Source organism: Nomascus leucogenys, chromosome 5 (genome assembly GCF_006542625.1).
Source record: "Nomascus leucogenys isolate Asia chromosome 5, Asia_NLE_v1, whole genome shotgun sequence".
NCBI lineage: Eukaryota > Metazoa > Chordata > Mammalia > Primates > Hylobatidae > Nomascus > Nomascus leucogenys.
This window is the reverse complement of record NC_044385.1, coordinates 18,535,012-18,679,190: the sequence shown is the minus strand read 5'-3', so window position 1 is coordinate 18,679,190 and position 144,179 is coordinate 18,535,012. Positions and strand designations below refer to the sequence as shown.

Genomic DNA, 144,179 nt, shown 5'->3' with positions numbered 1-144,179 from the left:
TGTAGAGACAGAGTTTCACCATGTTGCCCAGGCTGGTTTCAAACTCCTAGGCTCAAGCAATTCACCTGACTTGGCCTCTCAAAGTATTGGGATTACAGGCATGAGCCATGGCCTGGCAGGAATTTCCTTTCTCAACAAATGCAGTTTTTTAATAAATGGTGTCTGGATTAACGGGCTTTTTTTTTTTTTCGAGACAGAGTTTCACACTTGTTGCCCAGGCTGCAGTGCAATGGCACAATCCCGGCTCACTGCAACCTCTGCCTCCCGGGTTCAAGCAACTCTCCTGCCTCAGCCTCTCAAGTAGCTGGGATTACAGGCATGCGCCACCAACCCTGGCTAATTTTTGTATTTTTGGTAGAGATAGGGTTTCACCATATTGGTCAGGCTGGTCTCGAACCCCTGACCTCAGGTAATCCACCCGCCTTGGCCTCCCAAAGTGCTGAGATTACAGGCCTGAGCCACTGAGCCCTGACAAATGAGGCTTTTGTAGCGGTTGAGATTCAGGGATTTAGAGGAATTTTAGAAACCTTCTCTTAGCCGGCCGGACATGGTGGCTCACATGTGTAATCCCAGCACTTTGGGAGGCCGAGGTGGGCGGATCACCTGAGGTCGGGAGTTCGAGACCAGCCTGACCAATATAGAGAAACCCCATCTCTACTAAAAATACAAAATTAGCCAGGTGTGGTGGCACATGCCTGTAATCCCAGCTACTAGGGAGACTGAGGCAGGAGAATTGCTTGAACCTGGGAGGCAGAGGTTGCAGTAAGCCGAGATCGTGCCATTGCACTCCAGCCTGGACAACGAGAGCAAAACTCTGTCTAAAAAAAGAAATCTTCTCTTAGCCAAACTGAAAGTGACAGGTGATCATTGGTTTACCCCATATCGGTGTACTTGACACTTGACAAGTTGTCTTAGTCAGTTTGCATTGTTATAAAGGAAGACCCGAGACTGGGTAATTTATAAAGAAAAGGGGTTTATTTGGCTCACAGTTCTGCATGCTGTACAATAAGCACGGTGCCGGGATCTGCTTCTGGGGAGGGCTTCAGGCTGCTTCTACTCGTGGTGAGAGGTAAAGGGAAACAGGGGTCATAAGGTGAGAGAAGGGCAGCAAGAGATAGAGAAGGGAGGTGCCAGGCTCTTTTTAACAATTTGCTCTCAGGGAAACTCTCGTGGGAACTGGCAGAGGGAAAGTTCACTCATTACTGTGAGGACAGATGCACCAGCCTGATCATGAATACCTCCCACCAGGCCCCACCTCCAACACTGGGATTAAATTTCAACCTGAGCCTTGGCAAGGCCACACAAACCATATTCAAACCACAGCACAAGTAGCCCTCTCTAGTTTCGGAAATAGAGAGTAAAGTTTTCTTGGTTTACTTAAGTGTCACCTCACCCACTGATGGGCGGAATTCAGAACAGCATTGCTCAATCTGCTTCCTTTGATCGCCTCAGAGCCTTTCAGCTGTTGGAGACAGCCATATCCTATCAGTAAGTCATTCATTCCTAACGTGAGAAGGGTCCTAACAGACCATCAGGTCAAGCCCTTCGCTTTAGCTATGAGGAAATGGAACCTCAGAAGCCAAATCCGTGCCCCTGAGCCCTGGCCAAGCTCACTCCTCGCCTCCCCAGCCTCATCTTTGCTCCTTTACAAATGGCTTCTCCTTGGGTGGGAATGTGGGCATTTTCTTCTCTACCACTTCTTTATTTTTTCCTGATTTTTATAATATGCATTTTGTTGGTTTTCTTAAAGTAAAAAACTAAAAACATACCTATGTTTTAAACATTAAAAAGTTTCTGGCTTGGCATGGTAGCTCATGCCTGTAATCTCAGCACTCCAAGAGGCCAAGGCAGGAGGATCACTTGAGCCCAGGAGTTTGAGACCAGCCTGGACAACATGGCAAAACCTCATCTCTACCAAAAATATTTCAAAAGTTTACTAGGCGTGGTGGTGTGTGCCTGTAGTCCCAGCTACTCAGGAGGCTGAGGTGGAAGGATCCCTTGAGCCCAGGAGGTCAAGGCTGCAGTGAGCCGTGATGGTGCCACTGCACTCCAGCCTGGGTGACAGAGTGAAACCCTGTCTCAAAAAAAAAAAAAAAAAAAGTTTCTTTAATTTTGACTCCCCAGTTCTTTTTCACATGAATCGCCGAGATGTTTCCCCCATGGTTAAAAATCTGAATCCAGACGTAACATTTCTCTGGGCTGGCTTTTGACTCATTGGTCTGAGCCCATCATTCCAGGGCCGTCAAGCTTCTAGGTTGAATTGGGTCATGGATATACTAGCTTTCCCTATAAGTTTTTTATTATTTACAGATTTGGCAGCAAGTTTAATATTTCTGAACATTGAAATTCAAGAACAGACTACTTCATTCTCCAGGATAATACTGATCCAGTTTTTTTCTTCTTGTATTATATAATTTATTATATACACATAATTACACTTGCCCCCATGCAAATTTAGTGAGAAATAAAAATACAGCAAATCTTCAAAAAGGAATGTGAAAATGACATATGGGGTAGACATATTTAAATCTGAGAACTCTAGGATTCTAACCACATCGCAGTATTTTTGAAAGTCCCAAGGTGGTTTTCTCCTTTTAAATTTACATTGTGAATAAATGTTCTATGGTTGGAAGGGAATGTAGTGATTAAAATTTAACCTACCCCAAACTAAAATCTCTTATGCAACCACATCAAGAGATCCTTAAACATGACCCATGTTCTTGCCTTCAAGGGTTTTCTCCTCTCTTATTTTATTTTTTATTTTTAAAATTGATATATCATAGATGTATATATTTTGGGGATACATGTAATATTTCAATACATGTGTACAATGTGTAAGGAGCACATCAGAGTAATTGGGACAGGGCAGGTTTGTTAAGGTAGTTGTTCAATCAATTGATCTTTTACCTGTCCAATTGTGCTACCACCCAGACCATATTTCTTTATTTTACACATGGGATTTTTATGTCAAATGCTGTATAAAATGTTAAAATATGCTTTCTATGGGATTCTTCTGAGGTATGAACCAAGTACCACCCTCTAAACAAGGAACAGTGTGAGTTTGGCATGGCCTGCTCTTCTGAACTAGCACAGATTCCTGGCAATCTCTGTATTTCTTCCTAATGCTCATAAATCATATGCTCAGCAATCAACCCCAGGAGTTTTCAGGAAGCTACGTCAAGCAACCCGACAGTTTCTTACGATCTACTCTATTTTCCTTTTCAAAAAAATGAAGAGATGCCTACCTGATTCTAATCTTTTTGGTACTTCTACCATTCCCTGTGACGGATTAAAAATCATTAAAAAAAAAAATTTCAAATTATATCCAGGAGCACGGAGCACCTCGGAAAGCCCAATTCTAGATTATCTGGGCCTGAAGTCTGCAGCTTGATTAAAACATCTCGCTCTGCCCTGCACTCTGCTGTTACCTCAGAGGACAGCACAAGATGCTGGGGCTGTGGGAAACTCTGGTCTCCATCGTAACTCATGGAAACTTCTCTGGGGTATGAATTGACACAGAAAACTGAGTGCCAGTGAGTTCTCCACGCCCAGTGCAAGTTACAGCTGCAGACATTTTCAAACCAACCAGCTGGGGTCCTCAGGGACTGAACTTCCCCATGGGGCTCCCTCAAGGGCTCAGATGGCATTCCCTGGGCAGCAGGCCAGGGCAGATTAGAGGGTAAATGATACCATGTCCTCCTTCCTAAACATCTAGTTCTGGGTGATGCACTTGCCGAGCCCAGCATCATCGTGTGCCACATTTATAAATAGCTCCCCACTTCTCTGCAGTGGCTTAGGAGCCTTCCCGCACAAGCAAAAAAAAGGGCACTCACTGGATAAGAAAGGAGAGAAATTTTACAGTTCTTTGTCAGCAGGCAGTTTGCATGAAATGAAAGCAGCAAACCAAGCCCTTTACAGAATCAAGGATTTTCAGATTAATTTCCTTTGGGATTCGGATTTGGGGTTTTATGACAACAATGGATTATTCAGCATGTGATGGAAAAATTCCTTAGAGGTTGGGGAACTAAGTTTGAGGGGGAGATGTAAAGAATTGAGATGCAAAATAGAATATTAATATGTGACTTAGTTCCTAAAGACACTGATGACCTAATTTGTTTGAGAAGCTGGAAACCCTTTCTAAGCTTTCTTTCTTTTTTCTTTTTTTTTTTGGATACGGAGTCTCATTCTGTCACCCAGGCTGGAGTGCAGTGGTGCGATCTGGGCTCACTGCAACTTCCACCTCCTGGGTTCAAGCGAGTCTCCTGCCTTAGCCTCCCAAGTAGCTGGGATTACGGTGTGTGCCACCACACCTGGCTAATTTTTGTTTTTTTGTTTTGTTTTGTTTTGCTTTGTTTTAGTAAAGATGGCGTTTTGCCATGTTGGCCAGGCTGGTCTCGAACACCTGACCTCAAGTGATCCACCTACCTCGGCCTCCCAAAGTGCTGGGATGACAGGCATGAGCCACTGTGTCTGGCCCCTTTCTAAGCTTTCTGATTTGCCATTGCATTCAGCCCAGTCCTCTCACAACACCTCAGTGGAGAGCTCAACAGCATCTTCTCACAGCCACTGATGGAGGACTAGATCCAACTTCTCCTGAGAAACAGGAATGGAATCTACTTGAAGAGTGCCCGGCAGAAGTGATTCAGAGAGCAAACATCCTCCTGGTGGTATTCCACCTAAACCCGGGCAGACGGCTTCCATCCACAGCTCTTAAAACACCAAGAGCTGTGGTTTGAAACATGACACATGTCACCTGACAACCAAAATGAGGGACGGAGGCATAGGTTTATTCAGCCACTTTAGGGAACATCTGGAAAAACACAAGCCACAGACACATCTGTGGCTGTTTTTCCAGACAGGCTTTCAGGAAGTTTTGTATTTATACATTTACTTAAAGGAGGGTGGGGGCAGGCATGTAGGAAGAGGGGAAGACAAGTGGGAATAGTTTTATAGTTAGGTTGGTGCAAAATTACAAGTAATGGCAAAAAACACAATTAGTTTGTCCCAACTTAATATATTCTTGTGAGACTTTAGTTAGTGCTTAGTAAATCTACATTTTTACATAGGAGAAAAAAGAGAGTAAAGGAAGAGTCAATTGTGCAGGGAAGGTGGAGGAAGGAGTCTTGACTTTGTTCTGCACCTGGGAAGATAAGCATGTAATCCACATTCTCAGTATGGAATGAACAGACTCATTTTAGGAGCTAGACTTGGCTTGTAGACCTCAAGTTACAATTGGCATGTCCTCTTTTATAGGAAGCCAGGAAAGAACTCCTTTATGAATGATCTGTGGAGGTGGAGCCCTTCTGGTCCTTCGCAGATGCCTAAGGCCTTCCCTTTACCTTTCTGTGGGGACCTGGCTGATGCCTAATGTCAGTAACTGCTGTTCATTTGGAAGAGGATGTTGCAATGACTCGGCCTCAGGGCTTAATCTTCACTTTTGCCTAAGTTTGGGAGGTCCTGAGATCTTCTTTTTTCCTTTACACACCCAAATTGCAGATCTAAGGCATCCAAGATGCTGACCCATCTACTTAGCACTCTGCATGATCAGGAGTGTGAGCTCACGGCAATGCTGCTTTAAGGATTGACTTTCCCCTGCAGGACACCACCACACTGATGCCCTGCTTACCACATCCCCAGACGCACTGTATTCCTAGGCCACTGAGCAGTGTTCTCTGCCCAGGGAGCATGCACACCAGAGCTCGGGGCTTGAGGGCCAAGGCCCAGCAGCAAGAGGGTAGCGGAGCCAGGGTCCAGTTTGTGCTGCCCACCTGCAGGTCCTCAAGAAGTGAGGGTGCAGCTGGGTCAGAGCAAGGTGGGGAGCCCCGTAGAAGCCCCCAGGGAGGATGAGGCCACCCAGGGTTCTGTGATCCCTTGTCTCTCTCCCTGTCCGAGGAGTGCTGTGGGGTGGGGTTGGGGTAAGCCCAGGCTTACAGAAAGAGTAGTAAGTATACTAACACAGTCTAGGCTTCAGGTCCCCACAGAACAGTACAAAACCAAGGAGTCACCTCCCTCTTGGGAGGAAGAGTGTTGATTTCTAAAGAAGAAGCTGGAAATTCTCTCCTGCCTACAGTGGGACAACCGGATAATACACAGCAGAACCTCCTGCCAGAGACAGGGATTCACCACCTGGTGTCCATGGGAAACCCAGCTGCATGTGTGAGCCGGCTTGGTCTCTCAGGCTGACCCCGACCCCACCCACTTCCTCCCGCTCTGCCCCAGCTACACTTTAAATCATGATTATCACCTACCTATGTAAGGATCTTGGTTTCCAAACTCACCTCAGGAATCCATGAAAATACCTTCCCTGTGTCTGCCCCTCACCTTCAACCTCAACCCTAAGAATTGGACTGTGAGCCGGCCGTGGTGGGCATGAGCTGGTAGTTTCAGCTACTCAGGAGGCTGAGCCTGGAGGATTGCCTGAGGTCAGGAGTTCGAGTCTTGCCTGAGCAACACAGCAAGACCCTGACTCTTTTTTTGTTGTTTTTGTTTTTGTAGAGATGGGGTTTCTCCATGTTGCCCAGGCTGATCTTGAACTCTGGAGCTCGAGTGATCCACCTGCCTTGGCCTCCTAAAGTGCTAGGATTACAGGTGTGAGCCACTGTGTCCAGCTAAGACCCTGACTCAAAAAAAAAAAAAAAAAAAAGAAAGAAAAGAAAAAGAGCTGGCCCTGTTTTAATCCAAGCTCAGGAATCTGGGCCCTCAGACTTTAGCAAGTCCTCTGAACAAACCTGCTGGCCCCCTCTGTGATCTGCTCCTTAAAACTGCCACGCTGTTGGTGAAACTAGGAAAAGTGGTCCTGTTATTCTCCACAGCAGCCCCAGTGTCAAGCCTTTGGGCCCTGATATCTGTGTGTGAAGAGACACGATGAAAGAAGGCTCTAGAAGAGTGAATAGTGTTTGACTCTCTAAGTGGTCAGGCCAAATCCAGGCCTTCTCTGGCTCTGCGGTCCGCTGCACAGGCCATGCTCAGGTAGACTCAGGAACCTAGCTCGGGACAAGATGTCCTGGGTTCTGCAAGTTTGGGTCTCTGTGCTATGGTGTGAGCTTTTCAAAGCCTGGGCCCATGTCTTCTACTCAATTCAACAAATATTTGCAGCAAATATTCACCAATGTGGCTGCACAGTAAAGCTAATTAAGCTTCAGTTTTAGGGACACTCATTTGCACAGGTCCCTATCAAGACCCTGGGAGGAATTTTTCAATGCTTATGTAAAAGGTCAGGTTTTGGTAAAGTTTGCAAAAGTAAGATATCTTCCCTACCACTTTCCCTTGATTACACTTCCCTCTACATGGGATAGAGGTAGCCACAGGGGATTCAGGATCTAGCTAGAGGGATGTTGGGATGGAGATCCTTTAACTTGGGTTTGGCGGGCTGTTCGATGATGAGCAGGAAGTGATAGCCACTTCCACACGTAGCCATCTCGGGGACAGCTCCCACGCCTCCTCCTGCCCACTGTGCTGAGTCACTGGGAGCCCGGAAGCCACGGTGCAGCACAGGGGGTGTGCCATGGCCCGAATGTCCCCTACTGAGCCCAGCACTGGGCATGTGAGCAAAGGTGGCACAACAGAGTGGAAATCGATGGTGCCAGAAGCTAGTCTGCACACAAGCACTTCGGAGACAGGCAAGTGAGCTAATTCACAAAAAGATATGTGATTGTCCTACATCTTAGGATAACATGGCTTGCAAGGCTTTTTAAAACCTGTGATTGTTATGATTTTTCACTCTAAATAAATTATTTTGAACCTTTTGTGTGTGTGTGCGTGTTCCTTTTCTTTTTTTCTTTTTTTTTTTTTTGAGACGGAGTCTTGTTCCTTCGCCCAGGCTGCAGCGCAGTGGCCCGATCTCTGCTCACTGCAACCTCCACCTCCTGGGTTCAAGCAATTCTCCTGCCCCAGCCTCCCAAGTAGCTGGGATTACAGGCACACACCACTATGCCCGGCTAATTTTTGTATTGTTTAGTAGAGACGGGGTTTCCTCATATTGGCCACACTGGTCTCGAACTCCTGACCTTGTGATCCACCCACCTCGGCCTCCCAAAGTGCTGGGATTACAGGCATGAGCCACCACGCCCAGTCTCCTTTTCTTAAAGAAGCCCTCCAGGCCAGGTGCGGTGGCTTACTCCTGTAATCCCAGCACTTTGGGAGGGCCAAGGCGGGCGGATCACCTGAGGTCATGAGTTCAAGACCAGTGTGGCCAATATGAGGAATATTATTTATTTTTGAGACAGAGTCTCGTTGTCACCCAGGCTGGAGTGCAGCAGCGAGATCTCAGCTCACTGCAACCTCTGCCTCCCGGGTTCAAGTGATTCTCCTGCCTCAGCCTCCTGAGTAACTGGGATTATAGGTGCTGGCCACCACGCTTGGCTAATTTTTGTATTTCTATTACAGACGGAGTTTCACCATGTTGGCCAGGCTGGTTTTGAACTCCTGACCTCAGGTGATCCGCCCGCCTTGGCCTCCCAAAGTGCTGGGATTACAGGCATGAGGCACCGTGCCCAACCTATTTTTTACTTTTAAATTTTAATTTATGTATTTTAAGAGATATGGGGGTCTTGCTCTGTCCCCCAGGCTAGAGTGCAGTGGTGCAATCATAGCTCACTGCAGCCTCAAAACCTTGGGCTCAAGTGATCCTCCTGCCTCAGCCTGTAGCTAGGATTACAGGCCTGTACCACCACACCTGGCTAATTTTTTAATTTTTGATTTTTGTAGAGACAGGGTCTTGCTATGTTGCCCAGGCTGGTCTGAAACTCTTGGGCTCAAGAGATCCTCTGGTCTCAGCCTCCTGAAGTGCTGGGATTACAGGCGTGAGCTACTGCACCCAGCTTATACACATTTTAAAAAATAAAATTGGGAGCATGCTGATTTTATGATGTAATATGCTGCTTTTTTATAGAATCTGGCATCACAGTCATTTTCCCATATCACTTCAAAACCTATGAGTATATGCCTCTAGTGGCCACACAGCAGTACATCATAGAGCACAGGCAGTACATCATAGACCCATCATGCTAGGCTGTATTGTTCCATGACCTATCGCTTCCTACTCAGTTCAGGATTAGCATAAACAGCATGACGCTCATTGTCTTCGTATTCACATCTCTGCTGCCTCATTTATTATTCCCTTCAGATAGATTTCTGAAAGTAAGATCACAGAATAAGACATTTTTATGGCTTTTGGTTTTCATTTTCCAAACTGCTTTCTAGAAACGTTTCCAATTTCCATTCCTCCAGCAGCGTGGGGGAGGGCCCATCTCACCACAGTTCCCTAGCACATCTCAGAGGTCTGTGTTTGGTTCTTAGTCTGCCAATCTGATTTGTGAAAGGGCTGACTAAGCTGCTTAGATGATCACTACCTTGGTCACTCCTGGTGTTAAATATTCTTCATGTGTATTGATTTAGAGATTTATGTTCTCAGTGCTTCTATATATTATTTACCTTAAGCTCTTATTTGTTTACATATGTCCTTTGCTTGCTTTTCTATTTGGGTCTTTTTAAGGTTAATTTTCTGTTTTCTTCAGGTAGGAATATATTAACTGTCTCTCAAATTGTGGCAAGTGTTTTCCCCATTGATTGTCTGAAGACGAATTTGGTGGCTGGTTCTGTCAGTCCTGCCGCCTCTGTCTCAGGCATGAGGGATGTCTTCACTGAGCAAATCTATCCAGGACACTGATATCTTTCTTGAAACACAACCTGAAGGGTAGTGGGCAAACTGATCCATAATGGATACTGAAGTCTGCAAACTTCCCTCTACTAAATCAAGCGCAGAACTGATTCATCTGCCAGGTCTTTCTTTCTGGCTGTCAGCTGTGCATGAGGCCGGCACACGCCTCCTCCAGCATCTTCCTCAGCAACCTTACTAAATGCCCCATTGCTTAAGGTCTTAGGCAGCTCCTGCGGAGGGAAAGCCAAACCCCTTGGCAGGATACAAAAAGCCTTTCCTGCTCTGGCCTCTGCCTGCCTTTCTATCCTCGTCTCCTCCAGCCCACGCTTAGCATAAGCTCCGGCAATGCTGTGTTGCTCATCCACAGATCTCTGGGTGAGAAACCTTCTATCCTCAGTATGTTCCCCTATGAAGCTACTGCTCCATGCCCAGGGCTCTCTCGAGGTGGTGCCCCTTTCCGGAAGTCTCCCTCTGTCCACATGCACCTCTCTCCTTGCCCTCATCAGAGTGGCGTGTGCTGTTTATTTGCTTCTGTCCTGCCAACATGCTGTGGCTGGCTTGGTACTGGGAGCTGGATTTCTTCTCTCTGCAAAGCTCACTTGCACATAGTAGGCATGCAATGCAAATCTGCAGAAAGAAAGAGGGGAGGGAGCAGAACAGGTTGTTCCCTGTCTCTGTAGATCTTGCGTTACAGAAGAGTGCTTTGCAAAGCGTGAGTCCTTCTACCCATGCAGGGCATCTTAGTAGCTGTTGGTGGCAGCGGTCATATTAGGGTTGTTACTATCATCTACTTTAAAATTAAAGTAGGAACCATCTGTAAAGTCTCACACTGAGCAGGCAGAAAAACACAACCTTCATGGAAGAAAAATCTTTCTTGAAGGGTGAAATTTCTCACTTGGCAAGAGAAATGAATATATGAAGCCAAGGTGATTTGTTTGCTAATTGCACTCCCTTTCTAGGGTTTCAGCAGCCACCAGGTGAGAATGTCAAGGGGACCACACCATCTGCTCGATAATTCTCTGGGGGGCCTGCGATTAGATCTGTATATGACATGTCACCCACGTTTTACAAGCACAGGATAGAGTGTGTGTGCACCGTAGGGGCGTCACAAGACAATCCCCTACCAGAGGCTAGGCAGGAGCAGAGCCTGCCGTGCTAAAAACGCATTTCTTTGCAGTGTTGAAGGTGGATCTGTTGGGAGACTTTGCCACCCACCACCTCAGAGGACATCAATACTGCAGCCTGGGTTAGCATCCAGGGTCCTGCCTGCCAGCTCTGCAGGGGCCGCCGCCTTGCTGCCTGCATCCCGCATGAGTGACTTCTCTTTGCCAAATGCTGGAGGTGCAAGGGATGTTCATGAAGGGCCCTCCCCATCTTGTCCCCGCATCAGGCCCTTCTGAGTTGTTTTTTCCTTTAGGCAGCATTCCCTGTAGGCCTTCGTTATCCCAAGATCTGAAGTGCTAATTGTCGGAGCCATCCTGGGAAGCACATCTCCCAATTCCAGGAGTCAGGAGGCCAAGACCTGGGGCCACAGCAGCAGCACAAGCCCATGGACCTTAGCAACCTCGGCTCTGCCGGGGATGGGACAGACACTTCTGTTCCCTGGAGCAAACATTCACCAACATTCATCCACTTGAGAGTCATCCGGGACTTGGATAATCTGCAGGGTCCAGGTGTCCTGCCCTAGCTGCTGACTGGGTGGGAGCCCCGGAATCTGCATGTTCCCATCCCCCGCAGGGGACTCCAATGAGGCGGCCTGAGGCCCAGTCATCAGGAAACACCACTCTCACTGGGCTGACACACACAGTAAGCAGCAGGTGGGGGAAAAGAGCTTCTAGCATATCAGGCAGCACTTTCGCCACCGCATTCTGGATCAAAATAGACACCATCTATCCCCCGACATTTATCAGGTCCCTCCCTGCCCCATGCATTAAAGGATGGTTCAAACCAGAGTGGTTTTTTTTCCAAAAAGGAATTAATGTTGGTATTTTTAATTGGATTACATTAGAGTTATATTTTAACTCTAACTTTAAATATAGAGTTATATTTTAACTGGGAGCATGGGTAACCATAAAACTGCTGTTTTTCTAAGAACAGGTCATACATTTGCTTTTTAAAAAATTTTTTAGAAGAGGGTCTCACTCTGTCACCCAGGCTGGAGTGCTCCTCTGTGATAGCCTGCCCAAGGGTGCCAGTGCCAGGCTAACTCCAGCCCTTCTGGCCCACCCAGAAAAGGTTACTAAAATGCAAGTCAGAGTGGCATTAATAGAGGGACCACCTTAACCCATCAGACACAGGCTCAATCATTAGCAGATGGTTTATTATTACTATTAATTACTTTGGATTGTTTACTATTAGGGCAACAAACTACATGCAATCCAGCTATTCAGGGCACCTTGACCTGGCCAGAGGGCATGGAATTCCTCCCCACCCCCAGGGATGGGTACAATGACAGGTTGGCAAGTGCGGTAGGGCAGACAGTGGAGTGGGTGGCTGGAGGGAGGAGGAGGAGATGCTCAGAGAGCAAAAGGATACAAGTTCAAAGCAGAGCTTTGCCTCAAGCAGGGCTCAGAAATGTGTACCTGCGGAACTGGGACAGGTCACCGGGGGATTAAGAGAGAATCAAGCGTCAGTTACAACCTCCTGGTGCCTCGTGACTGAGGCCTGCTGGCCTCGGCCTGAATGCTGACCCTTCCCCTGGTGTCAGGAGGCAGAGGGGTTTTGATGGGGCCACACACCCCCAGCACCAGCAAGGGGGGCCCCAGGGAGCCACTGCCCATCTCAGCGTGTGAATAAGGAGGAGTCAGGGCTGAATGCTCTTGTAGGCCACTCCAGCTTTAAGGTTCTGTGATTCTGGGTCACAGAGATTTATATATATATATATATATATATATATATATATATATAATTTTTTTTTTTTTTTGAGACAGGGTCTCACTCTCACCCAGGCTGGAGTGCAGGGGTGTGATCACAACTCACAGCAGCCTCAACCTCCCGGGCTCAGGTGATCCTACCCACTCGGTTTCCCGAGTAGCTGGGACCACAGGCAGGCAGCACCACACCCAGATAATTTTTGTATTTTTTGCAGAGATGGGCTTTCGCCATGTTGCCCAGGCTGGTCTTGAACTCCTGGGCTCAAGTGATGCACTCCCTTTGGCCTCTCAAAGTGCTGAGATTACAGGCATGAGCCACTGCATCCAGCTGAAATTTAATGTTCGTCAATTATTTTCACTCAAGGCCTAGGGGTAATTATAGGCTAAGGGTGACTCCCCAGTAAAAATCAAAGTATCAGGCAAGTAAAACGGAATGACTTACCCTCAGAGTTCAGCATCAGGCAACACCGCTGGTGGAAAATTTTTTTAAAGAAATCTGTCTTGGAGTGCTCACTTCCGCAGCACGTATACTACGATTGGAACGATACAGAGAAGATTCGCATGACCTCCCAGAAAAGAATAAACAAATAATTCTGTCTGCAAAAGCAAATCAGATGGGAAATGTGGCCTCAATCATTCATGAGAGACTGAATGAAAGACTGCCCAGGAGGGAACCTCTAGGACCCACCTTGCCAGTGCTTGACATAGTAGATGCTCAATAAGTTTGTGTTTTGAGACAGGGTCTTACTCTGTTGCCCCAGCTGGAGTGCAGTGGCACCATCACAGCTCACTGCAGCCTTGACCTCTTGGGCTGAAGTGATACTCCCACTTCTCAACCTCCTGAGTAGCTAGAAATACAGGCACATTCCACCACATCTGGCTAATTTTTTTTCTTTTTTTTTTGAGACGGAGTCTCGCTCTGTCGCCCAGGCTGGAGTGCCGTGGCACAATCTCGGCTCACTGCAAGCTCCGCCTCCCAGGTTCACGCCATTCTCCTGCCTCAGCCTCCTGAGTAGCTGGGATTACAGGCGCCCGCCACCATGCCCGGCTAATTTTTTTGTATTTTTAGTAGAGATGGGGTTTCACCACGGTGGCCAGGCTGGTCTCAAACTCCTGACCTCAGGTGATCTGCCCGCTTTGGCCTCCCAAAGTGCTGGGATTATAGGCGTGAGCCACCGTGCCCAGCCTCTAATTTTTGTATTTTCTGTAGAGATGGGATTTCACTATGTTGCCCAGGCTGGTCTCAATAAGTGTTTTTTTTTTTTGAGTACATGGACATACATAAAATACACCTAAACTACTGTGTTCATCAGAGATTGCTAGTTGCCATCCAAAACCATTCTCCTTTCTTCCATCTTCATTGAACCCCCACTTTTTATTTGAGCATATGCACCCCCAGAATAAAAATTACTTTTCTTAGCCAGCTTTGAAATAACATATGGTCATATGACCAAGTTCTGACTAATGAGATGTAAATGGCCGTATCCCATGGCAGCTTCCAAAAGTTTTCCCTAAAAGACAGCCGCTCATGTCCTTTCTCTTCCTCCTTCCTTCTGGCTGGAATGTTTGTGTGATGACTGGACCTGTACAACCATACTGGACCAGGAGGCAACCATATGAATTGAGATCATGCACAGCAACATAGAAGAATCCCGGGTGTCTGAGGACTCTGTGGAGTAGACTCACAATTCTGGCCCTGGACTACCTACTGCCAGACTTTTATAAGAAGAAGAAATACATTTATATCTTGTCACTAACAGTGTCTCTTACTCACAGCCGCATCTAATCCAAACTGATGTACCATGCCATTAGGGATTACAATATCCCTAATCATCTGACACTTTTCCAATAAAACACAAATAAATTTACCCCTGGCCATAAGATTACACATTATAATAGCTAGCATTCATTCCTCCTTACTACAGACCAGATACTGTTTTTTTTTTTTTTTTGAGACGTAGTCTCGCTCTGTCGCCCAGGCTGGAGTGCAGTGGCGCAATCTCGGCTCACTGCAAGCTCCGCCTCCCGGGTTCACGCCATTCCCCTGCCTCAGCCTCTCCGAGTAGCTGGGACTACAGGCGCCCGCCACCATGCCTGGCTAATTTTTTTGTATTTTTAGTAGAGACGGGGTTTCACCGTGGTCTCGATCTCCTGACCTCGTGATCCGCCCGCCTCGGCCTCCCAAAGTGCTGGGATTACAAGCGTGAGCCACCGCGCCCGGCCAGATACTGTTATGATAGTAACTCACTTACTCTAAACAACAAATTACGATTATTACCATTTCCTATTTGGCAAATGAGGAAACCAAGACACAGAGAGACTTGATAATTTGCCGAAGGTTCTATGGCTAGTAAATGGTTGAGCTGGGATTAAAACACCATTTCTCATGAGCATGTGAGGATTCAATGAGGGCGCACACTTTCTGCTTTATTCACTCACATGTGCCCACTGACTAGAACAGTGCCTCAGGAGTGTTTACTTACCAAATAAATGCCACAGCAATAATGCCCATTGTCAAAAAATGACAGAAATGAAGAAATATAGACAAATTATTTTCCTATAAGAAGGAAAGAGAAAATTTGAGGCTCATCTTGAGTCCTGCCTACAGCTATAGAACTGGGTATTAGTGAGCACAAGACAATTGTTTGCACACTAAATGCCAAAATACTGTACGCTGAGCTTCCCTGGAACCTGAGAGCTCAACCATGCAAAAATGAAGCTGGATTTTCCTATAATCAAGTTTTAGTTTTGTTTTGAGCCCTTATTTTCTCCCAAGAGCAAATAATCTTGTTATTTCCATACCAACCCCATTAAATGATTAACAATGAAGTTGTTTCAGGATTTAAATTCAGATATTCCCCCGCCCTCACCCTGCCATGCCCTGGGGATGTGTGGAGACTCTGGGAGACTCAGGCAATGCTGCAGGTTTAGGGAGCAGGTAGGCGATGGCCTCAGTCCACCTCTGCCTGCGTTGCCCTTCTGCAGGGGCTTCATCCCCTGCCTCCACATCCTTCTACTCTGGAGGCTGAGGCAGGAGGATCACTGGAGCCCAGGGGTTTGACGTTACAGTGAGCTATTATGGCGTCACTGCACTCCAACCTGGGGAACAGAGGGAATATTTTCCCACAACGTTAAGTTAAACAGATCTATTAAGTCTCAGAAAGTGCTCAGAAGTGAAGCAAAAACAAACAAACAAATAAAAAAACAAAAAAAATCCTAAACAAGCCAAGCTCCGCTGGAGCTGTAAATTCCCTGGAACCACCCTACCTCTGAACTTTGATGTTTAGGCCCCTTTCAGTCAATTTCCTATTCCTCGCTGAGGAAGCATTCTAATGGGTCCCGAGGGGCTCCACTATGGATGTGGCTTTGAGGACCTTGCTTACTTCATGACACCTCTCCTTTAAGGGGACTCACAGGAGGCAATGACGTCTGGCCTCATTTTTATGAGTCATTCTGCTTCTGAGCAATTGGCTTCTTTTTCTCACTGGACACCATGAATTATTGTAAACTGTACCTGGATTGTTTTACTCAGGGATGGTAAGACAAACAGGCACAGAAATGACTGTCAGGAAGGAAGCAGTTCATATGCACAGGTCCCTAGAAACAGGAGGCATGGCACAGCATGCAGGGCCACTGGGGAAGCACCAGTGTGAGTCAGGAGGCAGGAGGAGGGGAGAACTTTGATTGTGGTATCTAGGGAAGCGAAGGCAACACATGCAGGCTTGGGCTTGGCTGGTGTCCATTATTTCAGCAGGCTCTGGGACATAGAAACTGTCTCCAGTTGTCTGGTAGCCGGCCCTGTGGTGATTTGGGTAAGGGATAGTGGTCCAGATATGACAGCCCCATAGAGAAGGTGGCTGGGGCTGTGGGCTCTGTCTGGAGCGGTTGGTTTGCTTCTGAAGGGCATGCTCAGAGTCCTAGTCCTTTACTATCTCTGGGAACTGGCCAACCCTGGGAGGAGCAGTCTTCCAGGGTCAGTAAGGCTCCCAAAATATCTAAGCATCAGAATAGAAAGACATAACTGGCCGGGTGCAGTGGCTCATGCCTGAAATCCTAGCACTTTGGGAGGCCAAGGCAGGTGGATCACCTGGAGTCAGGAGTTCAAGACCAGCCTGGCCAACATGGCGAAACTCTGTCTCTACTAAAAATACAAAAATTAGCCAGGCCTGTGGCGGATGCCTATAATCCCAGCTACTCGGGAGGCTGAGGCAGGGGAGTCGCTTGAATCCGGGTCGTCCCATTGCACTCCAGCCTGGGCAACAAGAGGGAAACTCCATATCTCTCTCTCTCTCTCTCTCTCTCACACACACACACACACACACACACACACTCACAAAGATTAATCCGTCCTAAAACTACTTGTATGTCCCTCCCAGCATAGCTGTTAATCTCTGAACCAAATTTACGGTTCACTCTGCACCTGCCTGTGTACTACTAATCCACTCCTAGATGTATCTTAGCTTTCCAGTCTTTATGTCCCAGTTTCTTCACTTACTTATTTTTATTTTATCTTCTATAATCTTGTATAAACTATTATAAATCCTTCCTGGAATGAGACAATGTATAAATAAATAAAGAAAAAATAGCATTGCAGCCTTTTGCAAGGATTTGCACCTTATGAATAAAGACATATGATAATTTTATAAGAAATAATCATGAACCCTACAGTACAACATCCTGCAGCTCATAAAAAAAGGTATTGCAGACCGGGAGCGGTGGCTCCCGCCTATAATCCCAACACCTTGGGAGGCTGAGACGGGCGGATCATCTGAGGTCAGGAGTTCGAGACCAGACTGGTCAACATGGTGAAATCCCGTCTCTACTAATACAAAAATTAGCCAGGCATGGTGGTACATGCCTGTAGTCCCAGCCTCCCCAGTAGGGGAGGCTGAAGCAGGAGAATCGCTTGAACCCAGGAGGCAGAGGTTGCAGTGAGCCAAGATGGCGTCATTGCACTCCAGCCCAGGCAACAAGAATGAAACTCCGTCTCAAAAAAAAAAAGGCATTGCAGCTGGGTCATGAACATGACCTCCTATTGTACTGTCATAAATGGGTATTTGTTACACATTTAGTTGAAAACAGCTCTGTCCTGGAATGTAACAGCAAGTTTTAGGGGTGAGGAGGAATTCCTTCTTTAAAGAGCTCCCTGGAGAAATGGGAATAGTAGTTGTCTTCATCTATTCAGGCTTCCATAACAAAACACAACAAACTGGGTGGCTCCAAACAACAGACATTTATTTCTCACAGTTCTGGAGGCCAAGATCAAGGCACGGGCAGATCTGGTGTCTGGTGAAGGTCACTTCCTGGTTTGCAGATGGCCATCTTCTCATTGTATCCTCACATGGTTGAGAGAGAGCAAGCTCTCTCATTTCTTCTTTGTTTATTTATTTCAGTTTGGGTTCTCACTCTGTGGCCCAGGCTGAAGTGGTACAAACATAGCTCACTGCAGCCTCAAACACCTGGGCTCCAGTGATCCTCCTACCTCAGCTTCCCAAGTAGCGGGAACTACAGGCACACACCACCACACCCAGCTGTTTTTTAAAAACTATTTGGGGAGACAGGGTCTCACTATGTTGCCAAGACTGGTCTTGAATTCTTGACCTCAAGTAATACTCCTGCCTCAGCCTCCCAAAGTGCTGGGATTACAGGCATCAGCCACCACATCCGGCCCTGGTGTATTTGCTTCTGCTCAACCAGGACAGCGACAGTAGCTGGTTGGAGATGTCGGAGCAGATGGAGAGGCAGACCAAGAAGTTAAACCACCGCACCTGGCCTGCTTCTTCTTCTAGAAAGACACTAATCACATCATGAAGGCTCTATTTTCACGACCTAATTACCTCCCAAAGGTCTCACCTCCTAATACTATCCCCTTGGGGATTCAGGCTTCAGCATATGAATTTGGAAGGAATATGACTATTCAGTTCATAACATTTATTTTATCTGTCAAGGGAATATTCAGAGACAAAGGAATATTTCTTTCAAAAGGAAAAAGTTTGTGGGCAAAAAAGGGGAAGGAAGCTAGGCTTCAGTAAGACTAGCTCATCCAACAAAAAGTCGAGCAAGTAGTTAACATTTTTTGGTTTTTGTTTTGTTTTGTTTTTTTGAGACGGAGTCTCACTCTGTGGCCCAGGCTGGAGTGCAGTGTCATGATCTTGGCTCACTGCAACCTTCGCCTCCTGGGTTCAGGCAGTTCTCCTGCCTCAGCCTCCCAAGTAGCTGGGACTATGTGCCGCCACTCCTGGCTAATTTTTGTATTTTTAGTAGAGACGAGGTTTCACCATCTTGGCCAGGATGGTCTTGATCTCCTGACCTCATGATCCACCTGCCTCAGCCTCCCAAAGTGCTGGGATTAAAGGCGTGAGCCACCGCACCTGGCTTTAACATTTTGTCTCTAAGCCCGCAAGATCACCATGTTTATACCCACCTTTTCATGGTGGAAAAACACCAACTCCTCTCATAATTATCATGCACAATGCTGTGTTACTTCCTCCAACATCAACCCTGCAAAAGTCAGAGATGAGGTTGTTTCTGCTCAGGAGTCCAGGCTTACAGGAAATGCTCAAGATTTTCTTCTTTGGGAACCCAGGCTAGACAGAGCGGTGGTATTATTTTTGTTTTCTATAAAGGCACAAAGTGTTTTTTAATCCCTGTCTGTGGAAAATGATCTGCACACACATTGTAATGAGGGCTGAGCCATGTGCCAATTTCCAACATGATGAATCATTTGTTTACATTTTTATCCATTTCTTTTCTCATTGCAATATCATTTCAGCCCCTTCAAATACATAATCAAAATCAGTGTCACTCCTAAGAGGACACCTTTTTCTTCTGCTCATATCAGGAAGTTCATGGGACCATATGGAAAAGTGACTTAAACAAAAGTGACATCTGTCATTTTGCGTTAGAGAAGTTGAGACCGTCATACCAAGGTTGCTTAATTCTGGTTCTTTCAGATTTTTTCTTATTCCCTGAACACAGTCTGAGACATATGAGTCATTACATCTCTTGATCTTAATGAAGCAGAAGAATATCTGGAATTATCACTATTCTTGGGACTTCCTTTCCACCCTATGATTCTCATATTAAAGAGGCTGAACTCAGACACAGCAGAGCACATGTATGCTCACTTTGACTTCGAAACCAGGCTCCTAAAACCCATACCAGAGACAGTTTCAAAAATCAGCATCTTTATTTGCAAGCACCTGCCTTACCTGAGAATAATAAGGGTATTGAAATCTCACAAAAAGACCCAAGGCAAAAGGATCACACACATACATCTGCACACGCATACATGAACATACACACAGAATTTTGGAAGGGCTCATGCTTAGCCTGTCTTCCCACCACTTTCAGAAGACAGAAAAATTTTCCAGGCAGGGACTCAGGGGTCTGTTCTGCCAAGAAGACCCAACTTTGATCCTAGTTTCTGCCCGGTGGCTCCTGGAGCCTCTGAGAAGTTGCTTTTCCTTTTCACTCATTCGCTGAACACATAGCTGTGGAGCGTCTGTTTCACCCATTCCAAAACACAGACACTGAGCCAGGTTGACTTTAGCTCCCTGACACTCATGGAACATTCAGGAACAGATTTTGGGCTCACTCTGAGTGTGAGGCCAATGGGGATACTACCCTTGCTTTGTGTTATCTGGTCCGCTTGCCTCCACTTAATTTGGAAGGGGACTCAGAGGGGAACTGTTACGGGTTGAATTGTGCTCCCTTGAAGTTCACATGTTGAAACCCCAATCCTCCGTATCTCAGAGTGTGACCTTATTAGGAGTTAGGGTTTTTACAGAGGTAATGGAGTTAAAATGAGGTTGGTCTAATTTAGGGTGGGCTTGAATCCAATATGTCCTGTGTCCTTAGAAAAAGGGGAAATTTGGAGACAGTCCTCCATAGAAGGAGAACGTCCTGTAAAGATGAAAAAGGCCACCTGCAAGTCAAGGAGAGAGGCCTCAAAAGAAACCAACCCTGCTGACACCTCCATCTCAGACTTCCAGCCTCCGGAACTGAGACAATACATCTCTGTTGTTAGAGCGCTCAGTCTGTGATGCTTTGTTACAGCAGCCTCAGCCATTGAATACAGGCACCAATTAGAACCCTTCAAACCCTTTGTCTCATGACACACGCAGATGCCCCTGAGCAGACTGAAGTCCATTCGTGTTTTAATGTCTCTGCATCCACCAAAGACTTCACGGACTCCACTCATCCCAGTACAGGTGAAGAGGAATCCAGCAGTGCGTGGGGTGGGTAGGTTGTGGCATCTCTTGGCTTTGGATTGCTGAACTTCCTGCTCCACCCATTCTTTTGAGGGTTATCTGTTGGAGTGTCTGCCCACCCACAGGCCAGTGACCCTCTTCTTTGGGAGCTTTTCTCTTCTCCTCCTTCTATCTGTGACAGCAAACTCCCGCAGGCCACATTATGCTGGGGAACCCCCTTCCCAGCCATTGCTTACTGGACCGGGGACAGAATCTTGATTCCAGCTAGATTTTCTTATTCCTAGAATCATCAGCTAGAACTGAGAGACAGCTGAGCTCTGCATATATGACTGGACCTGGAAGTGAATTTGGAGCTGAAGGGTGCCCGTTCCCTAAGGGAGGCCGGAGGAGCCCAGGAAACCGCCGGCACAAAGGGAGGAACAGAGCAGATGGACCAAGAGAAAGCAGCGGTGGGGAGCAGCGCCCAGGCCAGTCCTGGAGGCTGGCTGTCCGCACCCTCACCATGGCTCCCGCCCACCCCGCTTTGCTTAAGCTAGCTGGGCTACTTTCTTTGTTCTCGCTACCGAATCTCTAACATACCTCCTTCTCTTCATGTAGCTAAATACCTCCAAATACTAATTAAATAGCTGAAAGCAATCTGCATAATCCAAAAACATTGATCCATTTCTCTTTTTTCTTGTTTTGTAAGACAGGGTCTCACTCTGTCACCCAGGCTGGAGTGCAGTGGCGCCATCATAGCTCACTGCAGCCTCAACCTCCCGGGCACAAGCAATCCTCCCACCTCAGCCTTCCAAGTATGTAGGACCACAGGTGCCTGCCACTATGCTCAGCTATTTTTTTTTCTTTTATAGAGAAGGGGTCTTACTTCCCAGGCTGGTCTCGGACTCCTGGGCTCAAGTGATCCTCTTGTCTTTGTACCCCAAAATGCTGGGATTACAGGCATGAGCCACCGCGCCCAACCAGTTCTTAGTACGAGTACAGAAATGACAACTTCTTTTTGGTTGGAAATAAATATAACAGTTAAACGTATGTACTTTGTATTAAGCCAGAGTTGAATTCAAGCCCCAGCTCTGCCACTTACTTGCTGGGTGTTGTTGGACAAGTTTCTTAACCTCTCTTAGCCTCAGCCTCTTTGTGTATCACACAGCGATGATGATAAGAGTACTTAGCTGAATAGGTTGCCATAAGAAATCAGGTTCACTGCTGGGTGCGGTGGCTCACACCTGTAATTCCAGCACTTTGGGAGGGCGAGGTGGGCGGATCACCTGAGGTCAGGAGTTCGAGACCAGCCTCAACATGGAGAAATCCCGTCTCTACTAAAAATACAAAATTAGCCAGGTGTGGTGGTGCATGCCTGTAAGCCCAGCTACTAGAGAGGCTGAGGCAGGAGAATTGCTTGAACCTGGGAGGCAGAGGTTGAGGTGAGCCGAGATGGCACCATTGCCTTCCAGCCTGGGCAACAAGAGCGAAACTCCGTCTCAAAAAAAAAAAAAAAAAAAACAGAAATCAGGTTCACACACAGTGTGGCAGGCATGTCTCTAGTCACATGGAAAGATATCCACATCTCATCATTTATTTTGGGTAAGGTTACAGAAGTATGATACCATTTGTTTAATTATTCATATTCACTTGCACTGGAAAAAATCTGCATTTAAACACAGCAAAATCGGATCTCTGAGTGATTTCCACTGTTTTTCTTTTTGCCTCTATTTTCTCATTTTTCAACAAAAACACACATTACTTATATCAAATAAATTAGGAAGACTTTCTCTGTGATTCTCTCTCTCTCTTCCTTCCCCCCACCTCTCTTTCTCTACCTCCTTCCTCCTTCCCTTCCCTGCTTCCTTTCTTTCTTTTCCGTCATTTTAATTTTTATTTTTTATTTATTTATTTTTTTGGGGACGGAGCTTTGCTTTTGTCACCCAGGCTGGAGTGCAATGGTGCAATCTCGGCTCACTGCAACCTTTGCTTCCCAGGTTCAAGCAATTCTCCTGCATCAGCCTCTCAAGTAGCTGGGATTAGAGGCATGCGCTACCACACCTGGCTAATTTTTGTATTTTTAGTAGAGACAGGGTTTCACCATCTTGGTCAGACTGGTGTCGAACTCCTGACCTCAGGTGATCCACCCACCTCAGCCTCCCAAAGTACTGGGATTAGAGGCATGAGCCACTGTGCCCGGCCTTTTTCTGTCATTTTTTTTAAAAATTATAAGTAATAAAAAAGAAATTAAGAAAAAATACCTTCCTCGGTCGGTGGGGGGTGAGGGGGTCTGAAATATTTTCCTTGAAAGAGTGCCGTATTTGTCATCTTTGGAGTCAGACGTAACCTTAAGGATCATTTCATTTAAACACTTCTCTGTATGAACAGACTGAGGAACTAATTCCAAAAATATGTGGACAAGTTACATACCAGCAACTTTCCTTAAAATGCATCTAAATATCAGTGGATAGAGGGCTGGCAGGTGGATAAATAGGTGATAAAGCAAGTGTGGCCAAATGTCAGCGCTCGACTATAGATGCTGAGTGTAGGATGTTTGTGTACAATCCTTGCAACGTTTCTGTCTGCTTGAAATGTTTCACAATACAATATTGAGAAAACTCACAAATACACGCAGGTGATAAAAACTCAACTGGGCCAGGTATGGTGGCTCACACTTATAATCCCAGCACTTTAGGAGACCACGGGAGGATAGCTTGAAGCCAGGAGTTCGAGACCACCAGCCTGAGTAACATAGCTAGACCTCATCTCTACAAGAATCAAGAATTTTAAAAATTAGCCAGGTGCAATGGTGCACACCTGTAGTCCCGGCTACTCAGGAAGCTGAAGTGGGAGAATCACTTGAGCCCAGGAGTTTGAGGTTGCAGTGAGGTATGATCTTATCACTGCATTCCAGTCTGAGAGGCAGAGTGAGACACTGTCTCAAAAATAAATAAATAAATAAAAATAAAACTCAAGGGCCAGGTGCAGCGGCTCACATCTGTAATCCCAGTACTTTGGGAGGCTGAGAGGAGCAGATCACCTTTGGTCAGGAGTTCGAGACCAGCCTGGCCAACATGATGAAACTCCGTCACTACTAAAAATACAAAAAAAAAATTAGCCAGGCCTGGTGGTGCACGCCTGTAGTCCCAGCTACTTGGGAGGCTGAGGCAGGAGAATTGTTTGAACCCAGGAGGCAGAGGTTGCAGTGAGCGGCAACAGAGTGAGACTCAATTTCAAAAATAAAAATAAAAATAAAAAATAAAATAAAACCCAAGTGGAACAGAAGTATAGAAAGGAAACAGTACAAGTTCCCTTTCACATCTGCTCTCCACACTCACTGGTCTCCCCAGGGGAACCGCTGCAGACCCCCAGTCCAACCCCCTAAATGTCACTGCCTTACTTTTTAGATGATCCCTGGAGAAATTCCGTTTCTTGCCGGGATCTCACTGCAAGTTAGGAGGCTTCTGTCTCCCAGTCTAAGCCCTCATCATTATTCTCCCTGTTACCCAGGGCTTTGAACTGCCCAATATTTCTCTTCACACCCAACAAGCAAGGGTGTCTTAAGAGCTGGTAAAGCCCATAAAGTACTCTCAGCCCCATTCATTCAAAGACACTTGAGGGAAGCAAATTTATCATCCCTAGTGACAAGAGTTTTCCTCGCCAGCAGGCAATCAAAAAATTGGCTCCAACCATAGAAATGCACACCTACGCTGACTGATAGTGTGTAAATAACTGCACATCCACCTCAGCGTGGCCATTCAGAAAGAATTTGCCTGGCACTGATGAACCAGAAAAAGCGATGTACAACATGCAGACCAACCTGGAAATTAGAATGTAAATAGTCCTTACAAACTAATAAGGAAAATGGACGCGCCCTTCAACGAATGGGGAAAGGATACAAACAGGCCAGTCACCAGAGAAAAAACCTGGCCAGTAAGCATCTTCCACACACACTGCACAAAAAATAAAGTTCTGACCCAGCGACCCCATTACTGGGTATATATACAAAGGATTATAAATCATTCTACTATAAAGACACATGCACACGTATGTTTACTGCAGCACTATTTACAATAGCAAAGACTTGGAACCAACCCAAATGCCCATCAATGATAGACTGGATAAAGAAAATGTGGCACATATACACCACGGAATACTACGCAGCCATAAAAATGAATGAGATCATGTCCTTTGCAGGGACATGGATGAAGCTGGAAACCATCATTCTCAGCAAACTAACATGGAACAGAAAGTCAAACATTTCATATTCTCACTCATAAGTGGGAGTTGAACAATGAGAACACATGGACACAGGGAGGGGAACATCATATACCGGGGCCTGTCCAGTGGCGGGAGGCAAGGGGAGGGAGAACATTAGGACAAAAACCTAATGCATGTGGGACTTAAAACCTAAACGACAGGTGGATGGGTCCAGCAAACCACCATGGCACATGTATACCTATGTAACAAACCTGCACATTCTGCACATGTATCCCAGAACTTAAAAAATACAATAAAATAGGCTGGGCATGGTGGCTCAAGCCTGTAATCCCACCGTTTTGGGAGTCCAAGGCGGGTGAATCACCTGAGGCCAGGAGTTCAAGATCAGCCTGGCCAACAAGGCGAAACCCCGTCTCTACTAAAAAGTACAAAAATTAGCCAGGCCTGGTGGCAGGAGCCTGTAATCCCAGCTACTCAGGAGGCTGAGGCAGGAGAATCGCTTGAACCCAGGAGGCAGAGGTTGCAGAGAGCCGAGATCTCGCCATTGCACTCCAGCCTGGGCGACATTAGGGAGACACCATCTCAAAAAAAAAAAAAGGCGGGCGGTGGCTCACGTGTAATCCAGCACTTGGGAGGCGAGGGGGGGATACGAGGTCAGGAGATCGAGACCACAGTGAACCGTCTCTACTAAAATACAAAAAATTAGCGGGGGGGGCGGGCGCTGTAGTCCAGCTACTGGAGGGCTGAGGCAGGAGAATGGCGTGAACCGGGAGGCGGAGCTTGCAGTGAGCGAGATTGCGCCACTGCACTCCAGCCTGGGCACAGAGCGAGACTCTGTCTCAAAAAAAAAAAAAAAAAAAAAAAAAAAAAAAAAAGAAAAAGTAAATTTCAACTTCACTAGTAAACAAAGAAATACAAGTGAAGTCAACAATTACATTTTTTTCACACATCGGATTTCTAAAGGTCAAAACAATGATAATAACCAGTGTTGGGACAGGTTGCCCCCTTCACACCCCTCCCATGTCCGCCCCCCCTCTTTGTTTTACTGATTGACTCTTTTCTACACTTTTTCTGCAGCTAGGGGCTGGCAGCCCATCTTCCCTGAGTCTTCGTTTTCTTCTGGTCCAGGAAGTCACTTGTTTGGCTCCACAGCCAAATGGAATTCATCTATGTTTGGGAAAATGCCAGCCACAGATTAGGCTACTTTGGAGAAGTATGTGGTCAGGGAGTTAATTCTACAGGAATTAGAACAAGTATTATTTCCCAGCAGAGACCTGGTTTAGAAAAAAATTCAGCTGGAGACGATGCATCTAACACACCTTTTTGGTAATAGTGTCACCTTCCCACCGTCTGTTGCCACTTTCAGGGCCCCACTCCCAAAAAAAGCCAATTTAAAAAGAAAAGAGCCAACACCCCAACCACCTCCTGTATAGGGCTCTCATACTCTGGGCCACTCTCTCCTGCCCTAATCACCCCAGGTACCAGACAACTAGGGACAGTCCCTATGCCCCACAGCCTTTAGATGATCCAAACTAGCTCATCCTCAGCCCACTTACCCTGCCCCCCTCCTTCCTTTCCACAGAAATCACAGCAAAGGCCCTTGCCCACCGCTCCCTCACTCCCCCTCTGCCTCCTGACCCACCTGGCGCCTCCCCGTGTGGCTCTGAGTGGCGTGCCAGGCCTCCTGTTTCTAGGGACCTGCGCATATAAACTTCCTCCTTCGTGACAGTCATTCCTGTGCTCATGTGTCTCACCAGACCTGAGGAAACAAATCCTGGGTCCCCTTAAAACAGCTTCTCTGCCAAGAGATGCTTCAGCTAATCTCTGAAGGGTGGGAAGAATGCCCAGACAGGAGGAAGCTTGGGAATCACGGGCAGAGGGAGCAGCTGTGCAAAGGCCTCAGGGCAGGAAAGAGATTGCTTGTTTGAGGGTCTGAAAGAGACCCCAGTGGGCAGAGTGTGGTGAAAAGGGAGCTACCAGCAGGTGCATCCTCCACAGCTGTTTTATTTGTTTGTTTTAGAGATGAGATCTCTGTCACTCAGGCTAGAATGCAGTGGTGTGACACTAGCTCACTGCAGCCTCAAACTCCTGGCCTCAAATGATCCTCCCTCCTCAGCCCCCCAAGTAGCTGAGAATACGCAACACTGTCCCAGGCCACACCTGAAGATCTGGAAGCCTGTGGTACTTGCAGCTCCTTCTTGGAGTCATTGATGAAAAGGGTGGTGATACAAATCCACACAGAATGCCCTCCTAAGGCTGTACTGTGAGCTCCTCATGCCACCCACCATGGACCGAGCAGGGCTCTCGGCCTTCCACCCCTGGAGAGGAATTGCATGAGCTCCTGCTCAAAAGTAACCTGACATAGGAGAAAATTCTTTTGAAACTTTCATGAAAATGATTTAAGAGAATATTTTGTACCAGTTAGCATGGTGTTTAATGATCGAGGGCAGAAAGAATCTTTCAAATATTAAACACTCATGCCCATTTTTCTTGCTATCTGGAGTCTTGTAAACTCTTCCCTCAGTAGATTACCTATTGCATTCTTCATTGGGATTCCACAGCCGAGTCATCTTGGAGGATTTAGCTGTGATGTGTGACGTCTCCACTGTGGGAAATGCAACTCTCTTGAGATTACATCAGCTATTGGTGAGAGGACTGAGATACGGCTTCTTTCCTCTCCAAACTGCACTTCTGAAAGAAATCAGGAAGACAGATAGGTGAGGGAGGAGGACTGGCGAGGGAGCTGGGGGAGGGGGTGGAGATGAAGGGTTGTGGAGCCCTCATATGCTCCAGGCACTGTCTTGGGCACTTTTTTTTTTTCCATTTTAACTTTTTTATAGATGTATAATATACATTCAGCAAAGCATCAGATCATGTGCATAGCTTGATGAATTTTCACACACGGTGAATGCACTGGTATGTTCCACACCCTAATTAAGAAACAGAACGTAACTGGCAACCTAGAAGTCCTTCACTGTCCTCTTTCCATCATCATATCCTCCCATGAGTAATCATTGTCTTATTTATTTATTTTTTTAAGATGGAGTCTCGCTCTGTTGCCGAGGCTGGAGTGCAATGGCACAATCTCTGCTCACTGCAATCTCTGCCTCCCAGGTTCAAGCGAGTCTCCCGCCTTAATTTTTTATTGAGATGAAATTAAGATAAGATTTACCAGTTTAGAGTGAACAATCTACTCAGTGGCATTTAGTACATTCACAGTGTTGTGCAGCCACCATCTCCCCCCTGGTTCCAAAACATTTTCATCCACCCCAAATGAACCCTACCTCCACTAGACAGTTCTTCCCCATTCCTCTCCTCCCCTGGCCTCTGAGCAGCTGCCTGTCTGCTCTCTGTCTGCAGGGATGCACCTGTTCTGGACATCCCATACAAATGGACTCATACAATACATGGCCTTCCGTGTCTGGCTTTTCACTTAGCCTGATGTTTTCAAGATTCATCCATGTTACAGCATGTATCTGCACTTCATTCCTTTTACGGCTAAATAATATTCCATTGTATGGACAGACCGCATTTTGTCCATCCATCTGGTGGGGACAATTGGGCTGTTTCCACCTTCCGGCTATTGTGAATAGTGCTGGTATGAACACGGATGTACAAACATCTGTTCGAGTCCCTGCTTTCCGTTCTTTGGGGCATATACCTAAGGGTGGAATTTCTGGGTCCTATGATGAGTTTATATTTAATTTTGGGGGAACTGCAAACTGTTTTCCAAAGGAGCCGCACTATCCTTTTCTCCCATTGAATTGTCTTGGCGCCCTTGTTGAAAATCTACTGATCATCACAGATTATACAAGACTCAGACTAATCCAATTAGAGTTACTGCCTCACAGCCAAACAACCTAACATAGGAGGAAGTTCTCTTTCTGATGGGGAGAAAGAATTCTTCCTTGGAGAGGCCAGCAAGACTCCGACTCGAGTTCAGTCCAACTGGAACCTGAGCACCAGCTACAAATACCTGTCTTGAAAGGATGCAGTGTGCTCCTCTTACATGCCTGGCACCATTCTGAGCACCCTACAAATATTATCTCACGTCATTCCCACAGCCATCTCCAGGATACCTAACAGAGGAGGGAACGAAGGCACTGAGAGGTGACAAAGTTTGAGCAAAGCCATGCAGCTGATAAGAGGGGGAGCCAGGACACAAACCCAGGCAGTTTGGCTCCCGCATTTGGGCTCCCAAACACTATACAGGTTGGGTATTCATCATCTGAAATACTTGGTACCAGAGGTGTTTTGGATTTGGGATTTTTTTTTTTCTTTTGAGACAGGGTCTAGCTCTGTCGCCTAAGCTGGAGTACAGTGATGCCATCATAGATTACTGCAGCCTCGAACTCTTGGGCTTGAGCAATCTGCCCAGCTCAACCTCCCAAAGCACTGGGATTACAGGTGTGAGCCACTGTGCCCAACCAGAATTTTTTGAATATTGAAATATTTGCATATATTATATAATGAGATCTCTTGAGGATGGGACCCATCTCTAAACATGAAATTCATTTTTGTTTCATATACATCTTATACACATAGGCTCAAGGTAATTGTATACAATATTTTAGATAATTTTATGCATGAAACAAAGTTTTTATTTCATTACTCTTTGTGGGCATGCTTGCATGGGGGGATCTGGGCATGTGTGGAAAAGATATATTGCAGCTGAAGGGGGCTGGGAGAGCCTTTTCCCCCTTGGGGACACTGAATAAACTGTGTGTAGTGCAACTGCATTTTGACTGTGACCCATCACGTGAGGTCAGAGGTCAGGTGTGGAATTTTTTTTTTTTTTTTTTTGAGACGGAGTCTCGCTGTCCCTTAGGTTGGAGTGCAGTGGCACAATCATTGCAAACTCCACCGCCCGGGTTCAAGGGATTTTCCTGCCTCAACTTCCCAAGTAGCTGGTATTACAAGTGTGTGCCACCACACCCAGCTATGTTTTGTATTTTTAGTAGAGACGGGGTTTTGTCATGTTGGCCAGGCTGGTCTTGAACTCCTGACTTCAGGCGATCCGCCCGCCTCAGCCTCCCAAAGTGCTGGGATTATAGGCATGAACCACCATGCCAGACCAGGCATGGAATTTTCTACTTGTGGCATTATGTCAGTTCTTTAAAAGATTTGGATTTAGGAGCATTCGGATATTGGATTTTCAGATTAAGGATGCTCAACTTGTACTAAGGAAGTAAGGTACTTGTACTAAGTAAGGAGCCTAACACAGGCCCTGTCAAATCTCAAGCTCTCAAAAAAGAGAAAGGAAAAAAGCCACACAGTGGCTCATGCCTGTAATCTCAGGACTTTGGGAGGCTGAGGTGGGAGGATCGCTTGAGCCCAGGAGTTCAAGACCAGCCTGGGCAACATAGCAAGATCTTGTGTCTACTAAAAATAATAATTTTTGGCCGGGCGCAGTGGCTCAAGCCTGTAATCCCAGCACTTTGGGAGGCCGAGGCGGGCTGATCACGAGGTCAGGAGATCGAGACCATCCTGGCTAACATGGTGAAACCCCGTCTCTACTAAAAATACAAAAAATTAGCCGGGCGTGGTGGCGGGCACCTGTAATCCCAGCTACTCGGGAGGCTGTGGCAGGAGAATGGCGTGAACCCGGGAGGCAGAGCTTGCAGTGAGCCGAGATCGCGCCAGTGCACTCCAGCCTGGGGGACAGAGAAAGACTCCGTCTCAAAAATAAATAAATAAATAATAATAATAATAATAATAATTTTTAAACTAGGTGGGCGTGGTAGTGTGTTCCTGTAGTCTTGGCTACTCAGGAGGCTGAGATGAGAGGATCACTCAAGCCCAGGGATTTGAGGTTGCAGTGAGCTATGATCACACCACTGCACTCTAGCCTGGGAGAGAGAGCAAGACCCTGTCTCAAAAAAACAAGGAAAAAAAGAGTAATTATTCCTTGTAAAAGGGAATAATAACATCGACCTCATAGGTTTGAGATTATACATGTGCAAGTACTGCTACATAAACTCCCGAGTGCGATTCCAGTGTGGCTTCATGAGCTCTAGATGAAGGACCGAGGTTCTGCCAGTTTTCTCACTGGCCATGTCTGTGAGATAACCGAGGACTCCTATTTGTGGAGAGCCCTGCTGGCTGGCAGAAGAACCTTACATCAAGGGACATATTTCTGGTTTAATCTTAAACCAGCTACAATGCCAAAGAATAGAGCAGGGTTTGTTTTTTTTTTGTTTTTTTTTTTTTCAAGGCATCCTCAAACTCACTGAAAGCTCAGCCCATCTATTTCTGGAGAGGCTGAGAACACATGGAGCCCCCACACTCGCAGGCACGTGCACACACACACCAACTCCGCCATCCCACATGCCCAGCTCCAAGAAGCTGCCTTTCCCTTGGAGACGCTTTGTTATTTGGAAAGAAAAAAGCAGCGTGTGAAAATAAATCTTCAGGTTGCAAAGGATATATCTATAGGATATTGTTGTCATCTTGATATTCAGGAAATGAAGATGCTCTAAATAGCAAAGGCAGATCATTACTGCCTTCCAAGGAGAGTTGGCAAGAACTCCAAAGAAGGGAAACCGAGTTTGCCTCCATCCAAGTAGGATTGATGCATATAACAAATTTGCTTTTGACGTGGAAGTGGTGGAAATGAAAGCGTCAATGTTAATTACCCCAGGGTAACAAGTTTGTAATACGGATCCCAAAGAAAAACATGCCCCTTTGCAACGTGGTCTCTATTTAGCCTCTGTAGAAGGTTTGGCCCATCCCAAGAAGAGGCAAATCAGCCCGGGAAAGGGTCATTTTTCATAACACACTTGTATTCGTTTTCTATTGCTGCAGTAACAAATTACCACAAACTTAGTGGCTTCCAAAATACAAATGTATTATACTTTGAGAGGTCACAAGTTTGAAACGGGTCTCAAATCAAGGTGTTTACAAGGCTGTGTTCTAGGGGAGAATCCATGAGCCCAGGAGTGAAGCCACCTGCACTCCTAGGCTCATGGTCTCCTTCTGCCATTGCGCCTCCAACGCTGTGTCTATTGTCCCACCTCCTTCTCTGACTGACCCTCCTGCCTCCCTCTCATAAGGACGCTTGTGATTAAATTGAGCCCATTCAGAAAATACAAGATGGTCTCCCAACTACAGAGGTCCTTACCTGTCTTTTTTTGCCATATTAAGATAACAAGTTCACAGGTTCCAGGGATTAGGACACGGACATCTTTGGGGGCCATTATTGTGTCTACCATTCAACTGTAGCCTTTTCTGCTTCCAAGGGAACAGGTGAGGAGACCACTGTGCCTGCTCCAATCTGAGGCAAGCGCATAAGGGAACAGGGTTGTGGTCCTGTTCTTCCAGGAGCGTCATGGAAGATGCAGCATCAAGACTGTGGGGGATGAGAGTAGCCGGAGCAGGTGGCCTTGGACTTGGCATTCCTTTTTATTTATTTAGGGCTTTTTTTTTTTTTTTTGTACAGGGTTTCATTCTATTGCCCAGGCTGGAGTGCAGTGGTGCAATCTTAGCTCACTGCAGCCTTGAACTCTTGGGCTCAAGTGATCCTCCCACTTCAGCCTCCTGAGTAGCTGGGACTACAGGCACGTCCCACCATGCTCCACCAATTTTTTAATTTTTTGTAGAGATGGGGGGGTGGTCTCACTATGTTGCCCAGGCTGGTCTCGAACTCCTGGGCTCAAGCAGTCCTCTCACTTTGGCCTCCCAAAGTGCTAAGAATACAGGTGTGAGCCTCGACACCCTTTTAGAAAGGCCCTTCCTTTCTAAATAACAATGATGGCTACTACCAGTAACTGAACGGCTACTGTGCACCACACACCCAGCTGAGCGTTATGTAGACAACATCACCTTTATCCTCACAATAATCTTGCAACTATTTCTCTTGTTCTATACACAAGGAAGTGGAGGCTTGGAGGAGCAAGGTGGATCCCCTGAGATCACTCATCTGGATAGTGATCACTGAGATTCAGTAACCATCAGACTCAGGGTCTGCTGCTAAACATCACACACCACCTGCTCTCTCCACCCTCCCCATCCCCAGCCTATGGGAAGCCTTTGTCAAGAGGTGCCAGCCCACAGAGGTCACACGGGCCCTGAACGTCTGAACTACATGACCAGGACCTGTGCTCCCAGGGTGGTCCCTGCACATCCTACCTTTTCCTGAAGACCGTGAGCTCGTCGGGACAGGAGAAAGGTCTCCCCTTGCCCTGTTATTTCCCCCAGTGGCCAGCAGAGTGCTGAGTACACAGTGGGTGCACAATTAGAGCCTATCTCCTTGACTTACCTGCCTCAGATTTACATACCAGGATGGAGCACATATTAAGCACCGCACCCCACACGTCATCAGCACGGCCCCACCTGGTAAGGTCTTGAGCAGAAGGAAGAGTGAGGACGCCTTCTCCACACAGCCTCTCCTCAATAAGACCCTTCATGCTTCATCCTCCAGGGTGTTTTCAGCCAAGATTCTTTCTCCTTTAATCCAGAAGCGTCTGGGATCTATGAGCCCTGTATGTCCCTTGGATGTGTCTTCCGTGAGCTTGACTTGAAAGTGAACAAAATCTAAAGCTCCAGTGACACAGCCCTTTTGCCCCGGTGCAGAGGAGGGACAGGTGGAAGGGAGCCGGGGCCCGCTCCCACCTTCACCACAAAGTCCTCCACAACAGGCTGTGGGGGACGGTGGCCAGTCACTACCAGTGGCCCCAAAGGTGGAGGCAGAGCTCAGGCCATGACACTGAATTCAGGGCCACTTTCAGACTGCAGGACCAGGAAGCCAATAGCACCTGGCAGTGGGAGGAGATTGTGCTGCGAAGGAGGAAGACTAGAATGACCTTTTCCTGCAGGAGCGAAGACCAGGTTTCTCATGGTCCTTGTGGCCAAAGCAGCACCTGTGGGCACACCTCCCCCTCAGGAAAGGGGAACCTGTGGATGCTAATGACCCAGCCAGGGCACCTAGAGGTTTCTGAGCAAGGATACCCCATCCAGCAGGAGGTGTCGGCATCAGCTCTAAAGTGACCAAGGAGCTACCAGCATAGTAAGGGGGAAGGGTGGCACCCAGAGACCAGAGAAAGGATGCCCAGAAAACACAGGCCAGACCATGGGGACAGGACTCCTTCCCATCCTTACGAGAGCTGGCTCTGGAATGAGGGGCTATTTTGTGGGGATGTGCCATTTGAGTCTGGCGCCATTGGTAGCTATATGATGGCAGGCAACTGGGTGAAAAGTAAAAATAGAGTCCTCTTGAGATAGATACAAAAGTAAAAATACATATGTCCTCTTGAGATAGAAATAAGACAAGCAGCCAGTGTGGTAGCTCATGCCTGTAATTCCAGCAGTTTGGGAAGCCGAGGTGGGATGATTGCTTGAGTCCAGGAGTTCAAGACCAGCCTGGGCAACATAGGGGGAGCTCATCTCTACAAATAATAACTTTTAAAAAGTTAGCTGGGTGTGGTGGTGCACGCCTATGGTCCCAGATACTCAGGAGGCTGGGGTGGGAGGATTGCTTGAGCTCGAACAGTTGAAGCTGCAGTGAGCCAAGATCACACCATGGCACTCCAGCCTGAGAGACAAAGCAACACTCTTAACAGAAAGTAAGGAAGTGCTGGATAAACAGAAGTATTATGGCATGTCAAAAGAACACAGGAGCCCACCCAAAAGAGCTTCAGATGGGCAAAGCCGCAACCATTTAAGCAACAAAATAAAGAACAAATAATTGGATTATAACCCAAGGTACAAAATAACTATATGTACATTCATACTGATATAAATTATGATTGAATAGTGAGAAGGGGTGGCTCCTCCTTGCAAAGGATTCCAAACAATATATTAGATGCGTCCCCATCCAGGAGGTGGAGTTTAATCTTCCCACCCCCAACAAGGCTGGGCTCCAAAGAATGTTGTAGAAAAAGTGAAAAATAGTGACTTAAGAGTAGAGAGATCTGGCAGACACCACCTTAACCAAGTGATTAGGGTGAACATTACCAGGGATGGCATGCCATGTACCCGCTGCTAGGATGCCGTAAGAAGGGCATTCCAGCTTTTTTTTTTTTTTTTTTTGAGATGGAGTTTCACACTGTCGCCCAGGCTGGAGTGCAGTGGTGCAATCTCAGCTGACTGCAACCTCTGCCTCCCGGGTTCTAGCAATTCTCCTGCCTCAGCCTCCCAAGTAGCTGGGATTACATGTACCCCACCACACCACACCCAGCTAATTTTTTGTATTTTTAGTAGAGACGGGGTTTCACTATGTCGGCCAGGCTGGTCTCAAACTCCTGACCTCGTGATCCACCTGCCTCAGCCTCCCAAAGTGATGAGATTACAGGCGTGAGCCACCGCCCCCGGCTGGCACTCCACCTCTTTAGTGTTCCTTCCAAACACCCATAACCCCAGGCTAATCATGAGAGAAACATCAGAGAAAATCCACATTGAGGACATTTTACAAATCTCCATCTACAAAGGAGTATTACCAGACTCCTCAAAACTGTCAAGGTCACGAAAAACAAGGAAAGACTGAGAATCTATTACAGACCAGAGGAGAATAAGAAAACATGATGGCTATGTATAACGTGGCATCCTCAATGGGATCCTGGAACAGAAAGAGGGCACTCTATGGGAAAACAGGTAAAATCCAAGTAAAACCTGGAGCTTAAGTAATGTGAATGTACCAGGGCGTGGTGGCTCACACCTATAATCCCAGCACTTTCAGAGGCCAAGGTGGGAGGATCCCCTGAAGCCAGGAGTTCATAGACCAACCTGGACAACAAAGCAAGACCCCTCTCTCTACAAATAATTTTTTTACAATTAAAAAATAGACCAGTGTGGTGGTTCATGCCTGTAATCTCACCACTTTGGGAGGCCGAGGCAGGTGGATCACTTGAGGTCCAGAGTTTGAAACCAGCCTGGCCAACATGGTGAAGCCCCATCTCTACTAAAAAATACAAAAATTAGCCGGGCGTGGTGGTGCATGGCTGTAATCCCAGCTACCTGGGAGGCTGAGACAGGAGAATCTCTCGAATCCAGGAGGTGGAAGTTGCAGTGAGCCTAGACTGTGCCACTGCACTTCACCCTGGGCGACAGAGCAAGATTCCATCTCAAAAAAAAAAAAAAAATGGAATTTGCCACAACTGATTGTTTAGTGTGATGGTTGTACCAAGGTAATGTACAGTGTTAACAATAGGGGGAACTGGGTACAGGATATATGGAAACCTATGTCCCACCAGAGCAACTTCTAATTTTTCTGCAAATCTCAAATTTCCCCAAAATAAAAGTTTACTTGAATAAAAGCTTGAGCTAACTGAGGTTTTAAAAAAATGTATCCTGTTAAAAATGCATTCAATGAACACACATATAGAACTTCACCTTCTCAAGGCACTATTCTAAGTGCAGCACGAATGTTAACTCCTCGTTGTGGTATTGTTATCACATGTAACCCCTCTGCTGCTGTCTGCCTCAGAGGGACATTCTCCTCCACTTACTATCCTATCTCTGAGTTCATGTTTGCAGCCCGTGGTCGGCACCATATCAACCAAGGTTGGTCTCAGCCCCTGCTCTGATTGCCATCAAAAAAAGTGTCGTGCCCTCCACACGGCTCCCAAAAAACAAACAAACGCCATTCACAAAAGACCTCTGTGTGTATCAGATGTCTCTGCTGTTTCGGAAGCAGCGGTTGGGCCGTCTCCACCAGACAGAGAGCCTGGCCTCTGACCCCTCTCCCCCTCTCTCCTCCCCTCCCGCCCTGGTCTCCGGGTTTAGTTCATGCTGAGGTTGGTCGCTTCTTTCATTCACTGTCTCCTACGCAGTCCATGCCATGGGGGATAAGTTTTTCACAAGTGGCTTTTTTTCCCCACAGTGAAGAGACGTGGCCTGGGTCTGGAGTTCCTCAACCGGCAAAATACGACGTGAACAGCTCCTGCACACAAAAAAGGCCCCGAGTTAACTCTGCTGCATAGGCGAGGGAGGCACCGCGCCGCCAGTCGGGGACGCAGAGCGAGCGCGTCCTCTGGGATTTGAAGGCCGCCCCCGTCAAAGTTGGCATTCGGGGGCCTGAGCGTCCCGGAGCTATGGAGCGGCAACCGAGGCAGGAGGTCAGGGCTGGGGGGGAAAGAGAGACCCTGGAAGTGATTAACGTGCCCCTTGCTTTACAAATGTGGCAGATAAGGCCCGAGAGGGCGCGCTGGTCCCCGAGGGGCTGTACCGGGAGGGAGCGAGGTGGGGAGGGGGAGCAGGCCCTGCCCCGAGTGCCCCGCGGACTGAGCGTCTGGCGTGCGCGGCGCAGGGGTTATCGCAGGGATGTGACACTCCAGAGTGGTGAAGACACGCAGATGAGGCTGGCCTGAGGGGTGCCTGCTTTGGGGAAAGCAGTCTGTGGAGGGAGGGAGGGCGACCGCGGCCCCACGCGGGTTGTGCTGCTGCGGCTCCGCGCCGCAGGAATGGCGCCCTAGCCGGATTCGCCCTCGGACGCCCCAGCTGGGCGCACTCACGCGGCTCTCCGGCCGCTTCTCGGGAATTCGCCTCCAGGGCAATCAGCTCTTCGCACAAACATTCAAACCAAGGTGAGAAGCGATCAGATCCAGCCAGATCTGCTTTCTAGGCCTGGCCAGGGCCCTAAGCCCCCCCACCCATCCGCTCAGAGGCGGGCGAGGCCGAGGCAGCGCGAACCCGCCCCACCCGGTCAGCTCCAAGGCGCCCTGTTTAGCGTTAACTCTGCGACCCTGGGATGGGCCTGGGCAGGGGCTTGCTTCCCCTGGCTAAACGCAGTCAATGAAGGGGGTTCACTTTCCTCAACACGCCGGCCCCTGCCCATATCCCCCGTGCAAAGACGCAGGGCCCCTCTCCCTCCAGTCAATGGTCCTTAGGCGTCGGAAAGGGCAGGAGAGTTCGCTTTCCTCCCAGCCCGAAGCTTAGCCTAACAGGGCCCTGCCTGTGGGGCAAGGTGGGCCCTGCCCTGGATGGGACCCCACCCACCTCTCCAGGAGCAGTAGGTCCCGTTGAGTCACGATATTATCCACCCAGGTAAACTTGCTCGTATGTTACCAAGAGAAGAAGGCTGTTAGGCCCTTGTCAGCTGTGAGCTAGGATAATCTAGAGAACAGAAAGAAGCCATCAGGTGCAGGGTGCCAGAGGGACAGCTGAGCAAGGCAGGCCGCATGTGGCCTCAGGGACAGTGGGGATGAGAAATGGCACCTTCTTCATTCTGCCTGGAAGCAGGCAGTGGGCCAGGTCTCTCTCAGCCGGGCTGAGGACCCTGGACAGAGCTCAGATTCCGGATACAGTTCCTCCACAGAGTGGGGTGGGAATCCGGGTGGGCCCCACCCACTGAGGCTCACCCAGGCTGCAAGAATCTCTGAGACCTAATAATACACACAAATCAGAAAGCGGGCTGCAGGCCCTGGCCATGCAAGGAGAGAAAGAAAGCTGACGCCTGTCCTAGCCTGTCCCCACTGGCCTTGCCCTAAAAGCAGCAGGGCGTCTGGTCCCAGAGCCCAAGGCCTCACTGGCTGGGCAGCCAATAGCATCCCTATATCAAGAGGATGAGCATGCTGCAGGGAATGGCAGGTATGTGGCCCAGCTGTCACAGTGAGCACAGCCCCGTGGGCCCGCCCGGGCTGCCTGCCTCAGGCTTCTCCCACTGGAGCCGGGCTTCCTGCCCCAGGCTCTGGAGCCAGGCAGAGGAGCTGCGGTCAGACCAGCTCAGGCACTTTCAGCCTAGTTAGGAGGACCAGGGGGCTGTAGGGAGGGGAAGGGGAATAAATACAGCCTGATAATGGGGAGCCTGTGAAATGGAACACAAGGAGGTTGCTTAGAGGACAGCAAAGGTAAAAATCTGCTTAAGGAAGGCGGAGGGTACTGTTCTCAACACTGGCTCTGACTGACGGGATCCAGAGGGAAATGCTCCCTTTTATCTCCCACCCAGGAAGGAGTCTGAGAGCTTCCATGCCCCGGACTTGCCCACCATCCCCGCCACCACGTCCCCTCTGAACATTCCGTGACACTAGAGACACAGGCTCCATGACTTTATGATCAACCATCAGCCTTGATTTTCAAATCTACTCAATGGGAATATGTCCAGCTTTCCTCCCAAGCAGGCAGCTCATTAAGTTCTTGGCCCCGGAGGAAAGATCCCTTCACCCAGTTCAGGGTGGACACAGATGCCAGGAGACTCACTGATCAGCCACCAGACCTTCCCTGAGCTGTCCGTGGGTGTAAGGACCTACATGGGCTCCTAGGGGGCACGTTATAAAGGAAACTTGGCTACTGCTCTCATGGAGTACCTGAGATTAACAAAACCCAAGTCAGAAAGCTGGTGCCGAGGGAGGGTGTCCAAGCAGTTCAAGGCTACCTTCTGCCCAGATTCGTGGACCCCACGCACACAGCTCCGTGTACATGTGCAGGAAAGGCAAAGGAGTTTGAATTCCTGATCAGAAGGGTGGGAGCACAGTGTGGAGTGAGCTCCCAGGCCTCCCTGGAGCCAGGTACCTGAGGCACTGAGAGACAATGCCCCTGAGAAGGGGCCAAAGTGCAGAGAAGGAGGGGGTGCTGCAGGGTATGGGGGAGGGTGGCGCAGGAGAGTGCAGGGTATGCACTGAGGCCGCAGGCTCCGGGACCTCCCAGGCAGGGTCTGGATGCTCTTGTCTTTCCCCCAGAGCATAAGAACCCTGGGGAGATGCCCACCAGAGCCGCTCTCCTGGCTCTTAAGTTTGGATTTAAAGCTGTGCTTACTTGTCCAAGGGGCTGGGGGGAAGAACAAGGCCTTTGCCAGCGGCCCTCTTTTTCCTTCTACATTCAGGCAGAGTGTGGGAAGGAAAGGACAGCTGATACCCAGGAGCCTCCAGAAAGGAGAGGGCTGTACCACGGCCAGGCATCCCCTACCCCCAGGCATGGTCCTGGGGCCCTTGGAGCTATGCTGGGGCCAGGACTCCGCTTCGGCGTGCAGGCAGGACCTGGGAACCTGGGTCTCTGGCATCTTGTTCTGAACGTGGGGATTCTTCCTGAGGGCAGAGCAGACATGTGCCCATGCCTCTTGTCCACCAAACCCAGGAGCTGGGAGCGAACAGCAGGGCCGGCAACCATCCCAGGCACACAGGGGCACACATCAACTCTGGCTGCCCATCCCTCTCTGAGCATTGCAGAAAGGGGGGTGCCGCAGGGCTTCCAGCTCACCCCAAGTTCCTCTTAGCAATAGAAAACCTGAATTCCCCTCTTCTGAATTCCCCTCTTCTGAGTATTTTGAAGGCAACAGGATGTACATGTCCAACATTCAACTTCTGGTTTGAGCTCGTTCCGCGGTTCTAGCAGGGGAGTGGTATACACTTGACCACAGAACAGTTGTCCTCTATCAGAGAAGATCCTCCTCTTCCACCCAGCATGCAGCTTCAGGACAGATCCACATGGAGCAGTGAGGGAGGAAAGGGATGCCGGCCCAAGCCAGCAGGTGTCAACCCATTCGAATCGACCCTCTGCAGAATGGTAGCCCCAGGCGGCGTGCCTGTCATTTGCTCTGATCATCTATTATGTGCACCGCATGATAGCAGCAGCCCCCCACCATCTGTTTAGGATCCTTATTATGTGGGTGTCACATTTAAGTGCCTATTAGCACAGCTTCCCTGAGCCCCTCCTGCAGCTGCTACCACCCTTTGGTGCCAAAGCCCAGGCGGTTGTTCTGGTTGACTCTGTTCTTCCCAGAACGCTGATTACTGCTGGGAGGGCTGACAACTCCCCACAGCCCCCTAGAGCAGCAGCTGAAAGTGCCTGGTTATTAAAAAGGCGAAGAGCTCCTGATAAGAGAGAGGGATCGCTTTATAATTCCTATGTAGACTTCTAAATTATTCCCTCAGCCCTCATCCTCTGCCACCAGATTCCCCTCCACCAGTTGGAAGGCTTAGTTAACGAGTCAGATATGAGCAGGCGCTGATATAAAAATAGAGGCAGGCAGTGGGAGCTGGCACTGTGACTCACCGTGTGGCAGGCGTGGGGCTCTGCAGACAGCTGCAGGCCTTATGCCCTCCCCCTCGGCCTCCTCCTCCCCTCCCCTACCTCTCCCTGTCCCCTCCTCCCCCACTCCCGCCCTTCCTTCTCCTCTCTCCTCCCCTCCTAGTTCCCTCTCCCTTCCTTCCCTTCCTTCCCTTTCCTCCCCTTTCCCTCTCCCTTCTCCCCTCCCTCTCCTTCATCTCTCCTTCCGCCCTCTCCCCTCCCCCCTCCCCTTTCCAGCCCCAGAGCACAGGCCTTCAAGCAGACCCTGGGTCCAGCCAGGCTTTTTGAGCAGGTTTCTCATTTATCATTCCCTCGAGGCAGTGAGTGAAATGGGAGGGAATGCCGAAATAGCACAGACTCTCATTCTCCTGCGGGCTTTTTGAGTTTTCTGCAGAGAACATTCTAATGACCCTCCCTGCCAGCCCCAAGGCTCCAACAGAGTGAGAGGCAGTAAAATGGCTGCTGGGACCCAGGTCGTATCGCAATCTCAGGCCCAGCCTGCCCCCTTCTCCCGACCAGGCACGCCATCTCCAGGGCTCCCAACCTGCCTGGTTCCCCACACCAGCCAAAGCTCCCAGAGGAAGGTGCCCTCAGTGAGCATCCAAATGTGTGAATCAGAGACCTGAGAGCTGTCATTCAGTTCTCCCTCCTACACCCACCGAGGCCAGGTTCTGTGTGTATGTGTGTGTGTGTCTCTCTTCCTCTCTCTCTTTAAAACAGTTCAATAGATTTCCATTGCTCTTAAAATAAAAATTATATCTACATTCAGCAGTGGAGGGTCTGCACAGGCTAGGCTGGCCACCTGTGCCTCCTTGACAACCCCATGCCACCCCTACCCTCTCTCCCAGCTACACTGACCTCCCTTCAGGACTTAAAGGATCCCAGGACCTTGCTAGAGGCGTTCAACCTGCCTTTCAGAGCTGCACTTGCTCTGGAAGCCCTCCCTGACCCTAGGCTTCGTCAATGCTGTCCCGTGCCACACACCTCCTTTGTAGCATGTGTGAAATGTGCAGAGGCACATTGGTTCAAGTTGCTATTTGGTTGTTTGTTTGTTGGAGACGCAGTCTCACTCTGTTGCCCAGGCTGGAGGGCAGTGGCGCAATTGCGGCTCGCTGCAACCTCTGCCTCCCGGGTATGAGGAATTCTCCCACCACCTCAGCCTCCAGAGTAGCTGGGATTACAGGCACCCACCACCACACCTGGCTAATTTTTGTTTTTTGTTTTTTTTTTTTTTTTTTTGAGATGGAGTCTCACTCTGTTGCCAGGCTGGAGTGCGCTGGCACAATCTTGGCTCACTGCAACCTCTGCCTCCTGAGTTCAAGCGATTCTCCTGCCTCAGCCTCCCGAATAGTTGGGACTACAGGCGCGTGCCAACACACCCAGCTAAATTTTGTATTTTTAGTAGAGACGGGGTTTCACCATGTTGGCCAGGATGGTCTCGATCTCTTGACCTGGTGATCCGCCTGCCTCAGCCTCCCAAAATAATTTTTGTATTTTTAAGAGAGATGGGCCGGGCGCGGTGGCTTATGCCTGTAATCCCTGCACTTTGGGAGGCCAAGGTGGGTGGATCACAAGGTCAGGAGTTTGAGACTGTCAGGCCTCTGAGCCCAAGCTAAGCCATCATATCCCTTGTGACCTGCACATATACATCCGGATGGCCTGAAGCAACTGAAGATCCACAAAAGAAGTGAAAATAGCCTTAACTTATGACATTCCACCATTGTAATTTGTTTCTGCCCCACCCTAACTGATCAATGTACTTTGTAATCTCCCCCACCCTTAAGAAGGTTCTTTGTAATTATCCCCACCCTTGAGAATGTGCTTTGTGAGATCCACCCCCTGCCCGCAAAACATGGCTCCTAACTCCGCCGCCTATCTCAAAACCTATAAGAACTAATGATATTCCACCGCCCTTTGCTGACTCTCTTTTCGGACTCAGTCCCCCTGCACCTAAGTGAAATAAACAGCTTTGTTGCTCACACATAGCCTGTTTGGTGATCTCTTCACATGGACACGTAAGACAGAGACCAGCCTGGCCAACATGGTGAAACTCCATCTCTACTAAAAATGCAAAAATTGGCTGGGCATGGTGGTGCATGCCTGTAATCCCAGCTACTCGGGAGGCTGAGGCAGGAGAATTGCTTGAACCTGGGAGGTGGAGGTTGCAGTGAGCCGAGATGGTGCCACTGCACTCCAGCCTGGGTGACAGAGCGAGACTCTGTCTCAAAAAAAAAAAAAAAAAAAGAGAGAGAGAGATGGGGTTTTACCATGTTCGCCAGGCTGGTCTCAAACTCCTGACCTCAGGTGATTCACCCGCCTTGGCCTCCCAAAGTGCTGGGATTACAGGCCTGAGCCACTGTGCCCAGCCCATGTTGATGTTTGATCAATATTTGCCTCTCAGCTAGACTGCTGACTCCCTGAGGGCCGAGACACTGATTTGTAGGTGCTCAGCAAGTGTCGGTTGAATAAATTAGTGAATTAATTGAAGATTGGAGGGGGTGCCAATAAGCAGGGCAATAGCAAGGGAGGGGGTTCTGGATCCGTTTGGAAAAGAAGCTGAAGAATAATCTCAACTCGATTTTAGATGTCTTAATTTCTCAGGCTGAGGAGCAGCATAGCTCCCTCCCATGTAGTCCCATAACCAGGAAAGTGCATGGAGGAAAAAGGACACAGACACTTCCCTGGCTGGGGGGCCACAGTGCCTGTGCTCTCCTGTAGCCTGGAACAATTTGCTTTGCCTCATGGTGCCCGGGGCTGCCCCTTGGGAAAAATACAGCCACCCAGTGCAGAGCTGGGACTGGGTGTGGGAAGTGAGGCGCGTCCTCTGTGCTGGTGGTACAAGTGCAAGTGTGGATTCTGGGGCCTCTCACCTCATCCTCATCCCGGCCTGAACCAGTGTTTGCCTTGCCTGTGTCGGGAAGAGATCCCATGATAATTTCAGAGATGCTGAGTTTCCCGGCTTAAAAATTCCTGGTCTCCAGTACCAGCGTGGTGTGGGAAAACACATGCAGCTCCCCCGTCCCCCAAACCTGGGAGAATGCCCCTGGTAGTTTCCGCCCCAGGGCACCTGGAGATCTGAGCATGCATCTTCCTGGAGCGTCGTTTTACCTGTGTGGTCCTGCTTCCACCTGCCTGCCTTGCACTGAGCACTAGAGGCTGAAACAAACATTAGCAGAAAATCCAGATTCTAGAAACAGATGACATGCGCCCTAAGATGACGCCCTAACATGCGCCCTGACATGTGCCCAGGGGTGACAGGCATCCTTTTGAAGCATTTACTTGAGAAGAAGTTCAAGTAGGGTTAAGTTATTCCATATAACTATATTCCATATCGTACGTCTCTGTGCCTGCAATGGTAAAGATACTCCATAAATATGTGTTGATGAATGGACAAAACGAAAGGGTGGGAGGAAAGTGGGGGAGAATCTTGATCTCTGTAGCTTTGGAAGGAGAAAAGTATAGTGGAGCCTTTTCTGAAGCTCTCAAGGAACGTGTCCTTGGAAAAATGTGACTCTCCCCCTTCTCCTAGCTTGCTCGCTCATCCGGCAGAAAAGCCACTCCTCCCTCTCCCATGGCAGAATGGTATTGGAGGGGGAAACCCAACGTGCTAGGCAGAGCTGGGACTAGAACTCAGTCTCCTGAACTCCAAATGTTCTCTTTCCACTGATGTCTGCTAAGTGCATCCAGAATTGCTCTGGTGCACGGGGCAGGTCAATGAAAGCAGCAACTTGAGCTCCTTCCAGCAGGTGCCGCCTTGCATCACCTATGATCCCGTGTGTCATACACGTGTATGATTGTGTATGATCCTCTGATCCCCTGCCCAGCCCAAGCCTCTAAGCTCCTCCATCTGTCGCAGGAGCCTGGCCTCTGGTCATCAGCAGGATTGTGAATGGATCCACCCAAACTTGTCCCTGCTACTGGAAAGAGAATTCTGGTCTGCTGGACTAGTAGAGCCTTTCTTTTCTGTTTATTCATTTGTGCCTTTTGATTTAATATTCTTAAAGTTAATATAACACGTATTTGTTGAAAAAATAATATTGGTGGAAACATTGAGGTACAAAAAAGTCAGGAAAAAAATCCCCCACTCTTCCACGCATGGAAGCTGTCATGGTGATTTATCACTTTCACCTACTTTCTTCGTCCCTTTCGCCCTTCATTCTTTTTTTTTTTTTTTTTATGTTCATGGTTCAACTGATCCCTGTTGACACATGGCACATTAGCTTTGGGCTGCGAGGGCTCCAGGCATGTCGGCCTCCCAGCTGGTGGCCTGTCATCCTGGGAAAATTTTCATATTCAGTGCATTTTTAGGCCTAGGAAAAAGGCAACAGCTTTAAAATAAGGCCTCAGAATTTGGGGCAAACTTTCCGAAGCCTACATGTGAGATTTGAGATGTTTTTCAGGGGTGGCTAAAGAAGTAGGGTATGTTGAGATCTATTTTTAGGCAATATGGTGGGCTAAATTCTTGGGATTAACCCTCCTATTTGAAACCAACTAAAAATGCTTGATAGAACGTTTTTTTTTTTTCTTGAGACAGGGTCTTTTTTTTTTTTTTTTTTTTTTTGAGAAGGAGTCTTGCCCTTCGCCCAGGCTAGAGTGCAGTGGCGCGATCTCAGCTTGCTGCAAGCTCCACCTCCCAGGTTCTCGCCATTCTCCCGCCTCAACCTCCCAAGTAGCTGGGACTACAGGCACCCGCCACCACGCCCGGCTAATTTTTTTGTAGTTGTTTAAGTAGAGACGGGGTTTCACCATGTTTGCCAGGATGGTCTCGATCTCCTGAACTCGTGATCTGCCCGCCTCTGCCTCCCAAAGTGCTGGGATTACAGGCGTGAGCAACCGCGTCCCGCCGAGACAGGATCTTATTCTGCAGCCCACGCTGGAATGAAGTGGTGCAATCTCGACTCACTGCAGCCTCCACCTCCCAGGCTCAAATGACCCTCCCTACTTAGCTTCCCGAGTAGCTGGGACTTCAGGTGCACGCCATTACTCCTGCTAATTAAAAAAATCGTTTTTTTCGGGGGGGTTGGGAGCAAGGGGAGGGAGAGCATTAGGACAAATAGCTAATGCATGCGGTGCTTAAAACCTAGATGACGGGCCGGGCGCGGTGGCTCACGCCTGTAATCCCAGCACTTTGGGAGGCCAAGGCGGGCAGATCACGAGGTCACGAGATCGAGACCATCCTGACTAACACGATGAAACTCCCCCGTCTCTACTAAAAATACAAAAAATTAGCCAGGCATGGTAGCCGGCGCCTGTAGTCACAGCTACTTGGGAGGCTGAGGTAGGAGAATGGCGTGAACCCGGGAGGCGGAGCTTGCGGTGAGCCGAGATCGTGCCACTCCACTCCAGCCTGGGCCAGAGGGAGACTCCGTCTCAAAAAAAAATAAAAATAAATTAAAAAAAAAAAAACCTAGATGACAGGTTGATAGGTGCAGCAAACCATCATGGCACATGTATACCTATGTAACAAACCTGCATGTTCTGCACATGTAAAATGTGCAGAACTTAAAGTAAAATATAAAATATATATATATTTTTGTAGAGACAGGGTCTCGCTAGTTGCCCAGGCTGGTCTTGAACTCCTGGGCTCAAGTGATCCTTCTGCCTCAGCCTCCCAAAGTGCTGGGATTACAAGCATAAACCACCATGCCTGGCCGAAGATATTTTTTAAATCTTCTTATAAACACTGAAGAATTGACAGATGGTAAAGAATTACTAAGCCAGAGCGTGGCATGATGGCACGTGCCTGTAGTGGCAGCTACTCAGGAGGCTGAGGCGGGAGGATCGTTTGAGCCCAGGAGTTCAAGATCAGCCTAGGCAGCATAGTGAGATGCTGTCTCTAAAAAATAATAACTAAATAAATATTTTTTAAAAATTCAGACCAAAAAAAGAATTAGCCAAAATTTAAGAAAAGCCATAAGTGCAAGGATCCTAGAAATAGCTCTTGTCCAGAGAGTGTTTGCTTATTCCAATACCTTGCACCTGGGGTTTAACAGCTTTGCAAAGCCTGGGGCCTCCTTACAGGAAACTAAGACCCTGAAGGTCTACACCATTGGGTAAGCTCATAGGAGTGAACTATAAGCTAACCCTACCCTACACCTACACTCAGGGAATTTGTAACTTGTCTTGGCACTGAGCGCATGGTCATGGTGTGGAATGCTGATGGTCATGGTGTGGAATGCTGATGGTCATGGTATGGAATGCTGATGGTCATGGTGTGGAATGCTGATGGTCATGGTATGGGATGCTGATGGTCATGGTATGGGATGGAATGCAAACTTCTAGGAAATGGTAAATATAAACTCAGTTCTCATGTGTAGTTGCAGGACAGATTCATAATTCATGTCACCTAAGGGACCAAGAGTCCTAAAGCTTTGAATTTACTTTAACACGGTCTTGGATTAGAAGCATTTTTCTGGGAGAAGCAAACACAAACCCTCTCTGGGGAGAGTCACCTTTATTCTAAGTGTCCCACAAGTAATTTAAGGACAATGAATGTGGCACATTTAAGTGCACATGGAAACAAGGCAGCAGGAGTAAGAACTAAAGCAAAAATAACAGAGACAAACACAATGATTTCAGCTGCTGGGATTATCATATCTGTATTATTATTATTATTATTATTTTGAGACAGAATCTCACTCTGTTGCCCAGGGTGAAGTGCAGTGGCATGATCTTGGCTCACTGCAACCTCTGCCTCCCGGGTTCAAGTGATTCTCTTGCCTCAGCCCCCTGAGTAGCTGGGATTACAGGCACGTGCCACCACACCCAGCTAATTTTTGTATCTTAGTAGAGATGGGGTTTCACCATATTGACCAGGCTGGTCTCGAACTCCCGACCTCAGGTGATCCACCCGCCTTGGCCTCTCAAAGTGCTGGGATTACAGGCATGAGCAACTGCACCTGGCCTCATATCTGTATTATTAAGAAACTATGCTTGCTCTGTTAAAGAAGTAAAAGATAAAATAACAAATTTTTTCAGGGAACAGAAAACTATAAGAATGTGACCTAGTTGATTTGGAAAATAACAAAACAATTTCTAAAACAAAAAAATTTAATACTAGACATTTAAAACTCAATGATATTGGTTAACAGGATATTAAGCAAGTTAAAGGAAGAGTTAATGAACTGGAAGATCAGCTGGAGGAAATTACCTACAATGCCATTCAAACAACCCCCCCATAAAAATACAGAAAAGAAGTTGTAAAGTTGTAAAATGTAAGCAGCCTGGGAAACAGCAAGACTTTGTCGCTACGTTGTTTTTTTTTTTTAGCTGGGTGTGGTGGCACGTACCTGTAGTCCCAGCTACTTGGAAGGCTGAAGTGGGAGGATCACTGCAGTGAGCTGTGATCATGCCACTGCACTCCAGTCTGGGTGACAGAGCAAGACTCTGTCTCAAAAAAATTATAAAAAATAAAAATTAAATAAAATGTAAAGAATATCAAGAAGTTCTGACATCCTAGTTTTTGCTTACAAAAAATTTTGCTTCTATTAGAAGGCATGTAAAGTAAAATGCACACCTTAAGGGTATAGTCCTGAATTTAACCTGTATATCCCAATCCTTTATCAAGATATAGAACATTTTCATCACCACCAAAAGTTTCATAATGCCGGTTCTTAATCTCCTTCTCCACTCTCCAGTGGCAATCACAGTTCTAATTTTTTTTCCTAGTTTTGCCTATTCTCAAATTTCATGTACATGGAATATTCAGTATATACTGCTCTGTGTAAATTTTCTTTTACTCAGCATGTTCTAGGGATCCATCATGTTGTTTTGTGTATGTATGGTTTGTTCCTTTTTATTGCTGTGTAGTATTAATTAAAAGCCTACACACAGTTTGTTTATTCCTTTTCTTGTTGATGGATACCCAAGCTGTTACCAGTTTCTACTTTTATGAATAAAGCTGCTATTAGCATTCTTGCTCAAGTCTCTTTTTGAACATATGTTTTTATGCTTCATGGGTAAATTCCTAGGGGTGAAATTCTCAGGTATTAGAATAGTTGTATGTTTAGTTTTATAAGAAACTGCCAAATGCCTTTCCAAAGTTGTTGTACCATTTTATATTCCCACTTAACAGAGTATGAGAATTTCAGTTACTCCACATGCTTGCCAATATTTGGTGTTACCAGTCTTTTTAATTTTAGCCATAATCATGGATGTATAGGAGTGTCTGCTATATCTTTTATTTTGAATCTTTCTGATGACATCAAGGGAATGGGCACTGTTCAAAAGGGAATGTCAGCCGGGTGCAGTGGCTCACACCTGTAATCCCAGCACTTTGGGAGGCTGAGGTGGATGGATCACTTGAGGCCAGGAGTTTGAGACCAGCCTGGCCAACATGGCAAAACCCCGTCTCTACTAAAAATACAAAAATTAGCTGGACATGGTGGCATGAACTTGTAATCCCAGTTACTCAGGAGGCTGAGGCATGAGAATCAATTGAACCCAGGAGATGGAGGTTGCAGTGAGCCGAGATCATGTCACTGTACTCCAGCCTAGGTGACACAGTGAGTGAGACTCCACCTCAAAAAAAAGGGGTGGGGGGAATGTCCCACAAATACAATGTCACCCAGCATGCTGTTGACATTGTTACAAACAAACAATTTAAGGGCAAGATTCTTGCCAAGATAATAAATGTGGTTATTGAGAATATTAGGCACACAAGATAAATTCCTAAAACAAATAAAAAAAAAAAAAAGATCAGTAAAAGAAAGAAGCCAAAGAGAAAGGTACCTAGGTTCAAGTGAAACACCAGCCTGCCTCACCTGGAACAGCACACTTCATGAGAACCAAAGAAGCCTGAGCTGTTGGAACCTATTCTCTATGAAATTGTGGCATAATAGGTGTAAACAAATTAAGATTTCTGGTTGAAGAAGAAGAGGAGGAGGAGGAAAGGAGGAGGAAGAGGAGGAGGAGGGGGGAGGATGAGAAGAGGAAGAGGAGGAGGAGAGGGGAGGATGAGGAAAAGAGGAGGAGGAGGAAGAAGAAGACGAGAAGAGAAGGAGGAGGAGGAAGAAGAGGAGAAGAGAAGGAGGAGGAGGAAGAAGAGGAGAAGAGAAGGAGGAGGAGGAAGAAGAGGAGAAGAGAAGGAGGAGGAGGAAGAGAAAAGAAGGAGGAGAAAGAGGAGGAGGGGAGGAGAGGAGGAGAGGAGGAGGAGGAGGAGGAAGGCGGCGGTCAGGTGAACACACAGATACATTGAAGCACACAGGGAAGAAGGCCATGTGCAGACGGAGGCAGAGGTTGGAGTGATGCATCTACAAGCCAAGGAACGCCAAGAATTGCCGGCAACCACCAGAAGCTGGGAGAGGCATGGAAAGATTCTCCCTCAGAGCCTTCATAAGGAACCTATCCTGCCAGCACCGGGATTCTAGGCTCTTGGCCCCCAGAACTGTGAGAATAAACTCCTGTTGTTTGAAGTCACTCATTTTGTGGTACTTTGTTACAGCAGCCAGAAGAACAGAACACAGGCACCATGTAGGAAATTGGAGAAAATGGAGTGGTAAAAGGCAACCCTGATTCTATTCACACCCATGAGAACCACCAATGTCATCTTTGCACCCTTCAAAATTTCCCTTTCCCTCACTCACCATCCCCAGAAATGGTTCAATATCAGGATAAGCCATTAAGAAACTGACAAGGAAGGCAGGTCCAGTCAAGGGCTTGGGGCTCCTTCACCCAGTGACAGGCCCTCCAGCTTCCTATGTGATATGGATGGCCTTGGGGGATCCGCCCATGTTCCTGTCTCCCATGAACTACCCTGCAGTTGCTTCTGCCACCTCACCCCTTTTGGAAGTCGCAGCCCATGGCCTGCCCTAACAGTGCTCTGGCTGGGAGTGACAAGGATGCAGGTGGACATGGGACCCCCACATTCCCAGCGTGCCACCTGTCTAACCAAGAAAGCAAACTTCCTCAGCTTCTTTTTGAGAGCCACATTGAAGCTCAAAACCTTGTGGTAGCTCCTCAAAAGCCCTAGGACATAGCGACAGTGGTAAAACAAATGCTTTCCAAAGGACATAGCAGGGCAGAAAGGGAATGGAAGAGACAGAAAGGGAGACAAAGAGGAGAGGCAGGCAGGCAGGCTGACCCCACGGGCAGAGCCCATTTCCCTGCAGTCCTTCTGGCTGAGGCACTGCTGGGTGAGGCCATGCCACTTTCTGTGTCCCTGGAGCTGGGGACAGAGCACAATAAGGGATGTGTTTCCTCCATAAGAACGAGGATCTGGAACTCATCCCATCTTGTCAGAAGGCAATACTGTGCAGCAGAGCGGCCTCACAGCCACAACTAACTGCACAGAGTGAGAAACAGCCCAGCCCCCACAGGATCCAAACAGTTCTCAGTCAGGGGGTGCCCCCGCCTCCTCTCCGCCGGCAGCCCCCAGTGTGCTCTGTGGCAAAAAGAGACTCAAGAAGAACCTAGTACCATGGCCCGTGCCTGTAATCCCAGCTACTAGACCAGCCTGGGAAACCTAGTGAAACCCTGTCTTAAAAAAAAGGATGGGGGGGGCAAGGCGGGGGGCAAGCACAGTGGCTCACACCTGCAATCTCGGTGCTTTGGAAGGCTGAAGCAGGAGGATTGCTTGAGCCCAAGAGATCAAGTCTGCAGTGAGCTATGACTGGACCACTGCACTCTAGCCTGGGTGAGAGAGTGAGACCCTGTCTCTAAAATATAAAAAATAAAAATAAATTTTAACAAAAAGAGCCAAGGAATGAGAGGCTAGTTGTGGTAAGGATCATGGCAGCAGACTCCTAAGGATGGGACATATCTTGGCCTTCTCTGTACCCTTTGCACATAGAAGCTGGGCAATATGTCCAGGCATGGTGGCTCACACCTGCAATCCCAACACTTTTGGAGGCCAAGGTAGGAGGATCAGTTGAGCCCAGGAGTTCAAGATTGTCCTGGGCAACATAGCAAGACCCCATCTCTACATAAAAAAAAAAAAATAGCCGGTATGGTGGTACATGCTTGTAGTCCTAGCTACTTGGGAGGCTGAGGCAGGAGCATCATTTGAGCCCAGGAGTTCAAGGCTGCAGTGAGCTACGATCATGTTACTGCACTCCAGCCTGGGCAACAGAGCTAGACTCTGTCTCTAGAAAAATAAAACAAAAAACCAAGAAGCTGGGCAATACAATTGTTCACTAACCCTTTGTACGTTCTGCCACATCTGAGGTGAAAGCGATAGGCCATGGGACAGATGCAGCAGGAAGGACCTTAATATCCCCAAATTTTAACCTCCAAAGGTTAAATGAGAGAGCCCAGGGTGTGCCCGAGTCCTAAGACCTTTCATTCTTTTTTCTCAATCCTAGTCCCATGCTTTAATCTGTACACATTGTCTCTTTCCCTTTTCTTCTTTCCCCTATTGTTCTCCTCCTGTACAATAGTAATATAGATTTAGTAGGAAAAAATTTTAGTGGCAACTTAATGAACTTTTATGAGAAGGAAATAAGTCCAGTTAGATCCTTGATGAGTCCTGTTGCCACGTCTAAGGAAACACTATAAGCAATAGGTGGGGGGCATCTCTGTGGCCTTCACTTCTCTCACAGCTCTAAATGGATTCTCTGAGAGGGCTTTTCAGGGGGAATTCTGCTATGGCCTATCCCCTCTGCAAGGCCCAGCACAGTGTTGCCACGCAGGGTCTTGGTTCTTGTTACCACAAACACCTGTGTAGCTGCTGAAAATAGTTATTTCTGTCCTCATGTAGTACAAATATTTGTATATATTCTAGATTGTTTTTAAAGATTCATTCCTGACCACACCACACCACACCACAGCACACCACACCACACCACACCACAGAAAAAAATCCTCTTTCAGGCCTAATATTGGTAACACAATTTACAAAATACCTATAGCCACAACCCAATATGAGAGCAGAAAAGATATGGAATACTAATAAAATGCAAGATGCTTGTTTCCTTTTAGAGAAGTGTCAGAAAAGAAATGGCATTTTTGGCCAGGCGTAGTGGCTCAAGCCTGTAATCCCAGCACTTTGGGAGGCCGAGGCAGGCAGATCACTTGAGGTCAGGAGTTCAAGACCAGCCTGGCCAACATGGTGAAACCCTGTCTCTACTAAAAATACAAAAATTAGCCGGGCGTGGTGCATACCTGTAATCCCAGCTACACGGGAGGCTGAGGCAGGAGAATTGTTTGAGCCCAGGAGGCGGAAGTTGCAGTGAGCCGAGATTGAGCCACTGCACTCTAGTCTGGGTGACAATGCGAGACTCCATCTCAAAATAAATAAATAATAAATGGTATTTTTTAGATTTCATTCATTTCCAGTGAAAACATGTAATTTATAATTTTTGCGCTATTTTTGGTGAAACAGTAATGTCAATGATGGGTTTTAAAAATTGGCACTTGACAAAATACTATCACAATATACTGAAAACTTCTGTCAGTTCTAAACTATTATGAGTCATTTACAGATTATGATCATAGGAGAAATAGACCTTACATATCTTACTTAAATCCCAATTGATTTAGGGTTCTAGTTCAAAAATCGTTAGCATGACAGTCAGCTAACACATGTAATAGTGATATTTTACCAGGCTACTGGCTACATGAATGAATTTATTTATTTATTTATTTTTGAAACAGGGTCTCACTGCACCCAGGCTGGAGTGCAGTGGCATAATCTTGGCTCACTGCACGCTCTGCCTCTTGGGGCTCAAGTGATTCTCCCACCTCAGCATCCCGAGTAGCTGGGACTACAGGTGCACACCACCATGCCTAGCTAATTTTTGTATTTTTAGTAGAGACAGGGTTTCACCATGTTGGACAGGCTGGTCTCGAACTCCTGGCCTTAAGTGATCTGCCCACTTCGGCCTCCCAAAGTGCTGAGATTACAGGTATGAGCCACTGCACCTGGCCACGAATGAATTATTTAAGCTATGTGTGTATAGGTTATGTTTGCTCAGATATACCTTTGCATATTCAATATTACCAATACGCTAGAGTATTATTATATCAGATATGTTTATATGTGGTTAGTATTATCAACAAAAGCTGTATACCTCTGAAAGACTAGTATTTAGCCCATTTTTAACTTTCATCCACCCTGAGTGGGACAATACAAGGTTTTCAATGAACATGGTATTATATACTTGTTTTATTAAAATCTTAAATTTTAGCAATATCGTCAATTCTCTTGATATCTGGATTTGACAGTACCACACCTTCTGAGGCCTCAAAGATTTCTGAAGTTTTTCAATAAGCCAGAAAATAAGGGATTAAACATATGACTACGTGGCATATAACATAGCTATTTTGTCAATTGCAGCTATAAACATTTACAAACGAGTTTATTACTTTGAGTCTGAATCCATTATATTTAGGGGCCACTGCTCTTGAGAAACTTGACTAGGAACCATTAAGCTCCTTTTAAGGAATAGGTATTGCACTCTCCCACAGAAATTCAAACTGTTGATAAATTTGATGCCTTTAAAACTTCTTTTGGGGGGGGAGGGTGTTCCTCCTCCCCTTGCTTACCTCCTCGTCTTCCAGTGTGAGCCTCAGCTTCCCACCCGCCTCCGACGCTTCTTTGCTGCCCTTCTTTCTGGAGCTCTCACTTGGCCCTCCTTGCCTGCTTCCCAGGCCCTGCATGAGGGGGTGTTTCTTTCTACCAGCAGCACCTGGTGTGAAGCAAAGGACTTCCCCATTGGAGAGAGACAGTGACGGTCTTCACTTGCAAATTAACACTCATTTATTAAGCCTGGACATAGTGGCACAGACCTGTAATCCCAGAATTTTGAGGGGCTGAGGCAGAAGCGTTGCTTGTGGCTAGGAGTTCAAGAGCAGCCTGGGCAGCATAACAAGACCCTGAGACCCTGTCTCTACAATAAAAATAAAAAATTAGCTGTACGCGGTGGCACATGCAAAAATATTAGCAACTGGGGAGGCCGAGGTGGGAGGACCACTTGAGCTCAGTTAGAGGATACAGTTGGGCTCTGATCGCACCACTGCTCTCCACCCTGGGCGACAGGGCGAGACCCTGTCTCTATTAAAAACAAAAAACGAAAACAAAATGACTTGTTAAATACAGAACACAACCCCCTCTCAGATCTGGAGATTCAGTAGGGGAGCACCATAGGCGGAGCTGAGACGCCCTCTGAGAAACAGCTCTCCGGCCCCAGCACCATGGTCAGCGCCCGCTGCCTGAGGGGACCCAGGGCCACCAGCCGAGGCCGCCCTGGCAGTGCTGGCAACTCTTGGGAGCGCTGCGCAGAGGAAGAAAGCTGCCTCGCCACACCCCAGAGGGTCAGGTCAGGCCGCCACTAGCTGCCAGTGATGTGGAATGGATCTGATCCACTGGGGAAACCGGCAGGGGAGCATGGGAAGACGTAACTTTTGTCTTCCAAGGAGTCCATTAATTTGGGGTATTGTGAAAAGTGACTTAAGAGGATGTGGGGGATGGGAATCCCTCTTCCTGCTCCACTCCCTCCCCAAGCAAATAAACACGACCACTTTACGCAGCTTAACAGAATGACTTTAATGCTTCTTCAAGTTTTCCATTTTCTTCCACAGGGCTTTGTTTTGAAAAATAACAAAATGAGGTAATAAGTTAATGTATGTACACGTTATAAACACTGTGTCAGTTTACGATGGCAGCAACGGAAGTTGTTACAAAGAAAGTGACTGCGGGGTGGCTGGAGCTCAGCCGCCCCCCCATTGAGAAGATTCGTAGTCCTGAGAAGTCGCGCGCTGGAGGTGGTGTGTCTAGAAGCATTTGCGGTGGACGATGGAAGGGCCGGCCTCGTCGTACTCTTGCTTGGTGATCCACATCTGCTGGAAGGTGGACAGCGAGGCCAGGATGGAGCCGCCGATCCACACCGAGTATTTGCGCTCCGGCGGGGCGATGATCTGCAAGACAGCGCGTGAGGTAGGGAGACCTCACCCCGGAGCCCGCCCCGCCGACGACCCGCGCAGGCCACCGCCCACCTTGATCTTCATGGTGCTGGGGGCCAGCGCGGTGATCTCTTTCTGCATGCGGTCAGCGATCCCAGGGTACATCGTGGTGCCCCCCGACATGACGTTGTTGGCATACAGGTCCTTCCTGATGTCGATGTCGCACTTCATGATGCTGTTGTAGGTGGTCTCGTGAATGCCCGCCGACTCCATACCTGGGGACCGCGGGGGGCAGCGTGAGCGGAAGCTCGGGGCGCCCGGGGCCGGCGGGGCCTGGGGGCTGGGGCGCGGGCGCGCCGGGCTCACCGATGAAGGAGGGCTGGAAGAGCGTCTCCGGGCAGCGGAAGCGCTCGTTGCCGATGGTGATGACCTGCCCGTCTGGCAGCTCGTAGCTCTTTTCCAGGGAGGAGGAAGAGGCGGCCGTCGCCATCTCGTTCTCGAAGTCCAGGGCCACGTAGCACAGCTTCTCCTTGATGTCGCGCACGATCTCGCGCTCAGCTGCGGAGGGCAGAAGCAGGAGAGGAGCCCTCACTCAGGGCCCGCCGCCGGCCCTCCCGCCCGGGGTGCCGGGGCGCCGCGCACCTGTGGTCACGAAGGAGTAGCCACGCTCAGTGAGGATCTTCATCAGGTAGTCGGTGAGATCGCGGCCCGCCAGGTCCAGGCGCATGATGGCGTGCGGCAGCGCGTAGCCCTCATAGATGGGCACGTTGTGGGTGACGCCGTCGCCGGAGTCCAGCACGATGCCTATGCGCGCGCGGGAGAGAGTGAGTGACTGGGGGCCAGGCCGAGGCTGGGCGCTCAGCGCTAGCGGCGGGGGCGGGGGCGGGAGAGGGGCCTGGGGGCAGCGGGCACTCACCGGTGGTCCTGCCGGAGGCGTAGAGGGACAGCACGGCCTGGATGGCCACGTACATGGCGGGCACGTTGAAGGTCTCAAACATGATCTGGGTCATCTTCTCGCGGTTGGCCTTGGGATTGAGGGGGGCCTCGGTGAGCAGGGTGGGGTGCTCCTCGGGAGCCACGCGGAGCTCGTTGTAGAAGGTGTGGTGCCAGATCTTCTCCATGTCATCCCAGTTGGTGATGATGCCGTGCTCTATAGGGTACTTCAGGGTCAGGATACCTCTCTTGCTCTGAGCCTCGTCGCCCACGTAAGAATCTTTCTGACCCATACCAACCATGACGCCCTGCGGAGCCGAGACAGCACGCACCCGTTAACGCCGCTCCGGGTGGCACCAGGCTGGGTTAAGCGGGGACCCCGAGCCGGCTCCCTCTGCTGAGGGGCAGCCTGACCTGGTGTCGGGGGCGGCCCACGATGGATGGGAACACGGCCCTAGGGGCGTCATCCCCGGCGAAGCCGGCTTTCACCAGGCCGGAGCCATTGTCGCACACGAGGGCGGTGGTCTCGTCTTCGTCGCACATTGTGTCTAGTTTCTGCAAGGACAGGGAGACCGCGAAGAGGCGCGGTGCATCAGCGCGGAAGTCTCAGCGGCGGGGGGGTAGGCCTGACTGGCCCCGACGTGTCCTCCCTCCCCAGGAACCTAGCGACATCCGCTGCCGGAGCCACTCAAATTCTGCCAGGGCTGCCACCAGGGGTTCTCTTCCCGAGCTTTGTCCCTGGCTAAGGGCTGCCCTGCACCAGGAAAAGGGGCACAGGGTCGTGAGACCACACTGAGAAGTCCTCTGTCCACATATTCAGGGGAACATGTTCCCCAAGCTCTGTCTGCCCTGCCTGCCTGAAACCTGCTCCAGGAGCTGGACGCTAGTGCCCGTCCTCTCTGCGCCTCCCTGACCACATCTATCACCTAGGGAGATAAGGCCCGGGCACTGCCTGCTCGCTGGGCCAGCGTGAGGGTGGAAGGAGATGTCCATGGGAAAGGCGTTGGCACCCCATCCAGGGAAGAGTGGCCTGTTAGGAACCCTATGACATTTCAAACTCAGAAAGGGCCTTTTCGCCTGTTGGAAACCCAGAGTGGGTGGTCCTGGCTGCTTGTTCATTAGCTCTAGCGCTATTTTGGAAGGGAACTGCCTTGGCGACAACTAAAGCAAAACCGTTTATCTCCTAGGCACATCCTACATGCCAGGTAAAGCAGCCCAAAGGGGCTAGAGAAAAATGTGGAGACATCTAATTTCCAGAGGCTGACTGTCTTGTCTCCTTTTTAAAGCGCGTGAGGCTCCGGAGACGAGGCACAGCGCTCAGGGCGCAGGCCTGGGGCTGACCAGGTGAACCGACTGGGTTCTGCCCCGGAGTCCTTCAGGTTCCCCTCGGTAGTGCCTTGTCCCCCTGTCCCCTCCCAACTCCCGCCCTACCTGGGCGGGTAGCTACAACTGCTACTCTCGGCTTGGGCCCTGGTCGCCGCGGGAGGGAAGCGAGGCTTCACTTGGCGCTGTCCGCTGCAGTGACCGCTTGTCCCTCTGCTCAGGTTTTATATAGCCCGCGGGCACTCCCTCCGCGCCACCCCGCAGGAATGTCGCTGCCCTTCTCGAGCCATATTTGGGTGTTGGGCACTAGAGCCCCCTCCCTCGGCCGGTTCGCCGCCTGGGCCCCCGCCTGGGTCCCCTGCGTTGACCAAAGAAGGAGCGGGTTGGCCCGGTCCCAGGTAACGCGGGCCGGGCCGTATATGGAGTGTCTCCCTGGCGGGTTTGCCCCTCCTGACCCTACCCAGTTGCCCGCTGGAGGGGATGGGGTGGGGCGAGGGTCACCGCGTGCGCCGGTGGGTGCATGTGTGCGCCTGCGCTCCGGGAACCGCACCTGTCCCAAAGGCCTTCCCACCCATGTCCACTCTGAGCGCCCTGGGCGCTCGGGAAGGTGCCTGACTGCTGACTTCCAAAATTTCAACTCCTCTTCGGGTTCTTTGCTCAGATCCCCAAACTCCCACTTGCGACCACCGGGAGGAGGGAGACGTGTGGAGTGGTGGGCTTGGGAGGACTGGAGAAGCAGTCACTCCTGAGTCTCAGGCAGGGAAGGAAGGCGAACTCCCTCCCCCTTACGCCCCTGGAACTCCATTTCTCTTTTCCCACTCCCGAGCTCCCTGAATCCAAAAAGCTGAACCACGTCGACCCCTTCCCCCACCGCAGAGAGGGCCAGCGGCGGCCGGAGGACGCGCAGCTGTCGCAGGATAGACAACTGGCGGGGGGAGGCGAGGGCGCAGCGCCGGGGAGGAGGCGCGGGGGCTCCCGGGGATAGGCCTGTCAGGCGCAAAGCCTGGGCACACGGAGCTGTCCGCCTCAGGGACAAGCAGCGCGCTTGGGTCTCCTCAAGGGATTGAAGGGGTGAGGGTTCCCCTCCTCTAGGACTCACCGGCCCCAGGTTTTGGTGGGCTGAGGCCCTCCCCCAGCCTCTTTGGTGGCACTATGTGTGTCCCTCTCCTGGGGCTGAAAAGGTCACAACCCAGGACTGGCTAGATCTGGAGTGGAGGTGGAGGATGGGTGAGGGGCTCTTCCTAGATGAGGCTTTGCTGGTCCTTCCTCCCAATAAATTGGAGGGGGGTGGGGACAAGGACGCGGCACTCTAGGATGGGTGGCAGTTTTCCCTTCTGCAAAGGCTGAACAAACTCATCTTTATATTTAGAGGATGATGCCTGCCAAGGCCGGGCTGCCTCCCAGTCCACCTTGGAGTCATCACCTACCAGAGCCTGCTGCAGGTTCTATTTATATCACTGATATATGGGGCTATGCCTTTCAGATTTTCTAGAAGGATTTGGAGCTACTTATGGTAAAGCAGAGTGGGGGTCAGCAGAGGTTACCTAGTTGGTGCCTGTCTCTCTCTCTCTGTCACTCTCTTTTTTCCCTAAGACAAGGACAGTTCTAACCTTGTGGAGGGCACAGGAGGAGCAGTCTTTTGTGATGAACTCAGTGACATGCTTTAAGGGGGTACATCAGTGATGTGGTGTGGGCCAGAACAGAATCACTCATTTTTCTGATGTGCTTAAGTGCTCCTAAAATAGTTGCAATTCACATTTGGTAGTGGAACTCAGCAACTGGGACAGGTGTGGATTATCTAAAAGGGGGATAGAAGCATATGCGACCCTCCTCTGTAGCCCACATCATGGCAGCTCATCCTAAAAATAAACAAGTATTAACAAAAATGTTTTAGTGAATAAAATACTACCTTCCTAAAAACGATCAATTAAAAAATAAGGAGTTTGGCTAGTATCGGGACTATGTGGTGAGTATAAAGGCTCCTATGGTTTCATGTTTAGTTCTTCCAAGTATTTTGGAGAATAAGTGAATAACTGACAGAACTGTATTTCCTTTTTAATATCCTGTGTCCTCCTGTGTCAGCGAGTAGTGGAGATACTAGAAAAAAACCACTTAGCAAATGAGCTGCATGTAACGTAAGGGGACCAGCTTACATTTGGGCCTTGAAGGTAGGAAATTTGCTGCCCTTCACTGGATACCTCAATATTTGTTCGCATTCCAAAGGAGAATGGGATTGTCACTATTTTTCAAAACTCTTGCTCAGTTCAACTCTTACCTTTCCTTACAGAAAGCTTTTCTAAGCTCAGTCTGTTACATTCAAACCCACACTAAAAGCTGACCATGATTAAAAACACTCAGAAGCAAACAGAGATCTGCTAGTACAGCAAACTGTGGGAGATGGCCCCCGAGGTGGCCAGTCCAGGCATCTGTTCCCTGCCCACATGATTTGCGGCTGGTTTAAATAGTCCCTGACAGGTCACCACAGGCCACCCTCAGTCCCATTCTGGTCTTGTTGCATTCTCATTGGCTTAGAGAATAGACTGAACGGTGGGTGGCAGAGCCCCGTCTCCATACATGTACGTTCTGGGGGAGCGCAGCGGCGCCCTGCACGGTCTTTTGAGAACTGTCACTAAGTAAAGGTCAGCCATGTAGGGTATGCTTGACAGGGAGTTCCTGCTTCTAAGTTTTCAGGTGCAGCCTCAGCTCTTCATACCCTGACGGGGCCCTTCTGCTACCACTACACCAGTGTGTTCACACTTCCCTTCTCTCCAATTGTGCCCCTCAACACTCCACACACCCGTACCCCAATCTTGCTCAGTTCCACTCTTTCCTGTGTTTCCTATCAATTTAAACAGGAATTGGTAAAACACTGTATAATATGCTTTCATGTTTCAATTAACCTTTTAACTATCCTAAGGTAAATAAGATAGGTATTACTCATTCCCTTTTTTTTTTCTTTTAAAGAAAGCTGAGGCTTAATGAGCTAAAACACACCCCAGGTTCCACAGCAGCCAGTGGAGGAGATGGGCTTGGGCTGTCCTTCCTTCTACTGCCAGTGGCCAGGGAGGGTAAGGACTGCTGCTTCTCTCTAATCTTCCCCAACACTGGGTACAGTTCGCAACAGAACAGGCCCTTGAGGGATCTTTCCCAATAATGAGCCAAAGACATCCTGACATGAAAAGCTGTGGCTTCCCCAGAAACTCAGCTTTGAGGAGCTGGCTGGGCACTCCAAGTTAGAGACATTCCAGGGACTGGGTAGACAAAGACAAACTCATTCTCCTCACAAGCTACTTAAAAAGGTCGGGTCGGCCAGGCGCGGTGGCCCATGCCTGTAATCCCAGCACTTTGGGAAGCCGAGGCTGGTGGATCACTTGAGGTCAGGAGTTCAAGACCAGCCTGGCCAACATGGTGAAATCCCGTCTCCACTAAAAACACAAAAATTAGCCAGGCGTGATGGTGCACACCTATAATCCCAGCTACTTGGGAGGCTGAGGCAGAAGAATCACTTGAACCTGGGAGGCAGAGGTTGCAGTGAGCTGAGATCCCACCACTGCACTCCAGCCTGGGCAACAGAGAGAGACTCCATCTCAAAAAAAAAAAAGGTTGGGTCAACTCCTGGCAGTCACAAAGAAAGGGCTTGGATTTTCTACTTTTTCCTCCTGAAGCTGGTGGTTTTTGCACTCATGGCCACCTCTAAGAACCTGATGATTCATTGGAGCAGTGCCCCCTCTTCAACATTCTTTATACCCAGAATATCATGAACTGGTTAGGAGCTTGCATTCTGGAATCAAGCAGAGCTGCATTTACCTTCCCCTCTGACTGGCTATGTGATCTTGGACTAGTGACTTTCCAGAAAGCATTCTCAACTCACGATACTCCTTAAGACTGAGCTGAGGATTAAAACTAGGTGAGAGCTGAGTGCGGTGGCTCACGCCTATAATCCCAGCACTTTGGGAGGTCCAGGTGGACAGATTACTTGAGGTCAGGAGTTCGACACCAGCCTGGCCAACATGGTGAAACCTGGTCTCTACTAAAAATACAAAAAAATTAGCTGGGCATGGTGGCAGGTGCCTGTAATCCCAGCTACTAGGGAGGCTGAGGCAGGAGAATCTCTTGAACCCAAGAGACAGGTTGCAGTGAGCTGAGATCGCGCCACTGCACTCCAGCCTAGGAACAGAGCAAGACTCCGTCTCAAAAAAACAAAAACAAAAACAAAACAACAAACTAGGTGAGTACCTGAGACATATGAAACATTCAGCACATGGTGCCATGTCTTGATTCCAATGACTAAGGGCTTGGGGCAGGTGCACACAGTGCAGTGGCAGGAAAGGTGAGAAAGAACATTAGAAGTCACTGGCCTGCTCCGTATACACACATCAATGTCACTGCAACTGAGCAGGGAGAGTCAATGTCATGTTCACCGTATTTGGAGGGCATAAAGATTTTTGTACAAAGATTTATTCTAGCATTATTTAAAATGGTCAAAAAAAAAACCATGTGTCTTAATTTTTAAGAGAGAGAGCTACAGCAAGAGAGTAAGGGCTGTTACATTAATTATGGTTCTGCCATATGGTAAAGTATCATGCATTTAAAACATTGTATTCTAAAGAATAATTAAGATGGGCATTCTCAAAGGGGGAAAACTTGGTTCTTAGGGAGTGAAAAAAATTCAGATAGTACAATGGTTTGTGGCTTCCAAAGGCCACAGTACATTTAAAAGATAGTCGGCCAAGTGTGGTGGCTCACGCCTGTAATCCCAGCACTTTGGGAGGCCAAGGCAGACAGATCACCTGAGGTGAGGAGTTCTAGACCAGCCTGGCCAATATGGTGAAACCCTGTCTCTACTAAAAATACAAAAATTAGCCAGGCATGGTGGCGAGTGCCTGTAACCCCAGCTACTCGGGAGGCTGAGGCAGGAGAATTGCTTGAACCCAGGAGGCAGAGGTTGCAGCAAGCTGAGATCGCACCACTGCACTCCAGCCTGGGTGACAGAGCAAGACTCCATTTCCAAATAAATAAATGAATGAACGAACGAATAAATGAATGATATATAGTAGGTCTGTGGTATTACACTTTCTTTGGAGTGGGAGGTGATTAGGAAAAACTGTCTAAAAAGGCTCCTCAGGAGGGGTGATAAAAAAAAAAAAAAAAAGGTCAAGAAACAAGAAACACTGGATTAAGGATACAGCGAAATGCTCACATCTCCCATGAGAAAAGTAGGTTACAAAATGAAAAAGCATATGCAGCCCAAAACATTCTATTTCATAATGGTGACTAACATTATTTCCAGCTGGTGGGATTACAGAGGTCTATTTTCCTTTTCATTTTCTATGTTTTTCTTAAAATTTAGAATTACATAGTATTATTTGAGACAGGGTCTTAATCTGTCACCCAGGCTGCAGTGTAGTGGTGTGACCATGGCTCACGGTAGTCACAAACTCCTGGGCTCAAGCAATCCTCCCAACTCAGCCTCCCAAGTAGCTGGGACTACAGGAACACATCACCACGCCTGGCTAATTTTTATAATTTTTTTTTGTACAGACAGGGTCTTGCTATGTTGCCCAGGCTGGTTGTGAATTCCTGAGCTCAAGCGATTCTCCCATCTTGGTCTCCCAAAGTGCTAGGTGTGAGCCACCATACCTGACCCAGTATTATTTTTTTAAAATGTATGTCGGCTTTTAATGAGTGGATTTGTTTACACAGGTGTGTGTGTGTGTGTGTGTGTGTGTGTGTGTGTGTGTATATATTATATTTTTTTTTTTTTTTTTTTTTTTCAGGCATCCTCAGGATAAAATGTCAGGAACAGGCTACACTGCTTTTGTAGTTAGCCTCGAAATGTCCAGGTGTGTAGGATGTAGGTGGGTGATGTTAGGAAAACTATGATTCAGCCCCTAAAGTAAAAAAGGAAACACAGTTCAATCATTAAAAATGAAAGCCCTCAAAGAGAGGCGTCAGTAGCCTTTACCTCACTCAGGAGTTCAGCAAGTTTTTACTGTCTATCTCCAGGTCTGCTGCAATCCTTGACACCATTCTGTTCACGAATCCTCAAGACATGCCAGTCCCCATGCCTGCGTACACTCCCCTCTGCTCATGATCACACACAACACTTTACTCTTGTATTCTGTCAAGGTCCCAGGCTGGGACTCTCAGGGCAGCACTTACAGACAGGCGTGATCACAAACCTTTTCCAAGTCAGTAAAGTATCTCTTTCCACAGAAATGTCACACAGCATCTGTATACTTATCAGCTACTTGATTTATACAAAAACCATTAATAATTCTTTGATGAAGACTACGTTGTGAAACCAATTTTTAAAATTCTAGAGAAAAAATTGTTCAAAATCCTAGGTCTTAATTTCATTTTTACTGTTAAAATAATTTTTAAAAACTCAACCATTTGGGTGTAATAGCTACTATCTATGAGATAGAGGATTAAAAGAGTGAGCTTTTTCTTCCCTTGAACAGGATGACTCTACTTCACACCGTAAGAGCAGTCGTTTTACGTCGACATAATCAGTGGGTTCTGGGGCATGATCAGATCGGCTTTCCTGTGGTACCGTCCCATACACCAGGGATCACTAGATTTGCAGCAGCACAGGAGGGTGGTGGGAGCCTGTGTGTCCCAGAGCACATTATCACCTGACAGGGTCCTACAGGTGAGAAGTGAACACTGACAGCTGACCTCCATGTAAAAACAAAGCCTCATCTTACAATACAAGTACTCAGCAGTTTCTTACTGGCCATCTGACAAGCTGCTCTTCCTAACTTCTCTTAGTACCTTCCAACATGTTCCTAACCCACACCCTAATGCTGTCCTAACACACAAGCTACAAAGAGAAAAAGACAAGGCTGCTCATTTCTTCCCTTTGATTTACAAACAGCTCCATAAACCTGCTCTTCCAAACATACTCAAGGGCTGGCCTTGCAGCCTGCCGGGGAGAGGGCCTGATGCTGGGCTTTGTGAATCCAGGAACTGGACTCTTCACCATGTTTAACTTCTGACCTTTTCAACTGCTGGAGCAAGCTGGTTAGTGGGCATTCTACTGGGCCAAGGCGCGGACATGCCAGCAACTCCCTGCCCAAACTCTGGCCTTTATTTAAAACCCAGATAAACACTGAGTGAGTGATGACACTGGTCAGGACAAAGCTCTGAGAGAACAGTATCTTTTAGTCACATCAATTGCCATATTAGGAAAACCTATAACGGTTTCTAGTATCATTCATGCTCTTGACTAGCTAGGCAGACTGTGGTAAAGATTCATGAGTCATTCTGAAAATACATGAGCTGGCTGAATCCCCATACTGAAAGATTAGAACTAAACATCAACAGTAATTTCTAGATAGGTTAGAAAACCACATAAATGGTTCATTCACTAAAATACTTTCATTAGTGCTCATTTATTATTTATGTAGGAAAGTTTAAAATGCTCCCGATGAGTTCATCAGTTATCAAGCTCACATGAGTTAGGCCCGCTCTCCTTTGGTTTTTCATCGCATAGTAGGTCAGCAAAAGTTGATATTTATCTTACTGGACATTTCCCATTAGCCCTAACTGAAAGAGATACCAAACCCCCGAGATTCTCTTCAGTGCAAAGTATCTGGAGTCATAGCAATTTTAGAGACAAGCTAGTGCAATCTAGTAATTTTCATGGTCACAGAAACTGAGGCCTAGAAGTGATTTGTACATGTGAGTAGCTAGAACCAGACAAGAACTCCAGAACCTGGGACCACATCAGAGTAAAAAGAAAGGGCACCGAGTACACGAACAACAACTGACACATTCCAGGTGGAAAAAACAAGTCACGTAACTGAAAACCAAAATCACAGTTACATAACTATTTTATATTGGCTTCCTACATATAAAGTGTAAAAACTCAGCTATGCATGTTATGAAATTGTACAAACTTACACTTGTTTGTGGCCTAAAATTTTTATAAGGACACACTTATACAAATTTCATAAACAATGGCCATTTTTAGAAAAAGTTATATTGGTCCCTGAACATAATATTCATAATTTGCTTTCAAAACAAACTCAAAGTAAGGATTGGACTTTAAGCTTCCAAGCTGATCTGCTTGTAGCAGGTCTTTCACCTCCGGTAAGTACTCACTGAGCTGAATGCCTATAAACACAAACACAAGAAGTCATTTTTCAATTATTATAAAACGCTCAAATGAATTCAGATGATTGATGACAAAAGCACCTGTGCGTCTATTTAAATATAACGTCACTTTGCTGTTGGGAAATACTCTCTTCCAAATTCCTTCCATCTGTCAAACATACTTTCAAGTCTAACAATGTGATATCCTTTACAGGGGCTGCCTGAGTGTTTTTCCCTCCAGTGGTCAAAATAGCCATTCTATTTAAAGTGTTTAATAAGATCTGAAACGTTTTCATGTATTCCCAAGCTTGAAAACAAGTATTTCAAACACTTATATGATCCCCTATTTAGGGAATAATTTAGTAGTAATACTGTTATGAATGCTAGCTACAGGATCTCAAAATGTATTTACAGTATAAATCTAAAATTGGATAGGCAAAAGAACCATTTCTTCACAAATCATCCATAGAGCTGAAAGCCAGTGAACATGAACTAAATGGACTGTTTGACATCTGTGTAGTTACAAACATATACAATTTTCTCATTTGACAAATAGAGAAAACTAGATGAAAATTTTCAAATTAATAAGCCAATAATATTTTTATAATTTGTTACATTACCATAAGATTCTCAAAATCAAATACTGGTTTAAAAAAGCGGCCGGGCGCAGTGGCTCAAGCCTGTAATCCCAGCACTTTGGGAGGCCAAGGCGGGTGGATCACAAGGTCAGGAGATCGAGACCATCCTGGCTAACATGGTGAAACCCCGTCTCTGCTAAAAATACAAAAAATAAGCCGGGTGTGATGGCGGGCGCCTGTAGTCCCAGCTACCCGGGAGGCTGAGGCAGGAGAATGGCGTGAACCCGGGAGGTGGAGCTTGCAGTGAGCCGAGATCGTGCCACTGCACTCCAGCCTGGGCGACAGAGCAAGACTCTGTCTCAAAAAAAAAAAATACTCAAAGGGCCTTGCATCATTTTTTGGTTCTTTTATTTTATTTTTTTTCAGATGGAGTCTCACTCTGCTGGCCAGGCTTGAGTGCAATGGTGCGATCTCGGCTCACAGCAACCTCTGCCTTCTGGGTTCAAGTGATTCTCCTGCCTCGGCCACCCCAGTAACTAGGATTACAGGTGCCCACCACTACACCCGGCTAATTTTTTGTATTTTTAGTAGAAACGGTGTTTCACCATGTTGGCCAGGCTGGTCTTGAACTCCTGACTTCAAGCGATCCACCCACCTCAGTCTCCTAAAGTGCTGGGATTACAGGCATGAGCCACTGTGCCCAGACTATTTTTTGGTTCTTAATTGTAGTTTTTATTTTTTATTGAGAAGGGTCTCCACTCTGTCACCCAGGCTGGAGTGGAGTGGTACAATCGTAGCTCACTGTAGCTTCAATCCTTTGATCTTCCAAGCTCAAGTGATCCTCCCACCTCAGCTTCCTGAGTAGCAGGAACTATAGGCATACACCACCAAGCCTGGCGATTTTTTTTTTTTTTTTCTGTAGAGGTGGGGTCTTGCTATGTGGCCCAGGCTGGTCTTGAACTCCTGATCTCAAGGGATTCTCCTGCCTCGGCCTCCCAAAGTGCTGGGATTACAGGAGTGAGCCGCCACACCCGGCAAAATAAGACTTTTATAACACTATTCTCAACTATTAAATGTTGGTGACTAACTAGAAAAAAATTTAAACTCCATTTAATGAGACATGCATTTTGTTCTATATGTATAATGTATTTCAGGTAACATGTAAAAACAAACCTTGTGGATAATTTAAATATGTCTGCAGGAAGAATGCACAGGCTGAAGTAGCTGTTGCACTGTCAATGCCTATGAAATACAATGCAAGGTTATCTGTATCTCCCTACCTTCAGAATCTGTCCTTTAAAAACACTATTGTACATGAAAGCCATATTATTAAGAAGGTTCCAAAAGTACATTTGTCCTGTTATTAAAAAACCACACGCCTTATATATGTAAAATATACATATATAATACACACGCACACATACAATTTTTTTTTTTTGAGACAAGGTCTCACTCTATCACCCAGGCTGAAGTGCAGTGGCACCATCAGAGCTCACTGCAGCCTCCACCTCCTGGGCTCAAGCAATCTCCTACCTTAGCCTCCCCAGTAGCTGGAACCACAGGGATGCACCCCTGTGCCCAACTAATTCTTTTTTTTTTTTTTTTTAAATAGGGACAAGATCTCCCTATGTTGCTCCAGCTGGTCTTGAACTACTGGGCTCAAGTGATTCTCCCACCTTAGCCTCCCAAAGTGTAAGCCACTGCACCTGCCTATATTTTTTATTTAAATAAAAGTTTCAGCTGGGCAGGGGCGGGGGCGCATGCCTGTAATCCCAGCACTTTGGGAGGCCGAGGTGGGCAGATCACGAGGTCAGGGGTTCGAGGCCAGCCTGACCAACATGGTGAAACCCTGTCTCTACTAAAAATACAAAAATTAGCCAGGCGTGGTGGTACGTGCCTGTAATCCCAGCTACTCAGGAGGCTGAGGCAGGAGAATCACTTGAGCCCAGGAGGTGGAGGTTGTAGTAAGCCGAGATTGAGCCACTGCACTCCAGCCTGGGCAACAGAATGAGACTCCGTCTCAAAAAAAAAAAAAAAAAAAAAAAGTTTCTACTGTTCTTGTCCTTTATGAAATTATGACTTTCCATTCCTATTTTTCACCTGCTTTATAATCCACTAAGAATAACAAAAACTGCAAAGCTGCCCTTAAATATTAGTGCTAGATACTTAATTAGACACGATTCAGTCTGTGGCATTTTTACAGCTATGAAAGGAAGCTACAAATCTGAAAACTAATGCTTGGAGATCAGTGTGGATAGACTCCAAATGAAAGCTTCTTGGTTCTTTTTTGTTTTTCTTTAGACAGAGGCCAAGGCAGGTAGATCACGAGGTCAGGAGTTTGAGACCAGCCTGGCCAATATGGTGAAACCCTGCCTTTACTAAAAATACAAAAATTAGCCGGGCGTGGTAGCGCGGGCCTGTAGTCCCAGCTACTCCAGAGGCTGAGGCAGAAGAATCGCTTGAACCCGGGAGGTGGAGGCTGCACTGAGCCGAGATCATGCCACTGCACTCCAGCCTGGATGACGGAGTCGCTCCGTCTCAAAAAAAAAAAAAAAAAAAAAAAAAACACCAAAAAACTGAGGAGTGATACTGTAATTTCCAACAGTATAGTAACAAACCACTTACCATCTTTTAAAAGTTTCTGTAAGATCTTCACAAATATACTGTCTTTAGATACTTCAATTGGATCATCTTTGCCATCAGAACTGGACCAGCTAGAAAACAAAATCATTATGAGGGAAAAATGAAATCACTGATATAGCTGAAATAAACGATTTGTTTGCTATCATGGTTTTATTTTGATGGCTGTGGGGGATGGAGAATCTGAGTTTTGTGTACTGTTCCAAATCATTTAAATAAAGGCACTTTACACGCTGAATACACTGACAGTTTCTACATTAGAGATAAGACATTACACTCTAGGGAACAGGCAAGAGAAGCAAAGGAAAATACATTTAAAAAAAGATGTTACACTCAAGGTAGCTACTGACTCAATATAACTCTTATGTATTTGATTTCAAAAACCAAGTAGTGAGGTATCTTTCTGAAGAAAATTCTATTAGTAAGTAACACATTCAGTATGGACCCCAAAGTATGACTCACTGCAGCTTCTAACTCCTCCGGCTCAAGCGTTCCTCCCACCTCAGCCTCTCAAGTAGCTAGGGCCATAGGCATGCACCACTTTGTGCCTGGCTAATTTTTTACTTTTGTGTAGAGACAAAGTCTCGCTATGTTCCCAGGCTGGTCTTGAACTCCTGGGCTCCAGCAATCCTCCTGTCTTGGCCTCCCAAAGTGCTGGGATTGCAGGCATGAGCCACTGGACCCAGCCAGAAGCTTTATGTAGTTGTGACTATCTACTACTAAAATAAAAATACCAAACCACTGCTCTGTAATCAATGGACATGATACCTTTAAAATTTTTAAACAGGAAACTAAGACAAGGAATTCTAATCAAAATGATAGCATCCTTTTGTATGACTGGGATGGGACCAAACAATCAAGTAGGCATAAAGCTAGAAGCTTCAGGGACTGACCTCTAAGACTAAACTTAACAGCAATTTTAACTATTTTGGAGTGATCAGAGGAGGGAAGAAATGCTTTAGTAAAAATAGCTCTTCTATAATATTTTACCACAGGAAAAAGGAAATTGTGAGTAGGAGAAGGCTTTTAGCATTCAAGTCATGCTTTGTTTAAAATTCTTTTCCTGGAAAGAATTCGTTCCTTCAACTGATTAGTCTTTGCCATTGAATCGTAACGTAAACACCATTTCCATAGGTGGAAGTCCTCCTCTGCAGAAAGGATATGACTGTGAGAAAGTAGTACTTGCCGGGCGCGGTGGCTCATGTCTGTAATCCCAGCACTTTGGAAGGCCGAGGCAGACAGATCACCTGAGGTTGGGAGTTTGAGATCAGCCTGACCAATATGGAGAAACTGGGTCTCTACTAAAAATACAAAAAATTAGCCGGGCATGGTGGCGAATGCCTGTAATCCCAGCTACTCAGGAGGCTGAGGTAGGAGAATCGCTTGAACTTGGGAGGCGGAGGTTGCGGCCAGCCGAGATTGAGCCACTGCACTCCAGCTTGGGCAACAAGAGTGAAACTCCATCACAAAAACAGAAAGAAAATAAGGGATGTGTATTTCTATGCAAACTGACAATCTAAATTTTAAAATCAAAAGTAGTGATTATAAGAGTGGTCCTAAGTCTTTAGGCTATTCTTGCTATTCTTAATTATTAAAATAGAGAAGACCAAGACTAAATAAATATTACTAATGTAACCGTTAAAATTTTCATAATATATATGTTACAATATGGTTAGGTTATAAAACCGTTTGACATATAATATCATAATCTTCCTGTGATACTGTGAAACATGTATTTAATCTTCTTCCTCACCCCACTTCCTGCTTTGCAACTCCTAAAATCCTTAGGATCTCCAGAGATGTCTTTTTTTTTTTTAATACTATTGAGTTGGCTGACAGCTGGCAGCTCCCAGCTAGCTTCAGGATAGGGGCTGGTCACCAGAACAAGCACAGAGTTGGGACTTTTCAGCCCTATTCCTCAATATCCAGGGAGGGAAGAGGGGCAGAAGGTTAAATTGGTTACCAACTTTAATCAATCATGTCTACATAACGAAGCTTCCATAAAAACACAAAACGACAGGGTTCAAAGAGCTTCCTGATAGCTGAACACGTGGAGGTTCCTGGAAGGTGGAAGGCCAGAGAGGCTTTGGAAGCTCTAAGCCCCTTCCCCCATACCTCACCCCATGATCTCTTCATCTGTATTCTATGTGATACTTTCAGATGCATTAGAATCAGCATTCTCAGGAGGTTAGGAATTCTTAGTCACAGAAAGAGACAGGTCAGCAGGACTGGTATCACAAGACACAGGTCACAGTGACCCCACTGATAAGACAGGATGTGGTAAAGAAGCCAGCCAAAACCAGCCAAAACCAAGACAGTGGTCTCTAGTCGTCCTTGCTGCTCATTATACACTAATTATAATGCATTAGCATGCTAAAAGACACTGCCACCAGTGCCACAGCAGTTTACAAATACTGTGGCAACATTGGGAAGTTACCCTGTATGGTCTAAAAAGGGGAGGAGCCGGGTGTGGTGGCTCACACCTATAATCCCAGCATTTTGGGAGGCTGAAGTGGGCAGATCACCCAAGGTCTGGCGTTCCAGATCAGCCTGACCAACATGGTGAAATCCCATATCTACTAAAAATACAAAATTAGCCAGGCATGGTGGTACATGCCTGTAATCCCATTTACTTGGGAGGCTGAGGCAGGAGAATTGCTTGAACCCAGGAGGCAGAGGTTGCAGTGAGCCAAGATCACACCACTGCACTCCAGGCTGGGCAACAAGAGCTAAACTCTGTCTCAAAATAAATAAATAAATAAATATAAAAATAAAAATAAAAAGGGGAGGAACCCTCAGTTCTGGGAACTTCTCATGCCTTTCCAGAAAAACTCATGAATAATGCACTCCTTGTTTAGCACATAATCAACAAATAACCATAAGTATACTCAAGTCAAGCAGCCCATGCCACTGCTCTGTGTAAGAAGTAGCCATTCTTTTATTTTCTTCTCTAATAAATTTGCTTTCACTTTACCCTGTGGACTCACCCCAAATTCTTTCTTGCACGAGATCCAAGAAACCTCTCTTGGGGTCTGGATCGGGACCCCTTTCTGGTAACAATACCCTTCATAATAAATTGGTAGGCGTGTTTTCCTGAGTTCTATGAGCTGCTCTAGCAAATTAATCAAACCCAAGCAGAGGGTTGTGGGAACCCCAATTTATAGCTGGTCGGTGAGGAGCACAGGCAAAACCACCTGGGGCTTAGATTGTCATCAAAGTCAGGGGCAGTCTGAGCCCTCAACCTGTGGTTGTAGATAGTGTCAGGACCGAACTAAATTAAAGGACATTCAGCTGGTGTCCACCAACAGAACTCACTGGTTGCCCAGTGTGGGAGGTGGGAAATCCCAACACGTCTGGTCACAGAAGCCTTCTGTTATTGACTGTCGTGTGGTGAGAGCAGAGGAAAAGCAGTTTCTATACTTTCCAAGGAAGCGATACCATGAGCACTTACTTATCTCTCTGAAGAGCTTTGCAAAGGATTTCCAGTTTTAGATCATTTATATTTACATCTTCTTCCTTCACAGCAAAACAAAAAATCCTGATTAAATCCTGGCTTTGAAAGAGATACATGCTTAAACTTTCATTATGTTAATACTACATACATAGAAGCCAATTAATATCTATTAATTACTTTCAGGTTACTCTGTGATGATGATTTTATCAGCAACCTTGAGAGGGGTAAGAGTTTTTCTTTTCTTTTTTTTTTTTTTTTTTTTTGAGATGGAGTCTCGCTCTGTCGCCCAGGCTGGAGTGCAGTGGCACGATCTCAGCTCACGGCAACCTCCGCCTCCCTGGTTCAAGCAATTCCCCTACCTCAGCCTCCCAAGTAGCTGGGATTACAGGTGCACGCCACCACGCCCAGCTAATATTTTTGGATTTTTAGTAGAGACGGGGTTTTGCCATGTTGGCCAGACTGGTCTTGAACTCCTGACCTCAGGCAATCTGCCCGCCTTGGCCTCCCAAAGTGCTAGGATTACAGGTGTGAGCCACCTCGCCTGGCCTGAGAGGGGTAAGATTTTAAAATAAGGTAATGTAAAAGTCAACATATTACGTTTTTAAAATCTACCAAATTACTTTCAATTGCATGGACAGGTAATAGAACTACTTATCCTACAGAATTTTCACTATAACCTGTTGAAACACAACAAACAGCTACTCTTAGGATGAATACTATGAAGATTTTATATATATATAAAAAATTAGCTGGGTACGGTGGTGCACACCTGTAGTCCCAGCTACTCCAGAGGCTGAGGTGGGAGGGTCACCTGAGCTTGGGAGGTCAAGGCTGCAGTGAGCTGTGACAGGGTCACTGTACTCCAGCCTGACAGCCTGAGTGACATCAAGACCTTGTCTTTAAATATATATATATATATATATATATATATATATATATATTTCTTTTTTTTTTTTGACAGTCTCACTCTGTCGCCCAGGCTTGAGTTCAGTGGCGCGATCTTGGCTCACTGCAACCTCTGCCTCCTGGATTCAAGAGATTCTCATGCCTCAGCCTCCCAAGTAGCTGGGATTACAGGCATGCACCACCACACCCATCTAATTTTTTTTATTTTTTGGTATTTTTTTTGTATTTTTAGTAGAGGTGGAGTTTCACCATGTTTGCCAGGCTGGTCTCAAACTCCCAACCTCAGGTGATCCGTCTGCCTCGGCCTCCCAAAGTGCTGGGATCGCAGGCGTGAGCCACTGCACCCAGTCAGAATAAATTGATAAAGTCATATATTAGATTCAGAAACTAATGACTTAATAAATGAAAGAGAAAAAAATATTTCAGGACTTTGAAAAGCAGTATTTATTTGTGCACAAAAAAAGATACCCAGGAATGTGTGAGAATTATCACGAAAGGGAGTCTCTTGACCTTGACAGCTTTTCTAAAGAGTTGTATACATTCTAAGGATTAAAGGTGGTTGAACCACAGATACAGTCTTTTTTGCTTAATTCATTTTCATGATTGACTAAAAGAGACATCTCCCTCTTTTCATATATGTATTCAGTTGCCTGAGATCATCTCAAGCGATTTTACTTACCTCATCAATATATTCCAGCAAGTCCAAAGCTTTCTTGAAATCATATTCATTAGCTCTTCTATTTTCTTCACAGATATATAGCTATGACAAGTTAAAATAAGGTAGAAGATTATACAGTCATGTAACTAATACTAGAGACATTTATGGAGAAAAGAAGTCATTATGTCTTGTAAGCAAGTTGTAGTTTTTTTGTTTTTTGTTTTTTTTGAGACAAAGTCTTGCTCTGTCACCCAGGCTGGATTGCAGTGGCACGATCTCAGCTCACTGAAACTTCTGCCTCCCAGGTTCAAGTGATTCTCCTGCCTCAGCCTCCTGAGTAGCTGGGATTACAGGAATCCATCACCGCACCTGGCTAATTTTTATAATTTTAGTAGAGAAGGTTTCACCCTGTTGGCCAGGCTGGTCTCAAACTCCTGACTTCAAGTGATCTGCCTGCCTTGGCCTCCCAAAGAGCTGGGATTTTAGGCATGAGCCACTGTGCCTGGCCAGTTGTATTTTTATAGTAAAAATAGTCTCATATTTGGAAACTGTATTGTATCTACCTTAAAATAAACTGTCTTTTAAAAAAATGCATATTTTAGGCACGGCACAGTGGCTCATGTCTATAATCCCAGCTCTTTGGGAGGCCGAGGCAGGCAGATTCCTTGAGAACAGGAGTTTGAGACCAGCCTGGGCAACATGGCGAAACCTCGTCTCTACAAAAAGTATAAAAATTAGCTGGGTATGGTGGTGCACATCTGTGGTCTCAGCTACTCCAGAGGCTGAGGTGGGAGCGTCACCTGAGCATGGGAGGTCAAGGCTGCAGTGAGCTATGACAGGGTCACTGTACTCCAGCCTGACAGCCTGAGTGACACCAAGACCTTGTCTTTAAAAAAAAAATTGAGACCTACAATAAAGTATGTAGTTGATCTATATTTACCTAAAAAATAAAAAAAACACATCAACATGTTACCAACACTTATCCCTGGTGAGATTACAGCTGACTGCAAATTCATTTCTGTATTCTTCAAATTTCCTGTAATTTTTATGGTCAGAAAAATACTTGCCTTATTAAAAATATCAATTTGAATTTTTCCCATCTTCCTTTCCCAAAAACTATAACTAATTTCATTTTTTAAAAATTGTATGTATAATCCTTTAATAGCAACAATACTCAGACCATTTCAGAGAAAAAGCTATCTGCTTGTGTTCATTGTCTTACAGCACTCAAAAGACAATACTTTATTTCGTTGCTCTTGAACATCCTTTTTACTCCACCAGCTCTGAAATTGGACTGTGGTATTAAAATTAATGATGTATCAGAGTAAAATTGGCACTACTTTTTTCTTAGTGACACATACTAGTAAGTTACAATAGATAGTATCTTACATTTCTAAATCAAATATATATATTCTATCAGGAGAGGCTGTTGTAAATTCAGTTACAACAGGAAATCTGTTATTAATAATGGCTAAAATGCTAATGTTTTTTAATTGTTTGCTTTTTCATATAAATAGGACACATTTAAGGTGATCCTACATCACTCTGGCAAAGAGATGCTTCTTCTCTAGGCTGCAGCGCCCGTATTCCGGCTGTGCCCTCGGGGATGTGTTGGGTTGCAGAGGAAAGGGGTAAGGACAGTGCTGCTAGACCATGTAAACTGAGTTCCTTAACCCATTTTTTCTTACAGAAGAGCTTGAAAAGTAATTTTGTGGGGGAAATAAAGTTATCTCATGGTACTTATTTGTCCTATACTAGAAAAGCAAAATATTAAGTAATTTCTCCTGGTCACCTAGATAAAGCACCTTTAGGTGGAGGTGTATGGGGAGGCAGATGCTGATTAATTTTTCTCTAATTAGCTTTCTGTTCCCAAGCAGCTTCCAACAACGTTTTTCTAGGGGAGTTTTCTGGAAGGTAGGAAGTAGAACGATAATTCCTCTTAGGAACTATACTACATGGCCCAACAAACACCAACAATGTTTTGAGTTTAAGAAATAGTGTTAAGGATTTGAAAAGCACATACACCAATGAGTTGTGGTGCAGTCAATACCGGCATGGCACTGAGATTTAGCTGTTTCTCCGCCAGCAGCTGTTCAGGTAGGGTCTCCTGATGCAGTAGAAAGCGCTCCTGCTCAGCCATTTCTAGTATTCAAGATGAGAGAGAGGGAAAGAGAATATGATGAACTTTGACTTTTGCTCTCATTTTTGCTGTCATAAAACAAATCTGAATTTTAAAAGAAAAAAATAGCTCCAGAGGTAATCCTATCATTATTCAATGATCTTAGAATGCTTTTAATTCTTATTCTTGATTGCCGGTTTTGTTTACAACATATCCATGGTTTGATCAAAGTCCTACGAATTATCGCAGCAACGAGAAATAGGAGGGGAGAGAACAGGTAAGGAAATACGTTCTACTGCTTGAAGAAGTTGGAAAGCAGATAGCTATTTCATGAAGTATAAGCTTCCTAAGTGTGGAGATCTCTCAATCATATTTTATAATTCAGTAAAATTTTTCCCACTAGAATTTATAGTATATAGTTGGCCCTTGAATAACAAGGGGGATGGGCCACTAAGCTCCCGTGCTGTCAAAAATCCCAGCATAACTTTTTAAAGAGATAGGGTCTTGCTATGCTGCCCAGGCTGGTCTCAAACTCTTGGGCTTGAGTGATCGATCCTCCTGTTCTATTTTTATTTATTTATTTATTTATTTATTTATTTTTTTTTTTTGAGACAGAGTCTCGCTCTGTCACCCAGGCTGGAGTGCAGTGGCACCATCTCAGCTCACTGCAAGCTCCGCCTCCCAGGTTCATGCCATTCTCCTACCTCAGCCTCCCGAGTAGCTGGGACTACAGGCACTCACCACCACGCCCGGCTAATTTTTTCTATTTTTTTAGTAGAGACAGGGTTTCACCATGTTAGCCAGGATGGTCTCGATCTCCTGACCTTGTGATCCGCCCGCCTCAGCCTCCCAAAGTGCTGGGATTACAGGCGTGAGCCACCGCGCCCGGCCGATCCTCCTGTACTAGCCTCCCAAAGTGCTGGGAGGGTAACTTTTGACTCCCCAAAAGCTTAACTGCTGCTGCCAGCTTCACAAATTTCCATTTTTTTTTAACAATGGTCATTAAGCTAGACTAATTTATATTGAAATGGGGGTAACCAAAACTGCAGACCTCAATCTGTGGTGCATATCAAGCAATTCCACTTCTTGTAATGTCACGACTTTCCTATGCTTCTTGGGAGCATATTCCATGAGGAATTATTTAACTACCAGAAGAGTTATTTTTAAAAAGCCTATCGCCTCCGATTAGATACATTGTGCTAACAGTCTGTAGAATCACTGAGACCTGCAAATGTTCCCATTGTGTTAAGAAATAAAAGCTAAGAAGTGATCAAATGCAAAGCAGGCAGAAAGAAGAAATAGGAAAGCCTTGTGTTAAAATACTTTGATTGACATGATCTATCTCTGGTGGCCAGGCTAAAATATGGCTTCCCTTCTTAGACTATCAGCCAGTCCTATAGAATATAAACACATGTTTTTTAGAACAGGTGCTACTAATGCAAAAATTAAAAAGATTGAAGGAGGATTATCCCAAACAGTATAAAATAATTTTAATAAAAGGGGCTAATACCTATAATTTATTGAGTACTTAATATATTCAAGCCATTTTTCTCAAGACAGTGTCCTCAATCCTTACAACTACCCTTGTTATAGATGAACAAACTGAGGCAAAGGAACATAAATCAACTATCCAAGGTCACAAAGCTAGTAAGTTCTGGAGAAAATATTTGAAATCCTGATTCTTTCTGCTATATCCACTCCCTCAAAAGGAAAAAAATGACAGCAGTATAATTTAAAACCAGATCTTAGGCTGGACTCTGTGGATAAGCCACATAACCAGATATCCATATCTGCATATACTTGATCCAAACCACATAGCTGAGATTCCCCACTCCAATTTTTATTTTGAAAAATTCTAGGCTGGGTGTGGTGGCTCACGTCTATAATCCCAGCACTTTGGAGGCCGAGGTGGGCACGCTGCTTGAGCCCAGAAGTTTGAGACCAGCCTGGATACACATGGTGAAACCCCGTCTCTACAAAAAAATACAAAAATTAGCCGGGCATGGGAGCATGCACCTGTAGTCCCAGCTACTGGGGAGGCTGAAGCAAGAGCATCACCTGAGTCCAGGAGTTCGAGGCTGCAGTGAGCCATGATTGTGCCACTGTGCTCCAGCCTGGGCAACAGAGTGAGACCCTGTCTCAAAGAAAATAAATAAATAAATAAATAAATAAATAAATAAATAAATAAATAAAAAAAAAAAAAATAAAAATAAAAAACAGAAAAAGTCCAAATCTACAGAAAAAATTTTAAAATGCCAATGTGCACTTTATATCCTCCAGCTAGAGCCATCTGTTGCTGACACTCTGTCCCTTTTGTTTTCTCTATGTATACAGGTAATTTTTTTTCAGCATATGAAGGTTGCAGACATCACGACATTTCATTTCTAAATACTCAGCATGTATCTCCTAAAAACAAGGACACTCAACCACAATACGATTATCAGGCTTACATAATTTAACATCAATACAGTTATATCATCTAATATTAAGTATTTTCAAACTTTCCCACTTGTTTCCAAAGCATTCACCTTAACTGTTATGGTTATTTTGAGGGTGATTCAGGATCAAGAATCTTGCCCTGCATTTGCTTATGTGTCATGGCTCTTAGGTTCTTTTCATCTAAAACAGTCTGTCTTTGTCTTTCAAGTTGGTAAAGTTTTTGAAGAGTCTAGGGCAACTATATTATACAATGTCCCACCAGCAGGTTATGTTTGATTGGTCTCTTGTAATTAGAATCACGGTGAACATTTTGGCAAGAACAGGACACATGTGATGGTAGTACATTGCTTCAGGAGTATGCAATGTGGTTTGTTTTGTGGTTGATGACAGGGTCTATTAGATCTGTCTACTGATACTCCAAAAACATGGGAATATCTTGTTTCCCTAGCCCCTCAACTCAATGGTCTCAGCATCCTTTGGTGACCAGTTATTCGCTGTGGTTGTAATAGTGACTTCTGTCATTCTTTCCACATTTATTAGTTGGCGTTCTCCTGTAAAGAAGCATTTCACTGACCCTCTCCCTTTTTGAAAATCACTGTAGACTTGTGAATTTTTTTGTTTTACAAACTGTGGAATATACCCTTTACTACCAATCTTTTGATGTTCAAATAGTCCCCAAACTTGAACAGTGGGAGCTGTTCAAGGCTCTTGTATTATTTTAATATCTCTAACCTTGCTTTGTGGCCCAATAAGACTCCAAGATTTCTTCAATAAGCCCTCACTTCTTTTACTGGAAAATGGTAGTCAGAAACCAACATATGGAACCACGTATACTCATGCTACTGGGGTGTCACTGCAAAGAAACAAGAAATATGTATGTGTGTGTATGTGTGTGTATAGATAAAATGTATATATATGTATTGTGTGTGTATATATATATACACAATTTTATATATACACACACACATTTTATTATCTATATCTATCTATCTACATATATATAGAGAGAGACTTTTTTTTTTTTTTTCTGAGGCAGGGTTTTGCTCTGTTGCCCCAGCTGGAGGGCAGTGGCACAATCACATCTCACTGCCACCTCGACCTCCTGGGCTCAAGTGATCCTCTCACCTCAGCCTCCCCAGTAGCTGGGACTACAGGCACACACCACCACACCTGGCTAAGTTTTAAATTTTTTGTAGAGACAGGTTCTCACTAAGTTGTCTAGGCTGGCTTGATGATCTCCTGGGCTCAAGCAATCCTCCCATGTCAGCCTCCCAAAGTGCTGGGATTATAGGCGTGAGCCACCACACCCAGCTGATGTATTTTTTTAATTGATGCATAATAATTATACATATTTATGGGGTACAATGTGATGCTTCAATACATGTATACATTGTGTAATGATCACAGGGTAATTAGCATATCATCATCTCAAACAAGAAAATATACTGTTTTTTTTTTTTTTTTGAGACGGAGTCTCGCTCTGTCGCCCAGGCTGGAGTGCAGTGGCGTGATCTCGGCTCACTGCAAGCTCTGCCTCCTGGGCTCACACCATTCTCCTGCCTTAGCCTCCCGAGTAGCTGGGACTACAGGCGCCCACCACCACGCCCGGCTAATTTTTTGTATTTTTAGTAGAGACGGGGTTTCACCGTGTTAGCCAGGATGGTCTCGATCTCCTGACTTTGTGATCTGCCTGGCTCGGCATCCCAAAGTGCTGGGATTACAGGCGTGAGCCACCGCGCCCGGCCGAAAATATATTGTTTTTAAAAATCAGATTCTATCTGGTATTTCCAATTCAAATTCAGTAATACAGAGTTTTTCTTCACTGTCTTTCTATATTTGTATCTCCTCTCTGCTTGGTTCTAAAAAATAATACCATCAGGCCTCAGTATCCGCTGACAACTGGTTCTAGGACCCATGGGAATACCAAAAAGCTCAACTCCCTTATATAAAAACGGTAGTTACTTGCACATAACCCATGTACATTCTCCCATATACTTTAAATCACCTCTAGATTATAATACCTAATACAATGTAAATGCTAAGTAAATAGCTGTTATATTGTATTGGTTTTTTAAAATTTGCATTATTTTAATTTTGCATTATTTTTGTTGTTTTTTTTGTTTAATTCTGTTGTAATTTTAATTGTCGTTGAATTATTTTTAATTCTTTTTTTCCCCAAATATTTTTGATGTTTGGTCGAATCTGCAGATGTGGAATCCAAAAATATGGAGGGTCAACTGTACTATATGTAATTGTTTTCATCTACAATACACACAAAATAGTTCAGAATTATTGCACCTATACCACACTACCTACAACAAATCCACTGTGTAAAGGTCAAGATTGCTTTGTAGTTCTTTTTGCCCTTGGAATATGCATCACTAAGGGTACATAATCAGACCTCTCCATTCAAAATCATTTGAATCTATTCTTTAGGAATTCTTATTTAAAATACAAATTACTTTTCTCTAAAAAAATTCCAAGTATATAATTGAGTAACTACACATGGACATTAACTAAATGCATTCCTCTTAGAGACAGGTCCTATTTCTAAGAGATAGATCCTGCTAACTGATGACAGAAACACATCATGAGTTAATTGATGGCATGACCAATTTGTAAATCTTTTTGCTCAAATTCTTTCACCTTCAATTTTTTCTTGCAGTATATCCTCTGAAAAGTCTGAAGCTAATGCAGCCAATTTACTCAAGCCAAGAAGGGTTTTCTTCTTTGCAAAGTAACGAGTTTCCATATTTGCCAAACCCAGAAGTGTTGCATGAGCCTACAATAAAATATGCAAACCACCTTAAGATACTGAGTACCAATTCAAGCTGAAACAAAGGTAAGTAAACCCCAAACTTGTTTTTCTCCCCTAAGCCATATCAATGAATGAAAAGTCAACATTTAGCAAACCTAAAAACTGAGCAGTACCGTAATATTGAGAGTAATTACATAGCAAAATATCAAGCATCCTCACTAAATATTGGGAAAAGAGACATGCACAAAACATTTGCTCTAAAACAATTACATATTCACCTGAACATCCTGTCAAGAACAAATTTTAAAATTAATTTGTATGTTTTTACTCATAATTTGAATATTTATTACAACAATATACTCATTGCAAAAAGGCCAATGACTGTTACAGACACATCATTAAAATTTTTGTGATTTTAATGTGATGTCAAATCATGATGCAGTACATTTTTTTTTTTTTTTTTTTTTTTTTTAAGAGAGAGCCTCGCTTTGTCACCCAGGCTGGAGTGCAGTGATATAGTCTCAGCTCACTCAACCTCCGCCTCCCGGGTTCAAGTGATTCTCCTGCCTCAGGCTCCTGAGTAGCTGGGATTACAGGCTGAGCCACAGGCACCCAGCCTAGACTACATATTTTTATTGAGATATTAGAAGTAATGGCAATACCATCACAAATTAAGAATGTTTTATGCAAATTATGTGAGAAAATAGGAGTACACATTCTAAATAATCTATAAGAAATGCTTTTAAATTTAAAAAAATTATTATTGTATACTGATGAAATAATTGTATATATTTATGGATACAGAGTAATGTTATATGTATGTGATGTGGAATGATTAAATCAAGCTAATTAACATGCCCATCACCCCAAATACCTATCATTGTGGTGAGAACATTTCAAATTTGTTCTCTTGGAAATTCTAAAATGTACAATACACTATTAACTTTAGCCACCATACTGTGCAATGTATATAAAAAATGTTCCTGGCTGGGTGCAGTGGCTCATGCCCGGAATCCCAGCACGTTGGGTGGCTGATGTGGGTGGATTGCTTGAGCCCAGGAATTCAAGACCAGCCTGGGCAACACAGTGAGACCCTGTCTCTAAAAAAACAAAAATAAAAATAAAAATAATCTTCTTCCTCCTAACAGAAACTTGTACACTTTGACCAACTTCTCCGGCCCATTTCCCCATTTTTAAATTGGGTTGTCTTCTTGCAATTGAGCTGAGTTCCTTATATGTATGTATATATGTGTGTATGTGTGTGTGTGTGCGTGCGTATAACATCCCCTCACCCTTCTGACAGCCACCATTCTTCTGCTTCCATGAGTTCAATTGTTTTAGATTCCACATATGAGTTATTAGTCTGTGTCTGGCTTATTTGGTTTAGTGTAATGTTCTCCAACTTCATCAATGTTGTTGCAAATGAGAGAATTTCCTTCTTTCTTAAGGCTATTACCGCACTGTGTATTCTATATACAACATCTTCTTTATCATTTACACTGATTGATGGACACTTAGGTGGATTCCATAACTTGGCTATTGTGAAAATGCTGCAATGAACATGGGGGTGCAGGTATCTTCTCAACATACTGACTTTAACTCCTCTGGATATATACTCACAAGTGGGATTGCCAGATCATATGGTATTTCTATTTTTAACTTTTTCAGGAACCTCCATACAGTTTCCCATAATGGTTGTACTAACTTACATTCCCACCAAGAGTGCATCAGGGTTCCCTTTTCTCCATGTCTTCTCCAGCACTTGTTACCTTCACCTTTTTGATAACAGCCATTTGAACAAATGTAAGGTGATGTCTCATTGTGGTATAAATCTGCATTTCCCTAATGATGAGTGATGCAGAACATTTTTTTCACACATCTATTGGTCATCTGCATGTCTTCTTTTGATAAATGTCTATTCAGGTCTTTTGCCATTCATTCATTCATTTATTTTGAGACAAGGCCTCACTCTGTCGCCTAGGCTGGAGTGCAGTGGTGCAATCTGAGCTCACTGCAGCCTCAACCTCCAGAGCTCAAGTGATCCTCCTGCCTCAGCCTCCCAAGTAGCTGGAACTACAGGTGTGTGTCACCACACCTGGCTAATGTTTTTGTTATTTATGTTTCCTAGGCTGGTCTTGAACTGCTGCACTCAAGAGATCCACCTGCCTCGGCCTCCCAAAGTACTGGGAGGGATTACAGGTATAAGCCACCATGCCCAGCTCCCTTATATATTTTGGATAGTAACCCCTCCTCAGGTGTATGACAGTAAACAGTATTTTAATTACTAAAAACAAAACTAATTAAAACGACCTAAATAAATTGCACACATCTGCTCCATAGAAAAATCCTTCTTACCTTTTCTAATTCTTGACTATTAATTTCATGTAACCAGCTGAGATGTTCATGAGCTTGCAAAAAATTTGCCAACTGTCCATGCTGAGAAATGGGCTGAGATAATAATTTGCCTCGCTTTCCTTTCTCCAGATACCAACGGAAGAGAAAGTCTGAAAAATTCTACAAATAACAGAACATAGAATTCATTCATAATAGTTTAAAAAAAATACATTTCTGATAATAAAACATAACTTTGTTCTAAAGGCCTCTAAAACAGAAAACCTGTTCTAAACAATAATTTCCTATACTGTAGGATCACTTAATTCAATCATCTCATTTGACAAATGTGTACATTCTGATTCAGACAGGGCATCTTGCTCAATATCACTGCCAAGATTAATGGCAGAATCTAGATGTGCACTGGCCAATATGGTAGCAACTGGCCATATGTAGCTGTTTAACTTAAATAAAAAATTAGACTGAAATTTAAAATTCAGTTCCTTAGGTACATTAGCCACATTTCAAGTGCTCAGTAGCCCCATGTGGCCAGTGGCTCCCATTTGGACAGCGCATTTCAACAGCTCCATTATCACAGAAAGCTCTGTGGGACGGCACTGAGACTGTAACATTCCAGAATTCTGCGCCAGCTGGCCACATGGCCTGGTATGATACATCAAAATCTAGAGAGGCCCAAATGCCCAGACAGTTTTCCCCACTGGCTGTTTGTGGAGTGTTGGGGTGGTGTAGAGGCTGAGCTGGAGAGGAAGACCAAGACGTCCTACAGTCTCACAGTGTTTAAGAGATACTTCCCCTAAAGCAGGGATCCTGCCATGAAAGACTTCTGACACCAGAAATGAAATGAATATTACAAAAGCTGAGACCGAGTCCTGGGCCACTTCTATTCCTAATGAACTGAGTCATCTTCCTCTCCTCTAAATCGCCTAACAGAGAAAAAGGAAAATCCACAAGGGCACAAGTAACATTGATTTCCATACTATGGAGTTTAAAAACATACAATGTCTAAAATACAATTTAAAAATTACCAGATACAAGAAGCAGAAAACTATGATTCAAGCAACATAAAAGCAGGCAACATAAACAGACTCAAAGATGATCAGAGTAAGCACAAAGGGACTTTAACATTTAAACACGTTAAAGAAAATATAAGAAAAAATGCAAAAATGCATGAAGAGAAAATCCATAAAAATAATTTTAAAATCATGATCAGTGCAAAAAATATTTATTTAGCAATGTTTTGAAATACTAAATAAGCCATGTCCAACAACTGACTTTTTTTTTTTTTTCTTGAGATGGAGTCTTGCTCTGTTGCCCAGCCTGGAGTGCAGTGGCACGATCTTGGCTCACTGCAACCTCCTCCTTCTGGGTTCAAGCGATTCTCCTGCCTCAACCTCCAGAACAGATGGAATTACAGGCACACGCCACCATGACTGGCTAATTTTTGTATTTTTAGGAGAGATGGGGTTTTGCCATGTTGGCCAGGCTGGTCTCGAACTCCTGACCTCAGGTGATCTGCCCACCTCGGCCTCCCAAAGTGCTGGGATTACAGGCGTGAGCCACCTTGCCCAGCCCAACAACTGATCTTTGATCAAGTAAGTCATACCCAGTCAGTGAAATACTATAATACCATTAAAAATGCCGCTGTAGAATATTTAATGACATGAACAAATGTTTGCAGTGTATCAAGTGAAAAAAGCAGTTGACAAAACATGTTTGTCTATAACACAGAGTGGAAAGACTGAAACTATAAACCAAATGTTTAAAAGGTTCTCTCTGGGTGGTGGCATTTTGAGTTTTTTATCTTTTGTGTTTATAAAAGTGGTTTTCTAAATTTTATACAATATCACCTTTACAGTAATAAAAAATAAGCTTTTCATAGTAATCAACTGACTGAATAGACTGGCTTTAAGAAACAACTTTAAATTCACTTAAGATAGTGTCACAATGGAAACTTTTTTTTTTTTTTAAAGATAGGGTTTTCCTCTGTCACCTAGCTGTAGTGTAGTGGCACAATCTTGGCTCACTGGCCTTGACCTCCTGGGCTCAAATGATCCTGCCACCTTAGCCTCCTGAATAAATGTGGCCATGGGCGTGTGGTGGCATGTTTAAAAAAAATTTTTTTTTGTAAAGGCAGGGTCTCACTATGTTGCCCAGGCTGGCCTCAAACTCCTGGCCTCAAGTGATCCTACCGCCTTGGCCTCTCAAAGTGCTGGGATTACAGCATGAGCCACTGAGGCTGGCTGGGGATTTTGTTTTTTAAACAGGAAGCATAATATCCCTCAAGGAAAATGAGAATGTTAGGTGTATTTGTAAAGCTAAGCTCTCTTAAAGTAGTGTTCTATGCTCCCGAGTATCTTCTATCCAATTTTTAAGAACTTTACCAATATTCATGTACCTAAGTACTTTTATAATAACTAGAAAATATATAAACAGAAATGAAAGTTATATTTTCCAAAAGTCAAAGAATCTTTCAGTAATATTTATATATAAAGAATTGTGTGGTCAGGCAGATGGCTCATGCCTGTTATCCCAGCACTTTGGGAGGCTGAAGCAGGAGGATCGCTTGAGCCCAGGAGTTTGAGACCAGCCTGGACAACATAGCGAGACTTTGTCTCTACTGAAAAATGAACAAAATTAGCCACGCATGGTGGCGAGCTCCTGTGGTCCCATCTACTGGAAGGCAGGAGGTGTGGGAGGGGGTGAGGTGGGAGAAGTGATTGGACCCAGGAGGTTGACGCTGTCGTGAACTGTGATCTCGCTACTGGACAAAATTTACAAAGAAACGCAACATACAAATTATCTCATCAAAGTTAACTACAAAAAGATCGTTATCATCTTCCAAAAGCCCTGATTACAGATTTGAAATGGCAAAGCCATTTTAAGAAAAGGCAACTAAAGGACTCAGTGGCCACACACCCAACACTCATCACCTGATCAGCAAACTGGGTCATGTAGCGCTGGAGTCGGCTCTGGTTGTCAGTCTGCTCACACATTTGTACCAATATATCAAAGTCACAGTATTTCTCTGCGAGAGAAGCAGCCCACAGGTACTGGCCTAGTGTAACTGTGGAAATGAGAACAGATGGGAAAAAATCCTGTTAGCAAAACTTAAAATCTGTAATAAAAAATGTTACTTGAAATTTTATCTTTATTCCTATTATAAACCAACAATCATTAATGGAATGGAAACCTTCCCACTTACTGGCACTTAGTTTCACAATTCACATCAATTCCTTAAAGATGCAAATTCAGGCCAGGTGCAGTGGCTCACACCTGCAATCCCAGCACTTTGGGAGGCTGAGGCGGGTGGATCACCTGAGGCTAGGAGTTCGAGACCAGTCTAGCCAACATGGCGAAACCCCATCCCTAACAAAAATACAAAATTAGCCAGTTGTGGCACACGCCTGTAATCCCAGCTACTTGGGAGGCTGAGGCAGGAGAATTGTTTGAACCCCGGAGGCAGAGGTTGCAGTGAGCTGAGATTATACCACTGCACTATAGCCTGGGCGAGAGAGTGACACTCTGTCTCAACAAAAAAAGATGCAAATTCAGACCCTTGTTTCATCACTGCCTCCCGAAAACGCTATTCTCTTCCTTCGTGTAAGAGTAAAGCAAACTCTTCCCAATCCTAGCCTGGAGTATCATGTGTCCTTGGCCGAACAGCCATACTATCTTATCTGTATCCCTCAAGCAGCCCTCACCAGGCTCTACTTTGCAATCCAGTTATTCACGTAAAGGTCTGTGATGCCAAGCTCTTTAAGGGTAGTCTCCACATGTTGTTTATTTATGTATTTATTAATTATCTTCAGTATCATCTATGGTACTTATACCTAGATAGTAGTGGGAAAAAAGTTGAATAAATGAGCACAGAAAGCTGTGCATATTTGCTTTAAGTTCTTTATTACAGTTGGATTAACACTACTACACTGAATACACTGCATTAACTATTCAACCCTTTCATCCATTCAGCAAATTTAAAACTCTTGCCAAGTATCATGAACTTACGAAGAGGAGATAAGAGATCTGATCTTTTCTGTAGGTATTCCATCTCCAGATTGTCGTATCTTTCCTGATTACTGGATTTATCCACAGACTTCAGCTGAGAAACATAACCATCCAGGAAGCAATCGATCAGGGCTACCAGCTGCTCGGTCACGATGTTGCGGAGGTTGCTGTCTGCCTGTGGATAAACCACCTTCAGGACAATCTCATGCTGGCGTATTATTACCGTTCGGATGCCACCAGGACCACTCGTTGCTGTGAAATTACACAAAATAATATGGTTAAAGTAAGGGCTCTAGTGATGGCTAAAGGAAAGACTAATAGCATAAAAATTATGCCTCTTCATCACTGCTGGAAAATTAAATTGAACAGGGATTCAGGTGATACCTGTCAATGCCCTGCCTGAACCCCATCTTGTCCAAGGAGATTTCCTCAGCAAAGCCAGGTAAACATGATTCTTCTTCCTTCTAAATTCCTTTAATGCTACTCCACTTACTTTCTTGTATGAAATCAACACAAAATACAGTCCATACCTCCAGGGCCAGGACTGCTTCTATGAATAACTATTTGAACTAAAACCTAGTAAATGCATAAGTACCAGTTGAATACATAAATTATAGAGAGATCGATAAATAAGAGCAAGGGAAGAATAAAGTGATTTTGACAAGAGCTGCTCATTTTGGAGATGGCACTTTTTCATTTCACTTACAAACCTATACTAGGGGAATAACACAATTTCTAAAAATGATGGGTCATTAGAAATATGTTTCGAACAACTGCTAATAAATCAGTATATTACCCGTCCATGGAACATATTCAGGTTCTTTTTCTAGTGATTCTTCTCTTCTATACAAAGAGTTTCTATTTTGGCGATAATGACTAGCAGCCTGCAGCATATCCTGGAAAAAAAGTTAATGTGTTATCACATGCAAAAGGTGAGGATCACAGTATTTCTGAAGATAATTTAAGACAGCGAAGTAAATTAGTAAGAAAAAATACTCAGGGGCCAGGAACGTTGGCTCACACCTGTAATCCCAGTGCTTTGGGAGGCTGAGGTAGGAGGATTGCTCCTAGCCTGACAACATAGTGAGACCCCATCTCTACAAAAAATTTTAAAAATTACCTAGGCATCATGGCGTGCACCTGCAGTCCCCGCTACTTGGGAGACTGAGGAAGGAGGATTGCTTGAGCCCAGGAGGTGGAGGCTGCAGTGAGCTATAATCAAGCCATTGTAAACCCAGCCTGGGCAATGGAGTGAGACCATGTCTCACAAAAAAAAAAAGAAAATAAGAGAAAAAAGTCAGCACAGATCTGCATGATTACTTTTTGGTTCTTTCTGCTTTTGAAGTTTGTTTTACTCCATAATTGAACTTCAGTTTTGGCAAATAATAGTAACCAAAGTAGGAAAATCATTACTACAAGTCCACTAGCTAAAATTAAATGGAACATTTTAGTCAATAGTAAAAGTAGCAGGGTTTTGAGTAATTAAAAAAATAGAAATGAGAAATATTTAGACAGTTACATTAACAAATCAGGCATGGTGTCTCAGGTCTGTAATCCCAACATTCTTGGAGGCTGAGGCAGGAGGAACTTGTGAGCCCAAGGTTACAGTGAGCTATGATGGTGCCACTGCACTCCAGCTTGGGTGACAGTGAGACCTTCTCTCCGAAAAAAACCAGCTAAAAAAATTGCAAAGATACAAACACATCTTCCCAAATGAAAGGTTTATTATTCTACCAAATAGAAACTCAGGATTATAGAAATTTATTAATAGGCACCAGGCTAACATTCAAAATACTCATTAGCTGATTAATAATAAAATGACATTTTTCTAACTTTTTTGGGATTAACAAATGTCTACAACCTTCTAAATTATCGGCAATACAGAGTAGGAATATGGAAACCACTTCCTTGTCTATCCATGCTCTGGGCTTTGATTTGCTGAAGCCTTTACTATATTTTTGTACCTTGAGAATACTGTTCACATTGATCACCACTTCAGCCCATTCAACGGAATCCATAGGTGTATCCCTCAAGACTTGCTCCTCATGCTCCAGTAAGCACTCACAGATGGTATCTACTTGGGATACCTGAGAGAATACACAGAAGTAAACTACTTACAACAAAAATTACGGTGATGGGTAACAACTACCCAGTGAGTTTTACTCATTAAGCCATATCCTCAGACCTATAGATGGAGGAAAATTTATTGACACTTGATGGTAAAAATAAATTCAAAAATCAAGAAAAGTCAGATCTAACTTTTAAAAGTCAGAGTGCCCAAATAAGTCTTATAAACAGGCAAATTCTGGGTTGTCACCGAGATTTTTTTTATTTAAACGATGATATTATTTATTATAGCTACTCTGCTCAGTGCACCTTTAAATAGCACTAGGTTACAGATGACATCACTTTACAATGTAATACCCCAAACTAATGAACTAATAGACTAAAATAATGACCTCAAAATATGAACTTGCTAATTTCTTTCTTTGAGGAATTCCCCTTCTTCAGACATAACAGAAACATTTGTAGAATAGAAGTAAGCAACATAAGAGAATAATGAACTAAATACATAACTTCTAACTCTTCTTTTGTCATTAATTAATACATGGAGATAACAGTGCAAAAATACCATCAGGCACTGAAACTCCTGTTTCAAGTTCAAGTCTGCGTTTAAGCTTTCCCCTGTTATTTAGAGTTTGCATAGCGATGGACACTCAGAGATAAGAGGAAAGAAAAATCAGATTAGCTGCCCTCAAGGACCTCACAAACTGGCTGAAGGAATAAGATATATAGGCACAGATAAAACATGACCCAAACAAAATCCCTCTCTTTTGCAAACCTTGTTCTTCCTTTTGCATTTCTGATGTTAGCCAAAGGCATCCTAACAGCCCAGGCAAGAAATCTTCAGCACATTTAATTTATAAGATTAAGCATAAGAATATTTTACATTGTTAACATGAAAACACAATGAAAGCCTATATAATGGCTGGGTGCGGTGGCTCACGCCTGCAATCCCAGCACTTTGGAGGTGGGCGGATCACAAGGTCAAGAGATCAAGACCATCCTGAAAACATGGTGAAACCCTGTCTCCACTAAAAATACAAAAATTAGCTGGGCGTGGTGGCGCACACCTGGAGTCCCAGCTACTTGGGAGGCTGAGGCGGGAGAATTGCTTGAACCGGGGAGGCGGAGGCTGCAGTGAGCAGAGATTGTGTCACTGCACTCCAGCCTGGCGACAGAGCAAGACTCCATCTCAAAAAAAAAAAAAAGAAGGAAAGCATATATAATATAAAAGACAGAAAATAACATAAAAGCGCATAAAATGCCAAAACATTTGTTAAATTCTCTTATCATGTATATATTCAGTGATTTCAAATATTGCTCATATGCCGTGTCAACATAGTCTGTTCCTTAAGCAGTGAGCTCTGCTTTTCCACAGCCTTAGGAGGTACAAGGCCTTCCCAAACTGGAGACAGAGGCAAAGTGGAGAGCACACCCTCAGGCAGGCTCTGTATTGTTTTACTTTCTATCAGGGCTGCCAAGTCAAAATATCTTTCTACATGGCCCACCAATCAGAGATTGATTTTGGTTAACCAGTTCATCCCAAAACACAAATACTCCTTAGAAAGGTAATTTGTCACCCCCAAGTGGAAGGACAGTAAAAAAAAAGAAAAACTACTATATGCATATAGCTATTGTATTCTCTTTTCATGATCGTTATGACATGGGAGAAAACCTTTAGAACTACACCCCAGAGAAGCTGAAGACCAATGAACATCATGAGAAATGAAGATAAATAGTGACGTGAACAGTCCTAAACATTAGCATTTTTCATATGGAACATTCTTTTGAGGAGCCAATCACATTTTTAGTTTTGCTGTATCATATTCCTAAAATATTATTCTATATTATGTATCCAACTGATAATTTCCAGACCTTTCTCTAATAATTCAGCTAACTGAAACATGTACATACACTGAATTGACAATTATACTTTGCCCTTTGATCCAAATGCAGAATAATGAACCAGGCTCTTGCTCAGTTCTTACAAGTAGTCTGTCATTAATTTTTAAAAATTCATTGTCTTATCATATAAAATTATATATGAATAAAGACCAAAAAGGACACAAAAATAACAACAATTTGATTTGTTAGGTCATTAAACTTGAGGCGATTTGTTTTTCTTTCAGATTTCTGGCATACTCTCTAGATTAAAAACAAAACATAACAAAGTGCTTTTCCTTCCATTCCCTAGGAACTAACCCAAATGCATAAAAGCAAAGAATTCACACTAAACACATTTATGGAATCAACAGGAAGACTGAACTTAGGTTACAGTACATCAAACATTAACAAAGAGACCTGTCGGCACAGTGTGCTACATGTTAGAATACAGTTAGGCTATAGGAGGAAGGAAGCAAAATTTGAGACATCAAATAGAGTTTGAAGTTCCTCAAATGCATAAGGAATTCCAAATTTCACAGAGCTGAGGGAAGAACTGGCAGTTTCTAAAACCAGATAATTCTGCAGTCTCAGTTAAGACAACAGGTCTAAGTCCTAATGTCACACCTTTAAAGGGAGACAGCGAAATCTACCTTGCTGCCTCATCAGGCTGTGAGGCTTCACAAAAGCACGAGGACTCCGTCACTATTTCCACAATGTCCAGCTGCCACTGGCTGCCCAGCATCTTAACTATTTCTGTCTTTGAAGTTTGTAGCAGACTTTACTTTTTCTCTGAAAATAAATCTGATTTTACAAGCAAGGTGTAGCAACAGGATCCTAGGAGGTAGCTGAGGAGTTCAGTGAAGGTACTGTTTGCAAAGGTGTGGGCAAGATTAACGGGTCCAAAAACAGATGGGGCAGCACCCTAGGATAAGGCATTATCAACCTCAGGCCTAAAGAGGCAAGAGGAGGGGGCAGCTACTGGAAACACAGAGAAAGCAGCTGGACAGGAGGCACAGTCCCTGACAGAGGGGCACAGCCAATGTAAAGTGGGCACAGGCAAGGAAGAAAGCTGGCGGAATAACTACTCCAACTTCTGGCCTTATGGCAGGGCCTCACATTCATCTGACCTGGCAGAAGCCGGAGGGCAAGGGAGCCCACTCAGGAAATCCACTTTGCTGTGGCAGAGTCAAGAGTAGATCTGCCTGGCCAACAAGGGTGAAACCAGGTCTCTACTAAAAATACAAAAATTAGCTGGGCGTGGTGGCACATGCCTGTAGTCCCAGCTACTTGGGAGGCTGAGGCAGGAGAATTGCTTGAAGCCAGGAGGCAGAGGTTGCAGTGAGCCAACATTGCACCGTTGCACTCCAGCCTGGCGACAGTCCCCTGCCCCCCCAAAAAAAGAGTAGATCGAGAGAGACAAAGGAGAAGATCAGGATGGATGCAGTGGCTCACGCCTGTAATCCCAGCACTTTGGGAGTCTGAGGCGAGTGGATCACCTGAGGTCAGGAGTTCGAGATCAGCCTGACCAACACAGCGAAACTCCATCTCTACTAAAAATATGAAAATTAGCCGGGGTGGTGGCTGGCACCTGTAATCCCAGCTACTCGGGAGGCTGAGGTAGGAGAATCGCTGGAACCCAGGAGGCAGAGGTACCTGGGCAACAGAGTGAGACTCCATCTCAAAAAAAAAAAAAAAGATCAGCACACAAAGCAAATAGGTACGTGGAGACAGTTATCAGAGAAAAAAAGTAAACAGGGAGCACTTCTTAGTCAACTTTGCAAGCTCTTCTTTACAGGTAACTGATAAATGATACTTCTGAGTGACATTCTAGCCAGAAAATCTGGAGTCCAATTTAAAATTTCAGTGAGATCTTCTGTGATTTAACTCGTCCTCACCCTCTTTCCTGCCTAGGGCATGATCACTAAATGGCACAGTTCTACAAAGCCACATGAAAGAGGACTCATCTTACCTCCCTGAAAAAGACATCTGCAGGAGTCAGGTTGGATGGGATTTCATACTCCCTCTTGTTCAAAGCAATCAATATGGCTGTGTTGACCAGGTCAGAAAGCCGGGAGTGGTGGTTCTTGAGAACAATGGCAGCTGACAGCTTTTCGGCATGCTCACAGAGCAACAGTCGAGTGGCCATCGGTGTCCCTCTAACTGGAAAACTGCCTAGACGTCCAAATAAGCCAACCTTGCAAAAAGGCAAACATATATTCTTAGAAAGCAATTATGGTAACATGCAAAATACCATAGCTGTATTTTCCCCAGAAGCACCCTGGGCAGTCACTGGCCCCAGCTCTCCCCCAGCAAGTCCCTCCAGTTGTCTGTTGTTTTGTTTTGTTTTTTGAGACGGAGTCTTGCTCTGTCCCCCAGGCTGGAGTACAGTGGCGCAATCTCGGCTCACTGCAAGCTCCGCCTTCCGGGTTCACACCATTCTCCTGTCTCAGCCTCCTGAGTAGCTGGGACTACAGGTGCCCGCCAACATGCCCGGCTAATTTTTTGTATTTTCAGTAGAGACGGGGTTTCACCGTGTTAGCCAGGATGGTCTCGATCTCCTGACCTCGTGATCAGCCCGCCTCGGCCTCCCAAAGTGCTGGGATTACAGGCTTGAGCCACCGCGCCCGGCTACTGTCTCTTGTTTTAACTGTTTCTAACACACAGACACTTCAGCCAGGCCATTAACACCCACAAGGAAATGTAGATATTCCTGTTCTAAGAACAGGGTCACTCCAGGGCTTCTGTCCATTACTACTGTCTCTGCATATCATGTTTCCCAAATTATTGTTTATGGTTATCAAAACAGTCATACTGCTCTTTTCGTCTTTTTTGAGAGGGTTTTGCTCTGTCGCCCGGGCTGGAGTGCAGTGGTACAATCACAATCACAGGTCACCCTAACCTTAAACCCTCAACTCAAGCCATCTTCCACCTCAGCCTCCCAAGCAGCACACCACAACAGGATAATTTTTACACTTTATTTTTGTAGACATGGGGTCTCACTATGTTGCCCAGGCTGATCTTGGCCACAAGATCTCCTGGCCACAAGCGAGCCTACTGACTCGGCCTCTCAAAGCACTGGAATTACAGGTGTGAACCACTGCACCTGGCCTCACACTGCCCTTTACTAGCTGTATCAATTAACTCCCCTAGATTCCAGACTTTCAGAAATCAGAAACTCAGCAACCTCCACCTTCAAGGACTGATTTCCATACCCCTAATGCTGCCGGGAGGGTGAGGGCGTCTCTAATCCTTTGCATCCCCTACTGAGTTGCTTGGTGCCCATCTGTGCTGTGTTATGATCTTCCAGGGGTTTTCCTAAGCTTTCTCATTGCATATGACATTACAATAACCTGAACTAGGAAGGAGCCAAAAGACAGGCATAAATAATGAATACTTTTTCACATTTTAAGTATAATTCTCTTTCGTTAATAAGTGACCTGATTTTCTTATCCTTCATTTTCTATATGCTTTTGTAGTATTTACATGCGAGGAGATATCTTTTTATAACACAAAAGGGGTCACATTGTATATATTGTTCTGTACCCTGTTTTGATAGTATCTTATTTTTTCTAACACATTTAGATATTCTTATTTTTAATGACTGTGGAATAATTCACTGAATCCTAATGTATTTAACCTGTTCACCTTACTATTTTAAAGTAAGAGTTACATGGTCTTTCCTGACTTGAATTTATTTCCTGGTTCCCTCAAAAATATTTTAGGTGTAATTGGCCAGGCGTGATGGCTCATGCCTGTAATCCCAGCACTTTGGGAGGCCGAGGCTGGCAGATCACGAGTTCAGGAGATTGAGACCATCCTGGCTGACACAGTGAAACCCTGTCTCTACTAAAAATACAAAAAATTAGCCGGGCGTGGTGGCAGGCGCCTGTAGTCCCAGCTACTCGGGAGGCTGAGGCAGGAGAATGGCATGAACCCGGGAAGCAGAGCTTGCAGTGAGCAGAGATCACGCCACTGCACTCCAGCCTGGGCGACAGAGCGAGACTCCGTCTCAAAAAAAAAAAAAAAAAAAATTTATATATATATATCTATCTTAGGTGGAGTTTTCATGCAAGGTCATCCCAATTGCTTGCTTTACTTTGCTTTGATTGTGGCACTGACAGTGAAGCAATAGCTCTATATTAAAACTATTCTAGGCCAGGCACAGTGGCTCACACCTGTAATCCCAGCACTTTGGGAGGTAGAAGCAGGCGATCACCTGGGTAATGTGTACAAAAAATACAAAAATTAGCTGACTTGGTGGCACATGCCTGTAGTCCCAGCTACTTGGGAGGCTGAGATGGGAAGATTAGCTGAGCCCGGGCAGGCTGTAGCTACAGTGAGCTATGATCATGCCACTGCACTCCAGCCTGGGTGACAGAATGAGACCCTGTCTCAAAAAAATTAAAAAACTAAATATATATACACACACACACACATATACAATCATTCTAGTCACACAATGAATATGATCAGATTACCTCCCTGCTTCTGTAAGGTATGGAAACACAAATGTATGAACACAGAGGCTTCTCTCAACATCAGAAAACTAGAGGCACGGGTACTGTTTGAAGTGTTGGTGTTACTTCCACCCCCTTCAGAATGAGGATATGGCCCTGCAGATACCCAGTTTGGCTCAAGGAGAAAAGGAATATTTCTCTATATTCAGAAATATTCCCTAGGGCTGGGTGCAGTGGCTCAGGCTTGTAATCCCAGCACTTTGGGAAGCCTAGGCAGGAGGATCACTTGAGGCCAGGAATTTGAGACCAGCCTGGGCAACGTTATGAGACCCTGTCTCTACAAAAAATAAAAAAATTAGCCGGGCGTGGTAGTGAGTGCCTGTGGTCCCAGCTATCGGGGAGGCAGAGGTGGGAAGATTGCTTGAGCCCAGGAGGTCAATCCTGCAGTGAGCTGCGATCGTGCCACTGCACTCCACCTTGGGCAACAGAGACCCTGTATCCAAAAAAAAAAAAAAAAAAATTTTCCTTAGTATCTAGTTATACCTTTTTCCTAATTATCAACATAAATTCTTCCCGATTAGTAAAATGAGTGCTAAATATTAAAGGAAATAGAAACATAAAAGGCATGGCTGGAATGGTGTTTTCAGAACTAGCTAGACATTGCCTTGAGACAGATACTGCTACCAGCAGCCGTGGAACTTCGTGAGGTTTCTCTGGAACCCAGGAAGGCTGAGACAAGAGAGCTCATGCTTTCATGGCTTTCGGGCCTCTGATAAATCCACGCTCTTAGTGTGGCAAATCAGGTCAGGGCAAGTTCCTGCCGGCCCAGTATGCACATCCTCTTCCAATGAGAATGACTTTGCCACTCTTCTCATCGAGAGGTACAATCACACTGGGCGCAGTGGCTCACACCTGTAATCTCAGCACTTTGGGAGGCAGAGGCAGGCGATCACTTGAGCTTAGGAGTTCAAAACTAGCCTGGGCAACATGGCAAAACCCATTCTCCACAAAAAATACACAAAATTAGCCAGGTTCAGCACCATGTGCCTGCAGTCCCAGCTACTGGGGAGGCTGAGGCAGGAGAATCGCTTGAGCCCAGGAGGCAAAGGTTGCAGTGAGCTGAGATTGCGCCACTGTACTCCAGCCTGGGCAATGGGAGTGAAACCCTGTCACACACACACACAAAAAAGAGGTATAATAAATTATTTAATCTTTCATCCCAGCTGTCCTTGTGACTTGCTTTGACCAATGTCACTTTACTGGAAGTAACATTATGTGACATCTGAGATGAGCTCTTAAGAAGCCTACAGCTTCTATGTTCATCCACTAAGACCACACGAAGCCAGTCCAGCCCAGAGCAGGATGAGCGACTAAATGGAGAACCACATAGCCTCTGCTGACAGTTGGAACCAACTGCCAGAAAGTGGGAAGAGGCTTGCAGACCCTCCAGCTCAGTGCATCCTAAATGCAGGTCTAGTGATTCCGGGTGAAACCAACAGAAGAACTGCCTGATTAACCCACAGAATTGTTTTAAGCCACTGTGTTTTGGGGTGGTTTATACGGCAGTAATAGTAAACTGATACACTTGGCTAATTAAACGACCATATCGGGAGAAAATGCGTTTTTTCCTCATTAATCCATATCCCACCTAAAATAACAACAACAAAAAAAGAGAGACTCAATGAATGATTGGAGTTTTCTTGCCAAGAAAATAAAAGAGTAGACAGGAGATAAACCATGCACAAAAATCGAAAAAGAATGTGGGATTAGGAACAATCAAGTCATTTCTGAAATTATCTAGTGCTGCACTGTCCAATAAGGTAGGCACTGTCCATAGTGGCTATTTAAGTAAGTTAAAATTCAGTTCTTCAGTTGCTAGTCACATTTCAACCGTTCAGGTCACACGTGGCCGGCAGCTGTCCCACTAGACATCATACTAGGAGAACATTCCCATGATCACAGAAAGCAATGGATTGGACAGCACTCACTAGAATCTCCTTAACATAAAAAATTAGCCAGGTGTGGTAGTGAGTAGGCACTACTGAGTTTCAAAAACAATCAGGGAAGCGACTGGGCCTGGTAGCTCATGCCTGTAACCTCAGCACCTTGGGAGGCTGAAGTGCAGTGATTTCTTGAGCCCAGGAGTTCGAGACCAGCCTGGGCAACGTAGTAAGACTCTGTCTCTACAAAAACTAAAAAAAAATTATATGGGCATGGTGGCACAAACCTGTAGTCCCAACTACCCAGGAGGCTGTGAGAGGACTGCTTGAGTCTAGGAGGTCAAGGCTGCAGTGAGCCAAGACTGTGCCACTACACTCCAGACTGGGTGACAGAGTGCCCCGTCTCAAAAAAATCAATCAATAAATAAAACAAAACAAACAAAACCCAAAACAGGTTGAAATTCATTCACTTGGCTATGTAATATGTCTGCAAGCCACTTTTATTGACGAGGCAAGTATAGGTGAATTTATGTAAAATTCTGTCCAGTAGCAAAACATTTTCTAATTCAGGCACAATATATACGAGGATAACCTTTACACAAAAAAAAGAAAAGGAATACTTTAAATGAGGATTTGATTCTAATGGCACCTCAAAATTAAAAGTCATATATAAAAATCTGTCAAATACAAAATCGACTCATGAAAACTTAAGTTTTTACCCAAACGCACACAGGAAATCTGAATGAAGTCCTGCTTCTTATACCTGGATTAACAGGCTTGTACACAGCCCTGGAATTACAGACTTTTAAATCAGCACAGAAAATGGAAAACACTAGTCATGCCCCGCCCAATGAAATGCCTCAAAATAGAGAGAAGGGACTTCCCACTGTGTTGGAGAGACTGACAAAGGCAGAGCAGACAGATGTTCTGGCCCGCCCTGTGCCCAGCACCCTGGGCTCTTACTTGATGAATGAAGTCCATAAGAAAAGAATGAGCTTTCATCTTGTCTTCTAGCTGGTGAAGGATAATCAGTGATGTATTGCTGAACCCAGGTGCTTCTGTTAAAACAGTGATAAAACTGAGAACATAGTGGTTTTACAACTATACTATTTTAATATTAGTGGCTAACTGCTATTAAAATAAAAAGCTAAGGCCAGGCACGGTGGCTCACGCCTGTAATCCCAGCACTTTGGGAGGTCGAGGTGGGCAGATCATGAGGTCAAGAGATCGAGACCATCCTGGCAAACGTGGTGAAACCCCATCTCTACTAAAAATACAAAAATTAGCTGAGTGTGGTGGCGCGTGCCTGTAGTCCCAGCTACTCAGGAGGCTGAGGCAAGAGAATTGCTTGAACCCGGGGAGGTGGAAGTTGCAGTGAGCTGAGATTGCGCTACTGTATTCCAGCCTGGTGACAGAGTGAGACTCCGTCTCAAAAAAGAAAAGGAAAAAAAAAAGAAAGTCTATACAAAAGAAAAATATCAACCTTACAAAATTATTTATAACATTACTCAGGAGTTTTAAAACTTTAGGAGAAAATTTTGGAGGTTTGATACAATTCATACTGTATGTATTCAAAATGCAAAATACGTTTTTAGTTTAATCATTTGTGACAATTTAAGCTTGACAGCGCCAACAAAAACAGTCAAAGAAAGGAGATGAGCTCTGATGTTTTCTTCCTAAATCTCTAATGCAGCTTAGTGAACTTGCTAAGAAGTAGGATAATTAGGGAGAGAAACATGTTTGAGACAGTTCCCTGGTATCTGGGGACCCCAGAGTTCTCCTCGAGTTTCTGAGGTGGAAGTAAGCGTAAGAGGGGCAGTCAGCTGGGACAGGCAGCAAGACATGTCTTGTCCACTTCTACATATTGACATTTGATCACTGCTACTCTCAGGGGAATGGATCATTTCTATTAGTCAAATATACTGATTATGCCAAAATTATCATTTAATTTGGGGGTAAGTAGGCTGGGCGTGGTGGCTTACACCTGAAATCCCAGCACTTTGGGAGATCAAAGCGGGTGGACCACCTGAGGTCAAGAGTTCGAGACCAGCCTGGCCAACATGGTGAAACTACATCTCTACTAAAAATACAAAAATTAGCTGGGTGTGATGGTGCACACCTGTAATCTCAGCTACTCGGGAGGCTGAGGTGGGAGGACCACTTGAACCCAGGAGGTGGAGGTTGCAGTTAGCTGAGATTGCGCCACTGCATTCCAGTCTGGGTGACAGAGTAAGGGAGACTCTGTCTCCAAAAACAAAAAACAAAAAACAAAAATTGGGGGGCAGGTAAGTGCCAATTGTCTACCGATGCTACCAATTTTCTTTTAGAAATAAAAGCCAGGAAAGTTAAGTAAGGCTAATTAATCTGCCTTGGATAGAACAATTAGGATTTGTTCCAATGTTCCTTTAGTTTCTATTCTGTTATCTAGACCTGTTCTGACCCTTTTTCAAAACCTACTATAAGGAAGGTTACCTGGCCGGGCCTGGTGGCTCACGCCTGTAATCCCAGCACTTTGGGAGGACAAGGTGGGTGGATCATGAGGTCAGGAGATCAAGACCATCCTGGCTAACATGGTGAAACCCTGTCTCTACTAAAAATACAAAAAAATTTCCCAGGCATGGTGGCGGGTGCCTGTAGTCCCAGCTATTTGGGAGGCTGAAGCAGGAGAATGGTGTGAACCTGGGAGGCGGAGCTTGCAGTGAGCTGAGATTGTGCCACTGCACTCCAGCCTGGGTGACAGAGCGAGGCTCTGTCTCAAAAAAAAGGAAGGTCACAATATTTAAAAAAAAACTGAATTAATATTAAACTGTTTGAGAAGCTAAAAAATATGCTTTAAGAGATGCTTCTAATAAAGAAACCAGAATATGTTCAAAACATACGATTCCGTAATTGAAACGTTCTTACCCTCAGGGACAGACTCAGCCCACCGTGGGTCAGATGCTGGGTAGTCATCCATCAGGTCTACACTGATTTGGGTAACTGCCCTGTCTAGTTCAGAATCAGAATCCAAATCAGAGTGAGAGGAAAAGAGCTCATCAACCACCGTTTGAGCATGACCTAAATCTTTTCTGAAATAAAATTGGAAAACACAAGTATTAAGGAAGGCAAAATATTTTCAAATCTCACTAAGAAAAAATTAATTGTTGAGTACTATTCAGCCAAAACAAAGAATGAGATCCCGTCATTCGCAACAGTAGGGATGGAAGTGGAGGACATGTTACGTGAACTAAGTCAGGCACAGAAACACATGTAACAAACTTTACATGTTCAATAATTTAGTGTACATTTTAAAGTAACTAAGAGCATAATTAGAATGTTCACAACACACAAAAAAGATGAATGCTTGAGGTGATAAATATCCCATTTACCCTGATGTGATTATTATGCATTCTATGCCCATATGAAAATATCTCATGTACCCCACAAACGTATACCCCTACTATGTACCCATAAAAATAAAAAAAAAAAAAGTTTAAGTTAATTGTGAAATTAAATGTAACCTAAAAACCATTTATAGGTTTTGGCTCAAAGTTGCTTTTAATAAAATTTATTTAATTAAAAGGGAGAAAACTATTATCCATTTATTAATTCAACAAATATACATTGAATACTTAGAACATGCTAGGCTCTGGACACAGAAAGATAAAAAGACTTAAAAAATAGTCCAGACAATTGAGCAAGCAATGACACAGGTGATAAACACCGACAGAGACAGGGAAAACTTCCTAACAGGTAAAGAGGAGGTCATGGAAGGCTGGGGAGAACTGGGGGAGGGGTATAACAGCTGCACACAGAACATACATCCACATCTGTCAGCAAGTAAGCCTCTATCTCAGGAGAGAACTGAGGCTACGGGAGAGGCTGAGATCACTCAGGGAGCAAGAGTTTGGAAAAAAGCTTGCAAGATAACCAATTAAAGGAAGGGTAAGCCCATAAAAAGCAGCAGACTCTTCTAACTTAGAGAGATTAGGGGACAACTAGGGTGTCAATGAACCCTAGGGGATTAACCATGGCACATATGAAGAAATGAAGGATACTGAGAAGGGATGAATCACAAAATTAGAGGACACAGTCTTGTAAACCATGTTATGGGGTTTGAACCTAATACCAAGGACAATGGACAGGCACTGTAAAGGAGTGTCACAGTCTGTTCCAGTGATTCAAAAGATTGCTCTATCATATGGAGAGGGGATCAGATGTCAGATCAGACAAGAGAAAAATCCAGTTAGGAGATTACTGCAGAAAGGAAAAGACAGGAAAGAGAAAAATCCAGTTAGGTTACTGCTGGATCTGATGTACAGTAGTCCCCTCTTATCCATGGTTTCACTTCCCAAGCCACAGTTACCTGCAGTGAACTGCAGTCTGAAAACAGATGACAGAAACAGAGAGAGAGAGAGACCAACCACACTCACATATTTTTATTACAGTACAGTCATCTCTCAGTATACACAGGGGATTAGTTACAGGACCCCCAACATACATCAAAATCCACCCATACTCAAGTCCTGCAGCTGGCTCTGTGGAGCTCCAGTATACAAAAAGGTGACCCTCTGTATAGGCAAGTGAATTTCTGATCCGCATTTGGTTGAAAACATGCTGTGAATTTTTGATGTGCATTTGGTTGAACACAGCCTGCATATTATGTAGACCCACACAGTTCAAAGCTGTGCTGTTCAAAGGTCAATTGTATATTGTTACGGTTGTTTTATTACTATTGTTCTTAATCTCTTAGGGTGCCTAATTTATAAATTAAACTTCATCATAGGTACGTATAGGAAAAACGTACATATGATTCAGTACTATATGCAATTTCAGGTATCCACTGGGGGTCTTAAGACATATCCCCCTGTGGATAAGGGGGAACAACTGTATAACGATGACTCCTCTGTTGTTGCTTTGAACTGAAGAGATGGTAGTGCTTGTCACTGGAGCAGGGAGTAGGGATGGAAGAATAAGCTTTGGAGAAGATAAGCTCGGTTTTGGATACGTTGAAACTCAGGTGCCTATGAAATACGTACTGCTGCTGGACATTCTCCATTTTCATATAATGGCCCGGGTCATGGTACATCTGTTTCTTCAGCAAATGAAGCCAAGGAGGAGAAAAGATCACCAAGGGAGTAGAGAGAGAGGGAATGTGGTCGACAATAGCGAATGTAGACATCCTTTCAGGTAGTTTAGCCATCAACAGGAACAAACAGATAAGGTGGTAACTCAAAGAACGTAAAGTCAAAGACTGGTCTTTTTACAAATGGCAGACTAAATATGATTAATTGCTGATGAGAAGGAGCCAGCATGAGAAAGGTCAAAGGACAGAGGAAAGGGAGAACTGAAAGGATGTAGTCTTAAGTGAAGCAGGAGACAGTGGCCTTCAAAACAAAGAGCAGTCTCTGATAGGAAGAAGAGTACACTTCCTACTTTATTGGGAGGGAAAGAGGAACAGGATTTGGGATCCAGACACATTCATAGCTAGTAAGCTAGGAGGTACAGGGAGCTCTCATCAAGGGCTTCTGTGATCTCTGTGAAGTAGGAAGTTAAGTCCTCTGCTAAGTCTGAGGGAAGTGGGAGGAGACTGGAAAAGGGCTGTCATGGTCCCTTGGTAGAACAGGAGACACAGCTGACTGGAGAAATGCAGAAAAACTCTTGAAAGCATGAAAGGCCAGGGTGAAGCTGGTGACCCAATCACGCTACAGGTTATGAAAATACAAAGGTGACTATGGCAAGATTTAATAAAAAATTACAGAAAAAGTTCCCCAAAACTCTCATGAACAAAAGATTGTGTTTTTTGGGCTAAATAAAATGAAAACCAAAATAACATAAAAATTAATTTCAAAGAAATAATGCTATAAAAACAGTAACATTACCTTAGCAAAAAATTAAAACAGATAATAACACTTAAAAGTGTTATCTACCAATTGTGACCCCAGGGGCCATCTGGCAATGTCTGACGATAACTTTGGTCATCACAAGTTGCGGGAAAGGGTGCTAATGGCATCTAGCAGGAAGCGGCTGGTGATGCTGTTAAACAGCTTACAATGCACCGCTGGAGTGCAGTGGCGGGATCTCGGCTCACTGCAACCTCCGCCACCTGGGTTCAAGCGATTCTCCTGCCTCAGCCTCCTGAGTAGAGGCATGTGCCACCACACACGGCTAATTTTTTGTTGTTTTGTTTTTTGTTTTTTGTTTTTTCAGTAGAGATAAAGTTTCACTAAGTTGGTCAGGCTGGTCTCGAAGTCCTGACCTCAAATGATCTGCCTACCTCGGCCTCCCAAAGTACTGGGATTACAGATGTGAACCACCACACCCGGCCTGAAATGTCAATGTTAATGGGGTTGAGAAATCCTGCTTTAAAGGCACCACAATTCTGTTTGTAAGGAGTCTACATCTTTAAGACAGCTAGCTGACACTCTCCCAGAAATCATCCCTTATTAAGTCCATAGTACTTCACCCATGCTGGGCAGGATGAGTTCAGCACAGCTGTGCTACAGAGCCCATGACTCTGCTCCTGAGGGTGCTGCTTGCTCAGGACTTAGATCAGGGGTCCCTTCTTGTGCCTAATAATTTTCCCCTGTAAAACATATTAAGATGACTACACCAGGTTGAATAGTGTCTCCCACAAATTCATATCTACCCAGTGCCTCAAAATGCAACCTTATTTGGAAATAAGGTTTTTGCAGATACAATTTGTTAAATTACGGTGAGTCTAAATCCAATGACTTATGTCCTTATAAGAAGGCCATGTGGGCTGGGCACAGTGGCTCACGCCTGTAATCCCAGCACTCTGGGAGGCTGTGGTGGGTGGATCTTGAGTCCAGGAGTTTGAGACCAGCCTGGCCAACGTGGTGAAACCTCGTCTCTACTAAAAATTCAAAAAATTAGCCGGGTATGGCAGTGTGCACCTGCTGCTTGGGAGGCTGAGGCAGAGGAATGGCCAGCTGCTTGGGAGGCTGAGCAGAAGAATTGCTTGAACCAGGGAGGCAGAGGTTGCAGTGAGCCGAGATCACACCACTGCACTCTGGCCTGGGTGACAGAATGAGACTCTGTCTCAAAAAAAAAGGCCATGTGAATGTGAGGACAGCTACGTGACAATGGAGGCAGAAACTGGAGTGACACATCTACAAGCCAAGGATTGACTGCAGCCACCCGGAGCTGAGAGAGGTGAAGACGATCCTTTCCCAGAGCCTTCAGAGGGAGGGCCCTGCTCATGCCCCACTCTCAGACTTCTGGCCTCCAGAACTGTGAGAGAAGACACTTGAGTTGTTTGAAGCTCCTGGCTTGTGGTGATTTGTTATGGCAGCCACAGGAAACAAATCCAATGACTGGTCATTTGCTGCATTATCATTTACATTTTGAGATGCCACAAATCTGACAGAATTTTAATTACAGGATAAACTTGTGAAAGATAAAAACACAGCATTTCAACTGAGATTTTTGAAGACTGAACCATGTAAAAGAACAAGATTAAAAGAATATAATTTTAAACGGAAACAAAAAACTTGCCTAATGGTGCCCCCTTCTGGCGACAAACTAAGCTCAGTTGATCACGAGGTACAGAATGTTAGAACTGTAAAAGCACTTTGGAATCTGTTGTCTCTGTGAGTGAGCCGTTATGCATCAGATACCAGCCTGAGTGGGATTATGGAACCATGGGCTCAGAACTGGGGGAAATGAAGGTAATACACTCAGCATATTCCTTCAAAACAAAGATCTGACGATAAACTAATGATCCTTTAGCCATTCTAACTCCCACCCCACTCAATACTTTGAAAAGGAAGAAATAGAAACAGAATGGCAGAAATGTTCAGCATCTGTCCAAAGTTTCCCACAGCTAACAAGGGGCAGAGCAGGGGGGCTGGATCACCATTTTCCTGAGTATTTATTCAAATGTGAATTTGCCATACCTTTTAAGGAAAGTATCAGAATACATGAGCAGAATACATGTCTAAGATAAACTGGAATCTGCCTTAAACCAAGAAGAGTATTAGAGCAGCAAGTGGGACCAAGTGAGGACAATCACTCCCCACCCCATCTGCACATCTGCTTAGGCACGCTCTCACCACAGCTGGACGTGCTCTGGCCAACAGGACACTAGCAAACGCCATCCAAGCAAAGACTTAAAAGAGCGTGCACTGACACTTGTTCTCTTGCACTCTAGAACCCTGTGATACGTGAATAAGTCCAGGGCAGCCTGCTAGTTGAGGAGACACCACAGAAGTAGAGAGCGAGCTGGCCAGCCAATGGCCCAGAAATTTGAGTATGGTAAAGAGCAGCCAGCCCAGTAGCAGACCAAAATGAGTGAGCCTACTCTGAACAGTAAAACTGCCGCCTGAGTCCAGCCACAACAGTCAAACTGCAGAATTGTCAGCTATGTTAAATGAGTCACTAAGGTTTGTGGTGATTTTGCATAAAGCAAAACTCAACTAATAGGCCAGGTCTAATTCTTTTGCTTTTTTTGAGACAGGGTCTTGATCTGTCACTCAGGCTAGAGTGCAGTGGTGTGATTATGGCTCACAGTAGACTTGGCCTCCCGGGCTCATATGATCCTCCCAACTCAGCCTCTGAGTAGCTGGGACTAGAGGTGTGCATCACCATGCCTGGCTAATTATTTTTAAAATTTTTCTTTGTAGAGATGAGGTCTTTCTATGTTGTCCAGACTGGTCTCGAACTTCCGGGATCAAGAGATCCTTCTGCCTCAGCCTCCCAAAGTGCTGGAATTACAGGTGTGAGCCACCACACCAGGCCATAATTCTTTTATATTACCAATAAAACTTTGTATGCGGCTGGAAGTGGTGGCTTACGCCTGTAATCCCAGCACTTTAGGAGTCAGCCTAAAATCAGGAGTTTGAGACCAGCCTGGCCAACATGGTGAAACTCCATCTTTACTAAAAATAAAAAAAATTAGCTAGGCGTAGTGGCACACGCCTGCAGTCCCAGCTACTTGGGAGGCTGAGGCAGGAGAATCGCTTGAACCCGGGAGGTGGAGGTTGCAGTGAGCCAAGATCGCACCACTGCACTCTAGCCTGGGCGACAAAGTGAAACTGTGTCTCAAAAAAAAAAAAAAAAGAACTTTGTAAGCAACTTATTTGCACCTTAACATTACACATAAAAGACCCTTGCAAGATGTCTTCATGATCACCATTTTTAATGGCACATTGTTTTTCATGAAGTGGAGAGAGTATGTTAGATCCCGTGTTTTTTTCCCTAGCCTAGCTAGCTGGAACCCTCCCATGGCTACTAAGTTCAGAAGAACAGTTTATTAAAGTGCTAAAGCTCAAAAAAACATTCTCCTCTTGATAGCATCATTCCTCCAACTTGCTCCCACCAGTCAATAAGTAAGTAGCACATGTCAGTAAAACATATCCTCACACATAAAATAATCCATACTTTAAAAAACATGTTCTACCTGCAGTATTGCAGAAAGGCAGCTTTCAGCAACTTGATTTTATCTTCCTGGGCTATAGTTTCATTCTTTGTAGTGGTCTCAAAAATCATACTCTGCAAAATAACAAAGTATAGTTTAGAGGTAAAGGCATCTGAATATTCTTAATTATTGGTCTAAAAACTGCACCCATCCTATGATAGCAACTCCGCACATACACGAGCTGTTTGCCACATTGTCTGTACCAGGGGTGTCCAATCTTTTGGCTTCCTTGGGCCACACTGGAAGAATTGTCTTGGCCCATACATAAAATACACTAACATTAATGATAGTTGGTAAGTTTAAAAGAAAAATGTATGTTTCAAGAAAGTTTACGAATTTGTGTTGGGCTGCATTCAAAGCCATCCTGGGCTGCATGCAGCCCATGGGCTGTGGGTTGGACAAGCTTCATTCATATACTTATTGAAACACTATAAATAGCACCAAATGATCAACCAAAGTCATATAGAAAAGGTACAGGTAATTCAGGGATTATGTTGTAAGTAAAATAATTTGGAGATTTCATCATAATTAACAGAATCTTTTTATAGGTTTGCTCTTACACGACTCATCACAGTGTATACTACCTAAGCATAATGGTTGATTACAAATTTAAACAAAGATTTAGAAAAATTTTAAAGAAATGGAATACTATAAAATTGCTTCAGAATGTATAAGTATTACAATAACCACACGATTACAAAATAACCAAAGTATTAATCCTTTTGTGAAAAGAAAAAAGTAAAAAATTGTTACTTTCCTTTAAAACTATACTCAATCACTTTAATTTTGAATTACAGAGGTAGTCTATATATTTCATACACTATTCAAATGGAAATTACCCCAAACAGTATTAATTATTTTTAGTCTTCTGTAAAAGAATGATAAAAATCTTATAGATAGGATATTTCCGGTTTCAAGACAACAGAATAAAATCGGTAATTTTTACCTGGCTATTCCTCTCAAAAAATCATCCCAGAATAAAAAGAAACAGAAATACAAGCTCCTTGGAAATATCTGTGATACTAACTACAACAAAGGAAGACAGAAAGCAGAAGGAATGGGAAATGGCCCCGCTGACAGAAGAGGAGGCCACCTATGCATGGTGCAGGGGACAGGTCCTGAGGATTTGAGGACAATGGAAAAGGGAAGTTCCGGGATAACAGCTGTGCAGATGGAAGGTTTCTGGAGACTTGACTTTGGGAAAAACTACACTGAGGGGCACTCTACAGAACTCCTGGAGTGTGTAAAAAGATTAAGTCATGTATGAAAGGAAAGTGAGAAAATACAAAACGAGGTCATTATACACTCCAAGAGTCACACGAAGTTGTATAATAAAGGAAATGTAATGGGTATTTGGCTCAGCAAACCATAAACAATATTCACATTGTCATTCCAGTGAAAAAAATTTATGTTAGAATGATAAAGGCAGAGGAAGGAGTATAAGGTAACCCAAAACCTCATTTGCTGTAGTAGAAAACCAACAGATGAATCAGGAGACAGGAATATATGTACATTACTTAGATATATGGAGAAAAATACCAGAATAAATCACTAAAAGGCTTAAACGTAGTTGCTTCAGGCAAAGAGGACAGAGGGGATGAGGAAGATAAAAAGAACTAATGTCTGCATCATTACGTCTTTGAAAACTGTCTCAGTTTTGAGACCATTTGTATAAAATAATCTGATAAAACTAAAAATTAGGCTGGGCATGGTGGCTCCACGCCAGTAATCCCAGCACTTTGGGAGGCCGAGGCAGGAGGATGCTTGAGCCCAGGAGTTTGAGACCAGCCTAGGCAACATAAGGAGATCCTGTCTCTACAAAAAATAAAAAATTAGCCAGGTGAGCTGGCGCATGTCTGTAGTCCCAGCTATTTAGGAAGTTAAGAGGGGAGGACTGCTTGATCCCGGGAGGTTGAGGTGAGGCTGCGGTGAGCTATGATTATGCCACTGCACTCTAGCCTGGGCAACAGAGTGAGACTCTGTCTCAAAAACCAAACCAAACCAAAAAAAAAAAAAAACTAGCCAGGCACCTACTGGGAAGTCTGAGGAAGGAGGATTGCTTGAGGCCAGGAGTTTGAGGCTGCAGTGAACTATGATTGTGCCACTGCACTCTAGCCTGAGTGACAGCATGAAACCCTATCTCTAAAAAAATAAATAACATAAAAACTTCAAATTCTTATAGAATCACATTACCTCATTGTTTGGTCCAGCAACTGAAGATGCTAAGGACTCTTCCAGGTCTTCTGCCAATATAGACACATTTTCCCTTGAAGTAATAGACACCAGTCCACTGTTTCTAGAAAAAATGATAGGAACACCACCACAGGCACCAGCACCTAAAACACTATCTCCTAGAAGAAAGAAAAACAGTCAAATACGTCTAACAATAACAACAAAATGCTATGTAAAAGGTACCACCCTAAGCAGAAAATCATCTTGATGATGTATCAAGCACATTTTTTCCTTTACAACATTATGCCTACTTCGAACTCATCCTTTACATCCCAGAATCAAATGTTAAGAACCGGTTGCTGTCTGAAGAAGCAGGCTCTGTGTCTTTCAGCTTTATGGACAATAAAAACTAGCCTTGCCAGACAGCAGTCAGTCTAGTAAGCCAAAAAAGAAAATTATTCCTTCTGCAAAACTCACAAGAAGAGCTTTTTCAATCCTGTGGAGTTCTCTTAATTCTGACTTTAACTTACCACATCAGTCGATGGGGACTGGAAAAAAAAAAAAGTCTAAGCCTACTTGGCACCTTAGTAACATCCTACCCACCCTCTGTCAAGGTTCTTGTGCTGGGACTAGAAAACCTGGGTTCCATGCTGTTGCCTACCTGGACTCTGTCCTCTGCCCAACCCCTTCAGCTAAGTATCTGCTTATCCAGGGGTGTGGAAAAGTTAAAGCATCAACTCAGAATAAGTCACTTTTACTAACTAGGAATAAGCAATTACTTCTCTTGGCATTAGTTTTTTTGCTTCTTGGCATCTTCTCTTGGAACAAATATTACTATCTTTGCCTGTAAATATAATAGTTTGGAAATTCTAGTACCCTTTTGGTTTCTTAGTAGGGTTGTGGCTTCAGCTGCTGTAGTTGTGGTATGAAATGTCTCAGTAACATTTGAAGGCAGCATGCTTGAAGTGACACTCAGGGAAAGAGAAAAAAGCACTCAGAATGACTAATGAGCTCACCAATCACGCTTTCTAAAACTGCTACTGTACCTTGTGCATTAAAGACAATTTTCTCTTGGGGAAGAGAAAATTTCCCAGTTCCCGTGGAGCACACATAGACAGCACTTTCGTTATACAGATAGGCAGTCTGGTTTGAAAAGTTTGGGACCGTCAACCGACACAAAATCAGGTCTTCAGACTGAAAGTTAAATTTAAGATTACATTTTACAAGAAGTAAAACAAAAATATTTGTATGATTTTTTAAATGCATTTTTGTACATTATTTCATTAAAATGATAAAATAATTCACCAATTCTTTTTGTAAAAATCTAAACACTACCCATGAGATGATTAACAAAACATGACAGAGTAAGTTTATAAACATCAATTAGACATATATTTTGTTGACTTGCTTATAATTTGCTTATTATGTATTTATTTATTTTGAGACAGAGTCCTACTCTGTTGCCCAGTCTGGAGTGCAGTGGTGCAATCTCGGCTCACTGCAACCTCCGCCTCCCAGGCTCAAACGATTCTCCTGCCTCAGCCTCCTGAGTAGCTGGGATTACAGGTGCATACTACCACGCCTGGCTAATTTTTTGGTATTTTTAGTAGAGACGGGGTTTCACCATGTTAGCCAGGCTGGTCTTGAACTCCTGACCTCAGGTGATCCACCCACCCCAGCCTCCCAAAGTGCTGGGATTACAGGTGTCAGCCACCGCACCTGGCCTAATTTGTTAATTTCCAAAATTAACAAATTTTGAAAACATTTCCATGATGCTGACTATAACTAGAAGCCTATGACAAATTCAAGGGAGAAAATGAAAGCACGAAAATTCATTATATTAAGAATTGGCAATTTTTTATAAATGATCCCTGATAAACAAACATTTTGGTTCTTACCTTACTGCCAAGATACTAATGACAAGAAAACTTAGTTGATTTGTTTACATATAAAATCAGAGGGAAAAACAAAAATAAATCTCATTAAATAAAATTAGAATATGCTAAAAATGATAAGCTGTTATTAAAGAAGTAATTTTACAGAAACATTAAATGCGAGGTCCTAGAATTGTTTTTTAATCCTCAAATTCTCTTTATGGTCTTCTGCCCTGGCTGAAATTTTTTCTAACACTGAGCATGTTTTCTACACTGCATAATCAGAACACATGATAAAGTTTATTTCTGTTTGACATAAAAGAACAAATCAAAAGATTTTCTTACAGGATTCAATTAAACAAGTCATGTTAATAGTAAGGATTAAAAAAAAAAAGTAAGAATTTATGCCAGGAACAGTGGTGCACACCTGTAATCCCAGCTAACTGAGAGGACTGCTTGAGCCCAGGAGTTGGAGGCTACCGTGCACTCTGATGGACCCGCGAATATCACTGCACTCCAGTCCAAGCAACATAGCAAGACTTTATCTCTTCAAAAAATAAAGAAACAAGGATTTAACAGAATTAGATACTATGTAAGAGTAAATAAAATGAATTTATAGATGTTCAGGTTTTCCCTCATGAATATCAGTTATTAAACATGTTTAATTGCTATTGATGAACTTAAAATTAGAAAGCCTGTCTTTCAGTTGATTACAAGAACTTTGATGACTATATAATACTGCTGACTACAAATATAATCTTGCTTTGGCTAAAAAGGGGGATTTTTCTATAATATACAAGGCTCTAAACCAAACCCTAATTCCTACCAGCTTTCTTCCTTTTTCTTTCTCTTCTTTTTTTAGGATGGGGTCTCTTTATGTTGCGTAAGCTGGAACGCAGTGGTTATTCACAGGCGTGAACATGGCACACAACAGCCTCAAACTCCTGTGCTCAAGTGATCTTCCTGCCTCGGCCTTTTGAGTAGCTGGGACTACAGGCATGTACTCATCATGCCCAGCTTGGTTTCTTCCTTACTTTCACCCTGCAATTAATCAATACCTTCTTTCTCCTTAAATACAGGCATGACAATCCCTCCAAAGACCTAGAGCAGAAGAAACAAACTGCTTTCTGCTAGTTGCCTCCATTCTCATTTTTCTTTAGCCAAAACTAAGCAAAAGAACAAGCCTGAGATGGCAAAGAAAATGCAACACTGTCTAGAAACAAGCTATTTTAAAATATTTCCAAGCCCTGCAGATGAAATCTGTCAAGAAATTTGACCCTGAAATGGGCTACGTGTGGTGGCTCACACCTGTAATCCCAATACTTTGGGAGGCCAAGCTGGAGAAATCACTTGAGGTCAGGAGTTCACGACCAGCCTGGCCAACATGGTGAAACCCCGTCTCTGCTAAAAATACAAAAATTAGCTGGGCATGGCGGCACATGCCTACAGTCCCAGCTACTCGGGAGGCTGAGGCAGGAGAACTACTTGAACCCGGAAGGGGAGGCAGAGGTTGCAGTGAGCTGAGATCGAGCCACTGCACTCCAGCCTGGGTGACAGAGCAAAACTCTGTCAGTAAATAAATAAGACCCTGAAATGGTTAGGAAAATACTCAACATATTATTGCTTTGTAATTTAACCAACATAAATCTTACCTGAAAAGGTGGATTATATTGAGTGACTTCTACAGTAACTGCATCTGACATTTGGCAACCATTATCTTCTATTGTTATCAGAGAGTAATAGATGAGACATGGATTGTCTGCTGAGTGCCATGCTGCTGCCAAAATCACCAGCCCATCACTAATCAATAAAAAAGGAAGATGTAAAACCTCTCTAAAAAACAACTTAGGAGTTTCCTATAAAATTTAACATATGCTTCCATATAACCTAGCAATCCCATTCGTGGATACCTATCCAAGAAAAAATTAAAAAACAAAAACAAAAAACCAATAACTATGTTCACACAAAAACCTGTGTACAAATGACCGTAGTGGCTTTATTCATAATTGCCTAAAACTGAAAACAACCCAATGTCTTCCAACTGCTGAATAGATAAACAAACTGTGGTATATCCATACAAAAGAATACTATTCAGTAGTAAAAAAAAAATTACTGAATGAATTTGAAACGTATTATGCTAAGTGACAGAAACCAGACTCAAAAGGCTTTACACTGTATGTTCCATTTCTATGGCATTAAGCAAAAGGCAAAACTATAGGGACAGAAACCACATCAGTGGTCTCCAAGGTCTAGAGGATGGAGGGGTCGATTACAGAAAGCACAAGGGAATTTGGGGAGTTATAAAACTGTTCTGTATTGATTGTTATGGTTAAATGACTAAACTGTGTATCTGTCAAAATTTGTAGAATTAGGGCCAGGTGCGGTAGCTCACATCTGTAATCCCAGCACTTTGGGAGGCCAAGGTGGGCAGATAACCTGAGATCAGGAGTTCAAGACCAGCCTGGCCAACGTGGCAAAACCATCTCTATAAAAATTAGCCAGGCATGGTGGCACATGCCTGTTGTCCCAGCTACTTGGGAGGCTGAGGCAGAAGAATTCTTGAACCCGGGAGGTGGAGGTTGCAGTGAGCTGAGATCACACCACTGCACTCCAGCCTGGGCGACAGAGTGACACTTCATCTTAAAAAAAAGAAAAAAAAGAAAAAAAAAAAACAACTTGTAGAATTATAAACTAAAGAGGGTAAATTTTACTCTATATAAATTATAGCTCAATAAATCTGACTTTAAAAAAAGATCAAAACAACCATCTGATCCAGGGATTGGCAAAGTACAGCCCTCCAGTGAAACTGATCTCAAATCAGTTTTTAAAATGAAGTTTTGTTGGAAGGCAACCATACACATTTATTTATTTTCTGGGGTGTTTCATGATACCATTGGTGAAAGAGAGTAGTTGCAATAAAGACTACATGGCCACCAAAGCCTAAAACAGTTACTTTTGGCCCTTTACAGAAAAGGTTTGCCAATCCCTGATGTACTCAGTTATTTAAAACTTACTTGCTTTTGTCCAGAGGAAAAACATTTTTAAAAAAATTTTACCTCCAGGCACGATGGCTCACACCTGCAATCCCAACACTTTGGGAGGCTGAGATAGGAGGATCACTTGCGCCCAAGAGTTCAAGACCAGACTGGACAACACTGTGAGCCCATATATCTCTAAAATAAATTTAAAAGGCCAGGTGTGGTGGTTCACACCTGTAACCCCAGCACTTTGGGAGGCCGAGGTGGGCATATCACTTGAGGTCAGGAATTCGAGACCAGCCTGGCCAACATGGCAAAATCCCGTCTCTACTAAAATACAAAAGTTAGCCCAGCATGGTGGCGTGTGCCTGTAATCTCAGCTACTCAGGAGGCTGAGGCATGAGAATCACTTGAACCTGGGATGCAGAGGTTGCAATGAGCCAAGATCATACCACTGCACTCCAGCCTGGGCAACAGTGTGAGACTCGAACTCAAAAAAAAAATTAAAATAATTTTAGGCCAGGCATAGTGGCTTATGTGTTTAATCCAAGCACTTTGGGAGAGGCTGAAGCAGGAAGATCGCTTGAGCCCAGTAGTTCAAGACCAAACAGGGCAACCCTGTCTCTAATGTTTAAAAATATACATATATATTTAAAATGCTTTTTAACCATTGGTTATAGAAATTTCAAACTGCTATATACGTAAAAACAAACCATTTTGCATCTTAAAGCTTATTTGTCCCTTAAGTCTAGCAAACTTGTTGCTCCCAATAAGTTAAATGGTTCCTATTTTAGCTCTTCTAAAACATCTAATACTATTACTAGCGACTTTTTTTTTTTTTTTTTTGAGGCGGAGTTTCGCTCTTGTTGCCCAGGCTGCAGTGCAGGGGCGTGATCTCGGCTCACTGCAACCTCTGCCTCCTGGGTTCAAGCAATTCTCCTGCCTCAGCCTCCCGAGTGGCTGGGATTACAGGCATGCACCACCACACCTGGCTAATTTTTGTATTTTTAGTAGAGACAGGGTTTCTCCATGTTGGTCAGGCTGGTCTCAAAGTCCTGACCTCAGGTGATCCGCCCACCTCAGCCTCCCAAAGTGCTGGGATTACAGGCGTGAGCCACTGTGCCCGGTCCTATTACTAGCAACTTTCATTCAAGTCTCAAAAATATTAAAAGGGTGGCAAAGCACCCTCTACTGACAATTAAAAATAAGAAACCAAGCAAGTAACTAAATGACATGACACTTCAAAGCAAGGAATCCTAGCACGGCTCTCATTTTCCTTCTTCACGGTTCTCTTCCCCCAGCTCCCCAAACTTTATTACTTCTGCTTGGACTCTTGAAAGGAATTCAAGAATATTGGTCCACATTATTCTAAGTGAAGTAACTCAGGAATGGAAAACCAAATATCGTATGTTCTCACTTATAAGTGGGAGCTAAGCTATGAGGACACAAAGACATAAGAATGATAATGGACTTTGGGGACTTGAAGGGGAAGGGTGGGAGGAGGGTAAGGGATAAAAGACTACATACTGGGTACAGTGTACACTGCTCAGGTGACAGGTGCACTAAAATTTCAGAAATCACCACTAAAGAACTTACCCATGTAACCCAAAACCACCTGTACCCCAAAAACCACTGAAATAAAAATTTTTAAAAAATCAACTTTATAAAAAAGAATATTGGCCCAAACTTGTAACATGTTGGCAGTGTCTCTCTCTCTACAATGCCAGGCTGGCCTAGAATTCTTGGCCTCAAGTGATCCTCCTGCTTTACCAGTTAAGTTTTTATGTGAGTATATCCAAAGTAATGAAGTTAAGGTTAAAAAAAATTCCAAACTTTATATCTAAAATGAAGATATCTAAACTTTGTATTAGTAATCATCTAGTAAAATAATTTATTTATTTTTGTTTTATTTGTCTTAGAAAAAAGGTCTTTCTCTGTTGCCCAGGGTAGAGTGCAGTGGTGGGATCATAGCTCATTGCAGCCCCAATCTCCTGGGCTCAAGTGATCCTCTCGCCTCAGCCTCCTGAATAGCTGGGACTATGGTGCACACCATCATGCCCAGCTAATTTTTTATTTTTATTTGCGTGGAGACAGGGTCTCGTTTTGTTGCCCAGGTGATCTTAAACTGCTAGCTTCAAGCAATCCTCCTGTCTTGGCTTTCCAAAGTGCTGGGATTATATGCGTGAGCCACCCAGCCCAGCTACTCACTGAAATTATAAGCCCAGATTGTAGCTCTGCCCAAATGGACAACAAATCAGTAGGTGTGAATGACTATGAGGAAGACAGACACTATTCTTAAAATAAATAAACGGACCCATATGGGAAATTCTCTGTACAGTTCTGATCATGAGGCCTCAAGAACATAATAGAGTACTAACTGGATCATTTTGAGTAAAGGTCAAGAGGAAGGTCAAGGAGGATAAGGGCTGCACCTCACAGGGACCCTGCTGGTCAGCATGACAACACTGGGGGAGAGGAGCCCTGGGTGGACCCTGCATAGCAATTCCTAAGCATGCTTCTCATTCTCAACCTCATGCCTCCAATTCAGAAAACCATGTGAAAAATGTCTGCATGGCCAGGCGCAGTGGCTCACGCCTGTAATCCCAGTACTTTGGGAGGCTGAGGTGGGCAGATCACGAGGTCAGGAGTTCAAGACCAGCCTGGCCAATAGAGTGAAAACCCATCTCTACTAAAAATACAAAAACTAGCTGGGAGTGGTGGCACCCACCTGTAGTCCCAGCTACTTGGGAGGCCGAGGCGGGAGAATCACTTGAACCGGGAGGCAAAGGTTGCAGTGAACCAAGACCATGCCACTGCACTCCAGCCTGGGTGACAGAGTGAGACTCAGTCTCAAAAAAAATAAAAAGAAAAAAGAAAAATGTCTGTATTATATGCCTATAGCGGGCTGTCCTAGCAGTAGTCCTACATTTCCAAAAGTCTGGTAAAGACAAAAATAGGTAAACTGTATTTAATTAAAATGCTTACAGAAATTAAACAAGTACTATTACTTTTACCTCTTTGATAGCTTTTATAAGGTTTTCAGAGACTGTAAAGGAGCCTACTAGTAATAGTCTAAACAGCCCAAGAGAGAGAAAAATTACACAAAGTGGTACAACTGCAATATCCCTCCAAGGAACAAGTAGAATTTGTTCTACTAACCCAAAACATGTAACAAGAACAGTAAAAATTACTCTAAAACTCATAAAAAATAGTCTTTAACTTCTGAGAAGTTGTCTTCTGAAGGATTAGTAGTTATATATTTGGATTCACTATGAGCAATGTTACAAATGGTTTTTAAGTTCCATGTGACCTTGAGCATTAAAGTTAAATAGTAACATGGGATAATTAGCTTTATCAGACTAACCTAGGATCCTATGCACCACTTAGAGCACTGTTTCTAGGAGGAAATTTACTCTGAGTATGAACTAGGATTAAGCTGTAATTTGTACTACCAAGACAAAGCCTTATCCCATCCTTAACTCAGCACAGCCACAAACACAGGCCTAAAGCTCCTTGAGCAACAGAAAGAGGGTGGGAAACGTGCCTGATACCGCCAATGAGAGAAAGATCACAGCATGGGGCAGCCACAGCAGTGGGCAATGACAGGGTCTCAGGCATCTCTTGGCAGTGAAAAAGAGAAGCTCTAGCTGTAAGAGCAGAAAAGCTTTGTCTCTAACGAATGAGACACCAAGGTAAGAATATACTATTTAAGGCTGAAAAATGCCTCAATTCCCCAAATGAACTAACATCACTCGATAAACAACAGCAAGACCATTCAGTAAGGCTTAATAGATAGCATGAGAAGATCAGCACTAAAAGAACAGGCTGGGCACAGTGGCTCACACCCGTAATTCCAATACTTTGGGATGCTGAGGCAGGAGGGTTGCTTGAGCCCAGGAGTTCAAGACCAACCTGGGCAACATGGTAAGACCCTATCTCTACAAAAAAATTTTAAAAATCAGCCAGGTGTGGTGGCACATGCTTGCAGTACCAGCTATTGGAAGGCCGAGGCAGATGGATCACTTCAGCCCAGGAGGTCATGGCTGCAGTGAGCTATCACGGCGCCACTGTATTCCAGCCTGGGTGATAAAGTGAGACCCTGTCTCCAAAGAAAGAGCAGACAGTGAGATTGCTCATCATTTTATTATAAACATCAACTTATTTTTTCCAAACTCTTCTCTACGTTCTTTATGACAAATTAATTGCTTACCAGTTTTGCTTCAAGTCCAAATATCGAATGTTGACTCCTTCTTTAATAGCTTCATAGTTACTTTCAGATCCCTACATGAAAATGTCAGTAATGTAAGCTTCTCGAGTGCAGGAATGATTTATTTTCACCTTTATATCCCTAGCACCTAGTGAAGTGCTTCACCCATAACTCAGTTGCTGAATAATGTATACATTAAAAAAAAAAATCGCTCAGCAAGTAAACCAATGCATTCCAATATTTCTGGAGAATGACTACCCCATTTCCACTTAATCTGACAACTATACACTATGTTGTTTATTACACTAAAATGTGTTGAAATAAATAAAACAATTAAGGGAACCAGCATTATCATACAACCATAAACACGAATTACAGAGAGGAATATTATTGTTTCTTACCCAAATAGCATCGGTAATGTTTTCCTTCAGGGCTCTATTTATATCCCAACTGTATGCATGTTTTTCTGAAGAATCATCTAATTCCCATTTACTGATGTTTGAACTCGTCAGGCTATAAAAGCTTGATCTCTCTCTATCCCAAAGAACACTTGAAAGCTATTCAGAAAAGAAAAGGAAATCAAATTCATAGATTAACTTCTAATGTTAAGGAACTATTGTTTTAAAAGTCAAATTTCACATATGTGATTAGTAATCCTAGCAGAATTCTTCATTTGGGATTTAAAGAAAGGAGTGATCCTGGGGCGGGTGTGGTGTCTTACCCCTGCAATCCTAGCAGTTTGGGAGGCCGAGGCAGGTGGATTGCCTGAGCTCAGGAGTTCAAGACCACCCTGGGCAACATGGTGAAACTCCATCTCCACTAAAATACAAAAAAGTAGCCGGGTGTGGTGGCACACGCCTGTAGTCCCAGCTACTCGGGAGACTGAGGCAGGAGAATCACTTGAACTCAGGAGGCAGAGGCTGCAGTGAGCCCAGATCGCATCACTGCACTCAAGCCTGGCGACAGAGTGAGATTCCATCTCCAAAACAAACACAAAAAAAAATAGAAAGGAGTGATCCCGAAATAGAGCTTGAGGGCAAGGTTGGACTCTATAGGAAGAAGGATACAGGTGGAAGGCCCAAGTGGAGCAGAGTTGAAAGGTGGGAAAGTTACAGCGTCTTTGGAGAACAAGAAGTCATTGGAATGTAGATGACAAGCAGAAAAGAAGCAAAAATAAGGATTTTTTGAAAAACAATGAGGCCAGGCGTGGTGGCTCATGCTTGTAATTCCAACACTTTGGGATACCAAGGAGGGAGGCTCACTTGAGCTCAGGAGCTTGAGACCAGCCTGGGCAAAATGGTGAGACCCTGTTTCTATTTTTAAAAATAAATAAAAATAAAAAATAATGAAAAATCAGGGACATATAGCTGAGTGTGTTGAATGTGAATTTTTTTTTTTTTTTTTTTTGAGATGGAGTCTCACTCTGTTGCCCAGGCTGGAGTGCAGTGGCGCAATCTCAGCTCACTGCAAGCTCCGCCTCCTGGGTTCACGCCATTCTCCTGCTTCAGCCTCTCCGAGTAGCTGGGACTACAGGTGCCCGCCACCACGCCCAGCTAATTTTTTGTATTTTTTAGTAGAGACGGGGTTTCACCGTGGTCTCGATCTCCTGACCTCGTGATCTGCCCACCTTGGCCTCCCAAAGTGCTGGGATTACAAGCGTGAGCCACCGCACCCGGCCTGAATGTGAATTTGTAAGTGTAGCAAGCAAGGGAGATATTATCAATAGCTTCTGAACACAGAATTGTGTTTGAATGCATTTGGCAGAATATATGCAGTTAGTCATAAACAGGAGTGTTATTTTGCCTTTTCAGTATATACTTAATCATGAAGTATAGATATTCGGCTTTTTAAAGCTGGATATACATGATTGTTTTGTGTTAAAACTCATCACTGATAGGGCAGAAAGGCCAACAGTAAGTAAACTGAGCAGGTACCAGGAGCTTAGGTGAAATTTATCAAGAGTATAGGTCAGGGCATAACATCAAAAGCAGAAAGATGGGGATGGAAATGAGACTGGATAGAAGTTAAATCTACAGCACCTGGTAAATAACTAGTTTGCTATAGAAGGAGAGGGAGACACAAAAAATAACAAGGTTTTGTACCTGGGTCACTGAGAAAAAGTGATGGTGCTCTTAACAAAAACAGGTCAAAAGAGAAATGAGTTTTATAGGGTTAAGTGAGTAGTCAATAGGAGAGATGAAAGAATACAATAAATTTGTTTTTAAACACGTTAAGTTTAGGTTTAAAGAACATTCAAGGAAGCAGGTGATAATTATCTGAAACAAGAGGGAAATGGCACAGTAAAAAGGGCATGTTCTTTAAATTCAGACAGACCTGGGTAAGATTCCCAGCTCTGCCACTCAGCAGTTACACACCTTCAGCCTTGCTGAGGGTGCTTCCTCATCTGTAAACTGGAGGGAAAGTGTGCTACCTTACAGGTTGTCACAATGATTACACAATATGAATATAACAACTATGGAACACCGAGCAGCGCGTGGATGGTCCATAAATATTAGTTCCCATCATCTTCCCTTCACTATGCTAGAGTATGGGGCAGAGAAGTCCAGCCAACAGATCTAGATTTCAGTCGTCCACACAGACAGCTGGAGGCATGGGAGCAGAGACACGCTTCCGGTTACATCTAAACAGTCAAATTAATCTTTAAGAAACACATTTTATATTTTACATAATAGTTTTAGTTCAAAAATGTACTTGTGAGCTAATCTGTCTGATTTAAAGATTTTAGTGTTACAAGTTATGGGAGAAGGTTAGTATGATCCCATTTCACCATAATAAAAATAGTTCACTAAAAAGACCAAAGGTTTTATTTCGCATCAGCTACTGTCCATATGGAGGCAACACTAACTTCAGAGGATACTTTCAACTTATTGATTTAACTAAGAAATAAGCTTGTAAAATAGTTATTTTATAAACTTACTGTGAGATCACTACTAGGAGATAAAATTCCAAAAAGAGAAGAAACTTTCCGACCAATTCCTGAAAGCATGCCTTGCCCCTGAGGCAGGATATGCTGATGAATCTTTCCTGAGCTCTCAGGTATCAACCGAATTAGCTGGCTTCCTGACGAAGACAAAATAAAACTTCCTCCCTGTGAAAAAATATTATGAAGTTAGTTCAGTTTAGCATCGAACGCTAAGATAAAGAAAACGAAAAATTCTTTGATACAGAGAAAAATCATCGTAATTGAAATAAATCTAAAAGAATACAAAATAGAACGTTGTTATTTTATTAAAGTAATATATTTCAGAATCCATTCAGTTCATATTATTAATCCTACATAGAAAAACTCTCATAAGAAAAAAGAAAAACTGGCCAGGCATGGTGGCTCACACCTGTAATCCAGCACTTTAGGAGCCCAAGGCGGGGTGAAACCCAGTCTCTATTAAAAATACAAAAATTAGCTGGGCGTGGCAGTGCGCACCTGTAATCTCAGCCACTTGGGAGGCTGAGGCACAAGAATTGCTTGAACCCAGGAGGCAGAGGTTGCAGTGAGCTGAGATTGCACCACTGCACTCCAGCCTGGGTGACAGAGTAAAACTGTGTCTCGAAAAAAGAAAAAAAAAAAAAAAACTTTTGTAGCAGAAAAAAATTTCATATTTTTTAAATTCTGATTTTTAAACTACAAGTTCATCATATTTCAGATTCAACAAATTAGGTTAACAGATTTTATTTATTTATATTTTTTGTTTGCTATTTTATTTTATTGTTTTAGAGACAGGGTCTCACTCTGTCATCCAGGCTGAAGTGCAGTGGTGAGATCATAGTTCACTGCAGCCTCAATCTCCTGGGCTCAAGAGATCCTCTTGCCTCAGCCTCCTGAGCAGCTGGGACTACAGGCACACACCACTACGCCCAGATAATTTTTAAATTTTTTTGTAGAGACGAAGTTTTGCTATGTGGCGCAGGCTAGTCTTGAACTCTTGGCCTCAAGCAATCCTTCCGCTTCAGCCACTCAAAAGTGGTGAGATTACAGGCATGAGCCACCATGCTCATCCAGATTTTGTTTCTTTGTGAACCTACAAAGAAGATAATGCAAGCCATTCTTTATAGTGTCTGACAGTTTTTAAGCCACTCTTATAAAATGTTTCTAAAAGAAATTCATATCACAAGCTACTATCTGACATTGATATTTTGGAGTCCTGTGAGAAGAGCCTTCCTTGTCTAACTGTTCAAATCATAGATCCTTACATTCTTCTCTTCCTTGTCTCTTTTTGATCCCTCCCTGGCCTCTTGGTCTCTTTAAAACTCCACATTTTTAGTCATCAAATCTCATTTCCACGGCTGGGTGCAGTGGCTCATGCTTGTAATCCCAGTACTTTGGGAAGCCAAAGCAGGAGTTATTGCTTGAGCCCAGGAGTTTGAGAACTGCCTGGGCAACATAAGGAGATCCCGCCTCTATTTAAAAAAATAAAAATTTATTTCCAAGCCAAATCCCAGCTTTCCAATAAATATAAAGGAATATCCATGGTATACCTGCACTGCTGTTAGGAAACTGTAAGTCTTATCACCTCCCGAATCTACAAAAGTCTCTGTGTAGGTATCTTCACCAGCAAGGCTTGGCCAATAGCGGATGGATCCTTCTCTGGTGGCAACCATGACAGCAACGGCCTCAAAACAAGATCACAACAATCAGCAATCACAATAAAAGAGGAACCCAAAAACCAGGAATCTGATGGTACTGATATAAAGAAACAGGACAATTTACTATTTGATCAAGAAAAATCAGAAATAAGAACTCACCAGTGTTTTGGTTTGCATTTTTCTAATGGCTAACGATGCTGAACATCTCTTCATGTGCTTATTTGCCATCCTTATATCCTCACAAAGTGTCTGTTCAAGTCCTAGCCCCTATTTTTAAACTGCATTGTTTTCTTATCAAGTTTTTAGAATTTTAAAAAATATTCTGGATACAAGTCCTTTGCTGGATACATGATTTGCAAATGTCTTCTCTCTGTAACTTGTCTCTTCATTTTCTGGTCTTTGGCAAAGTAACGCTTTAAATTTTTATTTTACTTTAATTTTATTATTAATTTTATCAAACTTTTCTTTTATGGATCATGCTTTTGGTGCTTTCCAAGAACTCTGTCTAATCTCTGGTCATGATGATTTTCTCCTGTTTTCTTCTGAAAGTTTTACTGTTTTATGTTTAGATCTATGACCCATTTCAAATTCATCTTTGTAACAAGGTATGAGGTTTAAGGGAAAATTCATTACAATACAATACAAATTGGTCATTTGTAATTTTAAAATTACAAATGTTCCTACACTATGCATTGATAACAGAGAAAAATCATCGTAAAAAACCATTCTTTCTGAATTGCTTTTGCACCTTCGTCAAAGATCAAATGGGTGCCTTTATGTGGATCTAGAACTGTGTTCTCTATTCTGTTACACTGACCTATGTGTGCAGCTCTCTTTGCCAATACCACAATGTCTTAGTTTCTACAGCTTTATAGTTATGTCTCAAAATCAAAGAGGATGATTCCTCTAACTTTAGGATGTCCTTATTGTAAAGTTTATTTAAATAAGCTTTTAAGTCACCTACCTGAGTAGAATGTGCTTCACCTGAGGGAGCAGAGTAAGAAAGAGCCACTAAGTCGGCACTCCAGTGGAAATCACTAGGTGGCAGCTGAAGTTCTTTGCAAATCGATAACTGTAGAACAAACCCAAACAGAAAATCTTTCACATCAAATCCAATATTTTGAAGATGCATCTGATTTCCCTTCTCTGCATATTTTAGATGCTGACTCACTGCTGGAAACACCATTCTACAAATATTCTTTCTTCTCACATCTCCTTTTAATCAGGATTTCGGTAATTTTAAAACAAAGTATCTTAAGAGATATTGAATCATGAAAATGTAAAGCTAGACCAAACTCTGAAGAACAACTATCCTAACCTCTTCCCAGGCTAGAAAAGTCCAGTTAAGAGAAGGCTAAGTAAGGTTAAGACAAGTGCTTAGGCTTCCTATGGAACTTTCCCAATCTACTCTTGATTTGTTCATCTGACATTTAAAATTAGCATGACCAAAGACTAATTATACCAAGTTACCTAGGAAACATTTCTTAGACTCTCAGCCAAATATCAGGATCCCTCAGCTAACTCAGTATGTCCCCCAGGAATTCTCCTTCACCTATTACTCCTAACCACATACACCCTTTTCTAGGCAGCAGTAACACTGAGTTCAGCAGAAGTGAAGACTTGAGGTAAGCAGGAGCCCTGAGTTCCAACGGAACATGGCCAAAGAAGTAATGACTGGCGGAAGAGAATAGTGTATCTAAGCTGTAACAAACAGAAAAAGGTTGCTGAGGATAAGTTACTAGACATGCAAATGATAACCCACTGTTGGAAGTGGACAAGTGAAAAGTTTAACTAGCAATTGGTATCATGTTTTCTTATTTTATTAAGCATCATTCAGTAGGTTCAACAAAACATAGTTCTATCTTCTCAGAAATATGCAAACTCAAAGTTCATTTGCTTATGTGGATAGCGTTTAGTCTGATACTTCATTAGGCAGACGGATTAGCATTATATTCATTGAAAATTTCAATGACTCTAATTTTATTAAATGTAAACACAGATCTTTAAAAGGGGGAAACTTTTTTTCCAATATACAAATGTGTACGCATGCTCATTATTTCACATCACTATGAAAATGCAAACTCTTAATGCCTAAGTAGTTTCATATTGACTATCTTCCAAATGTAAAAAAATTAGGGTAAAAATTAAAAGTCAATTGGCATTCCTCTCCTCTATCTTGTTCCAGCTCTCTAAAGAGCCATTACCTTAGTAATAGGTGACAGAGCAATCTTCCAAATAATGAGCTTCTCTTTGCACACCAGACAAGCCCATCCACCTTCATCTATGTTAATGGTCAGCTGGTCATCAACTAAAGGAAAAAATGAGGTGGGTGATTAATCTTACAGTATAAATCTTTATTACCACACACTTTATCAAAAAAAAGTAATTGGCACACTCAGAAAGGACTAATTCACAACAAATACTTTTGAGTATTCCAAAATTATCAACACCAAAAACAACAGATCTATTTAACTCTGATAACCAACTTTAGAAATATATCTAACACCTGTAATCCCAGCACTTCGGGAGGCCGAGGTGGGTGGATCACGAGGTCAGGAGATCGAGACCATCCTGGCTAACATGGTGAAACTCCATCTCTACTAAAACTACAAAAAGTTAGCTGGGTGTGGTGGCACGTGCCTGTAGTCCCAGCTACTTGGGAGGCTGAAGCAGGAGAATTGCTTGAACCTGGGAGGTGGAGGTTCCAGTGAGCCGACATCGTGCCACTGCACTCCAGCCTGGGCAACAGAGCTAGACTCCATCTCAAAAAAAAAAAAAAAAAAAAAGAAAAGAAAAAAGAAATATATCTAAAGGCAAAAAGTGTATTTGAGACATTTAATATTCCTTAATTTTTTGTTACAAACAGACCAGATAGCTTATTTCCTATAAGACATATTTAGGCCAGGCACAGTGGCTCATGCTTATAAATCCCAATATTTTGGGAGGCCACCCCGGGAGGATTGCTTGGGGCCAGCCTGGGCAACATAGTGAGACCCTCTCTCTAAAAAAAAAAAAAAAAAAAAAAAAAAAAATAGCCAGGCTTGGCGGTGCACTTTCCAGCTACTAGGGTGACTGAGGCACAGGAGAACCACTTGAGCCCAGGAGATTGAAGCTGCAGTAAACCATGATCACATCACTCCCACCTGGTCAAGATAGCAAGACTCCATATTAAAAAATAAATAAGCAGAAACAACAACAAAGAGGCCAGGCAGGGTGGCTCACGCCTGTAATCCCAGCACTTTGGGAGGCCGAGGTGGACGGATCATGAGGTCAGGAGTTCAAGACCAGCCTGGCCAACATGATGAAACTCTGTCTCTATCAAAAATAGAAAACAAAATTATCTGGGCACAGTGGCCTGCACCTGTAATCCCAGCTACTCAGGAGGCTGAGGCAGGATTACTTGAACCTGGGAGGCAGAGGTTGCACTGAGCCCAGATCGTGCCACTGCACTCCAGCCTGGGCAACAGAGCAAGACTCTGTCTCAAAACAAACAAAAAAGAAATATTTAGCAACATGTATAATTTTATCGATAAAGTAACACAAATAACAAACTCATTAACTATATAAAACATTTCAAGGAAAACAATGTTCCTCCAAAAGCACATAATTTTCAAATAAGAGCTCCTTAAAGGAATGATAAATTACTTATTATATGGAGACAAAGAGTTACATTCTCTATTAAGTGACAAAACTAAATTAGCATACGTCTTAAGTATTGGTAGTAAACCTCCACAAATGTGTTAACAGCCCTGGAAATTTTATTAAGTTGAGCTTTGCTCTTTACTTAAAGAAAGGTAGAAGGGTGAAGTAAAAGGCATAGATGATGTACAAGCAAAAATATCAAACCAAGCCCAGGCTAAGTGAGGCTTTTTGCTCCACTGAACTATCATCTGCTCAGTAATTTTCTTTTTCTTGAAAGCACTACAACTCCAGATCCTCGACTGGTGTGCCTTTAAGGGCTGACTTAACAGTAATTGGCAGGTTTCTAAGTGGGGAAAGAATTCTTCAAGTTGACACACCTCTTTGTTTTATATATCCTAATTTCTAGGGACTCTCTGAATTTCTCTATTTGGGGCTGTGTTATTTAATCTAGTCTGTTAAAATATGAGTAGTACGTTAAAAGGTTTAAATGTAATTTAAACTGAAATTTTTTAGAGGGGAAAAATATACATATATATACTATATATATATACATTTATTTATTTAAAACAGAACAATGTATATAAAGGTTAGTAGTTGTCTGAAAACAACTATCTCTAAAGCTCCCAAGGACCTACAGGCAAGATGTGCAAGTTCCAGTTGATGACATATATTCCTTCTTCTAAAACAGAGTACTTTCAGCATTTTATTTTACTGTTATTAACAGTAATATACACAGTAAATAGTTATTCACAGTATAATACATTTTACATCAAGATACACCCATATACAATTTAAGAAAAACAAACAAAATTTACTAAACATATGAGATGCATTCTATTTCTTCTTTTTTTAAATGCTGATCAAGAACCACTAAATTTTGGTCACCCCTACAATTTGAAAAATACTGTTCCAGAAAAATCACAAAGATCTAGCATTCAAGCCTTAATAAAAATGACTTCAGCAGATACTAAGGATGCTCTGAACTTTGCTCTTCCAGTATCATCCAACTGCTCATCTTTAAAATTGCCTTTCTAAGGCAGGGGTTGCAATCCTAGTCTCTGATAAAATAGACTTTAAACTAATAAAGATCAAAAGAGACAAGAAGGCCATTATAATGGTAAAGGGATCAATTCAACAAGAAGAGCTAACTATCCTAAATATATATGCACCCAACACAGGAGCACCCAGATTCATAAAGCAAGCCCTGAGTGACCTACAAAGGGACTTAAACTCCCACACAATAATAATGGGAGATTTTAACACCCCACTGTCAACATTAGACAGATCAATGAGACAGAAAGTTAACAAGGATATACAGGAATTGAACTCAGCTCTGCACAAAGTGGACTTAATAGACATCTACAGAACTCTCCACCCCAAATCAACAGAATATACATTTTTTTCAGCACCACACCACACCTATTCCAAAATTGACCACATAGTTGGCAGTAAAGCTCTCCTCAGCAAATGTAAAAGAACAGAAATTATAACAAACTGTCTCTCAGACCACAGTGCAATCAAACTAGAACTCAGGATTAAGAAACTCACTCAAAACCGCTCAACTACATGGAAACTGAACAACCTGCTCCTGAATGACTACTGGGTACATAACGAAATGAAGGCAGAAATAAAGGTGTTCTTTGAAACCAACGAGAACAAACACACAACATACCAGAATCTCTGGGACACATTCAAAGCAGTGTGTAGAGGGAAATTTATAGCACTAAATGCCCACAAGAGAAAGCAGGAAAGATCCAAAATTTACACCCTAACATCACAATTAAAAGAACTAGAGAAGCAAGAGCAAACACATTCAAAAGCTAGCAGAAGGCTAGAAATAACTAAAATCAGAGCAGAACTGAAGGAAATAGAGATACAAAAAACCCTTCAAAAAATTAATGAATCCAGGAGCTGGTTTTTTGAAAAGATCAACAAAATTGATAGACTGCTGGCAAGACTAATAAAGAAGAAAAGAGAGAAGAATCAAATAGATGCAATAAAAAATGAAAAAGGGGATATCACCACCAATCCCGCAGAAATACAATCTACCATCAGAGAATACTACAAACACTTCTATGCAAATAAACTAGAAAATCTAGAAGAAATGGATAAATTCCTCGACAAATACACCCTCCCAAGACTAAACCAGGAAGAAGTTGAATCTCTGAATAGACCAATAACAGGCTCTGAAATTGTGGCAATAATTAATAGCTTACCAACCAAAAAGAGTCCAGGACCTGATGGATTCACAGCCGAATTCTACCAGAGGTACAAGGAGGAACTGGTACCATTCCTTCTGAAACTATTCCAATCGACAGAAAAAGAGGGAATCCTCCCTAACACATTTTATGAAGCCAGTATCATCCTGATGCCAAAGCCTGGCAGAGACATAACCAAAAAAGAGAATTGCAGACCAATATCCTTGATGAACATTGATGCAAAAATCCTCAATAAAATACTGGCAAACCGAATCCAGCAGCACATCAAAAAGCTTATACACCATGATCAAGTGGGCTTCATCCCTGGGATACAAGGCTGGTTCAACATATGCAAATCAATAAATGTAATCCAGCATATAAACAGAACCAAAGACAAAAACCACATGATTATCTCAATAGATGCAGAAAAGGCCTTTGACAAAATTCAACAACCTTTCATGCTAAAAACTCAATAAATTAGGTATTGATGGGACGTATCTCAAAATAATAACAGCTATCCATGACAAACCCACAGCCAATATCATACTGAATGGGCAAAAACTGGAAGCATTCCCTTTGAAAACTGGCACAAGACAGGGATGCCCTCTCTCACCACTCCTATTCAACATAGTGCTGGAAGTTCTGGCCAGGGCAATGAGGCAGGAGAAGGAAATAAAGGGTATTCAATTAGGAAAAGAGGAAGTCAAATTGTCCCTGTTTGCAGATGACATGATTGTATATCTAGAAAACCCCATCATCTCAGCCCAGAATCTCCTTAAGCTGATTAGCAACTTCAGCAAAGTCTCAGGATACAAAATCAATGTACAAAAATCACAAGCATTCTTGTACACCAATCACAGACAAACAGGGAGCCAAATCATGAGTGAACTCCCATTCACAATTGCTTCAAAGAGAATAAAATACCTAGGAATCCAACTTACAAGGGATGTGAAGGACCTCTTCAAGGAGAACTACAAACCACTGCTCAGTGAAATAAAAGAGGATACAAACAAATGGAAGAACATTCCATGCTCATGGGTTGGAAGAATCAATATTGTGAAAATGGCCACACTGCCCAAGGTAATTTATAGATTCAATGCCATCCCCATCAAGCTACCAATGACTTTCTTCACAGAATTGGAAAAAACTACTTTAAAGTTCATATGGGACCAAAAAACAGCCCGCATCGCCAAGTCAATCCTAAGCCAAAAGAACAAAGCTGGAGGCATCACGCTACCTGACTTCAAACTATACTACAAGGCTACAGTAACCAAACAGCATGGTACTGGTACCACAACAGAGACATAGATCAATGGAACAGAACACAGCCCTCAGAAATAATGCCACATATCTACAACTATCTGATCTTTGACAAACCTGACAAAAACAAGAAATGGGGAAAGGATTCCCTATTTAATAAATGGTGCTGGGAAAAGTGGCTAGCCATATGTAGAAAGCTGAAACTGGATCCCTTCCTTACACCTTATACAAAAATTAATTCAAGATGGATTAAAGACTTAAATGTTAGACCTAAAACCATTAAAATCCTACAAGAAAACCTCGGCAAAACCATTCAGGACATAGGCGTGGGCAAGGACTTCATGTCTAAAACACCAAAAGCAAAGGCAACAAAAGCCAAAATTGACAAATGGGATCTAATTAAACTAAAGAGCTTCTGCACAGCAAAAGAAACTACCATCAGAGTGAACAGGCAACCTACAGAATGGGAGAAAATTTTTGCAACCTACTCATCTGACAAAGAGCTAATATCCTGAATCTACAATGAACTCAAACAAATTTACAAGAAAAACACAAACAACCCCATCAAAAAGCGGGCAAAGGACATGAACAGACACTTCTCAAAAGAAGACATTTATGCAGCCAAAAAACACATGAAAAAATGATCATCACTGGCCATCAGAGAAATGCAAATCAAAACCACAATCAGATACCATCTCACACCAGTTAGAATGGCCATCATTAAAAAGTCAGGAAACAACAGGTGCTGGAGAGGATGTGGAGAAATAGGAACACTTTTACACTGTTGGTGGGACTGTAAACTAGTTCAACCATTGTGGAAGTCAGTGTGGCGATTCCTCAGGGATCTCAAACTAGAAATACCATTTGACCCAGCCATCCCATTACTGGGTATATACCCAAAGGACTATAAATCATGCTGCTATAAAGACACATGCACACGTATGTTTATTGTGGCACTATTCACAATAGCAAAGAGTTGGAACCAACCCAAATGTCCAACAACGATAGACTGGATTAAGAAAATGTGGCACATATACACCATGGAATACTATGCAGCCATAAAAAATGATGAGTTCATGTCCTTTGTAGGGACATGGATGAAACTGGAAAACATCATTCTCAGTAAACTATTGCAAGGACAAAAAACCAAACACCGCATGTTCTCACTCATAGGTGGGAACTGAACAATGAGAACTCATGGACACAGGAAGGGGAACATCACACTCCAGGGACTGTTGTGGGGTGGGGGGAGGGGGGAGGGACAGCATTAGGAGATATACCTAATGCTAAATGACGAGTTAATGGGTGCAGCAAAACAATGTGGCACATGGATACATATGTAACAAACCTGCACATTGTGCACATGTCCCCTAAAACCTAAAGTATAATAATTTAAAAAAAAAAAAAAATTGCCTTTCTAAGCTTGTGTTGATTGTATCTGTCAAAATTCCACACTAATTCTCCGCCAACAGACTCTTCTAAAGGTACACCACGACAATGGTAACGTCATAAATTTGTGCACACAGCCTCTGGGATGCTACATAGGATCCAGAAATGGAGGTAGGACTTGATTTTACTGTATTATTAAACCCAATAACATTAGTTGCCAGTTTTGGGGTTTAACGGTAAACTTCATAAACCTGATCAACTCTGTAAACAGGACTGAATTTTGCAAATACAGTATTTCCCCCTTTTATCTGCAGTTTCAAATACCTGTGGTCAATCGTAGTCTGAAAATATTAAATGGAAAATTCAAATGAACAATTCCTAAGTTGTAAATTGCACGCTGTTCTGGGTAAAGTGATAAAATCTCATACTGTCCTGCCTAAAGGTTGTGAATCAACCCTTTGTGCAGCATATCCATACTGTATACCCCAAGCTTATCCAACCCATGGCCCAGGGACACGTGTGGCCCAGGAAAGCTTTGAATGCAGTCCAACACAAGTTTGTAAACTTTCTTAAAACATTATGAGATTTACACACAGACCTTTTTATTATTTATTTTTAGCTCATCAGCTATTGTTAGTGCAAGTGTATTTTATGTGTGGCCCAAGACAATTCTTCTTCCAAGTGGCCCAGGGAAGCCAAAAGATTGGACACCCCTGAGACTATCCAGCTGTTTGTCACTTAGTAGCTGTCTCAGTTACCAGATCAACTGTTGCAGTAATGCAATGCTTGTATTCTCATTTTAGTTAATGACCCCAAACGAAGTACAAGAGTAGTGCTGCTGGTATATTGTTATAATTGTTCTACTTTATTATTATTGTTGTTCATCTCTACTGTGCCTAATTTATAAACTGAAGTTTATAATAGGTGTGTACGTATTAAAAAAACACAGTATATATAAGGTTTAGTACTATACAAGGTTTCAGGCATCCACTGGGGATCCTGGAAGGTATCCCCCAAAGATAATGGGGGACTACTGTACAGTACCTAAAACCATTAAAGACTTAATTTGATTGTGTTCAAATAAACTCATTCTCCTTCTCGAATGTATTATATACCTCAATTACAGTAAAAAAAAAACTAGACAGGTGGCCAGATGCGGTGGCTCACGCCTGTAATACCAGCACTTTGGGAGGCCAAGGAGGGCAGATCACCTGAGGTCAGGAGTTCAAGACCAGCCTGGCCAACATGGTGAAACCCTGTCTCTACTAAAAATACAAAAAATTAGCCGGGCATGGTGGCTCACACCTATAATCACAGCTACTTGGGAGGCTGAGGCAGGAAACCCGCTTGAACCCGGGAGGTGGTGGTTGCAGTGAGCTGAGATCACACCACTGCACTCCAGCCTGGGTGACAGAGTGAGACTCTGTCTCAAAAAAAAAAAAAAAAAAAAAAAAAACTAGACAGGCCACTCATCTCTCACCATTTACATAGAGGTATACTAGAGAAAACATAAATTTAATCTCTATGCCACATCTAGGCTCCATTTTAAACTGCTAATACAGGTAAACGGAAAGATGACACCTACCTTCAGCCAATGTTAGGGCTTCCATGACTTTAACAGGAAGAGAAGATCCAAACGTTTTCACATCATAGTTCACAGACTCAGTTATGGAGTGGTGTGGGAACATTCGTGTTGGTGTTCCTCTAAAGAAAAGAGTCTATATTACCTTACTTGTAACTTAAAATTTTCCATTATCCTAATTTTTTATGTATATATTTTCACAATAAGGAGTTCTCTGAAAAAAATTAACACCGGCTCATATTTACCATGTAATTAAATATAATATTTTTCATGTAAAAAAAAAAAAACAAGACAGGATTTAGGAAAACTTGGCTTCAATCCCATAGACTCTAGATTGAAATGCGTGCCTGCATTCACTTAAACTCCTTATAATTCTGCCTCCTTAGCTGTGAAATAAGGCTTAACTAGACCAGTGTTTTTTTCAAACAGCGGGTCATTTTGCAGATCTCAACATTTTTGAAAGACAGAAAATAAATCATCAGCTTTTACCATATGTTGTGGTCAAACACATTTTACAAATATTGGCTTAGATGAGATTTAAGCTCATCTGGCTTTAGGGGTTTAAGAATCTACCAGATCTGGCTGGGGCAGTGTCATGTCTATAATCTCAGCACTTTGGGAGGCCGAAAGTGAAGATTGCTTGAGACCAGGAGTTCAAGACCAGCCTGGGGAACGTGGCAAGACCTTGTCTCTACAAAAAAAATTTTAGATTAGCCGGGCATTGTGGCACCAGCCTGTAGCCTGGGCAACAGGGAGTGAGACCCTGTCTCTTAAAAAAAAAAAAAAAATCTATCAGATCTGTATAGCCAAGCAAGAAATCAAACAGGTTACGAGCATCAGCTGTTACATGGTCTTCAACAGCAGGTATCACAGTAAAAACTTTATTTCTTGCTCACCCTCTTCTTAACATTTAGAATATTGTAAAGTCACCAGAATAAAAGTGATTGTATGTCTTATCATGAGAATTAAATGAGAAGATGCACATACAGAATGGCAAAGGGCTTTGTTTCCTGACAGAGGATAACAAAGGTTTTTCTTCAAACGATTGCAAGAAGAGATTTAAATAAAACAACACATACAGTAAATAAAGTATGCGTTTATTCTCCAACTTTTCGCAAAAGGAATAGAAAACACTGACAAGATCAGCACTTTGAAAAGTACTTTTCAAACTATGCCAAAAAAAGTCAAAGATACGGTGTATTTTTTCAAAACCACTTCTCCTTTAAAGTACTGAAAAATTGTAAAGATAAATTTTAACCATAATTTCAAGACACAATACTTTGTGTTTCCTGCAGGGAAAAAATCATTTTTTATAGATGAATTCAGAGAAAACTATGCAGAAACACTAAAGTTTTAGGTTAATTATGAACATGGTGTGTGTGTGGGGGGCAAAGGGTGTGTGTGTGATGATTTTACTGGTGCTCCAAACCAGCAGTTTTAGTAACTAAACTACCACAGTACTCTTATCTCACTTATTATGTAAAGCCTTTTCCTTATAATTTACCTAGAAAGTTAAATTCCGTAGCTAGAAACCCTTTAATTACCAATCATCAGATATTAATGTCAGTTGGTATGTTAGGCATTAAACAATGATCTTTCAGGGTTGTAGGTCCTCATTATCACCATCATCTTTACATCTGCATCGTGGCAATTCATAATAACTCCTCTGGCTCAGGTGAGATATATTATCGCCATTTCACAGATGAAGAAAATCACGAGTGACTTACACCAGATCACAGGGGTAGTAGGTGGGAAGTGGGTAACCACTGATGCGAATCCAGTTTGTACTTCACTTCTACACAAAGGTATCCATGAAAAATGCAAAGTGGGGAATCAACTGATCAACTGATAATCAAAATGAAGCAGATATGACCTGCAAGAGTGGAAAAGGTCTATTTTCCAATACTGTGGCATTCTCTTCAGCCGCCCCGGTTCCAAAGGCTTCTAAAGACACTAACCTATCCGGCCCACCGCAGTCCGTGAGACTGTTGGTTGCCAGACCCAACTAGGGAGATCACTTACCGCGAGCTTAGCGAGCTACGCCGGCCGACCGGCGAGAAGAGCACTGGGGAGCTGACTGCAGACCCCAAGGGCAGACCCTTCCTGCTAGCCGTCCGGGGCGTGGAGCCGGGCCCGAGTCCGGCCAGCGGGCCTCTGCGGGACCCGGGACCCGGGGTCCGCGGAGAAGGAGCGGCTGGGAACATGATTCGAAGGAGCAGCGACTAGGACGGCGAGGGATCAGGCCGTCGGGTTGCAGCGCGGCCGCGCGGAACTTAAACACCTAAGGGAAGTGATGGCGCGCGATGATGACGTCAAACGCAATGGCTCCCGCGGGTTGCTGTAGGAGCGCTGGCGGGGATGTGATCGTGACGTTAAGGGCGGCGCCCAGTCCGCGAGGTGGGTCTGGAAGGCAGCCGGTGGCCCCAGATCTAGAACCGTTGCAGTGCTGAGCTTCCGGGGACGTGAAGCCGGAAAGCCAAGCGCCCTTCTTGACTGCGCTAGGTGGAACTGGCCCTCCAGCAGCTGGAACGTAGCCTCTTTTCACACTGGTAGTTCCTGAGCCTCTTGTGAAATGAAAGATGTTGCTCGGTCCAAGCTGAGGACGGAGAAAAGCCGTAAACCTGACACTGGTATCGCACTGTGATGTTTGTTGTTTTCTAGGTTTGCCATTTTCCCATTCAACTTTGCGCAATCTCATCCACGCTGATGACGCCACAAATCCGTGTCTCTAACCTGGATCCAGCTCAAAACCCCCAGACCCCTATTCATTCAGCTCCCTAGGGGACAATTTCACCTGGAAGTCCTGCGAACTCCTCACAATCCACTTATGAGAAGCGCATTCATGTTTTCCTTTAGGACCCCTCTCCTACCACCATCTCTGTTCCAGCTTGGTAAAACTGGCCAGTTGTCCAAGGCAAAGAGAAGAGCTCTATCTGTAGTCATCCCTCCCACCTACCTCCACCCTAAGATCATGGTATACGTTGTAAGGTCCTACGTATCTGTACTAGGTCACACATTTGCACTGCCTCTGCCCTGGTTCTGGTACTTACCTTTCCCTCAACCACTGCGTAGCCTCTTTTCTGCCAGCGGAGCGAGTGGGGGAGATGGGGAGAGGGTTCCTTACCTGTGCCTAGTCTTCCTCCACTCTATCTTCTCACTGCCAACACAATGAATTAAGGCAAACCTAATGCTACTCTTGGGCCTGTAAATGCTTCAGTGGCTGACCATTGCCAGTAGGTTACTTGCTAAGCTCCTTTGCAAGGTCCTATGTGATCTAAGTCAGGTTGGCTTTTCTGTCCGTGTTGTACTTCCACCACTTCCCACTTGCACTCCACATTCCAGGAACTTAAAAACCCAAATCTCCCTCCAATGCCCATGTACATGTTTCTTTGACCTGGAATGCACTCCCTGCCTTGTTGGTCCAGAAGGCTCCTACCTTCCGCATCAAGTCAGTTCTGTGCTGCCTTCTCAGTGAAACCTTCCACAGGATTAGGTACCCCTTATCCTTTGTCCTCTCTGCTCCTGTGTGTAGACTGTATTTTTATCCTGCATAATAGTTTGTTTTCATAATTGTCTCTCAAGTACTTCCTTTTAAATGTCTTGACAGCAGGAGCAGTGACTTTGTTACCTTTGTGGCACACAGTAACGGACACATAGTAAACTTTCATTCAACATGTGTTGAAATAAGGGAATGGTTAAGTAAACATTGACGGATCGACATGTGGGAGACCACAGCGTGGGTGTCAGTTGTTGACATTCCCCTGGGAAGCCAGTCGTCTATCTATGCACCAGTGGCATCTGAGCAGTCATCTTGCCAAGGTTACATAGGCTAGCTTCTTTACTCCTTCTCCCACCTGGGTGTCTAACCCAACTTGGCAGCTTGTTGAATCTTACAGCTCTGAGAGCCCAGTGCATTTCCTCCCTGTTTCATTCTTACAAGGAGGAGTGTGAAATAGGCAATAGAGAGTATTAATAGTTGTGTCTGAGAGGATTGGTGGGATCAATTTTATTCTTGTGCTTTGTTAGACTGGTTAGTGGTTTCCCCAGCATCCTAATGTAAAAGCTGTTGTTTGCAGGAGCTAGAATGACTTGCCAGCCACCTTTGAGCAAGAACTTCCCTGGAGTCCAAACGTATGGCTATTGAAGGATAGTAAGCAGACAGCACTAAAAGTCATCCATTTGTTATGGATTTAGTGAGTACCTACCATGTGCCAGGCTATGTGATAATTGCTAAGGCTTATAACTAAACAAAGCCCAGTGGGTCCTATCCTCATGGAGATTACAGACCAATGAGAAAGACAGACACTGAAAAAATGAACACAAATATCCAGCTACAAGCTGAGATGTGTACTATGAAATAAAAGAGCAAAGTGTATGCGAGAGAATCACTGGGGCTACCTATTTTTGGATGGAGGTCTATAAAGGCCTCTGGGAGAAAAGGACATTTAACCTGAGACATGAAGCATAAGAGAATAGGAGGAAGAATGTTTCAGGCAGAGGATCCTTGGCCAAAGGTCCTGAAGCAGCAAAGGACTTGGTGCATTCTAGGGACTTTATTTATTTTTATTTTACTTTATGATTTTTCTAGAGATTGGGTCTCACTGTGTTGCCCAGGCTGGAGTGCAATGGCATGATCAAAGCTCACCACATCCTCGACCTTCTGGGCTTCAGTGATCCTCCTGCCTCAGCCTCTGAGCTGGGACCATGGGCATGTACCACCACACCTGCCTATTTTTTTATTTATATATATATTTTTAGAAATGGGGTCTCACGGCCAGGCACAGTGGCTCACGTCTGTAATCCCAGCACCTTGCAAGGCTAAGGTGTGGGAGGATGGCTTGAGGCCAGTAGTTCAAGACCAGCCCCTGGGCAACATAGCGAGACCCTGTCTCCCCAAGAAATTTTATTTTAAATTCTAAAAAAATACAATTAAAAAAATGGGGTCTTGCTATATTTCCCAGGCTGGTCTCAAACTCCTGGCTTTAAGTGATCCCCCAGCCTCAGTCTCCTGAGTAGCTGGGATTAGAGCCAGGGACTTTAAACAAACAAATCAACCTGAAAGACTAAAAGTAAAGGAAATTGGAGAAACAAGGAGAGACCAGGAAGGGCCTTGTAGGCTCTGTCAAATAAGATTCTAGAGAATGCCAGGTGTGGTGGCTCACACCTGTAATTCCAGCACTTTGGGAGGCCCAGGCAGGTGGATTGCCTGAGGTCAGGAGTTCAAGACCAGTCTGGCCAACATGATGAAACCCCGTCTCTACTAAAAATACAAAAAAATTAGCTGGGCATGGTGGTGTGTGCCTGTAATCCTAGCTACGTGGGAGGCTGAGGCTGGGAAATTGCTTGAGCCAGGAAGGTGGAGGTTGCAGTGAGCCGTGATGGTGCCACTGCCCTCCAGCCTGGGCGACAGAGCAAGAAATGCAAATCAAAACCACAATGAGGTATCATCTCACACCAGTTAGAATGGCGATCATTAAAAAGTCAGGAAACAACAGGTGCGGAGAGGATGTGGAGAAATAGGAACACTTTTACACTGTTGGTGGGACTGTAAACTAGTTCAACCACTGTGGAAGATAGTGTGGCGATTCCTCAGGGATCTAGAACTAGAAATACCATTTGACCCAGCCATCCCATTACGGGGTTTATATCCAAAGGAATGTAAATCATGCTGCTATAAAGACACATGCACACGTATGTTTATTGCAGCACTACTCACAATAGCAAAGACTTGGAACCAACCCAAATGTCCAACAATGATAGACTGGATTAAGCAAATGTGGCACATATACACCATGGAATACTATGCAGCCATAAAAAATGATGAGTTCATGTCCTTTGTAGGGACATGGATGAAACTAGAAACCATCATTCTCAGCAAACTATCACAAGGACAAAAAACCAAACACTGCATGTCCTTACTCATAGGTGGGAATTGAACAATGAGAACACTTGAACACAGGAAGGAGAACATCACACACCAGGGCCTGTTGTGGGGTGGGGGGAGGGGGGAGGGATAACATTAGGAGATATACCTAATGTAAATGACGAGTTAATGGGTGCAGCACAGCAACATGGCACATGTATACATATGTAACGAACCTGCACGTTGTGCACTTGTACCCTAGAACTTAAAGTATCATTAAAAAAAAAAAAAAAAATAATATATATATATATATATGAAGACTGTCTCAAAAAAAAAAAGAAAAAAATCATAGAGAAAACAGATGGTACCCTCAAGCTAGGTAGTTAAAAGAATTTAATAAAAGAATGTTAGAGGCTGGGGGCGGTGGCTCACGCCTGTAATCCCAGCACTTTGGGAGGCCAATGCGGGCAGATCACCTGAGGTCAGGAGTTCGAGACCAGCCTGGCCAACATGGCGAAATCCTGTCTCTACTAAAAATACAAAAATTAGCCAGATGTGGTGGTGAGCATCTGTAGTCCCAGCTACTTGGGAGGCTGAGGCAGGAGAATCACTTGAACCTGGGAGGCAGAGGTTGCAGTGAGCTGATATTGTGCCACTGTACTCCAGCCTGAATGACAGAGCGAGACTCCGTCTCAAAAAGTAAATGGGCTGGGCACGGTGGCTAACACCCATAATCCCAGCACTTTGGGAGACTGAGGCGGGCAGATCACAAGGTCAGGAGTTCGAGGCCAGCCTGACCAACATGGTGAAACCCCGTCTCTACTAAAAATGCAAAAATTAGCCAGGCATGGGGTGGTGTGTGCCTGTAATCCTAGCTACTCAGGAAGCTGAGGCAGGAGAATCGCTTGAACCTGAGAGGCAGAGGTTGCAGTGAGCCAAGATTGCGCCATTGCACTCCAGCCTGGGTGACAGAGCAAGACATCGTCTCAAAAAATAATAATAATAAAATAAAATAAAACGTGTGCCATGGTGGTTTGCTGCACCTGTCAATCCATCACCTAGGTATTAAGCCCCACATGCATTAGCTATTTTTCCTGATGCTCTTCCTCCCCCCACCCTCCCACATATGTTTTTTTAAATGGTAACAGTGGCCGGGCTCATAGTTCACGCCTGTAATCCTAGCACTTTGGGAGGCCGAGGCAGGCGGATCATGAGGTCAGGAGTTCAAGACCAGCCTGACCAACATGGTGAAACCCCGTCTCTACTAAAAATACAAAAATTAGCCAGGCATAGTGGCTCATGCCTGTAATCCCAGCACTTTGGGAGGCCGAGGCGGGCAGATTACGAGGTCAGGAGTTCAAGACCAGCCTGGCCAATATGGTGAAACCTCATCTCTACTAAAAATACAAAAATGAGCCGGGCATGGTGGCATGTGCCTGTAGTCCCAGCCACTCGGGAGGCTGAGGCAGAAGAATCACTTGAATCCAGGAGGCAGAAGTTGCAGTGAGCTGAGATTGCGCCACTGCACTCCAGCCTGGGCGACAGAGTGAGACTCCGTCTCCAAAAAAAAAAAAAAAAAAAGAAAGAAAAAGAAATACAAAAATTAGCTGGGCATGGTGGGTGCATGCCTGTAATCCCAGCTACTCAGGAGGCTGAGGCAGGAGAATCGCTTGAACCCAGGAGGCAGAGGTTGCAGTGAGCCGAGGTTGGCCACTGCACTCCAGCCTGGGCAACAGGGCAGAAAAAAAAAAAATGGTAGCAGTTCATGTTGAAAAGGCTATGGGGAAACAAGCACTGCTTACATAGCTATCTGGTGGGATTGTAAAAGTACAATCTTTTAAGAGGACAATTTCTATCAAAAAGCCTTATAATTACTTGGCAATTTCACCTTAGAAATGTATGTGAAAAAGTCAAATAACAAAGACAGTATTGTTTATAATAGTGAAGGAAGTAGAAAGTAACATAAATGGCCAACTATAGATTTATAGTGCATCTACATTATGGAAAAGTGAAAAAAAAATACAAAGGTCCTCAGTCTGAAAAAAAAAAAGCATTACGAAAAGCTGTATTTAAAAGAATACATATGGATGTGAGTAATGAACACTTAACAATGTAGGAAAATATTCATGCAAATTTTCTAAAAAGCAGTTTGGTTAAAAATAGTATGTGCAGAGAATTAGGTCAAAGTTGCAGTTACGTAAGATGCGTAAGTCTAGAGATCTAATGTACAGCATAAGGATTATAGTTAACAACATTGTATTATATCCTGAAAATTTGCTGAGAGGAGATTTTATAGACTCTTTCCTCAAAAAAACCCACAAAAGGTAACTATGGAAGATGATGGATAGGATAATTTGCTTGACTGTAGTTTACTATGCATATGACGTATCAACATCATGTACACCTTAAATATATAGAATAAAAAATAGTGTGTGCAGTGATACGGTTTAGGACCTACCACCCCAAAATGTGGCACCTTGGCATTTGGGAACACAGTAGAAGCAGGAAGATCATTCTCTGACCTTCTTCCACCCTTCTCCCCTAAAACAGGTCATGAGACTCATTTGAGAGATGCGTTCTCCATACCTGGAGGAAAGAAACATCCTTATCTCTGGACACAGGGTCACAAAGAAGAGTCTGAACAAACAGGCTTTACCAATTTCCCCCAGTTATTACCATTAGATCAGACCTTTGTCCAGTCATACCTTTCCACAAGTTGTCCACTCATCAAACCTAAGCATAAAAATGCACAAGTTTCCCTGTTTGTTTGGGTCTTCATTTCCAAAGGCTCCTATGTCACGTTAAACTTTTAAATAAATTTGCATGCTTTCTCTTGTGAATCTGGTTTTTGTTATAAGGGCCTTAGCCATGAAACTAAGATGGGAAGAAAAGGTATTTCTTTTCCCCTACATGCAATATAAGCGCATTTAAATTTTGTTAAAATAAATAGAAAAATACCTCCCCAGTGTAGACATGGGTGTATGTGTGAGGCACCCAGCCAACTTGTGGTTCCACTTGAAGATGTGCCTCTTCTCTGTATGTCCTTCCCAAAATATCACCTTTGCAGTTAAGATCAAACTTTGATTTATGTGGGACTAACTAACAACTGCAGTCAACAACAGGAAAGCAGCCAGAATGATTCCCTGCTGATGTGGTGGAATTATTAGACTCCCATTCTCACAGCATGGTAATTAATGTGTTAAAATGGAGAGGCACAGGAACAAGGAAGAATGCATCCAGAAATTACCCGCACCCAGTCATTTTCAGGGCACTCATCTAATCCTGTCAATGAAACTTTTTGAGATGGTTCTAAATTTCAGTGTGGTTTAGAAGTCCTTCAAGTAGTGTGGAATTTTTTCACTGTCTCTGGCATCCGTGAGATTTCTGTCAGGCATCTCAGCTTGTAAGCCATGTAGTCTCTGTCACAACTCCTCCCCCTTGTGGCTGTAGGGTGAAAGCAGCCACAGACAATTCCTAGGAGAACGAGTAGGCTGTTTATGGACACTGAAATTTGAATTTCATGTATTTTTAATGTGTCATGAGATAGTCTCTCGACTTTTTCCAACAATTTAAAACTGTAAAAACTATCCTTAGCCTTCAGGCTATACAAAAACAGCTGTTTGCCAACCCTTGCACTAGCTTTGTGAGGGAGGCACAGCTGGCACCCAGCACAGGACCTAGCAAAATCGAAGATGCCCAGTAAATGTTTATTGAATGAATTCAGTGGACAGAGATGACCAGGAAAACCCCATGATGCCTCAGAAATACACTCCAAAGGAACTTTTACAATGTAGTTTTCACATAATTATTTCATTCATATTTGTTTTGTAACATTTGTACTGGTTTTCGCTTATTTATTTACTTTTGAGACAAGGTCTCACTCTGTCTCCCAGGCTGGAGTGCAGTGGTGCGATCTCAGCTCACTGCAACCTCTGCTTCCCAGGTTGAAGCGATTCCCCTGCCTCAGCCTCCTGAGTAGCTGGGATTACAGGCATGAGCCACCACGCCTGGCCAGGAATTCATCTTATTTTATAAAACTGCCAAAGCTTATCAAAAATAAACTAAAACCAGGCCAGGCGCGGTGGCCCATGCCTATCCCAGCACTTTGGGAGGCTGAGGCAGGTGGATCGCTTGAGCTCAGGAGTTCGAGATGAGCCTGGCCAACACGGTGAAACCCTGTCTCAACTAAAAATACAAAGAGCAGCCAGGCATGGTGGCACACACCCGTAGTCCCAGCTACTCTGGAGGCTGAGGCAAGAGAATCACTTGAATCTGGGAGGCGGAGGTTGCAGTGGCCAAGACTGCGCCACTGCACTCCAGCCTGGACAACAGCATGAGACTCCGTCTCAAAAGAAAAAAAAAAAGATGGATTCCCAAAATGGAGCCCTACTTTTATAAGAATGCACTTATGAGGGTTTGACCTACAATGGTTTAACTTGTGATTATTCTTTGGGAACCTGTCAGGCCCAGGGTCAGGGGAGACCTTGAACATAGAGACAACCTTGGGAGGGTATATAACAAAATGCTGAGCTCAACAATGTGAAAATTTTCTTTTGAGTTTCTTCTTGCCTGAAACTGTGTATGTCATTAATGCTGAATTAATTCACAACTTGCCTAGGCTTATTTCCTCCTCTGTGAAATGGGGAAGATAAATATTTGTCTAAAT

The 144,179-nt window shown here is 44.2% G+C and overlaps 2 protein-coding genes and 1 long non-coding RNA gene across 4 annotated transcripts; 1 reads left to right on the top strand and 2 right to left on the bottom strand.

The window, feature by feature from the left end:
- Window positions 1–55,337: 55,337 nt before the first annotated feature.
- On the bottom strand, window positions 55,338–56,960 carry ACTA1 (actin alpha 1, skeletal muscle). The gene is made up of 5 exons (XM_030812722.1): window positions 56,635–56,960; window positions 56,361–56,522; window positions 56,085–56,276; window positions 55,812–55,993; window positions 55,338–55,733 (listed from the first exon to the last, which is right to left on the bottom strand). The coding sequence occupies exons 1-5, from the start codon at window positions 56,951–56,953 to the stop codon at window positions 55,590–55,592; spliced, it is 999 nt and encodes a 332-aa protein (XP_030668582.1). The 5' UTR covers window positions 56,954–56,960; the 3' UTR covers window positions 55,338–55,589.
- Window positions 56,961–65,352: 8,392 nt separating this feature from the next.
- On the bottom strand, window positions 65,353–135,988 carry NUP133 (nucleoporin 133). 2 transcript variants are annotated; one of them, XM_003275156.4, is made up of 26 exons: window positions 135,673–135,988; window positions 133,654–133,772; window positions 125,784–125,887; window positions 124,544–124,651; window positions 123,472–123,606; window positions 121,916–122,086; window positions 119,379–119,534; window positions 118,981–119,051; window positions 113,445–113,592; window positions 110,965–111,112; window positions 109,940–110,097; window positions 107,729–107,820; window positions 101,233–101,396; window positions 99,292–99,386; window positions 93,901–94,125; window positions 89,948–90,070; window positions 88,780–88,879; window positions 87,984–88,235; window positions 86,909–87,042; window positions 83,982–84,140; window positions 81,515–81,650; window positions 76,334–76,452; window positions 74,332–74,412; window positions 72,744–72,808; window positions 69,278–69,366; window positions 65,353–66,095 (listed from the first exon to the last, which is right to left on the bottom strand). In XM_003275156.4, exons 1-26 carry the CDS (start codon window positions 135,852–135,854, stop codon window positions 65,959–65,961), a joined length of 3,471 nt encoding a protein of 1,156 aa, XP_003275204.1. In that variant the 5' UTR covers window positions 135,855–135,988; the 3' UTR covers window positions 65,353–65,958. The 2 variants fall into 2 exon arrangements, with proteins under 2 accessions (XP_003275204.1, XP_030668581.1); XM_030812721.1 differs by lacking the exon at window positions 65,353–66,095 and adding an exon at window positions 67,713–67,894.
- Window positions 135,989–136,033: 45 nt separating this feature from the next.
- On the top strand, window positions 136,034–142,285 carry LOC105739735. Its single transcript, XR_001115680.2, has 3 exons — window positions 136,034–136,280; window positions 137,727–137,843; window positions 142,064–142,285. It is a non-coding gene; the product is annotated as an uncharacterized LOC105739735 (long non-coding RNA).
- Window positions 142,286–144,179: the final 1,894 nt, after the last annotated feature.

Coding starts and splice junctions, on each gene's coding strand:
- ACTA1 (XM_030812722.1), bottom strand. CDS start 56,953: ATGGTTGGTATGGGTCAGAAAGATTCTTACGTGGGCGACGAGGCTCAG. Junction 56,277..56,360: donor CTACTCCTTCGTGACCACAG/GTGCGCGGCGCC, acceptor TGCCCTCCGCAG/CTGAGCGCGAGATCGTGCGC. Junction 55,734..55,811: donor CCAGCACCATGAAGATCAAG/GTGGGCGGTGGC, acceptor GCTGTCTTGCAG/ATCATCGCCCCGCCGGAGCG.
- NUP133 (XM_003275156.4), bottom strand. CDS start 135,854: ATGTTCCCAGCCGCTCCTTCTCCGCGGACCCCGGGTCCCGGGTCCCGC. Junction 125,888..133,653: donor AGCCCTAACATTGGCTGAAG/GTAGGTGTCATC, acceptor TTTTTCCTTTAG/TTGATGACCAGCTGACCATT. Junction 72,809..74,331: donor TGCTGGAATATATTGATGAG/GTAAGTAAAATC, acceptor TTTGCTGTGAAG/GAAGAAGATGTAAATATAAA.